At 41.8% G+C, this 139,916-nt stretch overlaps 14 protein-coding genes and 1 long non-coding RNA gene across 18 annotated transcripts; 9 read left to right on the top strand and 6 right to left on the bottom strand.

Annotated features, from left to right (window-relative positions):
* Positions 1–4,254: 4,254 nt before the first annotated feature.
* On the bottom strand, positions 4,255–5,915 carry LOC306707195. The gene is made up of 3 exons (XR_013767416.1): positions 5,701–5,915; positions 5,190–5,346; positions 4,255–4,876 (listed from the first exon to the last, which is right to left on the bottom strand). It is a non-coding gene; the product is annotated as an uncharacterized lncRNA (long non-coding RNA).
* Positions 5,916–9,091: 3,176 nt separating this feature from the next.
* On the top strand, positions 9,092–15,796 carry LOC306707143 (inositol-3-phosphate synthase 1-A-like). Its single transcript, XM_079174468.1, has 11 exons — positions 9,092–9,291; positions 10,611–10,735; positions 10,835–10,996; positions 11,102–11,231; positions 11,605–11,798; positions 11,906–12,055; positions 12,660–12,875; positions 13,353–13,517; positions 13,616–13,729; positions 14,604–14,818; positions 14,964–15,796. Exons 2-11 carry the CDS (start codon positions 10,622–10,624, stop codon positions 15,151–15,153), a joined length of 1,650 nt encoding a protein of 549 aa, XP_079030594.1. The 5' UTR covers positions 9,092–9,291; positions 10,611–10,621; the 3' UTR covers positions 15,154–15,796.
* Positions 15,797–16,685: 889 nt separating this feature from the next.
* tpgs1 (tubulin polyglutamylase complex subunit 1) lies at positions 16,686–18,726 on the top strand (the record flags this gene model as incomplete). Its single annotated transcript, XM_079174536.1, has 2 exons — positions 16,686–17,023; positions 17,935–18,726. The coding sequence occupies 2 exons, from the start codon at positions 16,686–16,688 to the stop codon at positions 18,584–18,586; spliced, it is 990 nt and encodes a 329-aa protein (XP_079030662.1). The 3' UTR covers positions 18,587–18,726.
* A 920-nt stretch (positions 18,727–19,646) lies between these two features.
* LOC306707740 (uncharacterized protein) lies at positions 19,647–23,014 on the top strand. The gene is made up of 4 exons (XM_079175323.1): positions 19,647–19,919; positions 20,818–21,366; positions 21,450–21,610; positions 22,188–23,014. Exons 1-4 carry the CDS (start codon positions 19,755–19,757, stop codon positions 22,618–22,620), a joined length of 1,308 nt encoding a protein of 435 aa, XP_079031449.1. The 5' UTR covers positions 19,647–19,754; the 3' UTR covers positions 22,621–23,014.
* An 812-nt stretch (positions 23,015–23,826) lies between these two features.
* LOC306707043 (guanine nucleotide-binding protein subunit alpha-11-like) lies at positions 23,827–45,984 on the top strand. 2 transcript variants are annotated; one of them, XM_079174323.1, is made up of 8 exons: positions 23,827–24,692; positions 36,569–36,753; positions 38,185–38,339; positions 39,598–39,726; positions 40,603–40,731; positions 42,941–43,070; positions 43,595–43,748; positions 44,300–45,984. In XM_079174323.1, exons 1-8 carry the CDS (start codon positions 24,557–24,559, stop codon positions 44,488–44,490), a joined length of 1,209 nt encoding a protein of 402 aa, XP_079030449.1. In that variant the 5' UTR covers positions 23,827–24,556; the 3' UTR covers positions 44,491–45,984. The 2 variants fall into 2 exon arrangements, with proteins under 2 accessions (XP_079030449.1, XP_079030448.1); XM_079174322.1 differs by lacking the exon at positions 40,603–40,731.
* Positions 45,985–50,669: 4,685 nt separating this feature from the next.
* On the top strand, positions 50,670–59,792 carry LOC306706930 (TLE family member 5-like). Its single transcript, XM_079174175.1, has 7 exons — positions 50,670–51,052; positions 52,967–53,064; positions 54,452–54,515; positions 54,896–54,940; positions 55,024–55,086; positions 55,363–55,437; positions 55,891–59,792. Exons 1-7 carry the CDS (start codon positions 51,026–51,028, stop codon positions 56,128–56,130), a joined length of 612 nt encoding a protein of 203 aa, XP_079030301.1. The 5' UTR covers positions 50,670–51,025; the 3' UTR covers positions 56,131–59,792.
* A 2,422-nt stretch (positions 59,793–62,214) lies between these two features.
* LOC306706863 (phospholipid phosphatase 2-like) lies at positions 62,215–75,066 on the bottom strand. The gene is made up of 6 exons (XM_079174096.1): positions 74,837–75,066; positions 65,532–65,683; positions 65,125–65,387; positions 64,687–64,744; positions 63,915–64,091; positions 62,215–63,515 (listed from the first exon to the last, which is right to left on the bottom strand). Exons 1-6 carry the CDS (start codon positions 74,895–74,897, stop codon positions 63,366–63,368), a joined length of 861 nt encoding a protein of 286 aa, XP_079030222.1. The 5' UTR covers positions 74,898–75,066; the 3' UTR covers positions 62,215–63,365.
* A 1,178-nt stretch (positions 75,067–76,244) lies between these two features.
* LOC306707562 (interleukin-6 receptor subunit beta) lies at positions 76,245–89,395 on the bottom strand. 2 transcript variants are annotated; one of them, XM_079175069.1, is made up of 15 exons: positions 89,353–89,395; positions 87,209–87,365; positions 86,142–86,289; positions 84,587–84,753; positions 84,340–84,503; positions 83,873–84,038; positions 82,729–82,811; positions 82,198–82,429; positions 81,007–81,195; positions 80,616–80,720; positions 79,449–79,595; positions 78,947–79,078; positions 78,759–78,852; positions 78,488–78,569; positions 76,245–78,145 (listed from the first exon to the last, which is right to left on the bottom strand). In XM_079175069.1, the coding sequence occupies exons 2-15, from the start codon at positions 87,264–87,266 to the stop codon at positions 77,381–77,383; spliced, it is 2,532 nt and encodes an 843-aa protein (XP_079031195.1). In that variant the 5' UTR covers positions 87,267–87,365; positions 89,353–89,395; the 3' UTR covers positions 76,245–77,380. The 2 variants fall into 2 exon arrangements, with proteins under 2 accessions (XP_079031195.1, XP_079031196.1); XM_079175070.1 differs by lacking the exons at positions 87,209–87,365; positions 89,353–89,395 and having other exon boundaries at positions 86,158–86,290.
* A 4,554-nt stretch (positions 89,396–93,949) lies between these two features.
* Positions 93,950–98,858, bottom strand: LOC306706983 (SH2 domain-containing adapter protein F-like). Its single transcript, XM_079174249.1, has 8 exons — positions 98,726–98,858; positions 97,750–97,999; positions 97,498–97,599; positions 97,139–97,301; positions 96,765–97,022; positions 96,504–96,678; positions 95,763–95,882; positions 93,950–94,942 (listed from the first exon to the last, which is right to left on the bottom strand). The coding sequence occupies exons 2-8, from the start codon at positions 97,993–97,995 to the stop codon at positions 94,756–94,758; spliced, it is 1,251 nt and encodes a 416-aa protein (XP_079030375.1). The 5' UTR covers positions 97,996–97,999; positions 98,726–98,858; the 3' UTR covers positions 93,950–94,755.
* Positions 98,859–99,336: 478 nt separating this feature from the next.
* Positions 99,337–102,613, bottom strand: yju2 (YJU2 splicing factor homolog). The gene is made up of 8 exons (XM_079175243.1): positions 102,491–102,613; positions 102,066–102,166; positions 101,527–101,671; positions 101,224–101,358; positions 100,958–101,139; positions 100,550–100,700; positions 100,006–100,177; positions 99,337–99,830 (listed from the first exon to the last, which is right to left on the bottom strand). The coding sequence occupies exons 1-8, from the start codon at positions 102,512–102,514 to the stop codon at positions 99,721–99,723; spliced, it is 1,020 nt and encodes a 339-aa protein (XP_079031369.1). The 5' UTR covers positions 102,515–102,613; the 3' UTR covers positions 99,337–99,720.
* Positions 102,614–104,783: 2,170 nt separating this feature from the next.
* On the top strand, positions 104,784–105,662 carry LOC306706854 (cocaine- and amphetamine-regulated transcript protein; the record flags this gene model as incomplete). Its single annotated transcript, XM_079174086.1, has 3 exons — positions 104,784–104,918; positions 105,131–105,211; positions 105,555–105,662. The coding sequence occupies 3 exons, from the start codon at positions 104,784–104,786 to the stop codon at positions 105,660–105,662; spliced, it is 324 nt and encodes a 107-aa protein (XP_079030212.1).
* Positions 105,663–105,680: 18 nt separating this feature from the next.
* Positions 105,681–115,788, top strand: LOC306707276 (microtubule-associated protein 1S-like; the record flags this gene model as incomplete). Its single annotated transcript, XM_079174670.1, has 11 exons — positions 105,681–105,693; positions 106,289–106,465; positions 107,603–107,698; positions 108,751–108,833; positions 109,492–109,629; positions 109,972–110,473; positions 110,724–110,810; positions 110,896–113,378; positions 114,146–114,287; positions 114,446–114,663; positions 115,633–115,788. 11 exons carry the CDS (start codon positions 105,681–105,683, stop codon positions 115,786–115,788), a joined length of 4,095 nt encoding a protein of 1,364 aa, XP_079030796.1.
* A 3,850-nt stretch (positions 115,789–119,638) lies between these two features.
* LOC306707178 (interferon-induced protein 44-like) lies at positions 119,639–123,762 on the top strand. The gene is made up of 8 exons (XM_079174521.1): positions 119,639–119,744; positions 120,650–121,157; positions 121,339–121,390; positions 121,846–122,041; positions 122,288–122,440; positions 122,566–122,737; positions 122,993–123,093; positions 123,212–123,762. The coding sequence occupies exons 2-8, from the start codon at positions 120,677–120,679 to the stop codon at positions 123,449–123,451; spliced, it is 1,395 nt and encodes a 464-aa protein (XP_079030647.1). The 5' UTR covers positions 119,639–119,744; positions 120,650–120,676; the 3' UTR covers positions 123,452–123,762.
* A 568-nt stretch (positions 123,763–124,330) lies between these two features.
* Positions 124,331–126,811, top strand: LOC306707179 (growth arrest and DNA damage-inducible protein GADD45 beta-like). Its single transcript, XM_079174522.1, has 4 exons — positions 124,331–124,463; positions 125,091–125,192; positions 125,336–125,552; positions 125,755–126,811. Exons 1-4 carry the CDS (start codon positions 124,426–124,428, stop codon positions 125,857–125,859), a joined length of 462 nt encoding a protein of 153 aa, XP_079030648.1. The 5' UTR covers positions 124,331–124,425; the 3' UTR covers positions 125,860–126,811.
* Positions 126,812–130,778: 3,967 nt separating this feature from the next.
* gng7 (guanine nucleotide binding protein (G protein), gamma 7) lies at positions 130,779–137,961 on the bottom strand. Of its 2 annotated transcripts, none has more exons than XM_079175284.1 (4): positions 137,889–137,961; positions 134,863–135,009; positions 133,731–133,846; positions 130,779–133,544 (listed from the first exon to the last, which is right to left on the bottom strand). In XM_079175284.1, the coding sequence occupies exons 3-4, from the start codon at positions 133,809–133,811 to the stop codon at positions 133,419–133,421; spliced, it is 207 nt and encodes a 68-aa protein (XP_079031410.1). In that variant the 5' UTR covers positions 133,812–133,846; positions 134,863–135,009; positions 137,889–137,961; the 3' UTR covers positions 130,779–133,418. The 2 variants fall into 2 exon arrangements, with proteins under 2 accessions (XP_079031410.1, XP_079031409.1); XM_079175283.1 differs by lacking the exon at positions 137,889–137,961 and adding an exon at positions 137,702–137,859.
* Between the last annotated feature and the right edge of the window lie 1,955 nt (positions 137,962–139,916).

The following is a 139,916-nucleotide window of genomic DNA, read 5'->3' as shown; positions in this document are numbered from 1 at the left end:
CCCAGACCACCAGGTCCCCCTCCCCCAGCCCAGCAGCTGGCCCAGACTCTGTCTCCCCCTCCACCCTGAAGCATTGTGCTGATCAGCTGTCTCCGGTATTTACAGACATCTTCAACACCTCCCTGGAGACATGCCACGTATCAGCCTGCTTCAAGGTCTCCACCATCATCCCTGTGTCCAAAAAACCAAAGATCACATGACTCAATGACTACAGGCCCGTTGCCCTGACCTCTGTGGTCATGAAGTCTTTTGAGCGCCTTGTCCTGTCCCACCTTAAAACCCTCACCGACCCACTCCTGGACCCCCTGCAGTTCGGCTACAGAGCCAACAGGTCTGTAGACTACGCAGTCAACTTGGCCCTTCATTTCATCCTCCAGCATCTGGACTCCCCAGGAACCTACGCCAGGATCCTGTTTGTGGACTTCAGCTTTGCCTTCAACACCATTATCCTGTCTTTGCTGTTTGACAAGCTCTCCCAGCTGCACGTGCCCGACTCCACCTGCAAGTGGATCACAGACTTCTTGTCTGACAGGAAGCAACACGTCAAGCTGGGAAAACACGTCTCTGCCTCCAGGACCAACAGCACCGATTCTCCACAAGGCTGCGTTCTTTCCCCTCTGCTCTTCTCCCTGTACACGAACAGCTGCACCTCCAGTCACCAGTCCGTCAAGCTCCTTAAGTTCGCGGATGACACCACCCTCATTGGACTCATCTCTGGTGGGGATGAGTCCGCCTACAGGTGGTAGACTGACCATCTGGTGACCTGGTGCGGTCTGAACAACTTGGAGCTCACCGCTCTAAAGACAGTGGAGATGGTTCTGGATTTCCGGAAGAATGCAGCCCCACCAGCCCCTATCACCCTGTGTGACTCCCCCGTCGACACGGTGGAGTCCTTCTGCTTCCTGGACTCCATCATATCCCAGGACCTCAAGTGGGAGCTGAACATCAGCTACATCACAAAGAAGGCTCAGCAGAGGATGTACTTCCTGAGGCGGCTGAAGAAATTCAACCTGCCAAAGACAATGATGGTGCACTTCTACACAGCCATCATTGAGTCCATCCTCTGCTCCTCCATCACGGTCTGGTACGCTGCAGCCACTGCCAAGGACAAGGGCAGGCTGCAGCGCATCATTCGCTCTGCCGAGAGGGTGATTGGCTGCAATCTGCTGTCCCTCCAGGACTTGTTCGCTTCAAGGACCCTGAAGCGAGCAAGAAAGATTGTAGCCGACCCCTCTCACCCTGGACACAAACTGTTCATGCCCCTCCCATCTGGCAGGGGGCTGAGGTCCATCAGGACCAAGACCTCACGCCACATGAACAGCTTCTTCCCATCCGCAGTCGGGCTCATTAACAGAGCCCGGGTCCCCCACTGACTCTGTCATCCCCAGGACAAATTCCTACAGGTCACTCCCCTGCATCCCTTCTATTACACTCAACACTTTTACACTTACATCTCACTTGTTTATAGTCCTGTTATCTGTTCGTTGTGCACTTTATTTTACATTTCACTTTATTTTATATTTCACTTTATTTTATATCTTACTTTATTTTATATCTCTCTGTAAATTGTAATATGTTTCTACTTGCACTGATTGTTGTTGATTGTTAAATGTTATGCACCTCCCGTCATGTCAAATTCCTTGTATGTTCAACATACCATGGCAATAAACGGTTCTGATTCTGATTCTGATAATTATGAAATACTAAGTCATAATTATGAGATAGTAAGTCATAATTATGACATACTAAATCATTATTTTGAGAAACTTTCTCATTGTAATAATTTACAGGATCTTATTTTTTTTCATCACAGTGGGAGAAATTGGCTTCCATAGCTTTAAATCTGATAAATAAATAGCAGTAGAATTCTTTACTTTATTGAAATGTATGGCTATTGTGAAATCCCTCATCTGCACCCTTCATCATTCTCGAAAGTGAAGTAACAGCCACACCTGTCCACTTTATTATTATTATGAATTCCTTAGTCTAGCCTATCGATTTTTTTCACTTGTGTGTGGTTGCAGCCACAGCAGGGCATTCCTGCAGAGCATGACGATAATGGTTTGTGTATTTGTGGTCAGTATATCCATGTACAATATGTACTCCATCTCACGACAGACAAAAAATGACAACAGACAATAAACCAAGATGAGCTTTATTCATAGGGTATGGCCGTTGTCAATAGTTATCTTGTTTACGCTATGTGAGGACATGATTAACGCTACATCATTAGCATGAATGGATGTTGAATCCATTGCTGAAAGCTAACTCTGTTAAGATTGAGTTGGTACAAATGACTTATGTTAATGTAACACTAAGCAATTATTTAGGGCAGTTTGAGCCACGTGTTTTATCAAATTCATAAATAAAGGTAAAATTATTTAAAAAAAAAAAAAACTTGAAATACTTTCAACAGAATGCATAGTCACTGATTTCACTGACTCTGGGCAGAAAGGCTTTGAAAAGGGGAAGTAACTAAATGGGGATTGCAGTTTAACCAGAGAATGTTTAGGCGTGACGATTCTCAGAGGTAGGCAAGAGTAATAAAGACACATGTCTTTGTGTGACAAGGGTCAGAAGATGAAGGGGGTCACTGGAGGGGTCAATGGGGAGCTTGAAACTGCTGATCAATTGTGATAATGTAAATACCTGATGTTTCCCCACCCTGTGTGCTGAGATGCTTATCAGCAAGAGAGATACTGGATTCTTTGCTCATCGTCTGCGGACTGTGTTGCAGTCAGTATGACGGTGAAGAATAAATACCTTAAAGACAGACTTCTTTCCTCAATGTTTCTTGTTTCAGTATTCAGTATCACTCGGTACTATTGAATAGTTTTCCCACCACAATAGAGATCCCTCTGAAAAGGGCCCATGAGGTAGAAAGACCCCTGGTAGAATGAGCACGCAGCCCCTCTGGTGACTGCAACCCCTTAGAGCTATAGGCTAAGGCAATAGCCCCCACAATCCAGTGAGAGAGCCGCTGCTTTGAGACTGGCTTCCCCAAGTGGTTCTTTGCCCAAGACACAAAGAGCTGGTCACTTTTTCTACACCCTTTGGTTCAATGTAGATGTGTAAAGCATGCACCGGACACAACATATCAAAGTCAAAGTCAGCTTTATTGTCAATTTCTCAGTACTTTACATACAGAGGAGTTGAAAAAACGTTTCTCTCTAGTCCAACATATAAGTGAATACAGATAATAAAGTGCAAACAGATAGAAAAAACTATCCTTCTGTATTTAGCAGCAGTCAGACATAGGGAGTCTTAAAAGAGAGGTGGGAGAGAGTTCAGCTTCCTAACAGCCAGGTGGATGAACCTGTTTGAAAGTCTGGTGGTGCGAGCACGGAGGCTCTGGTATCTTCTCCCAGAGGGCAGGAGGCTGAAGAGACTGTGTGAGGGGTGGCTGGAGTCACGCACAATCATGGTCACTTTGCAGGTGAGGCGGGTGTCATATATGTCCTGCAGGGAGGGGAGTGGGGGAAGTGAGGCACCAATGATCCTTCCATCTGTGTTCACTATGTGCTGCAGGGCTTTCCTGTTGTAGTCAGTGCAGCTTCCACCCCACACAGTAACCACTGATGCTCCTTTGAGGAGAATGGCGGGGGATAGAAGGACACCAGATCAATTGGGGAGTATGACCCTAACACCTTAGGTATAAAGGCAGGGTTAGGAGGTAAAGTCCCCTTACATTCCCCAAAAATAACTTTGTACACCTACTTGTTTAGCTGAAGCAAGAGACAACACCGAAGCTGTCTTTAAAACCACCATTTTCAAGTCTACTTGTTCCAGTGGTTCAAAAGGTGGAGCCGAAAGACCATCCAACACGGTGGCAAGGTCCCAGGACATATCAAAGTCAAAGTCAGCTTTATTGTCAATTTCTCAGTACTTTACATACAGAGGAGTTGAAAAAACGTTTCTCTCTAGTCCAACATATAAGTGAATACAGATAATAAAGTGCAAACAGATACACTGTAACAAATTTCCCCGTTAAATTACAGTAAAGAGCTGGCAGCTACAGGCTCCAGCTTCTAACTGTAATTCTACAGCATACCTACTGTAATGTACAACAACGGTTTCATACTGTAAAAAAGTATGACAGTACAGTGCTGTATAGAAAATGCATGAACAGTTCATTACCGTAGAATGTATTTACAGTATGACACTGCTAGAAGCTTATGATTTAAAATGTTACATTTCAAAATAAAACCCCTGAAAATTGCGAGCATAGAAACGACTCAAACAAGAGATGGCCTTACATTAAAAAGCTTTTATTAAAGCCAATGCAGTGTCAAACACATTCAATAACTGACAATTTTACAGTGATCACATTTTTGCAAAATACAAATATTAAAAGCACCATATAAAATTGTATTCATTAAAGTAAATTAGAACAAAAAACATTGTCAGTAATTACGTTATTGTACAATACAATCAGACCAGAACACTGCATCATGTTAAACAGATTCGCAACAATCTATATACAACTCTTATAGTTTACTAAATGTACCCCGCCTTCAGTATCACTTTTTTATTTAGTTATGGTCATTAGTGTAATAGAAAGCAAGTAAAAGAACAAATCTGGAACTGCACATTTGAGACAACTCGATAGAACTGAACAGAACACAATTTTGAAACTTGTTACCTTAAAAGGAAAAAAGAACACCAGCAGTGTGGGCGATCTCTCCTTCCTCCTATGTGGAGATGTGCTGTGGACTACATAAAGCCACACTCAAAGTCCAGGAGGTTTTTTATGAGGGTGGCCACATGGGGATTGACAGCTCCTGCCTTCTTCTGGACCAGCTTCCCTGTCTTTCTGGACACCACCTTCCCCTGGTTGGCCTTTGTCCCCCTTTCCAGGTTGAGACCAATGAAGCGCCTAAATAACAGAGAAAGCATATATATATTAGGTGTGGTATGTAAAGAATATTCACACTTAATACTAAACCCCATTGGAATAAACAAATACAAATTACAAGTATTCTGACCTCTGTGTCTACTAACAATGAGAGAATAATCTTATTTTCATCTAACATATGTGTGAATATTTCATATAAGCAAAAAATGTGAACATACAAGGTCTGATTTTTGTTCTACACGTTCTCACATCAAGGCTACAAGCTCAATCATGTTGCAACATATTAACCTTCAGAAAAATATCCAAATAATATTTAAGACTGCAGAAGATTTACCTTTGAACAAACTCCAGTGTCCTTGCAGCTTCCTCTTGGTATTGCAAGTTGAACACATCGTAGCTGGAGAAAACCGCAGCAGCAACGTGATGAAGCTTGGCTGGATGCCTTCACAGACGACGTGGCTTCAATGCTTATCAAGCAGCGTCACCAGCAACTAATGCAGACAACAATTATAGTTAATGTTCTGAAACCATATCAAATATATATATATTAACTCAGCTTGTTGATTCAATTGCTGAGAAATTCAATCAGGTATCTATGAAAATGAAATAACTCTCGCTGGTAACGCCGGTAGATCGCATGCCATTCTTTTCTAACACACGGGTCACCACGTATGCACAGTGAACCGCGTGAGCTACTGCAGCAGTCGCTGTCCTGCAAGCACCGCTCGTTAGCATGTTAGCATGCAACAAGTCACGTTATCGGCAAAAAATCAGTACAATACAATGTAGATTCAACACAAAATGACTGAACACGGTCAAGCTAACTTTGATAACATCTAAATTACCTTGTTCAGTGAGCCACAGGGGCAGGATGGACGGTGTCCGCTGCGTGTTTGTAGGCGAGCTGAAGCAGCAGGTGGTGCTCGGTCTGCTTCGGTGCTTCGGTCAGAGTCCGTTGAAAATCGTCTTCTCAAATTCCCTCTTATTATTATTCTTCCATCCTGAATAAAATCACCGGTCTATGATATCTAAAGCTTTCTGTTCATTTTCTTTAGGTTGACTATGTGCTAACTAAGCAGTAGATACTTGATGCCGTGTGCTGTTGAAGAGTAAGGGGCGGGCTTAGTCAACTGAAAAAGGAAAAAATACTGTAGTATACTGCAAGATTGGACAGTAGCTGCTGTTAATTTTTTTTTTCTTTCAAGGCCTCAACTTTTGCTGGATTTAACTGTATTCAACTGTATTTACGAAGAACAGTACCTTGCTGTTGAGAATTTCTTGTATTTTTACAGCAATTTGTTACAGTGTAGAAAAAACTATCCTTCTGTATTTAGCAGCAGTCAGACATAGGGAGTCTTAAAAGAGAGGTGGGAGAGAGTTCAGCTTCCTAACAGCCAGGTGGATGAACCTGTTTGAAAGTCTGGTGGTGCGAGCACGGAGGCTCTGGTATCTTCTCCCAGAGGGCAGGAGGCTGAAGAGACTGTGTGAGGGGTGGCTGGAGTCACGCACAATCATGGTCACTTTGCAGGTGAGGCGGGTGTCATATATGTCCTGCAGGGAGGGGAGTGGGGGAAGTGAGGCACCAATGATCCTTCCATCTGTGTTCACTATGTGCTGCAGGGCTTTCCTGTTGTAGTCAGTGCAGCTTCCACCCCACACAGTAACCGCTGATGCTCCTTTGAGGAGAATGGCGGGGGATAGAAGGACACCAGATCAATTGGGGAGTATGACCCTAACACCTTAGGTATAAAGGCAGGGTTAGGATGTAATGTCCCCTTACATTCCCCAAAAATAACTTTGTACACTTACTCGTTTAGCTGAAGCAAGAGACAACACCGAAGCTGTCTTTAAAACCACCATTTTCAAGTCTACTTGTTCCAGTGGTTCAAAAGGTGGAGCCGAAAGAGCATCCAACACGGTGGCAAGGTCCCAGGATGGGACCAGTGGTTTAGAGAGTGGTTTACGGCGTGCACCCTTCATGAAGCGGCATACTAAGGGCCTACAGCCCTCCCCTCAAAACCAATATGACAGGCAGAAATAGCTGCCAAGTACACTTTGATGGTGGAGAAAGCCTTCCCTTTGTCCACCATGTCTTGTAAGAAAGCCAAGATAACAGCCACGGAACACTGAAAAGGAACCGCCTGTACATTTGAGCACCATTTCTCAAAAATTAACCATTTGCTTTCATAAAGGGACCTCGTTGAAGGGGCCCTAGCATTCTGGATGGTCTCAATCACACTCAGAGGGAGGCCCACGGTACTCAGATTGAACCACTCACGGGCCAGGCCCACAGCGCCAGCCTCTCTGGGTGGGGATGAAATATTTCTTTGTGTGCCTGAGACAGCAGGTCCCTGCGTATTGGGAGGGGCCCCGCACTCTGGCTAGGGTCGGCGAAATCAGAGCTATTGGGGGGAATTCATACAATAGAGCATGAGGCCACTGGTGAGCCAGCTAGTGACTGAAGCGGCAGCCATATCCCATCACTAGCAGGGATAATTAGCTGTAGAGCTAAAGTTATACTGTGTGTGCTATTAGCCTGATGTGGCTAAGGGATAGCGGGAGCCGACTGGGAGTGTTGTGACTTCCAGGCGGGTTATACAGCGGGAGTATTGCTACTCTGTGATGCATTAGCCCAGTGAAGCTAACGGTAGTTTGAGGAAAGTGTTTCACTTTCGTGGGGTATTGCTACTGTTATGTCCAAAAGTTTCTCAAACAGAGGAAAAAGTAGCCCACAGAGGAGAAGAAGCCCCCGGCCTTTGCTCTCCTTCTTCCGTCAGCAAACAGGGCCGGAATTTGTGTGTCTGCTCGATGGCCCCCAGAAGATCTAACGATGTCAGGCATTCCACAGTCTCTTTGTCCCAAGCAAAAGTCTCATGTTTCACATTCTTCAGCCCATCAATCAGCTCAGTGATTGGCTGAAACCCAATTGGCCTTTGACCCATTGCTCTGGTCAGACACCCCTCCTTACAGCCACTTTCGTCCACCCCCCCCCCGCTCTTAGCACATTCCTCAACCCCCTCTCACAGACACTCAATGCATGCAATGACCACACTCCTTGGTTTAAAACTTCTACAAGTAAGCACACTGTGACACATAATATCCAGCACTAGGAATGCTTTAAAACATAGATTTCTCACACTAACTCCGAGTGTTGCCACTCGGCTTGGCTAGCTGCTGAAAGTATTGCTACTCTCCACAGTTAGCAGCTCACACTACTGTTTGGTGACAAGGTCTTAAATAAAAATAAAATATATTTTGTCAACTAAAATGTGCTACACGTCCTATTACGCCTGTCAAGCGCCTTTCCCTGCAGGTGGCTAATCATGATTTTCAGACCCCCGCCCTTGGTAAAGTCAATCAATGGATAAATCCAAAAGAAGAAAAGCCACGGAGGAAGATAGTTTAATTCTGCGTTGACGTATTCATTTGCTTTCACTGCCAACGATGCTGGCTTACCTGTATGCTTGATATGTGCAAAAAATGTAATGTTGAATGTCACTTCCAGAACAAGCACACAGCATGCTGAAAAGTGTCACGCTGGAGATGAGCGAAAAATAGCTATTTCTCAACTGCTGCAGCAAACTCTCCTCTTCATAAGAGTTTGATATTGTTCTAATAGGTAAAATTGCAATAAAATGTCAAGAATGGTCTTTATTCTTGTTCTATATTTTCATAAATACAACAAACTATAGTTTTTGGATATATAATATAACTATATATAAAACTTTATAAGCTGTGATATCAAATAGCTTTTGCGGCTCCAGACGAATTTTATTTGGTGGAAAATAGGGCAAAATGGCTCTTTTGTCGACCCCTGGACTAGTATGAGCGGTAACTCTCTAATAACTGAACAGTCCGTGAACAAAGCGCCCGGTGACCGAGTTTTCGCTCGTGTCTACGGACATTTAAGCTAGGTCCCAGAAAGACATGTTAGTTCGAGAGATAAAACTTCTGGTAGCGAGAAGATGTTTTTGAATGACTGGCAGGTGGCGTCAAGACATTTTTTTAAGGGGAGGGCCTCCACCATCCTTGACGCCGACGTGCTTAGTTCCAGCCAATCCTGGCTGGCAGAATACAATAGGCGCTTCTGATGAGGTCACGTCGTAGGCGTTCCCAGTGTGAGACACGAAACGAATGATATTAAAGAGAACTGAGTGCGCACACCCTCTGCCATTTCCATCCTTTGTGCAGGCGGTTCTCAAGCTCTCCTCATATTTCAGTGTTATATAATTCCGACGGAGCAGTCTGATTGGCACTTGCGTTGAATACGTAGCAATACGGAAAAAAAGTAATTTGAAGGCAGTGGCAGAGACGGGGTTGGATAGCCTACTACCCGGCATATTTAAAGACAAAGGGGACTTCCGCTAAACGGTGCACGAGACAAACCAGGACTTCTTCAGCGAAGGCAAATTCAGATATCTTTAACTCTTCAAGTGGTGAGTGTTTCCGTGGTTGTTAATTCATACATTTATTGACATATTACCTGTGTTTGTTTGACAGAAATAGCCCAAGATGGTCTGAGAGGGATCGCTGGAAAAAATGTAATTGTTTTGTCGGTTAGGGAGTCACGAAAGAGTACTTTATGTCAACTTGTTCATGCCGGGATAGCGAAGTCATGAGCCGATTTACTCTCTCTGACTGGCTGATACTCGTTGCCTTCGCAGCTTGTATCGGAGGGAGCCAATGACTGGCAGAGCAGGGCGGGTCATTGTTAACGGAAGCTGATGTGTCGTAGTTAGCTGTGACGTCTGTAAAGCCAAGGAAGTTTTTGGAGGTGTGTACATGTGGGAATTGTGTATGGGATAGCATTTTGCGGCAACATATTACATTACGTTACATTAATAAAACAAAAAAAAAAAAATTGTTTGCGCATTTTTTTTTTTCCTTCCACGCTGTCTCATTACGAGACGACAGGTAATTGTCAAATAATCAATTGTGTGTGTGTCAAAACTGCTTCAATAAACAACATTAAAATAAATGTTTGAATTAATGAATAATATATAGGCAATGTATAAATGCTTGCACTCCTGATATCATGTTTTTTTAAATGTACCAGCTTACATTTGTTAATTTTAAGGCTGTGTACCTCCTTAACTTTTTTTTGTTTTTGTTAAATACTTCTGGGGGCCTTTTCCCTTTCCCAGTTTTCAGCCTCCTCGATCCTCCAGCTTGTGAGCTGGACATCCTGAAGGACAGCCCAATTCCTAAAATGCCTGTGTTCCAATACCCGTACATACAAATATTTAGTCTGTTCCAGTACATAGTATGTCAAATTCAGTATCATAAAATACAGCGATATAACCAAACAATGGACAGCTGAGGTTGCTATGACACATCATATTTAATTGAAATCGCATTAAAATGAGAGCTTCGAGGTCTCCGGTGGCCGGGACTTCGGTGCAAGCAGAGGAGGTGAGGAAAGGATTCTAGGATGTACAAACTGGGAGATGAGAGGAGGCCTTAATCTTCCCCTGGTGACCTGTCAGAATGCTATGAATTGTGGGTAATCAAGCAAAGTCTCAGTTTCACGGAAAGTGACACTGAGAAAAATGTCTCCAAGAGAGCCCACAAGCGCGTGATGGGACAGTGGGACAGCCCTGAGCCCTCACTGATTTTGCGAGAACGGGCCTCAAAGTCAGTGATTGCGTGAGTGATTGCACATTGGTATGGAGTATGTGTCATACCACATAGCTCAAGACCGTTTCCCTACCTTCATTTAATATGTGTTGAGTGTTCTTTGTTTCTCTCTTCGCAGACTCTGCAGCCATGTCCGTCAACGTTAAAATCAACAGCCCTAATGTGAAGTACACAGATACACACATTGTGTCTCAGTATCCCTACGAGACCACATCAGTCCACAGAGATGGGAACAAAGTAACAGTACGTGGACCTTTCTGACATTTCTCTGTACAGTATATGTGTGTGTGTGTGTGTCATTTGTACAGTGTCCCTCTAATTCTGCTCCTTATTGGGGAACAGGTGACCCCCCGCACCACCGAGATGATATTTCGCACAGAGAGAAATGTGCCCAAGCTGGGTGTGATGCTGGTGGGCTGGGGAGGCAACAACGGGACCACAGTGACTGCAGCTGTACTGGCCAACAAGCTGGGTCTCACCTGGAGAACCATGACTGGAGTGAAGGTGAGTGACACAAACGTGTCTGTACACACACATACAGACAGTGGGACAGGGAATGAAATTTGTGTTTTTCTCCTTTTTTTTTTTTTTTCTTCCCACATTCTGCAGAAAGCAAACTACTTTGGCTCCCTCCTGCAGGCGTCTACTGCTTGTCTGGGTTCAGGACCCGAGGGAGAGGTCAATGTGCCCCTCGGTGACCTCCTACCCATGGTGCACCCTAATGACATAGTCTTTGACGGTACGGACAATTGCAGATACTTAGCTCGAAGCCTAACCTCTTATACAGAAACGGAGAAGTGTGTGAAATATAAGGGCGCAAGTGAGCTGTTAACAGCAGTGTTAAACGACAGGGAAATCTGACCCCAGGGAAGCTTAATGGAGAGCCTCTCCATGAGGTGAAGATGGTCAGAGATGTGCTCCACTATGGTGTCCTCTAATGCAGTCTAGTCTGATACTTCATGAGGGAAGAGCTTTAACAGGCAAGCTGTTTATAGAGCTGCTGTAGTCTAATATAAGATGGAAGTATTGACCCGCATAGGTCAGCCTCTGCCCTTTTCTGGAAAATGATTTATATATATATGTTTATACTTGAGGTGTGTTTGTGTTTTTAGGCTGGGATATCTCTTCAATGGATCTTGGCAGAGCGATGGAGAGAGCTCAGGTGTTCGAGTGGTCGTTGCAGGAGCAGCTGCGGCCATACTTGAGCCCCATGAAACCCAGACCGTCCATCTATATCCCAGACTTCATCGCTGCAAACCAAGAGAGTCGGGCGGACAACGTCCTCACTGGAAGCATGGCGGAGCAGGTAACGCTTGGTCTCCTGAGCCGCAGGTTTAAGAGGGCCGGAGTCTCAGATTCATGTTGCTTCATGTGTCATTTTAATCTGACTTAAAAGATTAAATGCTCTTCCAGGTGGAGCAGATAAAAGCTGACATAAGGGACTTCCGTCAGTCGAGTGGTGTGGACAAAGTCATTGTTCTGTGGACCGCCAACACCGAGCGCTTCTGTGATATCATACCAGGGATCAATGACAATTCAAAGAACCTGCTTGCTGCAATCCAGGTGAGAGCAGGAGCCGAGAACAGAGTTTGGTTGGAAAACTTCCAGATTCATGAAACATGCAAGCTCTCAAGACACAAATCCTTAAGTTGGTTTCAGTAGAGACCCAGTATGATAATTAACTTTTAATTGTCCTACAAACCATCCTAAACTGTGATGGCGGCCAGTAGTCATGACTTCGACTTTAACTTCCTCCTAATGCGGAGGACCAAACGGTAATCCTCCATCCATTTAGAGATTCATAAAGCTTAGAGGATGAGAAGATTAACTCTCCTAACACTTCACTGTGGAGTTGTAGATGAAATTCCATAATGAGTCAGCTATTCCTTTTTATATCAGATTAGAGGAGGAAAATTATGATTTTCCCCTCATGGTTGAGTTTATATTTTATCTCCTGTCTTCAGCATGCTCGTACAGGCGTCAGCAACGATAATAGTCTATTTCACAGACTTGTGAGCTTCAGCAAACAGCTCAATTTTAGATAGGCATGAAGTTGACAATGGAGATGATGTCAAGAGAGTCTCGGGTAAATGTACGCCCTGTGAGTCATGCTGGAATATGATGATACACTCTGTAACGGTTCTAATCTTTTTACTCCATCTATTAGGATGGAGCAGAGGTCTCTCCTTCCACCCTGTTTGCAGTGGCCAGCATACTGGAGGGTTGTGCCTTCATCAACGGCTCTCCGCAGAACACTTTTGTACCGGGGGCCATAGAGCTGGCCGTGCAGCACGGGGTGTTCATCGGAGGAGATGACTTCAAATCCGGTCAGACCAAGGTTAAGTCTGTGCTGGTGGACTTCCTGGTCAGCTCGGGTATCAAGGTGAGAAAATGGACACATGGATAGTAACGGTCTGATACTAATCACACTGAATCACTACGAACATGGTTATAGTATACTAGAAAAGCTACTAAGCTAATACTGAAATCTAAGACAAGAATTAATGTGAGAAATTATCATCTATTGTCCATAACTGGATTAAATGATACTGGTCTCATAAACCACTGCTTTTTACACCTAAAAGCAGGATTAGGATTATTTTCCTAAAAAAAAAAAGAATGTATAGACTCAAAATAATCCCTCTTAATCATCACTTATGACCGACTAGAAGAGTGTGGCAGTGTCTGCCTCTAACCTTAAACCCGTGGTTCGTGTAAGGATTAACATAACCGGGGGGAAAAAAGAGGAAGAGCACCAATGAGATAGTCCTACCAGCAAATATGACAACTTCAAACTTGCAGTACCATGTGTTTTCTCAACGGAATACATTTTGAATAAGTTTCCTCTCCCCCTCGACAGCCGACCTCCATCGTCAGCTACAATCATCTTGGCAACAACGATGGGAAGAACCTGTCGGCTCCTCAGCAGTTTCGCTCTAAAGAGATCTCCAAGAGCAACGTGGTGGATGACATGGTCAAGTCAAACTCCATACTGTACCAGCCTGGAGAAAAACCCGACCACTGTGTGAGTGACTCACACGCAGACGGATGATGAGCTCCACATTGATGTTTACTGAAAACATCTCATCAGATGTTTGAAACTGTCTCTGTGTGTTATTTCAGGTGGTGATTAAGTATGTTCCCTGTGTGGGAGACAGCAAGCGTGCCATGGATGAATATACTTCTGAAATCATGATGGGAGGGACCAATACTATCGCTATGCACAACACCTGTGAGGTCAGTGGTCACTCCATCTATTTCTGTGAAAAAGGCAAATCTAGCATATTAGAACGATTTCCAGAGTCCAGGCTGCTAATTGCTTGTTAAACACAACGTTCAGATCTATTGTTGTTCTTCTTCTTCATCTGACAGTATTTGTGGAGGAAGAGGCTCGAGAGTGCCAGAGCTTACTGTTAATCCTTCTTAACATGTGGCTAATTTAAAGAGACATCTTCAGGTCATTGACACAGCTGTTTCATGTTTCACTGGCCTAGCTGCTTTAGTCCACCACCATTCCTACACATGAAATAACAGCTATTCTGGTTATCTGGCTGACTGCAGCTTTTCCTCCTGGATTGTCCCATTTTTCTACAAAATATTTTACTCTTATCAAAAATAATTTGAAAGATTCTGCAATCGCACAAATAAAATGCTACAGTGGCCTCCCGCGATTGTCCCGTTTTCTACCAACAACAATTTATGCTGTCAAATTAATTCAGAAATATTCTGCAATCATGCAAAAATGCTCTACATTAGTGGTTTTAAGTAGAAAAGGGTATTTCATTCATTTCTGGTGTACTATCCAAGCAAATCAATGCTGAAACTGAAACAACTAGAGTATCTATAGAAGTAGTTGGCTCATAAATCCAAAAACAGCCCAACACTTGAAGCAATCTGCGTCACTAGTTAAAATCCTTTCATGTGTTGAATTTGAAAAGTTTTGATTTGGCGACTCCTAGTGGTAGTATTAGAAAAAGACACTGGTATTGTATAAATACGATTCCTGCATGTACACAGAACTGCATTGTGTTTTCCATGCATTAATGAATGTGGGTTGGCCATACCCTTCTCACTCTATAACACCATTCTCATCTTTCTGTCTTTGCAACAGGACTCTCTGCTAGCCACCCCAATCATCCTGGACCTGGTGATCCTGACAGAGCTTTGTCAGCGCATTGCTGTCCAACCCCAGGGGGAGGACTTCCAGTCCTTCCACAGTGTCTTGGCACTGCTCTCCTTCCTCTGCAAGGCCCCCCTGGTCCCACCTGGGTCACCGGTCATCAACGCCTTCTTCCGCCAGAGGGCCTGCATAGAAAACGTCATGAGGTGGGGGACAAGGCTTGGGTTTCTTAACCTAGTTTACCGCACATTCAATGGAATAATTGTAATTTGAAGGACTTTTCAAGGCTTATATGCAGGTGTGTCATTAGTGGCAGAAGTTGACAACAGTCTCCTTCCTTTTCTTTTTCAGAGCGTGCCTCGGCCTTCCTCCTCAGAACCATATGCTGCTGGAGCACAAGCTGCAGAGAAACTTCCTGCCTCCACATTCAACTTATGGAAATGTGGCTGCTTTGAAAAAAGCTTCCCTCGTCAACGGGACCCATATGAATTTAACAAATGGCGTCCATACACACGTTGACGATGCAGCTGATGCGTTATGAGCAACAATACAGCCCAAGGTGGAACTTTAACTTTACACAATAGTAAACTTGATACTTGAACGATCTCATTAATCTCATTGGAAAAAAAACACTGGTTTTTCAGAGTAAACTTAACATTTAAAAATCATAGGAGTTCAGCAAGTCTTAGCCTATTAAAAGAATAGTGTGGTGCTTCAACACTTCCATATCATGCATGTCATTGGCCTCTTTAGTTACTGAGCCGCAACAGAGGGTTATGAGGCCCATACACTACACTAATCTCCACAAAGCGTAGCGGCGTTCAAATATTTTTATTATGTGTAGAATCGGCCATTTATTGAATTTAAATAAGTTCAATCTTCCTTTTTGTTTTTGTTCTTGTAATGTTATTCAACTAGTCTCTTGCGAGCAATGCACATGTAAAACACTGTTGTATAGTTACTGGAAATGGATCAATATTAAATAAGCAAATGTGGAGGTGATGGTGCAGCTGTGTTTAACTGTTAAATGCTTTGTTTGATGAATGAGTGGGTTCTTCTTCACATTATTTGTGTTATTGTTGATCACTGCCTTGTGTTTTGGTTGAGGCTAAATTACAGAAAATAGGGATGGAGACAATTTTGTAGTAACCTGGGTTTTATGTATACAATAAACCTTGTTTGGACTTAACATATATGATGGATTTGTTTGTCTTTTTTAACTCTCCTCTGCTCCCCTTAAGCCGACTATCAAAATTCAAATAAGCATTATTTGCCTGAAAGGTAAATAGCTATTGTTTCAAAAACAAGTACATGACACCATATAAAACCGATGCCCTTTTAATTAATAGATATCAGTCAGAGGAGTCTCTAACTAACCCATAAACTGGACACTATGGGTGTGTATTTGACTAAGTTGTGTCTTTCAGCTCAAGCTGGCTATAGCTTCTATCTCATCCTGAAAGTAAGATATCAAAAGTATTGGAATGGTTTGTTATGAATCTTGGGTGGCCTTTTGCACCTGCGCTAGTATTAAAAAATATATATATATCCATTTGGATTTCAGGTGAGTGGGATAAGGCTGGATTACCAACAGGTGAAAGCAGCAAATTGCTCCAGAAGTGTTGGAGAGTAGGCTTTGTACCACTACAACACATTTTATTTCAGTTTTGTGTTTATTCCATATGCTTAAATCAATGTGTAACACTTCACAGTAAAATCGTGGCCAGATAGTAGGCTATTTCAGCAAACAAACGAAAAAGCTGGAGACATTTCACAGAGTGAGGGCCCAGGTATCAGAATCCTTTGCACGGACTACTTGACGCACGCACACACGTCAGACAGCGTCCCTGGCAACCAGCACGACAGAGCGGACTGATTTTGTGGAGACACGCCTTTTGTTTTGGGGCTTTCAGCTGTTGTAAATCATCGGATGGCTTGTTGTAAAGCACCCGATGATTTTTGCCACATTTTCTAGCCATATGGATGAATAAATATAGATCTATATAAACCGTTTCCTGTCTCTCGACCGGTATTGAATCACTTCCGTTGCTGCGACACGGGACGTCATCAGCTATGGCGGACAAGGAGAAGCGCCGGTCCGGGGCTACTCCTCCAGGGATGCCCGAGGGCAAAGCCACCAAATCGGACAGCGACAGGGAGTTTCTGTCGCAGGCTGGAGTGGGAGAGCTGCTCCGCGGAGCCATCCTGAAGATGGTGGAGGCCAGGTCGGACGATCCCATCGGGTTCCTCGCCGACCACTTCTGCAACCTCGCCTCCGCGTCAGAGACCGGCACAGCTGGATGCAGCGACGGGGATCATTTGAACAACGGCCCGCTGAGCGCAGGCGCGCAGGAGCAGCAGCATCTCAACCGGGCGCTGTGGCACCTGAGGCTGGCGCACCATTCCCAGAGGTCTGGACCCATTTCAGAGATATACGGTCCTAAACCAGACCCCTTTGACATGTGGTTTGACGTTTGAACCGAATATTATTATAATGGGGCCTGTGATCAATCCCTCATTATGTCCTCTCACTGTACCTAGCCACTTACATTAATCAGCTGTTACTTGTATATTATAATATATTATATAATATATATTACATATTGTCATGTAGTGATATATCTAAAGGATTTGATCAATGTATGGTTATTATAGCCATGGGTGTTTTAGAATAACTCAGTTCCATGTCAACGACATGCAGGCCTATAGGCCTCAATGATAATGGTGCCACAATACAGCAGTTCTATGCTGCACAATGTGCCGTAGAATTGTTGATGGACAATGGGACTGATAACAAACTGCAACAGGGTTTAGGCTCATTGTAACTAATGGGATATTATAGGTTGATTCATTATTTGCTTATGCTATGAGCCATTTAATAAGAACAACAGTAGGGTTGCCAGGTTATGGCTGTTGTTTGTCCTCTTTCGGCACCTGATTTGTCTTTTAAAAAATATATATTTGTATTATTAACTCATCAGGAAGACTACCCCCCAATAGATTGATTGACCTCTGATCTTCTGTAAAAGAACTGCAGAGCATCTAGACCACGTTACCTTTATTAACTATTATTTCAAACGCACAACTGCAGACTTATCTTAAGAACCCTTGACAGAAAGTGACCCGTTATATCACTATTAAAGACTTAATTATTAGTCACTCAACAACCAAATACATTTGTTCTTATTCATGGTTCTGTAAAGCATATGAATGAACAATTAAATAGCCATTAATACAGCCATTCCAACATAAACAAGCTTTTCCTTCTAACTGCCACAGAGAAAACACTCATTTACTTTCCCATCTCTCATTTTAAACCCAGATCAGCCTTCAGCAACAATGTCCGTGTGGCTTATGACCTTTTGAACCTCACTGGGCCCCTCAGACGTTCAGGTGAGGCTCCTGAGGCCCCTGATGGCTCCTGCACCGACAGCCCGACAGAAGGAGGAGGAGGAGTGAAGGGAGGCCTCTACACACAGACTCTGCAGTGCCTGTGCAGTGAGGGTGGGGTCCCTGCCTCCACCTCCGCCCCACTCCTCCAACGCCTCCATTGCCAAGACCACGAGGCGGTCCCTTATGACATCTTCCGTCACGGTGTGCTCACGTGTGCAGTTTTCTCAGACTACATCCGGCAGGCTCAGAGGCTTTACGCTGAAGTGTGCTGCCCGGATGAAGGGCCTGCCTCGCGGGCGCGGTGCCTGGCCGTGCTGGGGACCTTAAAGGAAGCCCTGGAGACTTCCCAAGGCTGCGAGGCAAACTGCTGTGATAATGCGAATACTAAAGTGAATCCCTGTCTGGAGGCTAACGTGAAGGCTTTGCGCTACCTGGAGGCAAGTGCCAAGATCTCTCCAGACAAGTTAGGTCAGGCCATGGCTGGAGCACAGACACGGGGCCCGGGTGGTAATATGGACGCGAAGGAGTTTGAGAACGCAGCGGCAGAACTTTTTATCACGCGAGTAAAAGTTGTGTCCTAGGTTTCTTGTCTATTTCCACATAATTTATGAATGTAACACAATCTAAAGTATATAGTAAATAAGTACCTTCTGTGTACAGTACCTCCTCTAACCTACACTCACAGATATTACCTCCTAGACACTATATCAACACATTTTTTTTTGAGTACACTAATTGTATAACATATTGTTTGTTGTCATTTTATTGATCTCATTAAAGTGGAAGAGATAAGAAATCAGCATCTGCTGTGACTAAGCGAGCAGCTGCCATGCTTTGATCTCGACAGTTTCCATTATTGTTTAGCCGTTTCCATAAAATGCTCAGATTAGAAAGTAACACTCTGTTCTGATCTATTTCTAATGCAATCCTTGTAATAAATCCTATTTTTTTGTGGCAGAAAACATTTTGGGGGGAATAAACATGCAATGTTCACTGATTTCTTTTATTTATTTGAACGTCTTATCTCAAGTCTGCCATTAAAGAGAATGCAGAGAAAGTGCTCACAGCACATATTTTCCAAACACTGACAAAATGAATTCAGAGTTGAAGGAGGCAGACAAAAAAAAAATAAGAGCCATAATAAATAAAAAATCTTTTAATTCTCTTCTCTCCTCGTGCTGGAGTCACTGATGCATGAGCGATGACTCCGAAAAGGTCCAAACAGTGAGGATAAACCAAAGAGGCCATAACTCTTCCTCAGCAATAGTCCTAAAAGGATTTAAAGACTGCCGCTATGGTCAACCTAAAAGAGACAGAGCAGAACTACATCTACTCAGGAAATGCATTTAAGCGTGTGAAGCAAGTCCTATCTAAAAGTTCAAATGTAGTAATTCAAAAATACATCTTTTGAGTGTAAATCTCTCTGGCAGTAGCCTACATAGAGACAACCCAGAAACCATTAAAACATTATTATATACAATGGGCTCATTTATTTGACATATCTGACAAATGTCTCACACTTTGAGCAATGCAACCACTACCTCGTTTCAGCCGCTAGATGACAGCACCACTCTGGTTCATAGTCGGGTTCATAAACAGGAAGAAGGCGGAAGTACACCCGTTCACAGGTTTGAGGTGAAATGACAGCAGCGTTGCCTGCATCCGCGCCTGAGTCGCTTGATAAACGTCGCTGTGATCCTCGTGACTCAATGTTGAACGGCGTTCAGCCTCCTGGTTGAACTTGTCAAAATGGAGGAAGAGGAGCAGCTGCGGTCTTTCATGTTCCTGATGACTTACATGCTGCTGAAGCGCAGGAGAGACTTAAACAACGCAAACATTCAGAGGCGCAGTGAGATTCAAAGACGCATCAGACATCGGCAGTACTTCTTCCAGAGACAGAGAAGGATGCTCATGGTCAGTCCCTCTCTGGCTCATTTCATATCCCAACATAATCACGGCCATGCATAGAAATAAATACTGCTGTAGACTATGTTGCCTTAACATATCAGGTGTACTTTATTTTACATTATCATGAAACACTAAAATATATAGACACTGTATTTGTGGATTATAAAAACACAGTTATGTGAGTCATTTTAGTAGGAGAACCGGAGAACTCCCCCTCCAAAAAATATAATAATTATAATTTTACACCGTCAGTGGGTTCATAAGTCAGAGTTGTGTTTCTTCCTCTTAGCCAGTAAACAAACAGAAGTGTGCAATATCTTGTGGAATACGAACTTAAATAAGTTTTCATCATATATTTTTCTTAGATTTATTTTCTCAGTAATCAATCAATTGTCTATAAAAATGTTGGAAATTAGTGAAGTAAATAAAACATAGGTTACCAAATTGTTGCAGATACATTTTCTGTTGATTGGACAAATGGATTATTAAAATCAACTAACTGTTTCATCCTGAAAAAAAACAGTTGTAGTCTGCAAAGATATAATTATATGTTCTGACATTTCTATTTGCACTGTATGCAATAATAGAGATATAGTTTTTAATTTGACCAACCAGAGTAGTTGGTGTATTTATATTTATGTGTGTAGAATTTGGATTTAAGTTGAATAAAAATGTATCAGATATAATTTGTCCATATGTTTGTTGCTGTTGTCAAATAAACCCAAACATTTCTCCATTTAAGAAACGGCAAATTGTGTAGTTTGAAAATAAATGAGTGATGGTCATAATCTAGCCTGAGGATCAATTATATATTTGCTTTTGTAAGGCGGTGACTTGAGGGATGAATTAAAAACATGTGAATTAATTTAAAGAAAATCTTTATTTCGTTATTGATCCTCCTCAGATGATGATAGCAGGAGGTATCCGCGCCAACGACCGCATCCGCACACGTCCCTGGACCACCACTCAAAGCACTGATTGGTGGGAGCGCGTGGTGATGACGGAATTCCAGCCGTCTGATTGGCTGGATAAGTTCCGTATGAGCAGGGAGACGTTCTTCTACCTCTGTGACAAGCTGAGGCCTCGTCTGGCTCGCCAGGATACCAGCTTCCGCCTGGCGCTGCCGGTGGAGAAACGCGTAGCAGTGGCTCTGTGGCGCCTGGCATCGAACATCGAATACCGCACCATCAGCACCCTGTTTGGTGTGGGGAAGTCCACTGTGTGCAGGTGTGTCAGGGACATGTGTCACGCCATCGTGGCCCTCCTCAGCTCCATCTACCTGCGGCCCCCCAGTGAGCAGGAGCTGGAGGATTCAGTCCAGCTCTTCCTGTCCAAATGGGGCTTTCCTCACTGCGTTGCAGCCATATCGACCCTACACACTGCTATCATCACCCCGTCAAACAACGCATCTGACTACGCCAACCCCGCTGGCTGGCTCTCAGTGCTGTCTCAGGTAGAGAGGACACCCATATATGCCGCTGACAATACATGTTGCTAGCTGTCGGATTTTGAGTTCCTGTCTCTTTGGTGTTTGAGGTGGCTGTCAGTGGCCGGGGGCAATTCTGGGACGTATGTGCCAGTTTCCCAGGTGGGACGGACCCGGCGGACATCTTCCAGAACTCATCCCTGTGGGCCACAGCTGCAGACGGTGGACTGTCGCCTGCCCCGCCACCTATCTTCATGGGAAAACCGCTCAGGTAGTTCAACGTCAACAGCATGGTTGGGTCAGGATCCATTTCAGTGCAAACGTTTTTCAGATACCGCATTTAAAGATACCACATTTCCATCCTTTTGTTTGTTAGGAGTCATTTGTCCACTTTAAAACAGCATCTAGTGTTCGGCTCAGATAAACACCATCTAGGAAATCTCCACAGAAAAGCCAATTTCATGATAGAGTTGGAAGGATTGACATATACACACCATCTGACACGTACACACACAGACTGCTGATATATATCATATCCATAATATTTGTTATTTTATATTAGAGGTTGCATGTTGTATTCTTAGTTTAGCCGCACCCTTTTGTCTGATTTCTAAGATCTACCACTGGTGATCTGGTATCTTAAATTCAAGGTTGATAAGACCCATTTTCATCTGTTGTCTCATCCATAAACTTCCTTGCTCCATGCACAAATTAATGTTGTTAATAAATTAATAAATAGTTTGCATGTTTACAATTGGCATTGGCAGTTGAAATGACGCAATTCCGAGTCGGATGTCCAGTCTTCCAGGGTGTGCTGTAACTGACTGAAAGCCGTCTGGTGTGTCTAGGTATGTGCTGCTGGGGGAGGCCTGCTACCCTCTGCAGAGCTGGCTGATGAAGGCCTATCCTGGGGAAAAGGGCCGGAGGGCCAGCCACACAGCACTGACAGAGCCACAGCGGCTCTTTAATCGACGGCTCACCCGAGCGCTGCGTGTCTCCGAGGAGGCGCTGCTGAGGCTGAGGGCGCGCTGGCAGTGTTTGAGCAAGAGGAACGACTGCGGACTGGACGTGGTGCCCACCATGATTCTAGCCTGCTGCATTCTGCACAACATGTGCGAGTCCCACGGGGACGCCTTCAAGGCGGAGTGGCAGGTGGAGGTGGCCGAGGCAGAGAGCCCTCAGCCCGGCCACAAGCAACTTCCCTCCACCAGTACTGACCAAAGTCATGCTGAGGAGGCCCGAAAGCTCTTCTGTGACTTTTTTGAGGAGCAGAGTAATTGAAGAAGTCTCCTACACATAAAGACTTATTGAAATCCTGGCAAACATTTGTACTTGCACTAGATTTTTTTAGCCACACAGTGCTTTGGTTGTTAACATGTATCTTTATGCCAACTGTACCAAGGAATGTTAAAGCATTGATGTCAAACACATAGTTTAACCAGAAATGGATCAAGTTAAGCAAAGACTGAACAGAAGCTCAATTTGACAACGCCCTCAAATCAAGTCTTAAATGTTCTGAAATCATACACACACCTGTTTACTTTGGCCAATCTTCACAAGTTCCAACTCGTGGTAAGGATGTAAAAACAGCTAAATTGTATTTGCTTTCATCTATGAAACAAGTGTTTTCTATTGTGTATTACGCATCACAGCCTGAAGGAGCTACTATCAAGGCTGTAGCATTTTGTATTAATCATGACTGCATGATTCTTTTTCGTTTTGTACATTTTTATGTAGTGCATCATTGCATAAAGTTTCCAGTTTTGTTTTAACTGGGTTTATTGTATATGGTTTGATATCATCTTTGATTCTGATGGTTTGTAACCTGTGTGTAATGTAAACATGTGTTACACAGTGTGTACAAAATGAAAAAGCTACATTCCTAGAAACCAATATGGACCAATGGGCTTATTGCATGAATACTATGAACATGTGTTACATGCAATTCAGCTCTCAGCCACAAGATGTCACGTTCATCGCTAATAATTAGTCCTGTCTGATGCTGCTTGCGTTATACTGCAGGTTATTGATGAGGATTGACTACTTTTTGAAATTAATTCTGTCTTGATAAGTCACCATGTTGCACCACATTTTGAAAAATATTTTTTTCCCAGCAGTGCAGGTTATGCAGCAGGTGGTGCCTGTATTTAAAGAGTGTATAAAACCCGAGAAACAAGCCCTTCCTAATTCATATTGGGGGTTTTGCATCTTGTGTGCACACAGTCGGATCCCACCCCGGAGGACCCGCCCTCGCCCATTCAATTGGTCTGTCAAAAACAATGTTTCATGCAAGCCCCCCGCCTGTCACTCAACACCCCAGTATCTCCTCCTCCTCGCTCGGCATCAGACTTGGTGTGTGTGTGTTCCGACCTTGTTCCAGCGACGAAAGCCAGCTGTTTGCAGCGAACACATTTCTAGCAAAAGCCACCCGGGCCGGTCTGCATCTTACCCCTCTTTAAGGCGGTGGTAGTAGCCTCGTGTTTTACCGTCAAGATGAGTCAGGACGTGATAGGGTGCTGCCCTGCTATCGCTAGCTAGGCGGACGAATTCCTTCAACCAGCTCGCTGTTTTCAATCACTGCGGGTTGACACAACATTAGCCGAGGCGTCGTTAAGAGAGCTAGCGAGGCTCTGCTCTCGTGTAGCCGCTACGTGCAATTTAGCCCACGTTAGCTCATGTAGTTACTTAAGAAAACGGACGCATTGCTGCCGCGCAGATAAGTGCAATAACGGTGATCACGCTAATGTTAGCCTACCAGCTAGGAATACTACTTGTTGTAGCGTGAACCAGCTAGCTGCCGTTGGAGAGGCTGCAGAGAAAATCAATTGTTACGGGTTCGGATGTCGCGAGGCTGCAGTTTTGAACCACTTTTTTTGGCAGATTGTGAAGATTGAATTTGGACCACAGTGACAGACGAAAGGATAGAGGGTTAATGATATAAAATAGGTATTAAGTGGCTAATCTGCGGCAGTAGTTTTAACATTAACTGTATTAAGGCCGTCTCCTGACGTCCGGATCTCCCGTGATTTTGCCGAGAACACCCGGGTGAAGTCGCAGTTGTTCTCGGCTGAGGGGGACAACTTGACAGCGAGGCCCCGAGCTAGTCCCGTCCGTCCGTGCGTCCAGACAGACAGACAGACCACCTCCTCGCCTGAGATTGATAAGCTGAGACCGTGTATCGCGTCCCGTCTTAACCGGGCTGCCCACACCAGAGGGGATGACTCTGGAGTCCATGATGGCGTGCTGCCTGAGCGAAGAGGCGAAGGAGTCGAAACGAATCAATGCAGAAATTGACAAACAACTCCGCCGAGACAAGCGCGACTCCAGGAGAGAGCTGAAATTACTTCTTCTCGGTATGTAACATGTTACACGTTTTAATTGTCACGTCTCGTGTGTCGTTGTGTGGGAAAACTCACGTTCTTGGGCCTTCTTGGCAATGCTAGCAAATATGCTGCTAGTTAAGGCTGCTAGCTGGCTAGGATTCAGTACGAGAAACGTTATCGCATGAATTTGCGAAATGCGTGGTCTGAGTAAAAAAAAAAAAAAAAACAGTAAGCTGGCTGGTTTAATGTGCATATCTGCAAAGACTGGCTAGCTAGCCACAGTGGCTCTTTACTCGAGTAATATGTATTTGCATTGGTGTGCAGACAACGGATCATTTGGCATCGAAGTTACTAAGATGTCACCGTTTTAATGTTGCAGGCTTCACCACATGCTTGTCAGTGGGCCAGTTTTGACAGTATTGACTAGCTCTCAAGCTAATTAGTCAGCTAACATAAAAAAAACTGCCCCTGTGGTTTGTCAGCTGGTGATGGTTGAAAGGCAGAGATGGCCACTTGATAATAGAAGCAGCAGCTTTGGATTGCTTTACACTGTTGCTTTCACCAGGTTGCATAACGTTTTGTTCAACTGGATGAAGCTTCAGGTGCCTCACTTAGTCCTTGCTTGGTTGTCCATTCATTCCATTATAATTTTCTAATATATGTTAGTCCCCCCCCCCCCCTCCCCCAGTGTCACACATCTACCCCTTCCAGAGGATACTGAGGGATTTGCCCCCTCATGCTGGAGTCTAGCTGAGTAGGTTAATGTTGGCTATTTTTATAGCTGGTGTGTGGGCAAGAGGGAGCTGCTGTTGAACAAGTTGCACTGTACTGCATTGATTCATTGTTCTGTGGACACAAAAAGGAACATTGGGCTATGCTTTATCACCAGTGAACTCGCGTTGCTTTCAGAAAAATGTATTTTGTGTGCAATTGTCTTCTAACAGGCTAACGTTTACCTGTGTGTGCATGTTAGCCGCCAGCCACTTTAAACAACAGACGTGTGAAAGCTCCTTGGAAAAAGGAAAGTGTCCTTTTTTTTTTTTTTAGGACAATTAGAATTATCTAGGTTGCATCCTTAGTTTCAAAACGTTTGCTCCCATTTCTCGCCCACCGAAAGCAGCCCTGGTTATTTGACATGTGTGTCTCCTTTTCATTTCCCTGCTGGATACCTCAGCTCGGATAAGTAGGCCACACTAGAGCCACACCGTCGATTGGGACATATTCTATTCTGTCACGTTTGAATCGCTAGTGCACTCTATTCTACCTGGTGGCCAACGTGAGCGTGTCGAAAGGGGGGTGTTTTTGTATTTGTGTCGCAGCTTTGAAAGGGTTTGCTTGTGTGCTGCAATCAAATTTCTCCCGCCAGATGATCAATAAACGGTTGAGTTGATTCCAGGATATTTAAAAAATAAGGTGATCATTTACACCCTGTGTAAAACATTGCACAACCATCTGGTGTGTTTTTTCTTTCAATACATCCCTAATTTTGACAGCAGACATTAAAAACCACTTGTGAAAGTGTTAGTGTGTGAAAGGCAGAGAGCAAGCACGACCTGCTATCAGTCATGGTGTAAGTGGCCCATCCTGTGTGAGTTAAGGCTGTCAGTGGATGCCTGGATAAGGACGTGTAAGGCAGGATTAGTGTAGGTCTTAATAGGCTTGGTTAAACACATCCGCTGCTGAGACTTTGAGATGTCACTGACTCCTATTATCCCCCCTGGCATTATTCTCCGGCCCGCAGCCTTCAGTGAGCCGCCTGCCTCTCCACACATCAGTGGAGAACGAAGACAACCTCTGTTTCTAAAAGAGTTTCCTCCTCGAGGACAAATAATGAAGCGATTTTTAAATCTATTCAACCACCGTGTTTCATCAAATGTATTTCAAAGAGGAAGGACGAGATTTTGAGTACTGGACATTAATCCATCTTAGTTGACTCCGGTCATTCGCTGCCCTGCAGGAGACAGGTTTTACATTTCAGCTAGACTCAATGCAAAGTGCCCATCAGCTCCTTCTGGCCAAGTATTCTCAATTGTAGATTTATATATACATAGTAGTACTGGAATATTTTGTGGAGGCATGTGATTCATATTTCTTTTTAAGGTATCATAATTCACTAGTCTTGTGTGTGTCTGGGTTTATCTTGTAGGGTAGAGCTAAAACTATTAGTTGAGCAAAATACAATGATTCAACAACAATTGTGGTGATCTAGATGAGTAATTTATCAAACAAACGACATTAGCTTCTAGTTCTAGGTTATCCAATGAGACGGTTTGCAGCTGCTCTCTAATTTCATATGGTTTTAAATGGAATATTTGTGGGTTTTGAATGTAAAAAAATAGTTAGTCGCATGGTGGTTAAATAGATTTAATAGGTTTATTATTTGTCCTCAAGGAGGAAACTCTCCCAGAAACAAAAAATACTTCTTACATTTTCAATGTCCTATTGCACAATGTGACATTTTAAAATGACTTGTCTTGCCCGTCATGTCCAAAATGCAAAGATAGGTTAATCTGTTTACAGAAAAAAAAAAAAGAATTCTCCCATTTTGAGTGGCTGGAAACAGCAGGTATTTTTGGTGTTTCCTGCTTAAAAAAATGACTAAAATGAGAAAATCTCTTATTAAATAAACGGTGCAGACAGACAATTTGATTAATCTGCATGTTTTTCACCTCTAGATTGACAGACGCTGCAGCATTCTCCCAACAAAGTGTTTTTCCTGCACTGATTCAGGTCCACCCTCCCTTGGTGTTCCTCTCCCTTCCTGCCAGGGTTTGCTATATGGCCGCGGTGCGTTGCCAAAACAGCCGTGCCTCGTCGATAAAACCGTTATGGGGTTTTGTTTTATTTGATGCCAGACACAGGCATGGTGTTTCCAGACTGAGAGGGTGAATGTTAGGGTTGGTTTTGCAGTTAAAAACTATAAAAACATCATACTTACCCGCTTGGTCAGAAAATAACAACTCTGCCAGGGCTGCAGCATTGCCCACAGTCTGGCTGCCTGTGACTGAGGCCATATCGGGCCATACTGACAGCTTCCTGCTCCACAGACCAGTGGTTTGCCTCTACTTGGTCAAAACACAGTGGACCAGGAGCTGTGGCCTTTGCTGCATCGGGTAAATGAACTGCTGGAGCGAGCGAACGGTCAGTAAAGTGAGAGGGAAGGGCAAACGCTTTAGGGTTTCCCAAAAGTGCTGACCGGGACAAACTGTAAGGACCCAGTCAAGCTGTCGTTGTACCAGTTGGCGTTCGCTTTTCATGAAAATGTGGGCTTCACATGAAATATGAAGACTGTCTGGCAATCAGTTAACAACTCCTGAGAATGATGTCAAAAAGACACTTTTGGTCATCAGAGAATTCGTGCACAGTATTAAAAATAGGGGCCAAAAGTCTGCTTAACGGCCCAAAATGTCTTGGATGGCTCAGTAGCACATCATCCCAGGTGGAGGTTTAATGTACAGTCGTTTGCCAAGTCCTCATTGATTGAGTTGTTCTTGTCTATGCAGTACGTCTCGGTATCGGGTTAAGACATCCTTCAGAGGAACAGTCTGATTGAACTAGGAAGAGGATCAGGGGAGAGGCTCAGATGTTTATTGCTGACCTTCCTTCCTTTGCCAAGCCGTCTTATTTTGATCATATATGGCAATAGGGATCTTCTAGCTCGACTCCTCGCTGTGTGTGCGCGCGCGCTAGTGAATGTGAGGAGCTATGCGGATGGCCAGTTATTCCTGAAATCCTCTTTATCGTGATCAGATCTAATACTTTTTAATATGGAAATGATGAAACAGGCTTTTGCGATATTTGAGAGTTAAGACGAGCAAACATGTGGCATATTAACATATTCTCTGAGGTACAGAGGAACACTTTGACAACCACGTCGTACTTCTCTGTGGTTCATTGTGAATGCGGTTTCAGCATTAAAGCGTTTTACTTTTACTTTTGATTTTGTAAGAAAGGGAATTGATTCTTTGGTTAAAAAAAATAGAGATGCAACGATTGCAATTTTCTTAGCCGATTCAGAGAAGTCTGACCTTCTGATTTTTTTACAGATTTAAATTTTATTTCTAAGAACTATAAATGACAGCATACACGTTTCCACATTTTTCATGGAAACTTGAAATGCAATTGTATCATAGTAAAAGATTGACTAATACATAACTGCACCAGGTTACAGGACCTTCTCTCACTCAAACAAATCTCCAAATACAATTGCTTCAGGTTACTGGACAAATAACATCCCACTGAAAATGAATTGCAGTATATCCCTTGTTTATGTTTTACTCTGTGCCGTAGCTGCCTCTGTGTGTGGTGTGTGTGTGTGTGTGTGTGTGTGTGACGTTAACACAGCTGGCTGGAGGGAGGTTCGCCAGGGAGCTGAAAATTGCCACTAACGAGGTACTTGCCGTTAGCTATATTGTATTATATATGTCATTTCCATTAAGTATCAAAATACAAAACATGTGTTTTCTGTTTTAAAACGTACAAACGTAGGAAGATAGCGAGTAAGCTCACCCATCGTTTAAGTGTTCACGTCTCCAGTCTGATCTCGAGCACACAGCGGATAAATATGCTGTTATCATATTTAATGAGTTTTTATTGTCACAGTATTGTACATTTACCTTTGGCAACAAGAAGGTTGGTTTGGCACTACACTAGTAGGAGCGGAAACTGGTAGCAGAGAGAGGACATAAATGAAAGGGAAAGATTGGGCCTGACATTCAATAAAGATCCGTGGCCCAACTCACGAGGGATATTGCAGTTCCTGGTCAGGGCCTTAAACCTTCAAGGCCTCCAGGGGCCCCAAAGATTGTCTTTAATGTAACTTTGGAGACTCTAAAATTAATTGTATCTATGTAATGATTTGTTGACATGAAAAGTGTACATTTGTGCTGATTGGTTTTGGTTTCATGGTGACGACAAGTCTGTGTGTCCTGCATTATGCGCGAGGCCTTGGAAACACTGCAGCTACTTTGTGTGGCACTTAGGTTTGTTTAGAAATGTTTTGTTATGAGAGTGTGATGGAGGCACTGTTTGTATAGTAGGACTCATGTAGCACGATTGCAGTAGGTTCTGTGGCTTTAACGCAGTCTGTGTCTCACTATGTCTCACTATGGTGTCCAGTTACGATCATTTATAATGTTGAACTATAGTATACCATTTAAGTCAAAGGGTAATGGACTAAGCACACACCCCACTGTGCGTTCTTCATCACAGAACATTCCAGTAAATGTTCAGGCGGTCAACCTTAGCCAGCCTCACACACACTTTGTCTTTCCCTACGACACGGTGTCTATTACACAGTTGCTCACCAGTGCACAGATGAACACATGCACTCGTACCTAAATGGGTTCGTGGCTCACTCTCTGGAGATTTGGGGGTGAATGAGGCTGGATGGTGACTGTCCCATATACCGCCGCTACCTCAGTCCCCACAGGACGGGGACAATGCCTCTTAGTTCAGTGTCTTCAGCCCTCTCTGTGCTGACAGGGTGGCATGTTCATTCCTGTTTACGCCCACCAGCTGCTGCGTACAGTAAAGCCCACACGTCTCTGTGATCATTCCATTTTAACTCGTGTCACTTCAACTTTCGAGTTAGAGCGATGGAGCATGCTTACACTTGTCGTTTTACGGAGGATGTCAGGCTTGCATTGTGGTTTGAGATTTCCAGTGTGGTGCATTGAGGTAAATGTATCCACAGTAGGTTTACCAGAGAGCAGTACATGTGTTGACTGGGCTTGGTGCAGAATTCGTCGTTACCGGTGTTGCATGGTGTTTTTATTTGATGATGGACGCTACAATCTTAGACTTTAATGCATTGGAGTAGCAGGAGTCAGATTTCACTCGTCACGTGATGAGAGTTGACTGATAAGACGATGGCGGAGGATTTGGCGTCAAAGCAAAGGTGCCTATTTGGCAATATTTTGGATTTACTGCCACTGGTACACGTTTGCAAAAAGAAGTCTGATTGTATAGAAGTCTGAGTAAATGATTCTACTTCTCTCTTGATGTATTATCTCAGTAAACATGAGTCAATGGTCTCACTCTCTAGTTTCAAGTTTTCTTCGATACAGCATGATGTTCATTTAGTAAACTATGGTCCATTGAGTGTAAAATAGACCATAAAGCGGAGTATGCTTTAGGGCGGGCTTACTGTGATTGACAGGTCGCTGCCGCTACCAGATGCCGTGTACGGCGTCTCTACGTCGCTCCGCCGCCTTCCAATTATGGTAACTTCAGATTACTGGTTGCAAAAAGTCAAGATGAACCAATGGGTGACGTCACCATGATTAGGTCCACTTCATGGACCCAAGCCATTCCAAAACGGAGGAGAAAAACCAGTCGGAAGGTGTTTCTGGTTTTAAAACAGAACCCTTTAATCATGCATTTGCCGCTACGCTTTTCTCTGTTGTATTGTTCGCCTCTGCCGCCGACACTTTTTAAACGTTTACTCCAGAGACCAAGGAGATGGCGTCATTTCCTGTAATTCATCACATGAGCGACAAAAGCCCAAGCTTTGGCTTGTTTACTGCCCCCATGAAAACATTGCCACATATCCTTGTTGTGCATCATAACATGGACCCAGCTAATTGAGGATCAAGTTCTAAATGCACATCTCTTCCCATCTCTCTCCATATTGCTCTCTCGGCTAACTACGGACCACAAACGATGATTCTCATTTGATTGGATGAATTTTTGTACATGCCTCTGAGTGCAGGATGAGTCATGCAACATTTATAACTTTTACGAAAGGATTTTGATACAAAAATACTCCGATTCTGTTTTTCCCACTATATTTAGCATTTAACAAGAGATAAACAATTAACACAGGGGAAACTGGATTAAAATTGGGAACATTTCATTTTACTGGGTGTATAAAGTGCAAAGTAAAAGCTCTGATATTGTGCGTCACCGACAAATATATATTTATTTTTTCAATATGTCCGGTGTAATTGCCACCCCTAGTGTGGACACGGAGTGATTATAATCTCCATGATGAGATTTTCTTAAATGGCTTAATAAACAATGTCAACATCTAAGATGTGGCATCTGTTTCTAGTTTGTAGCAGCCCAAGCACAGTGTGTATTGCAGACTAAAATACTGCCGCTTACTCCAAACCTTTTTTGTAAAGCCTGTATTTGATTTTATTTTTGCTCACCCACACCTACTCGACCAGAACGGCACTCGGCGCATACTCACTGTTGAACAGACAAAAGCTATCCTAAGGTGGACAGATGAACTTGTGTGTAATGTGCAGTGAATGCTATATCATGTACAGTATATTCAATTTACAGCTCCGACACCCAAGCACACGGAGCACTCGGCAGATGCAGAGACATCGGCACAAAGCAGTGGAGTTGTGCCCAGATCCTGACAGCAGGCAACACATGTTGGAAAGCTGCAGTAGAGCTGAGAGAGAGAGAGAGAGAGAGTGTGTCCTCGTTCTGTTGTCTTCATGCGCGCGCGTGTTTGCTGGAGTCCTGCATTGTGTGTTGCCCAAGTCATTGCAGGGAAAAGAGAAAGAAAATGGGCCATCACAGTGAAGGTAACAGCCATGCCTTGAGGTTGACCACAGGATCTGTGTGTGTCCACAGTTGGTTAGGCAGCTGGTGTGTGTGTTGTGTAGCTCCGGGCTGCCTTGGCTCAATCCCTTTCCTTTGTACACCAGAAAGAGGCCAGTTTCTAAGATGAATTTAGTGAAGGATTTTAGACCCACGCTACATTTCGGTTAGCCTTGTGACTGCCTGATTCATACAGTATCTTTCCAGCGTGCTCATATGAAAGGCCAACGTCTGGCTGATGCCAATTTTGAGGTTTTGATAATACTTAAACCTCTGCTGTGTCTATGCAAATTTCTTCTAACCGCTGAGATTGGATTGTCAAGCGCTGCCTAAAAGGGCCGTTCATAAACCCAGATAAGACAACACTGTTCATACCAATGGACCGTATGTGAATTTACATGAAGGTTAGCCATGTGGCTGATAATCCACATCACTTTGTTAAAGGAAAGCTGTGACGGGCATTGCAGAGGGAAGCCAGGTTTAACAGGGATTGCCCTGCTTGAGCATGAGGCCTATTGTAAACTGCATGGGGATGCACAATGAGAAAAAATGATGGGATATAAGCAGAGCATGCAAACAAAGCAGGCCCTTCTCACACACACACACACACACACACACACGGACACATCCTGATAGACTGACGACCTGGGCTCAACCGAATGTGCTGCACTAAGACAGCGGTGTGTCGAGTCCATCAGGTGTCGTGTCACAAGTTGACATCAGTCGCGTTATGTAAAGGCTTGTGAAAGCTAGCGGGGCAACGGAGGATACAGGTGAAGTGTGCGGCGTCTTAACAAGATGGATAGCTGTTACTAACCATCCACACAATGTTTGCGTTTCACTAGTTGTTCTCAGTTGGGCTGTTCAGAGCTAGTTTTAATTGTATGCACATTGTTGTTTGGTTCCCCTTGATTCCGACTTTGTGGACTGTGTAGTGTACCTTGCAGCACTGGGCCACAATCTGAGCTCCTTTTGTCTCTCTCACACACTCGTACCTACCTGGCACAGAAAGCGTTATCAAACCCAAGTAGTGTGTGAGCTATTAAAAGGTGACCCCTTTTTTCTAGGTCATATCCAAAAAAGAATGGATGGATTCTAGTTATGAATATCCAAAATTCTTGACAGAGATGGAGGAGAATGGAGGGGCATATTTCTAGCCTAAGGGAGGTTAGGAGGGGTTGTGAAAAAGGGGGGGAGAGAGGGGGTGTGGGGGTGTATTTGTGGGGGAGAGCTGGTGAGGACATGTTAACGGTTGTGGCTGGTGCTGGTACAATCTGGGGAGGAGAAAAGGGAAGACAGAGGCTCGTAGTGTGTTGTCTGGTGAAAGAGGGACACGATACTTAAGGAGAACACAGCAGAGGGAGATCTTGTGACGGGGTCACGAGAAATAAATCAGACATCAAGCTGGAGAGTGATCCTCTTGCTCACTGCCGGGACATTAGTGCCGCAGCGCAATACAAAGAAAATGCTCTCCGTGCTCCTTTTTGTTAGCTTGACGATCACAGCTTTTATTAGCTCCTTCTGCAAAGCATTGATTCACCCAGGAGAAACGATAAAGATCTCTAGTGAATCATAGTCTATCTAGTCTCTGTTCTCCAAAATTGGGCATTTTGTTGGAAGAGATGGAGGAGGCTCACTTCCCCTTTTGTATCTGAGATTAAGGCATTTCTTCTTGCATCAAAGGATAAGCTGCTCTATCTCCCCAACATTTCTTTACACCCCCCCCTCCCCCCCCACACACACACACACACACACACACCCTGGTACTGACCTCAGACCAGCCCACCCCCAAAAGTCTCGGTGGAGCCGAGGCCCTTCTTTTTCTTCTTCTTCTGTGGTGCACAAAACAATGAAGAGCACATAGCAGGCCTGAGGGGCTCACAGTTATATTTACTGTCTGCTACGAGAGAGAGAGAGGAGGGGTGGATAGGAGGGGTTTAAAAAAAATGAAAAAAACACAGGAACTAAAAAGAGAGGGAGACAGAGGAGGGGTTGCTATGGTAATGGAAATATGGCTGCTCTTCAAAAACCTTGAATGTAGGTGGTGTTGAGATGAGTGTGTGTGTTTTTTCCTCGTCTTTCCCTTTTGCAGATATTATAGATGTGCTGGATCCCTTTTTTTGATTTCACTCATCAGCTTTTTTCTTCTTCTCTTTTCTTTTTTGTGTGTGTGTGTGTGTGTGGCCGGAGGGTTGTGTTTCTGGGCATGTAGAACATAGAGGGCTAGTGTGAAATGTGGGTTAGACCCAACACACCAAGCCAAGTGGGGGATTATTTTTGGCAATCACCGTCGGTCTTGAAAAGCTTGAAAACGTGCGTTTTGACTCGATGCAGAGATTATTATTTTTTCCACTGAGTTTCGGGGTGTTTTGGTAGATGCAGAATAAATCTTTTTAAGCACATGCCTGTATTCCAAAGCCTCTTCTCGGGCTCCTTACCATATGTGTGAATCTGGAAACCTGACACCACTTGAAGTGATGATCTTCCAGCCAGATATGGGCTCAGGAGGCCAGAGGAGGATCACTGAAGGAATGCAGCCTTTTTGACAACGACCCCTGCTGTCACCTTTCAGCAGAGGCAGTTCAGTGCTAGAGCCTAAATGTAGGGCACGTCGTCTTCGTCATATTCATCAAATTAGCTTGAATACACACACACACACACACACACACACACACACACACACACACACACACACACACACACACACACACACACACACACACACACACACACACACACACACACACACACACACACACACACACACACACACACACACACACACACACACACACACACACACACACACTCTCATATCTCCTCTTCTTCTTCTTCTTCCTGGAAACATTGTTGATTCGATCACTCTCCAAACTATGCGATAGCATCCCGACGCTTTGAAATATAAGCGAAATATAACCAGCTTTAGTTAATATATTTGGAATTTCTGTAGAAAGATTTTTATAACGTGTAAAACTGACTTCATCATCATGCTGGTAATGAATGAACACTAATAAAACATCAGATACACAATCAGGCTGCAGCATGTTCTTGGGTCTCTTCAGCTGGCGTCAACGTTTTTTGCCTTTTCGTGGAGCTTCTGTCTCAGATCGTAGACTTGAGGTTGTTGTGATCGTCGTTTGCACAAATGAAAAATCTGATTTCAAAATGAGTTGTCCACTAATTGGAAGGGAAGGGGCTCTAGCACTTAATTGGAGCAATATGAAAATAATGATCACGGGAAATTAGATTTTTAATTAAATATTGTAAATGGTAAATATTCTCTTGGTTGTATATAGATGTATTTTTGTGTAATAAACAGAAAATGTGCGTTTTTGTATAAAATACCAGGATTACCATAAAGCTCAGGTCATTCGTTGGCAAAATGTTTTTATTACAGTAACTCAATTCTTTGTAGTTTGCTTTTTTATTAAAACACAAACTACAGTATAATTTTCCATCCAGCTCTCCAACTTCATTTATTACCTCGCCATTGTCTCTAAAACAGATGCCTGTACGCACACGTGAGTAAATGCACCGCTGCCCATGCAGCGTTGACTGTAACGGCAATAGTCAAACATCACTAATGCGACACATTTATTTATTGCGGGTTACACAATTGCTATGTGCTGTTCCTATTTTTTTTATATATATATATATATATATGCATGCCAAGAACAGGTTGCCAATTTCTCAAAATGGTTGCCAATGTTCTATCATCAGAAGCACCGTCGTACTGCTTCTGGTGTACAAAGTCTTATGCTGTGCTGAAAAGGTCGGTTTATTCTTTTTGGACAAGGAATACACACACAAATAGATTTATGTACTCCTTACCCTTTTAATTTCTCTCGGCTGCATTAAAGCCTTTACGTGAGAATATTAAAGATCTGACGCTACACCAGCGCTACCTAAATAATGTGTACAGTACCAATTACTTGATTTCACTTAATTTTAGTACCAAATATTGATCCTCAGGAAAGCTTTTTGACACTTGATGATTGGAAAGTGACTTCACTGGGTTTTATGAAGTGGTATTTTTTTTTCTCTAGAGGTTTCCCCAAAGTGTGTGTGTGTGTGTGTGTGTGTGTGTGTGTGTGTGTGTGTGTGTGTGTGTGTGTGTGTGTGTGTGTGTGTGTGTGTGTGTGTGTGTGTGTGTGTGTGTGTGTGTGTGTGTGTGTGTGTGTGTGTGTGTGTGTGTGTGTGTGTGTGTGTGTGTGTGTGTGTGTGTGTGGAGTGTATTACGTCTTAAACAAGACTACGCAGGCCTTTGCCGTGCCCTCTCACTATGCCCACACCGTAAGTTTGCTGCATTTCTAACTATACTAACTATTTGCCTCCCTTGTTCTGTTCAGGTACTGGAGAAAGTGGCAAGAGCACCTTCATCAAGCAGATGAGAATCATTCACGGAGCCGGGTACTCAGACGAAGATAAGAGAGGCTTCATCCGGCTTGTTTACCAGAACATCTTCACCTCCATGCAGGCCATGATCCGCGCCACTGAGACCCTCAAGATCCCCTACAAATTTGAACAGAATCGGGTAAGGACTGACTCGGTAATAAGGAAATATCTTAACGGTCATTTGTTTCAGACCTTTGGTTATTTGAAAGGTGTGATTTCTAAACTTCCATGGGGGTAGTGTGTAGTGAAAGACCATAGCCTATCAGAAATAATTTACATTTTAAGCAAGGGAGAGACCTGTGGGAGCGCAACATGCCTAAAGTCTTAAAATAATATAAACAGGCGAGTTATATACAAATTCACCCCCTGAATTGTTGCCATTAACAGATATTTTTATGGTATTTCCGCCTCATTTCTCGGTACCGGAGGCAGCCGTTTGATGTGTAAATACATTAAAATAACTGAAACTAGTTACCGATGGTGTGTGAACAATACAACTGCATAGTCTATTGTTGTATGCTACTGTGGTTCTCAATTCCAGTCCTTATTGTGAACCTCCAATTGAAGACTCATTTACACCTGGAATGCAAGGTGACTGTAATCCACACAAAAAAGTGTGAATTGGCCTGAACAGACGTTGATTGGCACTGTGGCTATCTCTGCTGCCGGCTTAGGGGCAGAGCGCGTGCGTGCGTGCGTGCGTGCGTGCGTGCGTAACAACAATCACCATTTTATTTTAGGCAAATGACCTCTGCAAACAATGTCCATTCTACTCCCAATTCTATTTCTACGGATACAGCACAATGGCCCCATATAGTTAGATCACAGTAAAGTGTGTGTTAGTAAGAGCTGTAAAGACCTTTCTAAAAACACTGTAAAGTTAAGAAAAGTATTAATTTCTGTCCCACGTATCTATCATCAAGTCACAGCTATGAAAACATATAATAGTGGGTAGGGTATGAGGGGAACCACGGATGTTGTGCCTCTTTTAATAGACATGTCATGGTTGTGTCCCACTAAAGGTGTTTCTCTTTTTTCTCCTCATAACATGACTGTTGTGCATTATACATTTACAGTATGGCCATTGTCTAATGTCTGTTAATCTTCACAAGGATAAACCTTCTCTAGACATCTTAACGTTAAAGATTCGACATCAACTCTGTGTTTGAGCACCAACAATCAATAATGTAAACACAGAGGCCCCCTCCTCTCGTCCCACCGGGGTCCTGCGCTCTGTCCTGCTGTCCGGACATCATCGTAGGCTGGGTAGTGGAATATCATTAGGTCCTAGCTGGGTTAGCTTAGCTTTGTCCTCGGCTCTCATCTCTCTCTTCCTGGGGCAGTCGTCGCCACTTTTGATGGCGTTTTGGTACGGCAGATCTGGCAGGGATAGTCTCAGGGTCCAGTAATGCACACAAAAATTTGTCTCGCAGAAACGATAATTTTGTAGAATAAGTAGAACATGTTGGGTCATCAGCCACCAGGTCCAAACGGACGATAAAGAAAGTTCATCATTGTCTTACATCTCGATTTTATCTCAACTTTTTTTCCGTTGCTTGTGTTTTTTCAGTCCAACGCCATGCTTGTGAAGGAAGTGGACATTGAGAAGATCAATGGGTTTGACTATCACTTCATCGCAGCGATCAAAAACCTGTGGGCCGACCCAGGGATCCAGGAGGCCTATGACCGCCGCAGAGAGTACCAGCTCTCTGACTCCACTAAATAGTACGTCCGTTTCTCTGTCTTTGTGTGTATACGTGTGTTAAAATTTAGGATTTAAGAATGTTAAATGTGTGACTGTGACACACTGTGTGACTGAGTTATGTCACTTTTGTGAGTGTATGTCTGTGATGCTGGTTTGGGAACTGATGCAGATTTCAGTGCCAGGATCTGATAGGGATCCTTTTGCTAATCCAAAATTACAATGTAATTGATTCTCTAGTTATAAAACAACAATGTCTCTGTTCCCAAACCGATGTACAACAGTCTGACTGGTTTAACTTGGTCCACTAATTGACATTGTTAGTGTGTTTGTGGCAACCACATACACGTCCAGGATTTAAAGTATGGAGTTGTGCTATAATTAATGTGACCGTTAACTTGCTCACATTGTTTCTGTACAGACTTGAAGCTGTTTCATTTTTTAAAACCTATTACTTACAATTTGTATTTGTTGTTAACTAAATCTATCTGCTTAGCTAGATAACACCTGAGGTGAGTTGCATAATAAATTGACCCTTTCATTTCTTGTACGGCAGGGAGACAGAGTTCAGGACACCAGTTTTTAGAGTAATAAGTGTGTGTTTGGTGGCAGGTTGTGTGTGTGTAACTACCTGTGTATATTTACCTTGTACGCCTTTTGTCCACATACAGCTGACCTATGACAAAATTCAGCAGCCTATTTCACGATTTAACAACCCTAGATGAAACTTCTACAAGCAACAGCTATAAAAGCGGGTATCTTAAATGTTGGTTATGGTCCGCCATAGATGTTTATCTACACTGTATGGTAATTGTTCGCTCATTGCTTTAGTTCATGCTGTCTAAACTAGCTGAAAGAGTAAAACAGTGACTTAGAAGTCATTTCACCGTGATTGATTTAAATGCCAGTAGTAAGAGGTACACTCCTAACTGGGGATTAAAAAAAAAATTGTCCCGGTGTACAATTATCGTGCTTGTAGCCAAATGTGTCAGCCTTCTGTTGTGTGTATTTGCCATAATTACGTCCTACTATTCTGTGACCTCAGGCTAAATATCAAAAGGCACTTAACTCACCGGGCCCCCTGGTTGTTGATTTGTTGTACTACAGATTAATGATGCTTCACGTCAGTGTGAATGCAGGGGGGCCTGCATTGTTGGGAATGTATATGTTATGGTAAATACGTTTAGCTATCTATTTTGTTTTTTGATGTGTATGTGAGGTAGAGGAGAAAATCATTGAATCTGACTTCATTTCAGTGTTGTCCATACTGTTCATCTCCAGTTACCTTAGCGATATAGACCGTGTGACTGCAGAGGGATATGTTCCCACCCAGCAGGATGTGCTGAGGGTCCGTGTTCCCACCACGGGTATAATAGAGTACCCGTTTGACCTGGAGAACGTCATCTTCAGGTACCCCCATGGCACCAGGACTGCAGCATCACCATGGCTAGAGGACAGAAACCACTGATCACTGTCAGGATGCTAACACATTAGTGAAACGGGGGCAAGGCTTTTGTAAATTGTACCCCCTAAAACATTACAACTGTGTGGGGAAAGCTCACACTTATTTGTCTAAATGGACCAAGTTGTCCTGTAGAGAAAAATACAGATTATGTTGCGTTAGTCAACCTGATTAGATATCAGTGGTTTGTGTTCAGAACTGTGCTAATGTTCTGGCTCCAGGAACAAAACGAAGGCCGGACATGTTGCACTGTAGCGTTTGGAGAGCAGCCACTAAACACTAGATGAAGAAGGGTGAGTGATGCCAAAGATTCACCAGGAAGTTCACTTTTAAAAACAAAATAATTTGAACTTTTTAAAATGAAATTACAAATTGATATGGAATGGTATGGAATATGCTTTCTGCTATCCTTGATGTCATACTTGTCCAAACCTTCTTCATCTAATCCGAGTGCTGCCGTATGTGCTGCTGAAACACTGCTCCTACTGTCACTGATGCCCCCTCACTGTCTGCAACATAACCCACGAAAGTACTTAGTCAATTAAACTAAAAGCTGCAGTTGCAAGTTAGCAGCTGATATCAAACGTCTTGTGTTGGTTTTTGGATACAGTGTTGGTGGAGCAGTGACACTAACTAACACCCTATGTTTCTGAGATGTGGCCTTTTCTGTGAAGCTTCCTCAACAGGACTGATCCACACTTCCTGGAATTGCAGGGGGGGGGGGGGTGTTGCGGTAATTGCTTGTCACGCTTTATATAACTGTTTTTCTGTCTCTCTTTTCTCTTCATCTCTCTCTTTTTTTTCCTCGACCGGCCCGCCTGTAGTTATCTTTCCGATCTGGATCGTATTGCAGATTCCAGCTATCTTCCCACTCAGCAGGATGTGCTCAGGGTGCGCATCCCCACTACAGGAATCATAGAGTACCCATTCGACTTGCAAAGCATCATTTTCAGGTAGAAAGATGCCCGTTTTGGCTCAGTCTCTCCTTGTTCATCATCAAACCCATACGTCCTCTGATGTGTTTTTGTCCAAAACGCCAAATAAACCCATGTTTCTTTTTTTTTTTTTGTCCACCAAATTACTGGAAAGAACTTATAACCTGTGACTTTTAACTGATGAGTGTCTGTATCCCATTCTTACTCCTTAACCCTTCCCCTGCGATCATAGAAATTAAAGTCCTAACCATTTTACATCCTACACTTTCTTTTACCTCCTGCCACAAACCGCACACACGTATCACAGCCCCCTGACGGACACACAGTCCTACATTCTGGTGCCCGGTCTCTGTAAATGGGTCACCTCCTCTCTTCCTCCTCCTCTCCTCTCTCCGGCTGGCAGAAGAAACGAGGTCGTCCTCTCCGCGGTAGAGGAATGTTATTTTGGGCAGCAGGTCCTGCAGGGCCTATATTGGCCCTGGGTCTCTGTGGACCCCGGTGGACTGGGCCACCACCAGGGGGCACCCTTGTCTTGTGAATTATATTAGATGTGTGCAGCTCTCTCAGGAGACCATGGCTCACCCGGTCTTGAGGTTTGCGCCCGTGTGTCCAGAGGTCCAACAAAGTACAGGAAGTTCAGCCTTAAGTTGTACCGATGCCGTTTGTATGATGGCTCGACATCAAAGGTTTTTGAACCGGAAAGATTTTTACTGAATCGCTCGTCACAAATGAAGGCTTAATGAAACTGGGACCTGAACTCCCTGACGAGTGAAGGGTGACCGTGTCAAGGAGAAGCTCAGGGAAGCAGAAACCTCATGAGGATTCACACATCCGTCAGCTTTAGGACCGCTTGTCGGCCTGCACGCACATGTGCGGAAGTCTTACATCTAACGTATATATCATTCCACTTGTGATGCAATTTTCTCAGCTTGTAGTTTGTCATTCGGTTACATAGGAGGCGTCGTCCTACCATGAAAAGGATCCCACCACCAGAGGTGCCCTCTGTATCTTACATCAACATTTGAACTCTGCCTCCTGTCCTCTATCTTTTCTTCCTGTGCCCCTCTCCATCTCATCTTTGTCCTTCATTTCATTGTTCCTCCTGTTTCCCCATTTGTCCTCTCCAAGTGCGTTTCAAACCTTCACAAATTGTTTGTGTGTGGTGCTTTATCACACACACCAGGGGAGGTTGAGAAAGCTGTCGAGTAGAGAAATGAATCCATTCTGACCTTTTCGCTTTCACAGTAGCGCATAAACAGAAGTACAGCCTGATCTAGTATCGGATGTAATGTATGCCTCTCAGTTTAAGAATTCTTTCCTTCGGAGATAAAATGCACAACCAGATAGACAATCTGCTACACAGCTACCTGTGTATTCCAGTGCTTCTATGTTCACTATACAACCATAGATTCTCATTCGTTATCTGTGGGGAAGATCCAAATAACGACTTATTAAACGATTATTACAAACATTTCTGTAGTTTCTGATCTGACGGCTTCTGCTCAGACATTGTGACTGCACTTTTGACAAACGATGAAAGTAACACAATTTCCTAAACTGGGTGGCATTGGTTGTGAAACTGATCCTAGATCTGTGTCAAACGGGAAGCTTTTATCTTTGTGGTGGCATGCATGACTCTCCTATTTGCAAGGACAAAAGCACATTCACACTGCACTACACTGTTTTAGTTCCTTGTCAAATGTAGAGATCTGCACACGTTTGCTCTGAAACCCTTCACAACACATAGCCATTAAATCTCTTCTTAAGGTGTTGAACCCATCAAGTCTTGTGTTTCCCCCAAACTAGTTTGCTTTAAACATCATTATTAGGATTGCACGATATCCTATCTTATTTTTTACACGATATATCGGCACCCAAAAATAAACGATAGTAAAAACGGCTTATGGCTTTCATGGGTCCCAGGATGAGACTATATCTTTATTTGGGTCATGTGCTGAAACTGTTTAAGGAAGACATACACCAGAGAATGACTTCAGGACCTGAAACAAGTGTGTTCCTCTGTTGTAAAGTTGTATCACAAGTAAATACATCTTGATGGATTCAACACCTCCTTTTAAGAACGTTTTTAAAAGTAGTCCTTTAAGCCTTTACCAGACATTGAGGGTAATGAGAACGTGAACTAGACCATCAAGAGATATATGCTAATATTTCCCCCCCCTTCTTGATTCTTCACTTATCTTCCTCGTCACCTTCATCCTGCCGTCAGGATGGTGGATGTCGGAGGTCAGAGGTCAGAGAGGAGGAAGTGGATTCACTGCTTTGAGAATGTCACCTCCATCATGTTTCTTGTGGCGCTGAGTGAGTACGACCAGGTCCTGGTGGAGTCCGACAATGAGGTAGGTGGACATCAAAGTACCTTGACCGTTCAGTTAATACACAAGAAAAACACCTAATGTTGCTAAAAGACAATAGGCCTCATTCACCAACCATTCAGAACTATTGAATTTGTTTTTTTACATTTGGAGTCTAGTGCTCCACCATTATTAGAGTTAGGCATTCTTGACTAAATCTTCTCAACTTTTCTTTTCAGTTTTTGTGTGCACACAGCCCTGCAGTCTCATGCCCTTATATGGCTTTTACGCACGTTTCAGTTTAGTTCAGTTTACAATAAGATTTATCATTACAAGAACACATTTCTGAACACGTCGTGATTTAGACTTATCTAACCGGCTGAAGACAAAATTCAAGAAAAACCATGGGAAGATATTGGTGAATGAGGCCCAGTGTTCTTCACACGCGCGCACACACACGCACACGCAGCATGACAATAAGTTGTTGAAATGCAAACATCTCAATGAGATGAGTCAATTTAAACTAAACAATGTGACTTTTCTCTCTGTTCCCCTGCCCTCTGCACCAGAACCGCATGGAGGAGAGTAAAGCTTTGTTCAGGACTATCATTACCTATCCGTGGTTTCAAAACTCCTCCGTCATCCTCTTCCTCAACAAGAAGGACCTGCTAGAGGAGAAAATCTCCTACTCACACTTGGTGGACTATTTCCCAGAGTTTGATGGTGAGATCATCTATACGTTGGTGTGTGTGTGTATGTTGACTAATCTAGCAATGGACTGTCGGAAGCCGCCTCCTTAGATGGAGCTAATGTGTTATTCAAAACTGCAAGAAAAATAATGAAGACGCTTCCACTTTTAATGAAGTCTTACACAGATTAAATACGCAATATAGGCCTACAAGATTATGGGGCTACAAGACATCCACTGCTTTCCAGGTTTTGTTGGTTAAAGTAGGGCTTTTTAAACGACATATTTGCATTGCGGACCATTTGCAACAACGCCACCAATGGAAGAAGGCCTGACCAGAGACAACCGGGTATTCAATGGCAAGAAGGGAACACCACAGTAGTATTTTTCTGGTCATGTAAGCCGTTTCCCAGTCATTATGCTACGCTAATCCTCCTGTCTATAGCTCAATACTACATGCACAGGCATGACATAGTTGTATCCATCAGGAATACGCGCATTTCCCAAATTGCTGACCCACTCCTTTTTGTGCTCAGTTTATAATAATGATATCAAAATGTTTTGCTTGTCTGTCTCTGTGTCCCAGGTCCCCAGAGAGATGCACAGGCAGCACGGGAGTTCATTCTCAAGATGTTTGTGGACTTAAACCCAGACAGCGATAAGATCATCTACTCTCACTTTACTTGTGCCACGGACACGGAGAACATCCGCTTTGTGTTTGCAGCTGTCAAAGACACCATCCTACAGCTCAACCTCAAAGAGTACAATCTGGTGTGAGGGCCCACCGACGACAACGGCACATCTCCTCCCCCATTGCACAAAAGCACACCTCTTTGGGAGTGTGCGGCTCAAGTTCACATGCATTACACAGCACACCATGCCGGCTTTCACACACACACACACACACACACACGCGCGCTCACTAACAGAACCCTTCCTTCTTTTTTTTCCAGTACACTACATTCACAAATCCTCCCACCTGCAAACGCCGCCCCTCCTCTTTCACCAAAGCTCGCCCTCTTCCTCCGTCGCTCGGCAGCTTGTTGTGTCAGAGTACCCGCTCCTCCCAAAGCTGCTCCGTGTGTCAGATTTGGCCTCGGCTGCTGGCTCTGGCACTTTTTATCTGGCACACAAACTTTTCACAAGGACTGTACAGTGACTGAAGGGGACTTTAGTGTGTGTGTGTGCGCGTGTGTGTGTGGTACGTACGCATGTGTATTTGGGGCAGCATTGACTAGCGAGGAGCTGTGTATTGGTGAATAGTGGCATCGAACCCCTTTGGCCCTCCGGAGTTGACCCTCAGCGGTGTGAGATCAGATCCTCTGTCGTGTCCTTTGTGAGCTCCTGTCGGTGTGCTGTATCTCCTGAAACCAACTAGGAACCAGTGGGGAGGGGGGGGGGGGGGCATCATGCTTCTTGAGACAGAAATTGAAGCCTCACACCGGACTCTAGGGGACGGGGCCGAGGATTCTGTCTCCATCTAGCATCTATGAATGTACCCACCAGTGTCAGCATCACAATCGCAAAATATATATAAATTATGAAGTAAATGCGTTAATAAACACACTTAAGTTAAAAAGCACGAGAGGGCAAGACATAGCCAATCAAAATCCCCCAAAAAAAATGTTTTTAATGAAAGAAATGTGTTGCTACGTCTTCTATTTAACAAATAATGGCTCAAAGGAATGGTGATAAGAATTCGTAAGAAAATCTATTAAAACTTTAAAACTTTGCAAAACAAAGACATCTGAAAAAAAAGAAAGAAGCAACCAGAATTTTTACTTGACATAAGTATCCTTTAAAGATTTTTGTGGTATTTGTTTTTTTTAAGTTTATCACATTGCTTCCCCCCTCCAGATGTTTTCTGTACAGCATCTGGCCCCACTGATTACGCCACCCCCCCCACACCCTTATTACAAAGACACTAGTAGCGGGTGAGAGGACCCTGCTTTCGACACGGGCTCTGCGCCGATTGGCGGAAGCAGATGTGGAGGGGAGCATGATGTCATCAGTGTTGATCAGAGCACATCTGCAACTCGGGCTGCAAGTAGCTTATTCAACAAAAACACAAGCTGTAAATTAAACGCGCCCACACCACAGTGCTGTGGTGTGAATGGAATCCATGCGGTCACATCTCCGATGACGTCACACCTGCGTCACTCAGCCGTCCAATCAGACACACTTCCTGACTGTGACATCACATCAGGATGTGTTTCTGTTTTTTTTTGTTTTTGTTTTTTTACTGTATAGTCACTTTGTTTATATATAGATTGCTTGCTGTTGAGTGGTGAGAGGAGGAGGGAGGGAGGGAGGGAGGGGGGGGGGGGGGGGGGGGGGTTATGAACCTTTCACAGAAAACGCACTCTGAAGTCTGCAAACGTTGTTTGTGTATATTCGTTTGTAAATACATATACACAAAACACTCCTGTACAAAAAAAACGCTCTGTGGTACACCATCTTTGGCAAAAAAAAACAAACAAAAAAAAAAATCTACAAAAAAAAAATCAACTTCTTTCATTAGCATACAGTTCTTTCCTATGAATTTATGGTAGTAGTAATACTGTGATTATGGATTTTGTTCACTTGACTACACGGAGCTGAGTGGTGTAGAGGAAACAGAAGGAGCAATAGTCTGAGAAGAGGTTCCTCCCCTACTACTGCGACCGCTCTGGCTCCAGACTATATTAACTAGGGCTGGTAGAAATCTTCACAGTATGGTGACGAGACGATTTTAAGAGTAATTAAAGATTTTTTTTTTTTTTATTTATCTAATTTATGGACCAGGTTTGAAGGTGTTGATAATTTGATTGCTTTTGAGTCTGTCATGTTGAAGTGCTCCTTTTCTCATGGCGGAGCCTACTTGAGTCTGAACTGCTGTAAAAATAACCTGAATGTCTGGTATAGTAAGGACTTTATCTCTGCTTTCTATTTCTTATTGAGACATTTCCAGTTGTACTTTGCCATCACAACTCCATCCATCCATGATAATACTGTTTGGTTTTCTTTAGGAGCCCTCACACTTGTTTTGTTTGATTTAAGAAAAAAAGAAGAAAAAAAAAAAAGAGAGAGAAACCTGTATTTCCTCTCGGTTTATAGACTCGGCGCTGTAATGCATACCTAGAAAAATGTACAGTACGAACGTAGGTGGACTTTTTTATCAATGATTGAAGACCCATGCGGTCCATGCTTGCTATTTGTAATTTAACACAAAAATTCAGTTGTTGGTTTTTGCATTGTTCATTTCCAGTTTTTTGAGGCTTGCTTTGATAGTGCCAGTGAAGTGCAGATATACTTTTTTTTTCTTTTTCTTTTTTTTTTGGGTCTTTGACCTTTTCTACAGGTGACTTATTTTTCATCCTCATTAAGGGCTATCACAGTGCATCAGACAGCGGGGGAGTGGAGTACAGGACCACAGTGAACAAGTCATCCACTACTACTCCTTGTAGGGTGTAAATGCAAGCATACGGTGTGTGTAGAGAGTTTACCAACACTAAACGGTTCTCTTTATTTATTTTATGTATCCGGCCCTTTGGTGAATTAGGTGGACCCATTATCTGACTCTCCACCCTTCACTTCTACTTATTTGTATGCATTTGGTATCCACTGTGATGCCTCACGCAGTGTACAAACACTTATCACTAAATACACTACTACCAGGACAAGTATTTCATGTTTTCCCCCCCAAGTATTTGACTTAATGACCATGCTTGTGGCTTTGCATGTTTTAATCCATTAACTACAAATCTTTTACTTTATTGATGACCATTTCTCCTGTTTTTTTTTTAATTGATTTCCTTCTTTGCGTGCAGCTATCGGCTTCTGTTCACTCTAGCAGGTATGAGAAGTAACTTGCAGAGAGTTTAAACTTCATTCTGAGAGAATCCGATCCACAGTTGACATTGAGTCACCTTTTTTAAAAACATTATTGTGCGATTGTTGGTGTTAAGTGAGACGGGCCGCTTCAAAACTCCCTTGATATTTCATTCAAAGAGGGATGCACCAATTTTGCATGCAAGGATTTTTAGGTCAAAAACGAGATGAGTCTGATGTTAAACAATCTCGCATATCTGATGAGTGCACCCTTTAAACTAAGATGAGCTTTCACCAGTCTGATTTCTCAACTGCACTACAACGCAGCTTTTAGAGAAACCAAGATGACGAAACGTCTCAAACCATTTTCACGTCAGTTGATTTTAGGTGAACAGAAACGAAAGGCTGCCAAAAAGACAGAGAACCGGTCTAAATACTAAAAAGTGATGCAGTGAACACTAGTTTGATGGGGCTTAAATGTATATTTCTAAACACGTGTGGTCCTTAACTGCCATTTTGTCTGCTGAAAATGACACTAACCTTGAGCGGAAGAAAGCAGACTGCCATCTGTTAGACTGCTGTCAGAAAGAGGATGCCAGTATTTTAAGTGGAACAATATACTAGTATGGATACCCAAGTATTTTATCAGTATGTACTGTGTGTTGAGTGCAGCTCACTTTAACGGTGACGAGTAACGTTTTATTTTCAAACTTGGACACTACAACAGTGGCGCGTGGTGAAGGGCCGACTGGCTGCTTAGCGTGGTTTTGGTAGCGTGTTAGCGGCCCCGCGGTGTGTTTTATCTCAACACATACTAAGCTAAGAGAGAGAAGCCAAGTCTGTACAAAACCTAAATCTCCGTCTCATTCTTCTTGTCAGTTTTTGAGCGACGACCAGTGAAACACTGGATTGTTTTTTTCACTACAACACTTTTATTTTTATTTTTTTTTGCCTTTCATTGCCTTGAATAATGAAAGATGGTGTTTCGGTCCTTTTTTGCGGTTTCGGAGCGTGCTCTGTGACCTTTTTCGGGTAACCGTGGTTGTGTGATTTCCCTTCCTGTGGGCTTGTTAGAATAAGCGGAATCAAACTTATCTTTTTGGACATCAGTGTGGAGTCGGTGCATATTCAAAAACTTAAATCTATTTCCCTTTTCTTTCTTTTTTTTTGTGTGTTTTTCACTTCCTGTATCATAAGAAAACATTACCAGAACTCTATTATTTTGGACCACTTGATTTATTTGTCCTCACTCCAATGAAACCTGAAGGTCAATTGTGTAGTGGTGTATAAAACGCTGTTTTTTTTTTTTTTTTTTTTGGTTCTCTTTTATTTTGTATGTAAACCAAATGTAAATGATGTATTATACTGAGTGTGCCAACCCCACTCTCTCTAGAGCAAGGCTCTCTCTAAGTGCCAATGCTGTGGTCATCATCAAAGGACCACCACCTGAGACGGCCCCTCCCCCCCCTCCCCCTTTTTAAATATAACACACCAGAGACTAAAAAGGATAGATGATTAAGTACACACAAAGACTTTATTCTGTATTTAAGATTGAAGATTTAAAAGATAATCTGCTGTTTTTTAAGAAACTGTAATTATTATTGCATGTGCTGTTTATTTTGTGTTGGAAGTGAGGGCTTTGATGTTTTCATTGAAGCAAAGCCCTCGATGAAGGGGGTTCAATCAGTTGGTTATTATCGATTATTGATTTACATAACTCTTGCCATATTTTTTTATGTGTTTCATGTATTTGTTTCAACCACTGTTGCCTGATCCTCATTCAAACATGACTTATGATCATTGCCGCCTTCTAAGAGAGAAACATAATGACAAGGTATCTGTTTTAAATTGAAATAAATTTGTTCCTATACTTGCTCATGGTGTGCGTGTGTTGAGTGGGTTTTATGATTTTATATTTTTTAAGTTACTGCTGAAATATGTATTTTTCTTTTTCGGTAAAACTCAAAAGCAAGTATCTTTATTGTGGATTTCATTAATCTTAAATTTCAAATTCAACAAAAAAAATATCCATTTCCAGTGGGAGCAAATCAAGCAGCCACCGTGGTCCATCAAAGGAATTTAAAATGCAAACTATTCGGGTTTTTGATTTAGTTATGTTACCTAATGGCAACTGCAGGAACAGAACATTTAGGGGTGCAATATTAGGCACTCTCCCACCTCCTGGTTGTCAGCTGGGTGGACCTGTGGGAACATGTTCAGGATTTGGGAGGTTCTATGAAACAGTTTGGGATTATATATATAAAACGTTTTGGGGGATTTGAAGATGCTAAGAAAATGGTAGAGTTTTGTCTGAAAACCCCTGTTTAGAATATGAAAATGTCTCTTAGTGGTTGTATGATAAAGGCAAACGTGCATGCCGATGCCAAAATGATCTATTAAACTCCCTTCTTCTGTGCATTGCATTTTTACCCTGTATCCATGTTCCCATTCAGTAGCCTTCAGACTGCACAGAGGCCAAAGTCCCACCCAGTATTCTTATACAAGAATACTACTCAGTTTTCTGTCAGGTATCGTGATAACTGGATCAAACACTATATTACATAGATTCCTGTGATGAGTGTGAGCATAGTATAACATTAAATAAAAAATGTTCAGGTACATTTACTTTACTTGAATATTTAAATGTTATGCTACTTTACTTCACTACATTTATCTGACAGTTGGAGTCGATAGTTTACTTTGCATATTAAGATTTTACAACAAAACAAAGTGCTAGATAAATCTCTCAAACAGTATATAAAGTAGTTAAAATTAGTTCCACCTCCACCAGCTGTAACATTAAATGCTGTTGTGTCAAAGCAACAGTAATGTTTCAATATGATTTATGATTACAAATATATAACTCTGAAAGAGGGACCATTCTCCCCAACAAGTACTTTTACTTTAATACCTTAAGTACTCTTAGCAGTATTGCTAAGTAAAAACAGAACTCCTTCCACCCCAAACGAATGTGTAATTGATTAAATCACTGAAATCAATGTGTGCACAGTCTACGCGGAAGCTGTGCTCCTATTGAGATGAGCGGGTCAGTTCCGCTCTATGCCACTAGGGGCGCCCGCGGCTCCGCTGCTCGGTTTGTTTTCCGGTTAGTGCCGCTCTTCTCTTCAAAGCAGAGGAAAGTCAGCGGCTCATGTGTCAACATCCAGGGTTTCCCCGGGGAGGTGTAACGTTAACGTTATTCCAAAAAAAAAAAAAAAAAAAAAAAGAAGAAGAACCCTGATGTTCCTTTGAAGAGCTTTTTATTTTTTTGTTAGCCGACTCATCCTCGGAGGCGGTGGTTCTCCTCACTGCGAAGACCAGAAGACGATCTTCGGCTCCTGCTGCTTTCGCGTTAGCTAACGTTATTTTAAACGATGACAGAGTACAAAGTGCGAAGAGCGTCTCCAATCATTTAATAATATCTGGGGACCTGTTAGCTTAGCCAGCTAGCCCGGTAATTCGATTAAACCAAAAGGGGAACACAGCGAAACACACTGCTGACATGATGTTTCCTCAATCAAGGCACTCGGTAAGTTGGCTAGTTGAACTTCTCTCAGTAGGAAACTAAAGCAACTATCTAAAGCGAGCCGAGCTAACGGCTAGCTAGCAGCCGACAGCTGATACTAGCTGCAGGTAGCTGTCAGCTCACAATGCATCTCTACATATCCTCACGACGTATTCACCTTTATGGTGGAGGGTAGGAGGCAGCTTGAGAGTTAAAATGTATGTCACTTAAATACCAGCTTTATTTTCTGAATTTGGATGCGAACACAGTCTGCCGTTAGCTTAGCCGTTAGTCAAAACAGCTAGTTTAAGTTCATGGGTTAGCCTCAGTCTATGAGAGCAAGTTAGCATGATAGTGTGCGTGGGCTAGCTTGATTTAGTGTGTCTACTGTCAATAGACCGAGTAGCTTAGATACAAGGGGACAGCAGATGTAGTTAGTTAACTTATATACAACTGTTGAATTTGAAAGAAAAGGTTTTATCTCTTAAATGATTTAGTATCACAACGGTTGCAAGTTTCCATTTATTTGACAGCTGTAAAAAGAGCTAAAGTTAGAAGGCTAAAAGAGCTAAACAGCCTTGTAACGGGTGAATTTAAAGACGTATTAGACAATAACTGCTCTTTTAATTCATTCAATATACATTAGATAAAGAAACAGTTCATGACTAAACTAAAAACAAGAAGGAATCAACTAAGTTAAGTCAGGAAAAAGGTTCACACATAATTAGACACCTTCTGAAAAAGCCTTAACTAAAACATCCATCCAGTTTACAGTGATGTTAAACTAAGGCAAGCAATAAGGGCCAGTTTTAAACTGTTGTCTTTTATAGGTAGGCAGCTGACCTACCTGATCATAATCCATGTATTCCTGGAGAGCTGTGACAGACACATTTGTCGATAATGAACATAATTCTCAGTTACTTGTATGATAAATTGATTTTTCTTACAGTCTAAGACATTTGGGAAAATAGTGGAAATAAAACCAACTAACTTAACATTTCAAAACGCAAAATATATGGATTTGAAATTATAAATAACATAAACATTCATCTGTGACTATTTGAGAAGCAGGAAATAGTGAATATTTAGCATTTCTTTGATAAATGACTCAATTAATTTAATGCCAACATTTTTATTTTCTGTTGATCGTTTCACGTCTAGCTCTGTGGTATTTTTTATGTTATCGACCATTACTGTGTTTCATTACTCTATTAACTGTTTAGTATCTTAAATATAAAGATAGTAATAGTTTCTATATTTGTATACTTTTAAACACGGTACACTAGTACACTGAGTGTTTTGGATGCAAGGTTTTGACCTGTGTGTAACTGGGTGACTCTCTGTTCAGCCCCATAATCCCACTGGAAACCTCTTGTCCTTGTGCCACTTATTTAGAGAGTAATGAGGTTTAGTGAACTGGATAAACCCTGGATTACAGCTTTGGATTAATGGTTTAAGTGTAGTCTATACATAAACCAGACTTCTTATGCAGCTTCTAAATAAATCTCACATATGGTCAGCACGGGCTTGCTTTAATCTCGCCTTCTTTAAACACATTTCCCTCAATCAACACACTCTTTGGTCCTGAAACGGTTGGGCCAGTGGTTTTTCTAAAGACAGATGTTGCATATCAATTTGTCAGCAAATTAAACAGTCTCCTTCCTTATCTCATTTTATACCGTACATTCAGACAGGAAGCCCCGTTTAGGCTGGCCTTCAATTTAGCTATCCTCTCAAAGGGTTAATCTCGGAGGTCAAACTGCTGTCTCCAAACAACACAACCACTGAAAAGGACTTTTTTTTTTTTTACATTCCTTTATTGCTGGACTGGTTGGTAATTGTTGGGCATCCAAAGTATGGTTTCGGACTGACTGTCTGGACCTGGATGTCGGGATCTTTGTGAATTAATAAAACTGAATATGTTACTCTGCTGTCCAGGCATCCTCTCAGTCCAGTCAACCTCTCAAGTTCACTACTTCTGACTCCTGTGACCGCATCAAGGATGAGTTCCAGTTCCTCCAAGCACAGTACCACAGGTATGCGGTTAACACATCCATACACACAGTTAAAGGAGACATTTGCCACCTTTTTTATGTGGCTGTCCATCAGTGCTGCTGGTAAATGTAGTCCACTGAAGAAATATATTCCTCAGTTCGTGCTTTATTGACCAAGAAAACTGATTTCTCCTGCTAGCGGCGCTGTACCTACATGTGCCAGGATGCATTGCTTTTGAGTTTGCTCTGTTAAACGAGCCTTTTTTAGTCTGATAAATAAACAGAATAAACTCTCAAAATGTCAATGAAGTGAATAGTCTTGGACCTAAACAGAATAATACAACTGTACACCTTCTGAATTAAAGTTTCTCTCTTACACCAAAGTAAAAATCGGCCTAATTGCCGCCTTGACTTACCGTAAAACACACTTCATTCAGACATAAATTAAAACTCTCCAAACCCTTCTTGCTGACTCTACACACCGGTTTCCCCCACTGTGTCTCTCTGCTGTGCCGGCTGCCCCACTGAGCAGCTTTTTTGGCGGCTCTCAATCATTCTTTGAAGGCCGACCAATAAATTGGTCTGGGTTGTCTTTTCAAGTTTATCCCTGGGGGTCCGGAAGAAGGTCTCCTCCAGCACACCCCTGTCCCAATCAGGAGGACAACTTTCATGCATCGTCACAAACGCACAGCTTCCTCTTTGGGGGTTGTTGCTGGCATTCAATACAGCAGAATGATTCCGTTCGTGGTTGCATCGGAGGGCAATTTGAGAAACGGCAGTGTTTGCTCTCAGCAGCTCAGACTCTGGAGGGGCCTCTCTCAGGCTGAATACCAGAGTCAGCCAAAACACTGTAAAATGTACACTCCAGTTTCTTGGTCAATATAGCACACACACACGGAGGATATCTTTTGCTTCAATGGACTACATTTACCATCAACACTGACTGACATCCACATAAAAGGTGCCAAATTTTCCCTTTTGATATAATTTCAGTCTGAAACATCTTACCATATTTTATTGTTGGGGCAACTGACTTGTGAGAAATAACTCTCCGTTCATTTTCCTTCTGCCTCGGTTGCTTTAAGAACATTGTGTGACACTTGATGCTATTTTCAGGTTAGCATGTCAAACAACTTAATATAGACAAATTGCATATTTAGTGCATTTATGTTGCCAATATGGGTAGGGCCATGTTTGTTATGGGTATCTGCTTTTTGTAATTCAGCAAATAGAATTGATTAGAATCAAATTGTATTTACTGGTACACGGAGGCTCAGCATCGCGTAATCTAATCGAAACGAATAGTTGGACATTGTGGGAAATGAGCCCATACGTCTATATTCTAAACATGAAGCTACAGCAAGCGATCATCTTAGCTTAGTATAAACTGATCTTTGCTGTTTTTAATATCTCTATTCTTTCTGTCCAGTTTGAAGTTGGAGTGTGATAAACTGGCCTCTGAAAAGTCAGAGATGCAGCGTCACTATATCATGGTAAGTGTTGCATTAACTCACTGAGACGTGGCTGTTAATCGTTATCTCCAGTAATATACCAACCAACGTCACTTAGTGTCGCAGTGTCGGAATACAAGCACGCCGAGAATGTTCGTTTAGTCGTACTTAGTCACAGATTGCGTTTCACTTAGTGGCTTCCTCGGGTTCACTCGTCTCATGATCAGTAACGGATTCTGCTTTTAACGCTTTTTATGATGCCCAATGACCAATTACAGATCACATGACAAAAGCGTCTACATTTCTCAGTACATAATCCACACATAATATACCTACATATAAGTCTGTCTTATACAAATGTACTGAGAGTATAAAGCTTCAGTTTACTACGTTTAACTTCTTCTCCTTCTTTCTTTTTGTAGTACTATGAAATGTCCTACGGGCTGAACATTGAAATGCACAAACAGGTAATCACTGTTTCCTGTCGTGAATCCCGTCAGTAGTCAAGATCTGGTAGTTTGCCGTTCTGATCGTTCTGTTTTCTTTCCAGGCTGAAATAGTGAAGAGACTGAATGGCATCTGTGCTCAGGTGCTGCCTTACCTGTCACAAGAGGTAATGATGTTTGCACGTGCCTGAATATGTGCCTCAGGCGTTCTGCTTATCAAGCACACACACAGCTTAAGGGGCTAACTGTACAATCAATCTTGTTTATTTTACATTCTGGTTGTATTTTTTAATCCTATATAAACTAGCAAATCTGAGGTGACTCAGTTTTCTAAAAGATATGTCCACTCTTGTCACTTGTCCTCTCTCGCTGACGATTTCAGGTCATGTTAATGCACTTAGATGTCAAGTGCATGACCAAGTCTTGTCTTGTCTTGTTTTTAGCATCAACAGCAAGTCATGGGCGCCATAGAGAGAGCCAAGCAAGTCACGCCCCCTGAGATGAACTCCATCATACGGGTGAGTTGTTTGTTGTTGGTTTTTTTCCCTCCATGTGGGTAAAGATGATGGGCGAGTTGTGTCTCATCCCAAACATGAAATAAAACCAAATCAATTTTCCAGCCAATATGATTTTAGCCAATAGGCACACGGAATGATTAAACAAATATTGAAGGTGCCAGATAAAAGATTGGGAGCGTTTTGATTACCGCTAACAGTGCAACTGAGGGTGTGTGCGACGCTTCTACAACAATGCTGTCGGTCGGGACGGCATTGTTTGCTGTATCCACCGTAAGAGAGCAGCTGACCTGAGTTAGCCAGCGGGCACGCTCGCATGCACTAACATGCACGCTTGGCCGACCCGGCTTTGTAAACAAATGGTCAAGATAACGACACACGCAGAGGGAGAGCGACTTCATTCTCTGCTTAAGAAGAAGCACTAACGATCCTTCTGTGCCATGTGTGTGTTTCCAGCAACAGCTCCAGGTGCAGCACCTGTCCCAGCTCCAGGGCCTGGCCCTGCCCGTGAACCCGCTGCCCCTGGGCCTCACCCCGCCCTCCCTGCCCGCCGTCTCCTCCAGCTCCGGCCTGCTCTCCCTCTCCTCCATCCTGGCCAACTACTCCCACGGCCAGGCCCAGGCGGTGAAGGAGGACAAGGCCCGGGAAGCCGCAGAGAGAGCGCCCCGAGGAGAGGATGGGGACAAGTCAGACTAGTGCAGGCACGGCAAGGAGGTTTGGAGGGGGTAGTTGTGTGGGGGGGGAAGTGTCTAAAAGAAAAAAAAAAAAAAAGGTAAAACTGTAAATGGAGATTGATGTAAGTCTGGCTGCCTGTCTGCTGAGTGTTGATGTAGAAGAGTAACTGCAGGGATGATGACATGCAGAGAGGACAGATTTTTGGATGTGCAGAGAACGAAACTGCTGAATGGCTGAGAGTGAGAGTTAAATGTTCTTATTATTTAGTGGTAATAGACTCAGTTCAGGCTTCTAGACTTAAAATAGATGCTTGTTTCTTTTTCTTTTTTTTTAGTGTAAGCCACTGTTGTTAGGCTTAACTGAGATAAATGTTTTCCCATTTGGAGTGAGAGCTGAGGATGAAAGCTAACAGCAGTGTCCCTTACACAGATCTGCCTCTCACTGGGTTATATTTCTTCATTTTTTTTTTCTTTTTTTAATGTTCATGTCCTCTTCAGTCCTTCAGAGTGTTTCCTACTGGTCCGTCTGCCAGTCAAAGTTAGCCATCTAGCAACATCTCGGTTCCTCCAGTCATAGCGTACCACAGCGCCATCTTTTTCTTTTTTTCTTTTTACAAAATGAAAACTGTTGACTGGAGCTGTTTGGAGTTGGATCCCATTCATGTATGTACTTGGAGCCAAATTGAATCTTAGTCTGATGTTAAATGGGATGTTTTAAAGAGACATTTCACTTGTCGGGTGCATTCAAACATAAATCACATGACTTTTCACCATTTTTTGCATTTTCATACGACCAACTACTGGATGCATTAACCTTAGCTGTGTACCTCAATCCCCGATAAATGGGATTTTATTCAATTAAAAACCTATAGTTTGTACAAATGTTAGTATACCCGTCTTTGAGGTTAAATCGTGTTTCATCGGCCTAGCTGCTGCTGCTGCTGCACGCACTATGTGGCATGGACCATGACTCATCTTTAAATGACAAGAATTTAAGCTCCGAAAAAAAAAAGGACTTTATTTTGACATGGTGTTTTCGTGAAGTTAGAGGTAGGCTAATTAGTGCATGTGTGCTTGAGTGAATGTTGTCGGAAAGAAGAAAACACTTGTTTAATTTAACTTAATTTTTTTTCTGAAAGCACCTTTTGTATTTTCCTCACACCACCCCTTCCTCGTACCGGTCCACCCTTTAACTGACCAAGACACACTTGAACAGGATCTAAACTTCAGAACCAGATGGTCGTAAAAGACATACGAGTACTGTACTTCTGTAAGTTAGAAGAGCACTTCAGTTCATTCTGAGACTGTATCAAGCACCTGTCTTTTCCTGTCTTGTTTAACTTGTGTGTTATTGTCAGGGGAAGATCCCTTCCTTCTTTTTTTTTTGATTTTCGCATTGTTTTTTCTTTGACGAATGTGTCCGGGGTGAGTTGCTAAAGCTCTGTTAGCAACATCAACCAAGCGTTCCCTCAGAAAACCAGATTCCCACAGTCAGAATTTGTCCTGGTGAATAAATTATTGTGTCCTTTTGCAAAAGAATTAAGATGTTTTTACATTTTTTCCAATTCCAAACTACATGCTCATCTATATAGTGTGTGTGTGTATATACTGTCTACTTAGCTTCATATTGCTCAGCCCTAACTGATTATACAGAATTTGGCCTTTTTGGACTTCAACATAGCCGGTAATGAGAGTCGAATGCCAATAACCTTTGACTTTTTTGTGTAGATGGTGATTTAGCGGTCAAACGATGCTTGTGTGAACAAACTCTAAAAAAATACAAATATCTGTAAGTAGTTTGGATTTGAAATCCACTGAAAGCGTCGGGATACTTCATCAGAAGTCTTTCTCTGCGCTTTATCTCTCACCCCCCCCCCCCCCCCCCAGAGTTGTCACGTAATTTAATTAGTCAGTCTGTCGATTTCTATAACTGTCGGAAACTGACAATCCGCCATTCGCGTCCACTCAATGCAGCAATTGGCCGAGATGTGTGGAGGTGACAAAAATGGCAGGAACTTCTCTCCTTTTGCTCTTTTTCTGTCACATTGTCATGTGGATATACGTCCGCCTCTCTGTGACAGTCCGCTTGTCACCTTACTTTATAGGGTTGCCGTTAAAAGTACGTAATGGTGCATGCAGTATGCATTCAATTGTGACGTACTACTTCGTCATTAACATTGCACCTTAAACTTTGACACTCCTGCTCATATATCCGCTGCAGCAGAGGATTGTGGGTCAGAATAGCCAGAGAAGCATGCTGGCTTGCATACGGCAAAATGCGACCGGATGCAGTAAGACATCCTGGTGTTTCTGACACACTTTGTATTGAGACATACTGTGCATTCCAATACTCATACCACCATACTATTTAGTATCCCACAAATGGATTTAGTATGGCCCGATAAATAGTATGCCAAAAAACAGCAGGATGCACTAGTGCACATTTTGCAGTATGCAAGCCACCATGTTTTTCTGGCTTATCTGACCCACAATCCTTTGCGCAGTAAGAGAATAGGGGTTTAAAGTTCAAGATGCAATGTTATGAGGAAGTAGTATGCCCCAATTGAATGCAACAGTATGTGCTTTTTAAGGGCAACTGTAGTATGCACTGAAAGTGCATTTTGAACGCATCTTTAACCTTTTTCTGGCATACTAAATAGTAGTATGTGTACTGTGCACAGTTGATTTTTGAGAATGCAATGCAGATCAAAATGTAATTGATGGTAGTGGAACAACTATTATGGGAAAAACATTCTGATTACAAAACTTGTGGTACATTGAATGCTTATACTAAATGCATACTGTGTGTTTTTGCAGCTAGTATGTCGTATGGAATTGGGACACAGCTGGCGTTGAGGACTGGGACTGTTCATATTTAAGGCAGCAGAGGGCAGCAGCGCTGTGTTCACGGTCGCTGCTGTCCTCTTCTCGTCTTCATTTCCTGACTGTGGGACAAGCGTCTTGTACACTGCAGATGTGCGCTGTTATTCCCCTCTAATGTGAGTGCTTCCCAGAGCTTTGACAACCCACCGTTGGTGTCTGAGCACCCTCCGAGATCGGAGCTTAAACTTTTCCTCTGTATTTTAATTTGAAAGGCACTTCAGTTGTGGCTCAGTGCTCTTAGTTTTTCTTCTTCCTGTCTGTGCTAGTGTTGGGGAGGTGATGATTTTCCCTCCCTGGAGAGTTGACCTTAATATATAGAGTGCGAGAAGAGATCGGTTAGTCATTTGCGCTCTATATGCTGACGTCAGTCTTTGTAGAAAAACCTCCTTTGGCAAAACTCAGACATATGAATGGTATGTGTGTTTGTTTTTGCTGTGAAGGGCCAATTTGTATACATATGAATATATCAATATACATATTTTTAAAGCATTTTTGTATGTTTCAAAGCTGCTTTTTAACGTGTGTGTATCATGGAAGACTTTGGTGTTGTATGTGTGCATTACAAGCCTACAGTTAAAGAGAGGCACAATGTTGTATACCATGTCGTTTTTCCTGTTTTTTCTCCCATTCTCTCAGTAGGCAGTAACACTTAACATTGTTTTCTAGGTTTGTAAATGTTTTATCTTTTTCTTTTGTGCAAACAAAAACCAGTTTAATGTGTTTATGAACACAGTCTCATTTTAAGATACCTGGGGCAAAAAAAAAAAAAAAAATACAAAGATGTAAACAAGCAACTGTGTACTCTAATGAGAATGAATCAACCTTTTAGCAGTAAGGAAGCTTCTCTGGTGCCTTACGAATAAAAGATGTGATTGAGAGTGCTCATTGGTCTTTGGTTGGTCTGTGGGGGGGAGAGTGAAGCAATCGGAAGGACAAAAAGCGCGAGTACATGAAGTGATTTCTGAGATTCATGAAATGTAGCTTTTTGTGAGCCTGATAACAAAATGTGTTAGTTAGATTTTCAACTCCTCTGCAGTTTGAGTTAATATTTTGTGGTAAGAGCTTTGGTTGACTCGTGCACAAGTTGGCATTTTGAGGGATGAATGTCATTACAAGAACATGCGGAGTCACAGCGCAATTTAAAAAGAAGAAGAAAAACTGCATTGCAAAATGTCCCCCCAATTAGTAACCTCTCACGGAATGAGTCCTCTAACCACATGCCAGATTTAACGAGGGCCTTAAAACTCAATGCAGGTTTAACGACTTGGCTCACTTGAATGACAATATTTTCATGCTCAAAGCATTACATTATGAAAATGTATCCTCTCTCTCTCTTCAGTGTCCTTGTTATTCTGGATTATCCCCAGAACAGAAAGTACTGGTTAAATAACTCCAATATTGGATTGTTGAGGCCCATGCCAATGTTATTTGAGAGTTACAAAAATCGGATAATATATTGGCCAATATTCACTTGTTAAAAAAAAACAATAATCAAATTAAAGCTGCAAGCAGCGATGTACGGGCCCTCGCATCCTCCCGCACGTCGGAGGTACTGGCGGGATGCCGGCAGAAGCGGCCATAAATATCTGCGACCATCAGACAGCGAGATACTTGATATAGAGCAACATAATGCATGTTTGCGCGTGTTCTCTAGCGCCACATAGTGGATACAGGAACTGGTGAAATATTTGCACTACATAATTTTCAGTGTCACACAGTCCAATCATTAAAAATAAGTCTAAAAAAAGTAACTAAAAAAGTAAAGTAACTAAAAAAGTAACTAAAAAAGTAAACTAAAAAAGTAACTAAAAAAGTAAAGTAACTAAAAAAGTAACTTTAAAAGTAAAGTAACTAAAAAAGTAACTTTAAAAGTAAAGTAACTAAAAAAGTCACTTTAAAAGTAAAGTAACTAAAAAAGTCACTTTAAAAGTAAAGTAACTAAAAAAAAGTAACTTTAAAAGTAAAGTAACTTTAAAAGTAACTAAAAAAGTAAAGTAACTAAAAAAGTAACTGCGTTACTCCATCCACAACTGCCCCTCCATCGACAACTACATGCTGACCCACAGCTCCGACACAGAGGAGTGAAGCGGCCAGCTGTGGTCAACCTGGTGATGAATGTATCTTCTCCCATGCCATGCACATTATGCACTGAACACAGACTTCTATTCGCCAAACCTGTAAGGTAGTGTACTGTACTGTTTATATGTTGGTTGAAATTAAAGATATGTGTAGTTTTATTATCATTATTTTCCGCAAAATGTTCCCCTTAAAAGTGTAACATTTAAGGGGATCTATTAGCAGAAATGGAATTAATTGTTTTCTTTTGTGTATAATCACGTTAAAATAAGAATTGTTTTCATTACCACTCACCTCCCACTACACACACAATGACTTTGCTTATTGGCTCCAGATGGCTCCAGTTGGTCGGCTGGCGAGGTTCTCCTACAAGTTTTGCACGCGGGAGAAGTTTCAACTGGTTGCAATCTGTGACCTCACCGCTGGATGACGCCAAATCAACCTCACCCCTGGACCTTTAAGTCACTCTTTATCTGGCTGATTTATTGGTGTGGCCCTACCAAGTCTTATGAATTATTAGTAAAGGCCTTTTCACACAGGAGACCAACGATGATACGGAACTTTCGTTGACAGATTTCTTTGCGTTCAAACCTTTCACACTTAGGCTAACACAAAGATTTGCTTTCTGTGCATTCCATCAAAAATTAAAGGATAGCGCCATTGTTTTTACTTCAATAAATCCAAACTGTTATTGTAATGAGTGTAAATGCTGAAATTCAGTGAGTTTGTAACGGTGTGCTTATAATACCTTAGAATTTCCAAAACTACTGCGAAATAAAACCTGCACCGAAAGCACAGATTTCCCCTCCTATCGTGAAGAGCATACCTAAGACGAGAGAAGATATTAACAGCACTCTGATCTAGCAAGTGTTACAGCTTTGAACCGATTAGGCTTAAAAAAACAAAAACAAGCAACAAACAAACTCTGACGTGGCCTAACAGCCCCATTCCTTTGGCACTGAGGAATCCCACAGCCGTCAGTAGCAAGTCTAGGCATGAACCCTGCGTCAGTGTGTAAAGCAAGAACACAGCAGAGAAAAGCTCAATGAAAAAGTATTTCCCTTGCTGCATCACAAAAAAGAAAAGACTCCTTTTGCATTCTTTTGTCCCCGCTGTTGAAGTAAGCACTCGTAGACGTCATGCGGGCTAATATTTATGGAGAAAACTACACAAGACAACCGACGAAGGAAAGAGAGGAGTACATTATGGGCAGTTTCACAATAGGTTACACATGTTTTTATAAAAAGGGAAGGAAGATCCAGTTCGTGTAAGACTTAAAGAGAAATTGTGGTTTTACAAGCACTTGAATTTCAAGAAAGAAAAAAAAATGAATATACCCAACTAATGTCTCCATTTGTCTTTGGCCATCCGATTCGTTTTGGTGACGTTTGTGTGTATATTTATATATATATATATATATATATAGAAGAAAAAACATCCAGAACAATGTTGCCAGCTCAAAAGGTTGCACTTTAACGTCACAGCAAAAGTAGTGGTAATGCATTCTTAAAAAGTGACACTTTATTAGATACAGACGTTATAAAACAAAATAAAAAAATGTTAGCACTATACAAAATCATGTATATTGTTAAAGCAGTCCATCATTACACATGCATATGTTCTAAAGACACTTAAATATAGACATCTGCCGAGGAACGATAAACAAATGACTGAACAGGCAGATATAATCGAGCTCCAGTGTAGGTAAAAATAAGTCTTATTTGACTGCAGTAAGCAACAAAGTAGAAAACATTCAGCCACCAAGGTCGTCACTCTTTGCAGGGACAGGGGTTTTTTTGGCCGGTGTTTTTGAAATTTACAGATCTCTTTTGGCAGTCTTTGCTTTTCACTTTAACTTAAATTCTCTGCCACAAATTTGAAACATTTGTCTCATAAAAGCAGCACAAAATTAAGAAAAAAAAAGTCAAACAAAAAAAAACAACTAACATTGCACACTTTTGAACTGAACAACTGGTTTCACATGTACACAAAAACAATCAACCACACATGTTTTCGCAGCACACACACACACACACACACACACACACACACACTCAACTAAAAACACACAGACGGTGGAGCTTCTGTTTCAACAGGTTTGGGGAATCTGAGTTTTCAAAGCTGTAAAATTGTTTGGAAGCCGTTTGCTGGGTGGAGCAGGTCTAGTCTGGATTTCTAGTGAGTGGTTACTGCATTGTGTTGTTTTTCTGTAGAAGTCTCCGGTCCTTTGGTAACAGAGCTGCTGTTAGAGAGTGTGTAGGCCTCAAGTTGGCAAGAGCTGCTGCTGCTGCAAAGAGCTCATACGGGTCCAGAGTAGTTGTAGTGGTTTCCGTGCTGCGAGTCGGGAGGCTGCGGGCTCGGTTTGCGTTCAAGGTTTTCGATCTCTGCTACGTCCGTGTGTGTGCAGAGTGGGGGGCGCTGCTTGAAGAAGTCGGACACGTATCGGACCTTAGGGAACAGAGGAAGATTAAATGTCAGAGTATTTGAAAGTAAAAAGAATGTGCAGCCCTCAGTATCCCATAATGATCTATTGCATGCCAGTTGTTTTTGTTAGAGTTGGTGTCTGGAAGTTACTAGATATATTTACCATAGATCTCTATACTGCAAGTTGTCCATCATTTGTTACATTTATGGAATTCACAATTACCAGTTTCTGTTTGGGGCAACGTACTGCTGGTAGACCAGGACGTTTTTGGAGTTGACAAAAGTCTTGATACACTTTTGGGGGTTTTTTTCTGATCATGTGCGCCTATGATCATGAACATCCTGCACATAGGGGCTTTAAAAACACCTGTAATCCTACAATCTTTCTGTACAAATGACACAGAAACACATTGTTGCACTCACAGTGAGTACAGCGATGAGCGCTCCCTGCAGCAGCCCCACCAGTACGTCACTCCAGTGGTGTTTGTAGTCAGACACACGCGTGTATCCGACATAAAACGAAAACGCCACCAGGAAGAACTGGATGGTCGGTCGAACCAGTCGCGTCCACTTCCCCTGCATTCGGGCCTGGATGTAGAGCTTGACACACAAAAACACATTCTTGTTTTTCAATCAACTTATATATGAATTGACTACTCAAAATCACATTTAAATTGTACAACAAATTCAGTTTTAAGTATTTTAACAAAAAATAAACAAGGATCCCACTAGTTGTATCTTCTTCTATATAATCAAATGAAAAAAATACAAAATATTTATCTAAGTTTAACTTCAAGATTCCTGCAAAAACTCTAAAAATGTCTCCTTTCTGTGGGGAATCAAACTAGAAATAATGACAATATACAATCTTCTCTTAATAGAAAATATTTGACTGTTCCCATTTGATTTCTCTTTTGGCCAACCCAGCCCACTTCCGCCACAGAAAGGTCAGAGCTCTGCCACAGAACAGTGTTGTGTATAAAAGTTGCACTCCTCAACACTAACAGTAATAAAATAGTTGAATCCCATCTTCTTCCGGCCATTGTACCGTGTGTAATCATGAAACAATGATGTTTCCATAGCGTCTGTGTTGACCGCCGCCTCCTGTTTTGAGTCACTTGTGGGTGTCTTTGGTAAAAGAGACATTTCAAAGCTACAGAAAGTCTCAAGCAAACAAGGGAGAAGACACACTCACCGACAAAAAGAGCATGCAGTACATCCCGAAGGACGAGTGGCCGGAGTAGAATGACAACCTGAGAAGCCAAACAGCAATTAAACACAATTCATGTACAAAATTCACTCGGTTTCTTTCACTGATTTTCACTAAACACGATAATGAAGTGACAAAGAAATGTAATTACACCTTTATAATAGAATCAACACACCAATTCTTAAACAATCCCAATAGGACATTTTGATGGGATTTCACTTGTGCATTAACATTAAAATGATTATTGTCTGGGCTTCCATTAGGATTTTGTTAATAATGGTTCAAATTAAGCCATACTGACAAAGCTAAACATGTTTAATGCTAAACAATATCAGCTCTTATATGAGCTATCAGCAACTTGAATCCCAAAGTATGTCTTTATAAATCTTTGTTATGAAGTTTGGTGAAGGCCGTGGGATTCACCTGGATTCAGTTACATTGCGCTGGTAGCCGGTACAGTTGATCTGCAGAATGTATCCGTTACAGCTGGCCGGCGCGCACACGGACAAGAAGTTTGGACGAGGACGACCTATAGTGAACTTGGCTAGGTCGGTCAGTGATTGGCTGACAGCTGCTCCAAACAGGAAGGTGCCGACCACCTTGTAAAGCGCTGACAAGTACTGGTTGAACTGGGAGTTGGAGTGCAGACGCTTTGTGTGCACAAGGTAGGCTTCTCCCGTGGTGATCTGTGGAGCAGATTGAAGAGACTTAATGAAGGATTTTCAGGTAATTTGGGATAGAAAATCTTTGGTAAAGGCTTTTTTTTTGTCTGTTTTATTTGTATTACAGTGTCACAACATTTCTCAGAAGAACATGATGTAGGGACTAACAATGACGATGGAGCAGGTGATGGTGACGGCAGCCATTGCTCCATGGGAGATGGTGTCTCTCCTGTAGGGATAGCTAATACTCTTATCATCGCAGTAGATTCCTCTTTGGTACGGGCTGAACATCAGTGTCAGGATGGCTGAGGGCAGAGCCGCTAGAAGAAGAGACACAACAAAAATGTATTATATATGAATGGCATGTTAAAAAAATGTCAGAATAGTTTCTCAAAAACAATTAAAAAGTCATACTAAAGTATGTCGAAAAAGCCAGAAAAAAAGCCAAAGCCGAGTATGTAAAAAAACGCAAGGAAAAAAGCTATAGTATGTCGAGAAAGTCATAAAAACCCAGTGTAGTGTGTCGAAAAAAAAAACAGCCAGAAAAAATCCATAGTGTAAAATGGCGAAAAAGTCATAAAGATATCATAGTATAGCCTGTCGAAAAAAAGTCATAGTATAGTATCTCCAAAAAATTTATATAATATGGTATGTTGAAAAAACGTCATAATATAGTTTCTCCAAAAGTAATTGTATAGTATGTCGAAAAAGCTTTAGTGAAAAAAACCCCCATTAAAAAGTCATACTACAGTATGTCGGGTCTCAGAGGGTTAACGGAGGCATAATGAGGTGGATCCAACCTTCCAAAGGAGTTATTCGTCATTAATATGTCAATTTAGTTTCAGAGAGTTTTATTTCATCTAAATTATGACTTTATAATCCCAGAGAAAACAAAAGAGGCCTAGTTTATTAACTAGTTTCTCAAAGTGGGGTCTGCAGACCAATACCGGCACTTAGAGAAATGTTGTGCAGTCCATGAACGTGCCATTTTTTTCAAAATGCTTTAAGTCGGTTTAGATTATGAAATTCAAAATGTTTCTCTAGGGGGTAGTTCTGCAGACACTACTAAAGTGTTGGGTTGCAGAAGGCATACAATAAAAAACAGTTCCCCTTAAATAAGAGTCCACTACTCTGATTTAAAGTAAAATTCTTGAGAGTGGAGCTACTGTAACTGCTTTAAGTAAACGCAGGCACTGAAACAGTGATGCTGTTTCACGCTGGATTAAATCACGCTGTATTAAATCACGCTGTATTAAATAGACCCTTCAGCTGTATGTTGACAAGTGAACCGCAAAACAATGAGATGCAGCTCAGGAAACAGCTAAGAACACACTGATAGACTAATCTTTCAGCTTTGGGCACAAGGCCCGACTCAGCCAAGTGAATTAATTTGTCATCGGTAGAGCTCAGTGGCAACAACTTCACCTCTATGGGCCGCGCTCGCTCTATGGCGTTTCACTATGGAAACACACGGGACAGGACAGCCATGACCTTTGACATCAGGGCACCGTTTACACAACGAAGGGCATGGGAGCTGAGGATTGAACTAGGACACACGTTCACACGCTTTAAAAAAAAAAAAAAAAAAGACATCTGAAACCACGCTCTCGTACACAAAACAGGTCTATAACCTACAGAGGTTTTTTAAAAAAATGCATGCAAGCTTGTAATGACAAATAGTTTTTGTGTGTGAACAAAAGACTCAAAGCTCAGAGTTGCACAGCACCAGCACAAAACACATAAAGCTGTCTCTTAAATCTACGTAGGGACAATAGTCCAATCTACAGGACTGATGTCAGGGACCTTCCAGGCAACTCTTAAATACTTTTACTCTTTTCCTGTTTTCAAGAGCTCATCACTGAACTCCTAAAGCGGATGAGAGTGAGGAATGTTTGTTGTTGCAAGCGGGAGCTGGACTGAATATTTACTGGGCAATGCCATAAGAGTGGCTCTAGACTAACATATTGCTTCCTTCCTCCAGAGTGTGTGACAGGCAGGACTAAATGGACGACACGAGGACATATAAACACAGGAAAACATGTTCCAGAAAGGTTATTTTGGGTCGCGTCTATGGTTAACCACAATTTGTGAAAACGTGCAAAAACTCTAAAAGAGACTCAATGCCCATTTATGGTCAACGCCCAAACATTTACCATTCATGGTCAACGTCTAACCTTATTTAGCATAATTTTGGGACGGTCATTTTAACACATGGATGTCTACTGGTCCAGAGTCTGTCAAGTGTGAACATTTAGAGGCAGTGTTTACTCTTCTTTGCTCCCTACTACTGGCAGGAATATTAATGCACAACACTAGAAGTATGAATAACCAAAGGAAGAAGTTGAAACTGGAAACGTGGAAGGAGAGAAAGACCTCAAAACGGCTGAAAATGACGCCGTAAGAGTGAATGTAAACGGTAAAGTTGATTTTACAGGTGTCTGTGTTATTTTGTGCAGACGCTTGCAAATATGATGCTTGATTTTCTTCTATTGACTTACTCTTCAAGCACCTACCAGTCTGCCCCACCCACTAGTTCAATTCACTACACACTGCCTGAGGAACACAAAGACTGGCCACTCTGCCTTATTTAATATTCATTCCATTTTCTAAGCAAGTGCCATTAATGATCTTTGATGACAAGCCGTTACCTCATTGAAGAGAATTTATTTTCATGAAAAGGAAGCCCTCTTTTTGCTCTTCACATCTCAAGAGTTCATTATTCCAGCAGGTCATGCGTGCTCTCAGCTTCCTTTTGAAGTGAGGTCCAACCATTGTTTATTCTGCAGGGTGCAAGCATAACATTTAGATAAGAGGCTGCTGCTTGTTTGACACAAGTCTCTGGTGGCTAAACACTGCCAGGGTGGGGATGTGAGTGGACAGAGTTGGGCAATGGCCTTCAACACACACACACACACACACACACACACACACACACACACAGCTAAGCTTATTCAACAACAGAATCAGTGAGAAAGTCAATTTCCCTTCGTATCAAACATGCTCCAACAGCCTCTGGGAGCCGAGCCCATGTAGCGTTCCTATTATCTGAGTGGGACCGACTGCTTTTATCTGCTATTATTCCAGAAGGCCTGCATGTTTTGATAGGCCATTTCTTTCTGGTAGGGCGGTCTAATCTCCCAGGGGCTGGGTGGAGTTCAGGGGGACAGAGCGTCATTCCCCAAATGTACTAAAGGAGAAAAGGATTTAATTTGTCTGTAAAACACAGAATTCCAGTGATTTTTCTGTCAGTGTTCTAAGTTTATTTAGGCGATATCTCATCAGAAACTAGTTGTTCCATAATGCTGTGTTTTAGTTATCCTAAATGGATTTAATGAAATCATCGTACATATGTTTATGCACATGCTTAACCAACATATTTTGTGACAACAAATGGAGCTCACCCTTTATGAGACGCATTAGTGGAAGACTGAGGGAATTTTTACTCTGTGAAAGTACTCAAGTAACAGTTTGATAAATATGTTTGTTCCCTTTCTTAGCAAAAGTTAGATGAGAAGATTCCCCTCGCTCTTGTAATTGTAGGTTAAGTAGAGAGCTGGAGTCAGGATGTGGTTAGCCTAGCTTAGCATAAAGATTGCAGGCAGGAGGAAACAGCTACTGACCGTGTCCAAAGTCATTTATTTGCTGCTTTGCAAGTCGGAGATTGTACTTTAAAGATAACTTTTTAAAAAGTAAAAGCCTTGGCATGGTGACTAAATGTTTCAGAGTTTGAAAATATTCTCAACTTTCCTTTTCCTTAACTTCTTTCTTACTACCTACATCCTTCCTTCCTTCCTCAAATATCAATAGTAAATTCCTTGGTGGACTGTAAGAGCTTGTATCATCCTACCATGACATTTCACTTGTTGAGTTTCTTTCCCTCTTTAAACTTTTACAGCCTCAAAAAATGTAGAAATGAGTTCATCCTCCCTTTCTAAAAGAGGTACACACACTGCTGACTTTTTGTCCTCAGTAACAAAACAACCACAGACGAGATAAAAAAAAATGAAGGGAAAGTATTGTCTTACGCTTTCACAATCTCTTCTGGCAAGAGCTTACCCCCGATTCCACAGAAAATAAACATGATGGAATTTGGGATCAGAGACAAGTGCAACTTACCCTTGACCTCTGACCCAGCAGGAAGTGGAAAGTGTTCCTGTTATTTAGCCCTCAAGATGAGTCCTATTCTAAATAACTGAGACATTGATAGGAAACAGGTAACCGTGTTGTAGGTGTCCATTTGTTTGAGGTTAACTCTCAACAGACGACTGTTAGATTTGCGCCTCTGCAGCTAACGGGGATTCAAAACTAGTGTTCCACATCACACTGAGGTGCTCAGAAAACCAATATTTAACTTCTTCTTTTGTTTGTTTTGGCTTTATCTTTGGTGCTCATTGGTGTGAGATTTCTGCACTGCGCTTCCTGTGTCTGTTCTCTCCATAATGGCTATCATTGTTCTTCATATTTTGTGGGGGCTAATCCGCTACTAAACCCGGAAAAAACTGTTGTTGAAAAGAAAGCGCATCATTTCCTGTTAGGCCATGGATTTTGCCTGGGAAAGTCCTGGATGGGGAAAAGCTTTTTCTTGGTATATTGCAGCTTTCGATTGGGAAACCTTATATTTGTATGAAAGGTTGAGCAACACTACTTTAAGCCCTTCAGACCTGAGTTTTGTCCACCTATAAAAAGGAGTAGAAATACTCCTCCACTTCCTGTTTCTTCTGTCTGCCAAAATGGACTCTTTAAGCTGGCAATTTATACTACTGTATGTAAAAGAAAACGTAGCTGACATATATTGTCCCGTTTCTTGTTAAAGTATTGTGCTCGAAGGAGAAATAATCTGGCACATTAGTCCCATGATTGTTTTCCACTTTGTGGTTAAAGCAGGTTGTACAGTTGTAAACACTTCCTTCTATTAACGTACATTAAACAGGATAGTGTGGTTGCCCTCGGGTGAGGTGTGCTCTCACTGAAGAACTTACAGTTTGCGATATGTTGAAGCAGTCTATAACTTCATCCTTCAGAAGCTCATATCTCACTGAAGAGAGCAAAGTAACAGTGAAAAACTGACTTCAACCTTTAAAAAAAAGAAAAAAAGGAAACAATTCTTCCTCTCGCTCACATGAAACCACTGAAAGTACTGAAAGGTCCTTCTGAAACCATACAGACAATACAATTACCTCTACAACGTTCTGTTTTACAAGAAGCTAGCCCACAAAAATACACACACACACACACACACACACTTTCTCTTTGCATCTCTCCTTCATTTTCACACAGGAACGTCGGAGCAGAAGTCAACACTTCCAACTTGACTTTGACACATATTTGGCAGTCAGATACTGTGTGTGTGTGTGTGTGTGTGTGTGTGTGTGTGTGTGTGTGTGTGTGTGTGTGTGTGTGTGTGTGTGTGTGTGTGTGTGTGTGTGTGTGTGTGTGTGTGTGTGTACGTGTTAAACAGTTGGGGGGGGGCATCTCAAACATGTAAGCAAAATGTTAAAATGGCACATAAATAACACTCAGCAGAGACAAACAACAACTGCTGTCGTCAGTCACTTGCTGCGTTGCCTCCGCAACACAAAAGCATTGTTACAAAACTCTGCAGATGCTTCAGTTAAATCTTAAGGCTTGTAATGACTTGTACGAGTGTGGCTGTATTTATAACTACACAGACAAGGAAACACTTTCATTTCCCTCACTGCTGATTCTCACCTTAACAAAAGAAAGTCATTAATCGTCATCGCTGACCCTTGCCAAGTCATTTTATATCTAGAGCTGAAACGATTAGAAGATGAATCAATTTATTGATTAATGAACAGAAAATGTATCTGCATATGCTTTTGTGACAACCGATGTATTATTTTGTCATTCTTTAAAGCTTTGGACAAAAGAAGGCATTTTAAGACGTCACCGTGGTCTCTGGGAACATGTGATGGCCGTTCAACACCTCTCCAACACTGGTGTGCGTTCCCCATCAACGTATTTTCTATTCCATTTTGCCATCTATCTATAGACCAAACAATGATTCCATTAAATAAGAATATAATCACCAGATGAATTAATGCAGCCCCTTTATAAAGTACATCTATATATTAGAAGATGTGCAACAAAATGTACTAATCATTCACCAGCTTCCGAGGTACCCATGACACACAACTGGAAAATGAACTCAACTCTCTTTGAAACTATCTGTTGCCCCTTTTATTTACACTGGTTCACATTAACTGTTTATTAACTCTTGCATATGAGGGAGTGAGACATTCAAGCTCACAAATAGTTACAGACCTGTCTGAGTTCATGTGACTAACATGTGCAGTTTCAGAATGACTGGTATTTGCTTTTAAGTTTTAGGAGGTTGCTGACCTGCACCTCCCTTATTCCTGACTACAGCCAACAGCAGTTTGGCTCCAGACATCAAACCTGGGACACAATGTCTTAGTGAATAAATTATATGGAGTGTTAAAAATAAAGTGAAATGATTAGGAATAAAAAAAATAGTCTGAATCTGTCAATTCATGTGAGAATTATTGGCTTCCTCATTAGACTCTTGTGCAGACCAAAGTACCTAAATCGAAACAAAAAGGAGTTCCCAGAGTCATAAACATTAATTATTTATTCAACTATGAGAAATACTCCAGCTAATAACCCCCGATACATTGGCAATATTTAGTTTTCGCACTTTGGTTTGCGATAGGACCAACTGAAATATAAGATGTTCAGTAGTGAGCTTTACGAGGTGCCAATAGTCATATGTACCTTCAGACATGAACCCATGTTTCCAGTCTTTATTCTAAGCTAATTGGCCGCTGGCTGTAGCCTCACATTTAACTTACAGACATGAGAGTGTATCAATCTTCTCATCTGACTCTCTCCAGATCGAGCAAGAAAGCATTTTTCCCCAGATTTCAAACTATTCCTTTAAACAAGACATATTAAAATGCCAAGATCGGTTTTATGAAGCAGCTTGTTCTCATGAAATTACATTGTTTTTAAATCTTGATAACTTGACTGTGAACAGTAACTGTATCATGAATTTGATAACCGACAGTGTAACAACAGACGTTCTGCTGGGTGGCATCTGCCTGCGTGAGCCCCTATGTGCAGTAGTGTGTGTGAGTGTGTGTGTGTGTACACTCGCAAGTTGTGTGTATATGCTGTGTGCAGTGATAACAAATAAGGGCAGGATGGTGGTTTGACTGCAAAGGGGAAGGGGGAGAAATAAAATACTGAACAGAATCACAGTGTCAGTTACAATCTGGACACTCAGCACATTCTTGCCCTATCACACTCACTGACTCACTCAAACACACACAAAATGGGAGATCAAACCTGCAGTCAGTTTACCCTCCACACTCTTAAGTTGAAATAAAACAAAAGCAACAAGGGAGTAGAAGATGCAATGATTAAAAGAAGGAATATAAAAAATGATGGCCAACGTGTTGATAAAGTGTCGTTTGGCTCGGGGAAATTGTGACTTTCACTATTTTCTGACTTTTTTTCCTGAAAATTTGCTTCAATTAAATCAAAATCTTGAAAGTGTTTCCTTAAGTACAGATGGAGATCCCTGCACTATATTGTTTTATGGACTCATATTGAGGTGAATCTATTTCAAAATATTACAATATCTGAGCTTATTATTACTGCTATTCATCTGGCAGTTTTAAAAGTTTCTCAATTGAATTTACTGGAAATGTAAAATATGAAAACAATCTGATCTTATCACCCACCTCCAAGAGACTCGCCCAAAGTGATTCATAAATCATATTCCTTTTAAGGGCTGATGAATAACTTACCCCTATGAATAACACACTTTCACATCCCTGACAAAGCTTCACTGTGAGACGATAAATACATGAACGTGAAGCTTAGTGAGCTAAATAAATTGTCAACTGAGAAACCGTAATGATGAACTATCACTAGGAAAAATATGACTGAATCAGCTAATTATGTCTAAAACATCTTTACCTCACCTTTATGCCAGCCAATTTCTTTTTTGAGCTCATCCCTAAAGTCTTAACTCTTTCTTTCTCCCTCAAAATGCAGACGCAGGGAGCTGACAGTAGACCCTTCGTTAGGTGTGCACATACACACACACACACACACACACACTTTGAGAGTAGTGGGGGTTGAACAGCCGAACGGTCATTATCATTCCTCCCCGTCAGTCAACAGAGGGATCTACAAATGTTGTAATCTTCAATGTTTCTTGTTGCCTTTACAGGGATTCCACTGGAGGAGAGTTCTAGTTGAACCCCATATTTCACCTCCTTAAAAAACATCTAAAAGAAAACAAACTCAGTGGGGAAATTAACATCTCGGACGCCCTTCAGCATCTCAACTACAACCTCGGTCAGCCTCATGGTCTCAGAGATGTGAGCAGATGTGACACAAACAGCTGGAAGATGTCAATTCTGTTAATGGACTTTGTGTCGTCTCTGGAGTCCAGAAGCAAGTTGCAACAAGTTGTTTCGTTCCCTCTACAGTAGTCACATATACACCAAAGAGCCCCACAGGGTTGCTTCTACACACACACACACACACACACACACACACACACACACACACACACACACAAACACAAACACACACACTCTCTCTCTCTCCAGTTTCCAAAACAGGATTTTAACTGTCACACAGAGAGAGATTCATGACAATGATCTTTGCTCTTCGCCCTAACCCATATTTAAAAAGAGAGGGGCCACATGGGGCAGGAAGAAACAAATGTGCAGAAAAAGCATGAACATGCATTTACAGATCTTACAGCCGGAGATGCACAAACTGCACTTTGTGGTTACTTCCACACAACAAACCTATGACCCGTGGGCAGTCAACTAATCGAGATTGTGAGTGCATCATCGCCTCAGCAAATCAACATTCTGAAAGCCAGATAGTGAGGTAGGATGTGTCCTATATGTCTCAACCCAAATGATTTTAGAAGAGAAATCAGTGAAGTGACAACCAAAGAGCAGCAGCAGCATTCTTACAGTGTTGGGAAAGACTCAGTTTGTCTTGTTTGAACAAGATAGAGACCAATGATGACTTGCAAAGTTTAAATTGTAGGCTACTGCAGTGAACACTCCTCCTAATTTGCATCGTTTTGCAACAGAATTATGTGGAAGTTACCTTTTCAAACAGGACTCGGTATCAATATCTTATACACGTTCAGACAGTCATGACGCAACAAGTGGATGACCTGTGATAGATCTACAAGTATCGCGCGCGCGTGCGTGTGTGTGCGCGCGCGTGCGTGTGTGTGTGTGTTTGCGTGCGTGTGTGTTGGGCAATCCCATGCGTCACCGTGCACATTATTTTCAGTGAAAGCTGCCTCCCCCCATTCTTTAATATCATTTTAGAGTCTTGATTCAACTCCGCAACAAAATACACAAATGACCGCAGACCAGATGAGCTCTACAGTCTGCAAATAATCACAATTTCAGTCATATTGTCAAGAGGGAAAAACAAGGGCAGTCACTCACCAACAAAGACACAAAGAATATCCACCACGATCAGAATCAACTTCTTTCTTTGCTCTGTCATGTTTTCTCCAACACCGCTTCACTCTCATAAATAAATCGCGTTTTAATAAAAAGCAAAGGGGCAGAGTTGTAATCTAGGAAACGCCTGGATTTACTATGGAAGAAACTTTCTGGACAAGTCGACCTGCTCGTTCTTCCGGCTCCGCTTCCCTGTGTACCTGCCTGCCTGTCCGCCTGTCTGTTTCTCTCTACGCTGCGCTGCTTCAGGTGAGCAGCAGAGGACGCGTTGCGCTGCGTAGAGCTGCGTGCTGCCTGTCCTGCCTTTTTACGCACAGGGGGCGCGTCTTTCTGCATGAACAGCGCTCTAAAGTCGCCAAACAAAGCATTTTACTTCCCGAAATGTTTTTCTCTGCTTTGCATTCTTGATTTGGGTCATCGAATCCAAGCAGAGAAAGTAACATTTCCCTTTTTACCACGTGGTAAGAGCATGGAACCCACCTCAAACACCTCATATGGTATATTAGTATAACAGTAACTCACTAGGTCTCACTAACATTGCCAGATTAAAGAGTTGGATTCCCCCAGGGGACAAAAAGTATTTGAGGGTGACTCACACTGAATTGATTTGGAATTAAGTATTTTATATTATATATACAGAATAGTATTCTTATAGTCCATATTATGGAAACCTTTTTCCCAAGGGAAACAAAAAGTTAGGGAGTATACATTAAAGGCGAAAACACCTTTCAGGTAAGTAAATAAAAATATTAAGTCCGAAATTTGACTTTTAACGTAAATTGTTTGACCATCACATATGTGATTCATATTTCACAGTTTTTACTTTGAAAGTCATAACAACACCCACAAAAGTCAGGGGTTTGACTTTTAATATGTCATAGCTTTGTCTTCCTATGAGCCTTTTCAACTTTTCTTGGCAGAATAATATGGGCATAAAAATGGGATAGCTCTATTTTTAAAACAGCATACTGTTCATAAGTAGAGGAAAGCAATGCAGTGTTAGAACCCTTCAGAATCAAACTCTTTAATCTGACATAGTTTATTTCTACCCCTGTGTGCTTTACCAAGACGTTTTGACTCCTCAGGCTCTTTTTCCACAGAAGACATTTTGAGATGTCACAGCAGGGAAAGCACAAGTGTAAATAATACATTTCATGGCTGAAATCAATTTAGCTGCTTCAGTTTCAGTGTGCCGGTATTGTGCGGGCTCACTGCCATGGCTAACTAGGAGGCTTGAATAGAGCAGAAACATTGTTAATGTTATTAGTATCACCTGTGCCATAAAAAGGGCTACAAACATACTGAGTAAACTTTCCAGTCTAAAGGATATCTACTCAACTGAAAACACAAGTTATGCAGGACGAATAAGTTATGAATCCAAACTTTCACACACGACATATGTTCTGTTTTAATGTGGAAATGGTGGCGCATTGACTGCACATTTGAATGCACAAACATATTGTACCAATAACATAAACTGAAAAGACAAACACTGATACAAATGATGGCTCATTGTAAGGTTGAACAGCGTTTTAAGAGGTCTGAATTTCAGGTATGTGAGTTTTCAAAGCTACGTGGAAACTAAAAGAACTCTAAAGGGGTCACATTGCAAGTATGTAGCTGAAAAAATATGTCAAATATCGAGGGGAAAAGTCGCGAACAGCTGCCACCAGGAGAAACTGACCAGCAGAGATATATGATGATCTAAAGTACATAGGAGGAGAAGAGATGCTGTTAACTGGCAGGAGTATCCTAAATAGGTCGTATATAATAGCACATTTATAAATAAAGGCGCACTGAATAAAGAAAAATAAAACAGGCATCAGCGTACACAATATGTACAGAAGACGGTGTTGCAAGCCGCGTTTTGTGTTATTTACATTCCTCAGTATTCAAGCCATGACTCAAACATTCAGTACAATATGTATGAGCTGTGTATAGTAGCACATTGCCAAAAAGTGTGGTTTAAACATGTACAAAAATGTCATAAGTCAATCACAGATAGTGTCCATAAAAACTATTCAACCTCCTTTTTTCATGTTTTGTCTTGTCATATTCAAACTTAGTAGTGCAAATAAAGTAAGAGTTTGATGTTTTGAGAAACAAGCTTATTGTCTTTCTTGCCTATAGAGTTACATGAAGAGATCGACACCACCGGCATGACTGTACAGTGAATACGAAGCTACAACCTGCAGCCGATTAGCTTAGCTTAGCATATAGACTGGAAGCTGGGGGAACCAGATACGGTAAGCAAATAAAATGTATTTCCCAAAATGTCAAACTATTACTTTAAAAAATGTTTGGATACTCAGCATTAAATTTCTTGATCACACTGATTTAAAATAATCATAAAATGTGTTTCTGTTAGACAATACACTTGTAAGGAATAAATAATGTAATTTTTACAAATGTATTGTTTTGTAAAGAAAAAACTGACCATTTTAATAAAAAAGACAAAGGGGCTGTGCATATTTTTTATGGACACTGTAATAAAACAAATGTTTTTTTTAATTCCCTGGCATGAAACTAAATAGCAGAGGAGATGTAAGGATCACACTCCATAGGACAGAGAGAGGAATCCACAAAAACAGAGAAAGGAAAAGGTGAAAAAGTCCCAGTAAAAGTATCACCGGGGCGAGTGAAGGTGTCGGGCTGCAGCGAAGGAACAGAGTTGTTGAGGCTTTGAGAAAAAGTGTGTTGGGGTAACGTGACGTCAGCTGGGTGAGGAGGCAGGACAGAGGAACAAGAGATGCTGCTGTACTCAGAAGAGGAGACAGGGCTTTGATGCTGACTCATTAAAAGAAGGAAGGTTTTAAATTCATCTGTTTGTGAGCGAGGTGAGTCAGATATGGTGGCGTTCCTGCTCTGCAGAGACACAGACGGCTCACTGTCTCCACCTAGCTGGCGCTTAACGTCATTGACAGTGCTTTGCTGCCAGTCATTGGAGTGGCGGTGGGAGAGGGATGGATTAGGTGTAGGGGGACCTTTCAGCGTTGGAGAGAAGAGGACATTGGAGTAGATGGAGGAGCTGGAGGAGCGATCAGCGTTGGAGGTCGTCTGGGCACTAGTTGAGCTTTTGATGCACCGCTTCTCAGATTTTCTGGTATTTGGAGGCGTTTGAGCCTCTGAAACTGGGAGCGGAGAGTAGCATTGAGAGGAATATGTTTGGAGATCACTTTGACAGCTGAGGTCCAGATATGGGTCGAAGTTCGGCAGCTCACTTTTGCCAAGTAAAATAACTTCAGAATATTGGATTTCGGTTCTCTTGGCGATTGCAGGCCACTTCATACTCTGAGGTGAAAAACAAAAATTGTATTTTAAAATTGTATTTTATTTAAGGAAGTATACAGTTTTCTATATTCCAATTTTGGCAGCAAAAACAAGTGAACATAACATTGACATATCATCTCCTTTGTATGGCGAACAGTTACAGCGAAACATTATTCACTCATTTGGAATTGTGTTTCTGGCCACCTGGCGAGTCCAAATGTCTTTGGTCTCTACCAACTCCTGAGGGACATAATCTGGTTCTTCAGTTGCTAAATGTTCTACTATGTTCACTAGCTAGTTGCTAACTGTGTCTGTCTGCTGTGTGGCAGTATGTTGGATTTAGGATGAGGGGTTAAAGGTTACCTCCGGAGGGATTTTTGGGGTCCAGTGGGCCATGCTGCTATGGGAAGGATCAGGTATGTCTTGACACAGCTTCTGTTTCACCCTACAAAGTTATTTGTTCGGAAAAACATTACAGAATGAAACAAATATATATATATATATATTATAAAATGATGTGCCAAATGTACGAAGTCGGTAAAACAGTAAAAGTAGGACACTGAACTTTGAGGAGGTGTTTTTGTGTTGTTTAGTGTGGGATGCCTTTGGTGCCTTTGGTGCACGGAGATCTTACCTTTTGTTCTGTGCCAGGCAGCCCATCAGCACCAACGCCAGTAAAGTCAGAATGACAGAAAGGATGGCATACAGTGTCGGGAATTCCTCAGAGTCTTCACACACATACATACTAAGTTAAGTTAAAGAAACAGCAATATACATATGTGTGTGTGTGTGTGTTTGTGTGTGTGTGTTTCCAGTCTTTACCTATCTGCACATTAGCGGTGGGCCCATCTGCTCCAGCTCCAGCGTCGGTGTTGGCCACCAAACAGATGTCGTAGTTACCAGGTGGCAGATTCTTCAGAGAGTAACTGAGATCTTGACCGGGCACATTCTCTTCTGAATAAACAAGAAAAGGAACAACATGGACCAAATGTGGTGAAGTAATAAAGAATACAAATGAAAACAAAGAAGAAGAAAAATACAAAATATGATAAAACGATTCAAATAGTAATGTATAAAATGAGTGTTCATTCTACCCTCATAAGGATACACAGATAAGGACAATCGTTCTACTCTGAAGATCTTTATTTGAATATTGGATTTTGAAACGAACGCAAATCCAACACTACTCTCATCCGACTCAAAGACACTTTCAACAGGCCGCTTACTCTCCAGCGTTTCCTTTTTACACACATCTGGATTGATGCGTGTGTAAAGTGCGGGCCAGCGTCGCCTCAGCGGGCTTGAATGTGTGTGTATCACTCACTCCTGTCTGTTTGGTTTGCTGTTGTGTAGAAGATTGTGTAGTTGCGGATGAAACCACGACGCAGCTCCACAGGTACAGGACTCCACGTGAGCTCCACTCTGCTGCTGGACATCTGCTGCACCACCACTTTAGGACCAGCCAAGGGCACTATATAAGAGCAGAGGGGGGCGGTGAGGATCATCCACAGAAGTGATTGTGAGAAGGAGGCTGGATCTCTGTCTCTATTTCACAACTTGTTGTTGCTTCAACCTGCTGAGCAGATGTTGTCTGGTCTGACAATATTGGCTTACAATCAAAGAAATGTGATTGTTTTCTCACAAACAGGCTGTCATGACTTCCTCACCATACCAGCAGAGGCGGAAATGAATAAAACGAAAATAAACACAGCAGCTGGAATTGATTTTCAACAATTTGTTGTATGTTATATTTCTGTTTTCCTCCGTTGTATGCTTGTTAAAACGTAAAAAGACTGCGAGACAACACCATCACGGTTTGGCAGCAATCAAATCACCTCATGATCACCTCATCACACGAGGTACAACATGAAGTCAGCAGCTTTTATCGACTTCCATTCAAGTATTAATATAAAGAGCCGCTAATGGTGCACTGCATACAAGCTGCTGTACAAGAGAAGAGAACATTATCCTACTTTGGAACACACTTTGGAAAAGTACCCAAGTTATAACACCGACAATGGTTTAGCTCACAAATACTAAGTCCTGTGATGTCCTGTCAAAAACAAAATGTATCTTACTGGCAAGTATTGGCTGCAAAGCCAAACTCTTGTTTCTCTGTGGACTAGACCTCCATTGTTGCAATAATGATGAATTGCACTGGGTGACATGTTACTTCATTACGATAAGCTTGAACACTATAGTTTATTTTTTGTGTTGATACCACATACACCTTCCTGCTGTGTTCAGCAGCAGCAAAACATATTCCCCAAAAAATGCACAAATGACTCCTGGAGAATGATGCTTCCCAAAAACTACAGTCCCCAGTTATTTTAGGAAATTACAGAGCCTTTAAAAAAACAATAAGAATACATTTGTGACCAGTTATTTTGCTAGATTTATCTACATCGTAAGTAGAAATGAAGCTGTCCTGGTCTGGACCTACTTTTACCTTTTAGCATGAGACAATACATATGCCATGTAGATCACGTACCTCCTTGGCGTGTATAATTGGTAACCGTCCGGTTCTGCCCCGCCCCTCTCTCACCATCCAGCCCTTTGACAGAAACAGCATAACGCTCCATCGGCTTTATACCCTCTAAAACGATAAAAAGATGGAAGTAATTATCAGCATTGGTGAGTCTACTTGATTTATAAAAAAATGTAATCTGTTCCACAGCTAATCGCTTCATCATTAAAGGTGCTAAATTCAAAATTCAGCATATCTATGATTGGGGGATTGTCTCCACATGGCTCTCAACATGGCGATGGCAATTGGAGGGTGGCTGTTAGGCTTTTTATAAAATTAGCACATTTAACAACTAACAGTGGAACACAGTCCTAATATTTTACACGTTAGGCTGTTGTACGTGTTGTTGGATTACCTGTGATGATCAGCGCTGTACAGGAACTATTCAGCTTTTCCCAGTAAAGGATGCCACTGTTTTTCTCTCTGACAGCAAACCACTCCACTACAAAGCCGCTCGTTGACCTATAAACTGGAGCCGTCCAATGAACATCCAAGGCGCTGTCATCCAGTGGATTTGCAGTGAGTTGGCTCGGGGCTGGTGGCTCTGAAGAGAAACAATGGAGTAGTTTGAAGGCATGGCTTTATTTACAGTGAAAAAACGGTGCCTTTGGTATTTTCAACCTGAAAAAGAGACTAATGGGGACAGCAATTTATTTGAATTGTTTCAGTATTAAGGGACAGCGCTGCAGACAGCAACCGCTAAACAGGCTGCAATGTTATCACTCGGGGGAATTCCTCACCATCAATGTACATCAACTAAAACTCAGGTTATTATCATAAGAGTCAACATAATGGAAATAAAACCTTTTTCTTTATCTTTTGCTTTCTGTTAGTTATTGTGTCGTGATGCCGGAAGACACAGTGGAAACTTACGCTACGAGAGTGCCGGTGTTGTCAGAGTTTGTAGTGTTGAGTGCAGAAAGCGTGATATCGAAAAGATTTTCAATGTCATGGCTGAATATTTAGCCGATTTCGTCAATGTCTAGCGAGACGTGATTTCAGAATGAGACTTGGTTAGACAATAACAAACAGACTGATCAAGCGAATGGTAAAAAACAATAAAAACCAACATGTTGTTTCTCGGAGGTCCTTTCCATAAGGTTGTCAGACATTTATAATAACAAACTGAGCTTGTCAGTAACAAAAACAAGCACTTTTAGTGGATGTACATCGACGGTGCACGAGCGATTAATTTACAGCCCATTTAGTGTCTGCCAATCAGCAGTGTTTTCTGTAAATACTGGAACAAATAAAAAATGGTTATCACATTAGTCGTTTAGACCCAAAAATATGAGAATATAGGGTCAAGGTTGAAAATAAATGAAGTTATCCTCCAATAGACAAAATGATTAATCTCTCCAGTAGAGTTCCAAAGACTTGGGTAACCCTTGCAACGGAGCATTGAAACTGGATCCCAGAGAGAACCTTTTTAAAGGGATCAAAGTTACTTAAATGATGGGCAAAGTTGGGTATGGGTAGAATTTAAGACTCAGGTCATGATGAACAATAGCATCGATGGCTGTACCTTGATGGCATGACACCCTACCTGTCTCAGAAGCTCCACTGAGCCATATTCGGGCTTTTGGCGAGGCCCCTGCAGAGGTGGAGGCCGTCAGAGCGCAGGAGCATGGTTCAGCAGGGAGGCGCAAGCTGCAGGACGTACTCGTATGGTGCAAATCTCTGCAGCTCATGTGATCGTTCAGGACCTGGCCGCTTTTTGTCTGACAGGTCACATTGAAGAAGAGAACTCTGCCATTGGCTACAAGGCGAGGCAGCGGCTGAAAACCAACCAGAAACCAGAAAACAAAAAGTGATGTTATATAAAAAGAGTTTGTATGAAATTGAATTTTCTCTTCCTCTTTCTACAGCTATCTCAACTACGCTCTCAACTTCAATCACACTATGATGCGTTAAATTAGTAATTTCAGAGAGACATGAAAACAAATGAGGAATATTTAGTGAGGGGATGGTGATTAAAAACCAATCGCATCCCAAAGTTATTAAACTGTAAATCTTGACAGCTCAAAGGGACAAAATGAGTCACATGACGCAAATTCCCACAGTTCAGCACACACACCTTCCAGAGAAGTGAGATGGGTCTCAACCCGTTCTCGTCTGTTTGTTTCACTTGCCTCCAGAAAGCTGGTGCTTCAGATGGAGCTATACGAGGGAAGGAGGGGAAAAGGATGTTTTCAAAGACATTGAAGGAGACACAGCAGAATGTTATTGAATACAATAACAATGTGGTGGTGGCATTCATCCGTTTTGTACGCAGTGAAAACTAGAAAACACATATGCCTTTAATTACAGGAAAGTACGAGGTGGAAATGTCTTGTATGTTCATATATCCCTTTCTCACATGCGTCACTAATTGCTGATGTGTGACAACTGCTAGTGCCACCAGCAAGTCAAATCGTTTTTCCCTTTGCAGGGATGTATCTCAACATTTACTGGACGGATTGGCAAAACCTTTGTACACATTCGTGGTGTCCAGAGGATGAATCCAAATTGCTTTGGTGAACCCCTTTGGTGTTCTCCTGAATTTGACTATTGTGCCATCTTCTGGACACATTTTCAATTTGTCCAATACTTTGGTTTACCTGAAAAACATTATTGCTAATTAGCACATATTAGCACACAGCATGCTTCCCTTTAACTCAAAGTTCAAACCTGCAAGCATGGCTGTAGACTTTGCGTTCCAATACCCATATTACCATATTACCATATTACCATACTATTTAGCATGCCAGGAAAAGATTTAGTACGTCCCAATACAAATTATGTTAAATGCAGTATGTCAAAAATACCAGGATGTTCTAGTGCATCCGGTTGCATTTTGAAGTACCCAACGCAGCATGCTTTTATGGCTATTCTGACCCACAAATGTCTGCAAAGCGGATACATGAGCAAGAGGGTTTAGGTTCAAGCAGCAATGACAAATATGTGCCAATTTAATGAATACTGCATGCAACAGTACGTACTTTGTAAGGGCAGCTGCAGTATGTACTAAAAGTAAAAAATTAAAAGTTATCAATTTGGAAAGCAATAGAAGTCTTGTGTAAAAAAAAAAAAGGGGATGCCTGTGGTTTTCCTGAAAGCTTATGGGTTTAGGCGCTAACTATGTAATTGCGATATCCAGCACTGGTTTGATTATTAAGTAGGACAACAGTGATTAAGTCTTTCATCAAATACACAAGTTTGTCCACTCTGTTTTGTCTCACCGTCCTCCCCTGTCCTTCCCTGTAGGTCATTGCTCCACGGGCTCCACGGACTCTCTGGTCCTCTGTAGCGATGACGAAGCCTGACAGTGTATAAAGTGTCAGGCCTGAAGAGACAAACCAGGAAGCTGATGTCTTTGACTGTCACGTTTTCCACCTGCGCATCAAACTGTACAGGAAAGATAAACGGCACAAAGTGAGATGAAGATTAACTTGTGAGGAAGCTACACATTTGTTTTTATTCCTGAAAGTGGAACGTGAAGGATTTTAATAATAATAATAATAATAATAATAAAAACATTACAATGTCTTTATTAATCAGGCAACTTTTTACATTGTGTGCCACTTGCTCAGATTGCGTGAGACATCGTCTTGACTTTGTGAAATGGCACCAATGATATTCTGAATGGGATCCTTAATGCAGGTGTGTGTGGTTTTATGTTTGGAAGCCATATTTGGAAGTTGCAGACCTGCCCCTGTGCCGTGAACTCTATTTGGGATTTCAGGTCTCCAGATTGGATTTCAAAGCGAGCCAGAGGAAAGGAACCCAAGACGTAGCGCCAGGTTACGTTCAGACACCGAGGACTCCGACCGACTGACTTTATGCTCTTCAAAATTACTGGAGGCAACATCACTGAGAAAGACAGGGAGAGAAGAGTGAAAAAGAAGTAAGCAGGAACAATACGGGTGCAAGTAAGGGAAGCACAGCAGCCTCACCTTCAGTCCTACCAGGCTGACACCGTTTTTGTGACGATATGTTCCCGTTGCGCCCGTGTGCTGTGATGGTGATGCAAAAGACGTTCCTCACTGCTGTGTCGTGCCGTACCGTGCAGCTGTTGTCAGATGTGGTGCAGGCGAACAGCTCCTCAGTTCTGTTTGTTGTACTGTGCATCCCCAAATAGACATAAACATAGAAAGAGACACAAACACACACATACACTAATATGAAAAACAATGTTTCTTTGAGACACAATAGTCAACAAGCAGACACAAACAGGTACAAAACCACAAGCAATCACAGATGCAAGCTTTGTCACGCAAATGTCTATGCATCCTACGCATTGCACATGTCTCCGATGAGTGTGCAGGCACACACACAGACTCGCACACATCAGTAGACTGCTGTGTAAAAAAAGTCTAGTATCTCCATTTAAAACACAATGTTGCAACTCATTTTGGGCAACAAACACAGCTGAGAGTATTACCCAACAAACCGATGGACGTGAGATGGAAGCTGTCCGACTCTTATCGGCTCAATTCATGAAACCACCATCAAAGTCTCACACGAATGTGAGATTCGAAGCTGATTACAAACTCAAGCATTTACATAAAGCGTTCAGAATTATTATCAAACGCAAACTTGCAAACATTCGAAATCCCAATGCTTTGCTACCGGTGAAGAGCGACTTGCAAATCTAATTTGACATTATTTGAAATCTGTCATAAACGCTGATAAACAAAGTCAAAGATTCAATGTTTATCAATTGTCATTCTACAACACTGAGTTACACAATGAAATGCTAGTTGTAGTCCCTTGTGGTCTGTGGTCTGTGGTCTGCTGCACACACTGCAGGAAGCACAAATAAATGTTGGGTCAGTGAGCGGCATGTTGTAATGAAAGTTGTTACGCTAACTGCATAGTCTCTGGATCATTCTCGAGATTAAAGACAGTTTATCACATTTGAAAAGAAATCATGTTAAGTGCAATGAACGTTTTTAGGGTACAATATTAGCAGCCAATCAGAATCTACGGCACTATCAGATATCCGTTTTCTGCTTATCAGCCACTCAGTAGAAAATGCTTATCTTAGCTCAATAGAAGACGGAAGCTGTTTCTCAGGTTGAAGTTTATTGTCATAAAAAGAGTAAATTAAAACTATTTGTTATGCTCTCTTTCTAGTAACTGTGACATCTGTCCCAAGTTCCTAGACAGACTCTTAGAAAATGATTGGTCGCATAAATTTGAACAAATGAAGCAACTTCCGAAGGGAAGTGTGCTGCTGACAAATTAGCATTTTTACAGAGTGAACGGTTAGCTATCTAGACATGTATAGGGGACAAATTAAAGAACAGGGCTGAAGTTATTCTTTATTCTTAATGTCAACAATGTAAGCAAGTGTTGTCTGTAGCCAAAGCCTGATCAAAGTCAAAAATTGTATTGGGAAAGTATTGGGAAAGAAAACTCTTGATTTCAAAGTGCGCACGCATGTTTTAACGACTTGTATGGGCTCGAACATGACTTCTAACGTAGTAAAGGAATGTTTTGGCTCACTCAAAGTACAAAAGACCTTCAAGAGTGAAGTTTGTCGTCGGGGTGTCACCAGCCTCCCAATAGCAGGTGACGTTAGCTCGATTCTGGAACACGCAGCCAATCAGCCTTGGGGGTCGGGGGTCAGCCTTGGGGGTCGTAGCGGAGAAGGCTGGAGGGAAGGCAGAAGATGGAGAGAGGCAGGAGTTAACGGCACGGATGGGCAAGATACTGCAAGTCCTCCATGAGGAGGTTTGGAGACTTTGGTTTGTTATAAAGCTATGAGTTTGTTTACAACATGCACAAGCAGTGGTTTGGAAAAACATCTTCATGCAGAACATGCTTTTAGCGATAGCTGTAAGTGAATCTGTTCCATGTGCCAACTGTTGCAAAAATTTGTTCTGATGATTTATTTTCTGTCAAATATTTATGAATGTGATGCCATCGCTATTTAGCCTGAGGTTTAAACTGAAGCTCAGACAAGACGATACAAGATGTAAGGTTGGACTTTCGAGAGTCTCCTTGCTGGTTCCGCCTTAACCTAAATATGTGTGGGGATAATCAACAATCATTCATTGGTCATGCTCCGTCTTGCACACACATTACAATACACATGTTGGCACATTTTTCTGTTGGAGGAACCTTTCCAGGAACATTTTTAGTCAATTTAACGTTAACTTTGTCACAATTCTGCCATTTAAATGTTTAATTTGTTACTGGTGGTCCATATTTACTATTATCTAATTCTAAATAGATTAAGTATTTTTTTGGGGGGGGGGGGGGGGGGGGGGGGGGGGCTTGGGGCCAGAACTAAAATAATGTCAGTGCTAACTGAGTTTCTATTTACCAGACATACTGATGCACTGTCTGTGAGAACCAGATAAACTAGTAGCTGGTGTTTATCAGACCAACAGTATTGAACCTGTCAAAACAGGTGTGGTAGTAACTTACCTCCTGCTTGGTGATATGATCGAACATAAATAATCATAATCCCTCTCCAATAATTATTTATATCCCCCAACCACTACCGGCATTCACACAAATATCAGCACATGTCACCACTCTGGATTATAAAAAGGAGAGGATGTTACCCAAAGCGAGTCCGGCCCCCAGCAGGCAGGTCCACACCACAGCCGGTCTCCGCTCCATGACCACCACCTGGTTTCTCCTGGCAGTGCACCCCGGCTTACTCACTTTCCCCCATCACACCACCAGCAACTCAGCTTGAGGACCCTGCACGCTGAACAGCTTCACAAAAGAAGAACACCATAATGTAAGATCTGAGACAAATTCAGGAGCCGACGGTCCAGGATGTCAAATAATGACTCCGTTTAGTGGTTACACGTCATCATTTTCCCTGGGTTAAGCTTACTGCGTAGTGAAATAAGTTTCACAACATTTTTCTTGTTATGAGCCGTAACAATTTTATATTTCACTTTATTTTATATTTCACTTTATTCTATATTTCACTTTATTTTATATTTTACTTTATCTTATATTTTACTTTATTTTCTATCTTTTTCTGTAAATTGTAATGTTTCTACTTTGCACTGTGTTGGTTGTCGTTAATTGTTAAATGTTATGCACCTCCCATCATGTCAAATTCCTTGTATGTTCAACATACTATGGCAATAAACGGTTCCGATTCTGATTCTGATTCTGATGTCAAGCTCTCGCAGTTTTTTTTTTTTTTTACACTCAGCATTGCAACATGAGACATGTGTAAAACAATAACAAATATTTGACTTCCTAAATGGGTGTGGTGGACTGAGGGAGAATTTCAGGTCTGACATTTTACGATTAAAAGCATATTAACCTCACCTGGGTGTGAGAGCTCAGACTCATCATGTTACGTGAGGGACTGGCGTATTATCAGGTACACCAGTAAAATCTAAAGTAAAAGCTCTGAAATAAAACCAACCTTTGTGAAGCGTATAACACCCAGACTGGTGACCCTGAGTGAGAGGTGTTGATACAGCTCATTTTTGGAGCCATCGTTTGAGTTTGGATTGTGCACGGTAACACTTGCCTTTAAGTCTCCCTGTTTGCATTTATAAGCAGTTTGTAAACAGAGTTGGATCAACACTTCTCTGACACAAAAGTGAACTCTACAAGCTTAAAAAATATATATTTTCTCAGATGCTTAAATGGAAGTAGAAAACCCATTATTTTACTAATTGTACTTGTAAAACTATAAAACACTCATTAGACAGCAGTGACTGGAATGACCCATGTATCTTTATATTACTGATGCAACATGTTAGCAGCATTTTAAAGTTGCAGCTGTCGAGGTGAAGTTAATTATATCATTTTATCATATTCTTAATGTTTGGTACTTTAATCTACAAAAGCATGTGTCCATTGTTTTCTTATGTCACACTTATTACAATAAGGAACTTCAAATATTGATGGAATTCATTAATCAACTATTTTCATTTTTATGTCCAACATAAGGGTAATTATAGTTCCTACCTATAGTGATTGTTTTGCGGAGCACAGGTAGGAGTGTGACAGACTCCGAGAACATGTGCAACAGTTGAGTGGGGAGTCTGCAGGAAGGTTCGCCTTCTGCCAGAAATCTCCTTCGGTTTAGAGAACAAATTAGTTAGGTTTAGAATTAACCCTTTCTGGCAGAGAGCCCATGTGCGCTGTACACAGTCTTGTCCTATTATTTTTGATTAAGAAGATTATCCAAACCCAAGATAAATTGTAGCCCACTTATTACCCACTGAACAAAACATAAAATCAATTTGCAACGATGTAAAACAGAGAAAGGTAAAGCCACAAATCGTCACATTTTCGAAGTTTGAACCAGCAAACTTTTTTGATATATTTGCTTGAAACATATATGAACAGGTTGATCCACATCACAATTTTTGTTGATACGTTTTCAGGCAACTAATCGATTAATAAACTGATCCTGTCAGCTCTAGCAAACAGAAAAATTCATATAAAATAAATGCCCACACACAAACTTTACAAAATTTAAATAAACTTATCTTGAAAAACGTCATTGATTCCCTGAAAATTGAGTTAAGAATACACATATATCAAGTAGGAGCCGTCCACCTTTGTCTATTTATTAAAATCATAAATTCATTTCACGATAAACTAAACGAACTAAGCCTTCTGTACCCGCTTTATCAATTACGCAAGACTTCGAGGATAAGTTCAGAGAAACGGGAAATAAAACGCATTAGTGGAAACGAGTTGATCCAACATCCAGTCCACTTACCAGTGTGTGTGTGTGTGTGTGTGTGCGCCTCGCCGAGTCCATCTATAGTGATTATGGAAGAGTAGCTGGCTGTCAGGTGATAATAAACACATTTGTCCCGCCCCGCTGTTTGTCCGTGCAGCGCTTCCGTGCGGTTCCAAAGCTGGGGTTCCGGGTCCCCTGGAGGATCGTGGAAATCTCTCGAAATGAGGAATTGATTATGTAATTCTCATGAAAGAACTAAAGAAAGAAGATAAGCTTTGAAAAAGGGAGCTACACGTTCCTGCTTACAGTGGATTGCAACAACAACTAAAACAGTTCAGGACTTAAACTGTCTTTTTTATCCGTGTAAAAGCTGTTATGGTTCATATAGCCTTTTAAAATGTATTATTAATATTGTGACATCTCCCGGCAGAGTTGACTCACTGGCTCTCTGGATGTGCTGCAGGTTGTTTGTTGCAGGATGTCTCAAAGCAATTTTAGCTGCAGCTACCAATATCTCCCTCCCTGTTAAAAATGACATTCTCGCAATTAGGCAGGTCGTCTTATTCATAATTTACTAATTAAAAATGCATTACACACATAGCAGTAGCTTACAAGTCCAACCAGCGTCATACTTGGTATGAATAATGATACTTAATATCAGCAAATAAGACACGTTGTCACGTCTTTACATGGAAACAACTTTTATCACATTGAGGAAAAGTAGAAGACAAAACACTCCTCCGGGGACCAGACCTCATCTCTCATAGATTGAGCTACATTTGCGAGGCAGAGGCAGACAGAGCTGTCGTATCCGAGGCGAGGGGCTGGCAGAGCGGGCTGCCTGGCTAACCACGTACGGGTCGTATCCCTCAAACAGAGCGCTCCTCTCTTTGGGACTGGACAGCTCAAGAAGTCTCTGGCTGGCTACGAAGTTTCTTGCCTCTCTGGAGACGGACCAGCACACCGAGCGCTCTCCTTCAAACTTGGGGTGGTCGTGCTTAGGGGCTGAGAAGATGAAATATAATCATGTCAGGTAGCAGGTAAATCCATGCCACAATAGAGCAAAATTTGACAGACCTACTTGCAAGTAGCTCTATGTGTGCTGAAGCTTTGCAGGGTATGTGGGTCATGGCTACAGCCCGAGATGTTGGGCCAAAGCCCTCCAGAAGTGGCCTTGTTTTTGGTTGGGCAAGCTGGCATATTCGGGAAGTGGCGACTGCCGTCTGCGTCACTCTGTTCAACTACGGTCACATTTCAGGACATGAATGACATTATATTAAACAAGCACACAGATGCACAGAAGCACAATGTCAGACGTGAGCTGTTCGGAATTAATCAAATAAATGAAACTTGGATTCATTTCGCTGCAGTCTTAAGCCTCCCATTTTTAGCCGTGCTAGCAGCTCAAGGGATGGCAACGTTGGTCGGTCAACAACCATTGGATGGATTGGACTGCATTATGAAGGAGCTGTTCACACTCAAAGCAGTCACCAATGAACTGACTGACATAATTAAAGACAACCTTTAAGTCCTTTGAGTTCAGTTGTCAGACTTTCTAAGTACCTGAAAGCCTGGCCTACAGTTGGCTGTGGAGTTTAAAAGACTTGCTCATTGCATAATTGAAGAGCAGCTAACTCATGATCTACCACACACACACAGCAGTTTCTTAGTAAATGGTTTGTGTGTGTTACTCACGCGAGCAAGCAGCGGGCGTTCCGGCTGCCAGCCAGCTGCAGGGGGCCGAGGTCGAGCCAGACTACACAGTCGATCGGACGGGACAGCACGGAGAGCCCATTCACTCACCTCCCAAATGGGAGAAAGTCTGGGGAAGAAGAAGAGAGCAAATGAGAGCATGAGTGAGAGAGGACACAGAATGTGATAAAGAGGAGAATTCGGTGTGAGTAGGAAAGGAAAAGGTACGAATGTACAAGAACAAACTGGGTGCTGCTCATAAATACGTTGCTCCATAGTTCTCATAGAGGTCAAAAACTCCTTCTAACAGGCTGAGTTTTCCTGGATTTGGTTTGATAAAAACAACGACTAAAGACTTTGTCGGGGAGAGAACGATGAAGTCCTGACAATGTCTGAAATTCAATGTCTGACATTGACAATTGCAAGTTTATTCTCATATAAAAGCTCATATTTGAATGTTGGGTGAGTCTAAATGAATAGCTGGAAGCCTGCACGAACAAATAAAGGCCCATCGCCTGTACAGCTCACATAGTGAATTTACTATAATCTCCATTTCAACAGCACTCAATCCATCACATTATACTGTTCTTTGCTGTAATACTGAGCAGAGAACCCAACACTTCCTGATGTTTTTTGTCACATTAAAGCCGATATATAATGGCTATAATTCATTAACATTCTGACTTGACGCTATGGAATTAGTGCTGAGGAAATGGACATAATACTGAATTTATATACATAAAAAAGGAAGAAACCTAAATATAAGCAGCTGCCACAAATAAATAAACTATTCGAGAAGCACAGCAAAAATAAATCACACGTACATGAATTGTTAGTTTGTCATTAGTAGTAGGCTATTATGCATTAGTTATATTAGAACTTAGTATATTTACGTGACTTGTGTGTAGAACTTTTTACTTCTACATAGCTCCGACCAGCGAGGGGTTAACTCTACAAGTAAAAATAATTATTATTAAAAAAACAGGAGAGGGCAGATTTGTAAATTTAGTAAAACAGTGGAGATAGAAAGTGAGAGATGTACCAGTTCTGGTGGTGGATCCGGTCCTTTCTGGTGGCAGCCGATCCAGGAAGTAAACAGACCGACTGGAAGATAAGAAAAGAAAGAGGCCTCATCAGAGAAAGAGGGAGACATCGAGAGACAGAGGGGGGACATAGGGAGACATAGAGAGACATAGAGAGACAGAGGGAGACAGAGGGAGACAGAGGGGATCCATTAGGCCTACCGGTCTGGATGTCTGAGTCGGTTGGGTTTGGGTTGAGCGAGTTTATGCGTCTGAGTTGCCATGGACACAGTTGAAGCTGATGTGGGGAAACAGAGCACATTACTGCTGTAACTCATCACTTATTGCAACGTAATCAACCTTCACTAACACGACAATAAACAGTGTGCATGAAGAGAATTCAATGCCAATGGCGCACTTTATCATTCGTAGATAATGAATGTTTTGATAGTCTGTCATTTCAGTATTAAAATTGCCATAAGCGAGACCCAAAAAAAAGTAAAAGATTAAAATATCCATCCATAGACAGGAAATAATGGATTAGCCTCCATTTAAAAGTATGTTCTCTGTGCAGAATTTCCACTAGAAAGCTGTTTTCAGAATGGGCTTTTCGGTATACGAGACATCTTGTGTTGCATTTATATTATATATTTACATATTATTGATGATATTGAATTCTGTTAGGGAAAGGAGTAGATGTCATTTTGATATCTTTAACTAGGTGGCTGAATCTTCTTTGTAGAAAAACACATTTCAGACACATTTTCATTCAAAGCCGAGTATTATTTATATATTTTAAAAGACTTCTTGAGTCATTTATCAAGAAAATACTCAAAACATAAACTGGTTTCAAGCTTTTAAAATGTGAGAATTTGTTGTTTACCTTTAGAATATGTCAGTATGAAGTAAATATGTTTGAGTTTTTGACTGTTGGGGAGACAAAACAAGCAATTTGAGGAAAATACCAACTGTAATGCACATTTTTACTACTTCCTGTCATTTCAATGGATTCATTTATAAATAATATCAACATTATGGGTAAAATAACCACTAGTTGCAGGCTTGATTTGACTTAAACGTTCACATGTAAGCCTACTATTGGTAGTATAATACAACTAAGTGTACAATAAACATAAGAAACCAACCACTCAATACATTCAATCTGTAGCTGATAGCATCAAAGACGTCTAACCCACAGTACAAATAGTACAGATAATGGTTTATCTTTAACTTCTTACCTGTTCGGTGCCTCGTTCTCTCGTGGTGCCACCGACACCCGCCGGTTGTTAGGGGATCAGGTGACGCTGGTGTGGACCTTTTCATTCCCAGTAAGAGCTTTGGTCCCCGTTTACTTCCTGTCAGCTTACGCACAAACAAATGTTGCAACAAGAAATATAAACGAGCCTAATTAGGTTCTTAATCATGTCAAGTTTGAAAAGGTCTCTACTCAAGACCGTCAATGAGAAAGGGATGGCCGACTCTGTCTCCGTTTGATACACTTAGGTATTTCCCCACTTTATCACTTAAAGGTGACGTTTACTGGTCTGTATAGTGGTGCATATAAATAAAAAAATATCCATCTATCTCTAAATATTAGGTACACGATTCAAAACCGTATGTGAGACCTTTTAAGTGATTAAGTGATCCACATAAACAAGGAGAGATGGTAAGGAAGGGCATCAAAGGAGCCATAAATACTGCTGTTAACACCACAGACGTGGACGTGTTCAAGTTGAGATAAAGATCACATGCAACTTACCTTCTCTTACCTCATCTTCACTTCACTACAGGGACAACATATGCTGTGAAATGCCTATTTCACAATCATCCATTTAAAATGCAGAGACAGACACAGAACGCAAAATCAAACGACGCACAGACTATTTAAAAACAGACACCTTTATTTTTAAAAGACATTTAAATTCTTATAAAACAGAACAGTAAATAGTCTACCAAAGCTCCTTGAACAGTAATGATCACAAAGCTTTCAATAGAATACTGCAGTTATTATTCTCTAAACTAGTATCGCAGGAGTCTGCTACTCGGTGAAGTTATACGCAGCTATATAACAGTCACAGTATGTGTTTGGTTGGTATTGTAACACTTGAAGGATAATAATAGTGTTTGCAGTTACAGTACCTTCTACCGTCTATATCTAGTTTAAATCCCCACGTCTCATATCTTTTTGTGTCGCTTTAAAACATCAAATGCACATGGAAATAACTGCTGCCTGGGTTGAAAACTCAACCTAGACAACACCAGTATTATCCTTTAAGTGACCTGGCAGTGTAGTATATATATATATATGTATGCTCTACAGGAAAAGAGACACATCTCCATGCAATATTCTGTAGATTCTCCTGTCTCAAGACAGCTCAAGACACGAGTTTGTTTTTTTAATATTCACCTAAAAGTTCCAGCTACCAATCTTAATATCAATGATCACTGATTTTCAGGAGCCCACGGTATTAAAATAAGAGGATTTCAGTGACAAAACCAATTCACAGGCGAATATTCATGAGGCACTGAGCTCTCTTATTGAGCTGCCAGTGTAGTTATCGGGGTAACGGGTAAACGGAAAAGATAGCACAAAACAGTCCAATCTCTTGCGGGCAGTTCAGGTAGAATGGCGGTGAAAAGGCATGTAGGAAAATAGGAAGGAAATAGGTAAACATTGAGTATGTATTGTATTCAGTAGCACCGATAGAAAGAGTACGTGAGTGCGTCAGAGGGTCTGCACCGTGACGGGGTACAGTAGGGACATGTGTTCGGCTCCTCTGATAGGCAGCTGGTGTGTAGTGTAGTAGTGGATGACCTCGGGGATGGTGGCGAAGGGAGGGCTGTTCTCCCCGAGCACGTAGCGCCCCTCTGCAGACCGAGTGAACTTCATGTGCATGAAGCCTTTACAGCTCCTGGCAGAGTGAGAAGGGAAACGTCAACAGAACGAAGCTGAAAGCGCATCTGTGGGAATCATTAAGCTGTTTCAGACAAGAGATTCATAACAAGACAGATATGTCCAACAAAAGATATATAGCAGTGAGTAACCCCATCTGAAAAAAACAAGTATTGCAACACACACTTGTCTGGCAACAGGTGAGGGAAACGACTTCAACAAAAGCCTCTTTTCTCTGGCTGTGACCATTCTTAACTCATCCTCCACCCTCCATATAGAATATTGTTTTTTTTTCTTTCCTTTGTATCACATTGGGATTATAATCTAAATTCAGTTGTACAAAGAGAAATAAAAAAACCTTGTAAAATGATGAAAGTTGGTACAATATGTTCGGCTAAATTCTGTCTTTCTTCAGAATGCAGGTTGAACAAACTCGACATAGAATAAACATTAAATACTTTGATACAGAATCAATGAGGAAATAAAGCAGCATGTCTGGCTCTGTGAAAGGGACGAAACAGAGAGAAACTCAGGATTTGATGCAACTAAATGTAAGGTCAAGTGATTCCAGTATTTTAAGACTTTTAACCATATTTTGTTGATTTTTGGGATAATATCATGAATGGGGATTATTTTGGCCAAGATAATCGTGACATGAAATTGTTATATTGATACTGCTTTCAGACACGGGGCCCTGGTGGGCTCCACATCCTCAATCTATCTTCTTAGGTTTGTAGTCTGGTAAATAAATGTGTGTCAGACTTTATAGTCAAAAGGGGGGAAAAAAACACCAAACAGGAAGTACTGAGAGATTCGTCATTTAAAGCGGGAGTGTCTACCTGAGTGAGAGCGAGTAGTCGTTCCGGCAGGTCTGGCTGTTCCTCACCAGGTAGGAGCTCTCTTTGCACAGAGTCAGTAGACTCTCTGCCTCCGAGCGGCTCAGGGCTCCATGGTACCACCTGCAGGAGGAAACACGACAACAGCAGAGTTTTAACTCCTACGTGGTAATTCGTGGACTTCCGTCTGCCTCATTAGTGACATTTGTCTTTCTTTAATTTGTAACCCTGCTCTACCACAGAGACAGTCGAAACAGCCCAATAACTTATAATGGTAGTAGCCTAAATGGTATACATGAATCGTGAGTGGGGGACTAAAGCCAGGAGACACATAACTACACACAACTAAAGAAAATACAACCCAGTGCTGCCGTCAACCTGTGCGAGCATTCCCAAAAGAAATTAAACCTTTTGGATCAATATACAACTGGAAAGTAATTTCCTCCGTTTGCTCAACTGTCAAGATATAAAACAAGCATAAAAATCCAACTTGTCCCACTGGAGGTGATAAAAAAAAAACATCGTAACATTTTCCGAGTGACACACACCGCACAGTTAAAAATAAAGATCGTGCATTTGCATTGATTGAAGATTGAACATCAGCTCCCCCTTAAAAGACCAGCTGGACTCCCTCCAAGCATTCCTGAGATATGGCGTTAACGAAAACGGACGGCTCTCACTGGCGCGGAGGCATTAAAACATTTTAAAAACACCATCTTTTAACATTTGCAGATGTCCACGTACACTTGTCTCTCCAGTGGCATAGATGGATCCACTCTCTCTCCCAGGAGAGGAGGCGTGTCACCAACCAGCAGGAGTGTAGCTGAGTCAGCTGTGGATGATGCGGTGCCCGTCTTGGTGAGCCGGGTCTGCTCCGTCTGAGCTCGTGAGCGCTCCCGTTCTGCCCCTTCAAACTGAACTATGGCCAGACAGAAATATACAGTAGGTAAACACACATACACACACACACCGTTTGAAATGCATATAATGACAATGCCAGTTTACCTGCTAGAGCTTTAGATATGTTGTCCTTCTTCCACTCCCAGGGCTGGTCGTATTCATCAGCCGGCCTCTCATCGTCCTGAGGCAGCCTGCTCTCTCTGCTGTCTATTTGGGCAAATCCAACCTCGACCCTCTGAGCTTGTTGCTGTGCTGCTGGAGCAGCTCGGTGGTAGTGACGAGGCCGCTCCTCGTACGGGTTATCGTACAACTGGCCGCCGTCTGCACTCCCAGACCTGTTGTTCATAATGCTGAGCTGCAGTTCTGCACAATAAACAAAGAGTAAAGGACTTTCAAATTTTGCCTGAAACAAAAAAAAAATATGGGGCCCAAAAAAAAAAAAACTTTAATGTGTGAGAGAAAAATGTCTCATAACAAACCTGAGATAATCCGCTGGGCTTCAAATGGCTCCATGTAGCTGCAGCAGTCTGTTGATGCAGATTTGGGCTCCCAGTTCAGTCTGCCTCTTGGGTCTGGACGGACATCAAATGGATCAGAGTAGTCTGTGTCAGAGTCAGACGCTGCTGGGGCAGAAGGGATCACCTTGGTGTGGAGAGAGAGAGAGAGAGAGAAACTATAAGCATCTCACAAACGAATAAACTGGAAATATAACGTGTGAAATCTACGAGTGCGTGAGAGAAAATGTGTACGCAAAATGAGATAAAGACAAAGCAAAAGATTGAGGGAATAAAGGAGAAATGCCATGGGAAAGTAGAACAGAAATAAAAACAGTTCTTACTGGTTCCTCTTGAACAGTCACAGGATTTAGGGGGACTTTGCAGCTGCCAAACTCCTGAGAGTCCACTTTAATAAGTCTGTGCTTGGGAGACACCACTTTCACCTGAAACATAACACATGTACACAAAACTTCAAATGTTCAAAGTGTACCTCCATACTCAACGTCACAGGGAGATCTAGGAGAAAAGACTATAGGCTACATATTCGAGACACAGTAAAAACGTACATGACTGTAAAAAGATGCATGTCCTACCTCCACACCATTAGGCAGCAGTGAACCGAATGCAGGGAAAGAGGGTAGGCTCACTGTGGCGCTACAGGGGCTGAAACCACCATTCTGATGCTCCTTATCAGAGTGTTGATATGGGTCCTCGAAATCGAGCTCCTTCTGTGCTCTGTAGGCCCTCAGGATCTCACTTTCACTGTAATCTGGCCTCGGGGGCTGTGGAGGGTCACGCCTGGTGCCGAAGTTTAGGTAGTCCTTCAACCACTTTGCCATGGATCTGGGAATGAGGTGGCAAACAGATCAGCGTACAATTATTAAGGATGACAAAGTGCTGGAAAAAAACGTTTTGAAAAGAAAGAATTAGACAAATGACGATAAGATCTTGCATCAGGGCCATAAAAGATATACTCGTTGACCTAATTGCTAAAGTAAACACTGAGCAAGAAATAATGCAACACCAGCCAAATGCCAAATGTGTAACATTGAGTTGGGCCTATAAAAAGTATTATAAGTAAAGCAGGCTGATAATCACCACGAGGACTTGATTGTCTTTAGCATAATATTATATGAATTTAGCTAACGTTAGAGTTAAATCCCCAGAATAACTCACCATGCTCGGAGAAATAAAGGCGTTAGCATCGATCAACAGGTCCAGCAAAAATAACCTATTTGTGATAACAAAGGTCAACCGTTGACAATAGCTAGTTAGCATTAGGGGGTAAATTAGGGGGTTTCAATCAATCACCTCACGTTATTCATCATAGTAACGCTAGATTAAGGTCAGCATTTTTCTTCAAAACTATTTGCACCAAGCTAAGTATGTAGACACATACCACTGATATGTTATTTATCAAAAGCAAGTAAAGGGTTAAAGTAATGTGACTCGTACAATGGATGGTCAATGCTCAGTAAATATGCCAAAGCTAAGTTAGCTGGATAGCAGCTAACCTCGAAGCGTCTCAACCGTTGACGTTAACTGCTAACGTTAGTTCTTTACGCTCACCCTCTTTCTTTGCATTGACGGCGTCCCGTTCCAGTTATGTCTTCCAGTTTACCATCCGGCGTGGTCGTTGTTAACGTTATTAGGCCTAAAAATAAAACATTGTTATCCGTGAAATCCGTTCTGCTTTCTAAGCCAAGCAGGTCAGTCCGCTAATGTTAGCCGGCGGAGCAGACACAACACTCACTGGCGGGGAGGGCGGCCTTAAAGGGGCATCGGGAGATATGTTTGGTTGGCCGACATTAATGCTGTAAATGTGCAACGTTAGTGGGCTTTGTGACTTAATCCACAAATGCAATCATTTGTCTCACAGATGCAGTTCGAGTAATCTCTAATGTATCATATTTGTTTCCGTCTTCTTGTGGTCTAGTATATAATAATATATTGATGCAGATATCACGAGAACCTTATAGGCATTAACTTTAATGTCAATGATAGAAAATCACTAAGCTGTATGAGAGGCCCTGACAAGACAAGACAGGGATACTATTAATGCATTGTTTTAATATCTACAGCTCCATACCAACACGCTAACTCCCAGATATCATACTGTCAATATTGCATCACCCAGCTCTAATAGAAATCAGATGAAATGTATGAATAATTAAATCACATTTAATGGTCCACACAAATGTTAAATTACATACCATCAAAAGAGAGGCGTTGCAAGATATCAAAGCATGTCAAGGTCAAGGAGTTGACGTTAAACAGATTTTAATAAACACTAAAATATACACCTGATATTTTCAAAGGGCAAATTTGACTCACAAAAAAAGCAAACATTACTAATTTTTCAAGGTAAAATTCTCAGGAAGGTCCTTGAACAGCAGACTAAAGAAAGGAGAGAATGGATATTTAAAGGATAGACCCACAAAAACTGGTTTATACGTGATTTTGATTTCTGTGCAGTAATTACAAAAATGGTCCAAATCCCTATATTTCTTCATGCATCATTTATACAATTGTGTGTCCTTCGCTCAATCCCAAGCATCTTCTATTCATTCGCTGTCATTGCTGTCACTGTCTGAATACGCCCCCAGCAGGCTGAGAGAAGATGACCCATTTTGTATGGTAACAGGCTTAGAGGCATTGTTAGAGTCCTTTGAATCTGTAAAACAAAAGACACAATTATTGTGCCTTCCAAATCATTTTCAAACTTTTCATGAAGGACGCAAACAAGCAGCAAAATAAAAATAGAAAGCTGGAAATGTACAAAGGAAGGAACTAAAGATTTCAGCAGAGTCTATAAAAAGAGTTTCATATAAGAGGTACTGATGTGTTACCTGTTTGTGAAGTGGGAGCAGCAGCTGCTGCCACTGGTCTGGGTTTGTTGACAGCCGCCGCTGGTTTCTTTCTCACGACCAGAGACCCCAGTGCTCCTTTACCACCCAGCGTCCCCACACTCCTCTCCCAGCTCTCCACCTTGGCCTTCTTCACTCCTCCAGCTGAGCTTCCCTGTGGAAACACAGCATGAAACAATCCAGTACGTCCTGCTCATAGGACGGCTTCTTCAAGGTGTACAATGTATGCGTATCCAGCTTCCAGCAAGACTTTGTAACCGAGCTTCGCACTGATAGTTCATCATTGTTCTGTGGATCAGCCTTCATTTTGGGCTGGGCGTTAATTCAATATGATAATTTCGGGGTACACAATTACATCATCTAAATTGATACCAACAAGCTCTCAGATGAAGGATTTCAGCCGACAGGACTGAAATCTTAAGGGTTTAAATTGAAATATGTTAAAAGAAACCTTCACAGATAGGTGAAACTGTCATTCACTGAATTCACACGAGACACATGGTTGAATGTGAGTGGTCACACGTACCTGTGACTCTGCGGGTTTGACTGTAGTGAGGATGTCTGTTGGTTTGTCTGTGCTGGGCTTCTTTGACTCTGAGCTGCTGCTCTCCTCCTCCCTCTCTGAATCAGAGTCAGAGTCTCGAAGTCTTTTCACAAGGACTCGATCCAGCATCTCTCTGTGAAACAATAAACGCATTCAGTTTTAATGACTACTGCTCTGAGTATTAAGAGGAATACACATAATAAAACCCATTCAAAAACATAAGCAGAGATCAAAGTTGCATCTGTTAGCTTTTGTTATGTATTCTTTAAATGTCCGTCAGTGTTTGATATCTAAATGATTCTAGCAATTACGTTTTTATTACTTAAATGTACAGTTGAAATACATTCTTTAACTACCAATTGTCTATATAAACCTCCCTCCCTCACTCACTTGGTCTCTCGCTCATCCTCTTCTTTCGCCCTCTCCTTCTCTCTCTTCTCCAGGTCTCTGTACCGGTCGATCATTCCCTCAAAGTCCACCCGAGCCTGCCTCTGGTTCAGCTCCTTCAGCTCCTGGAGGTTCTCCAGCACCTCCATCTCCATCTTGGAATCCTTTGTGCGGTTCTCCAACACCTTTTAGAGGATTGGGAAATCATCAACTCTTCATTCATATTGGCAATTAAAAATAATAACAGGAAATTGCATTTAAACACTGACCTTCATGGGGTTGTTCAGTTCCTCTTCTTCCCTCTCCTGTACGACTTTCTTCTCCTGCTCCTCGATCAGTTTCTCTGCTTGGAAGTTTCTTGTTGCACCGTGCTCCATTGCATAGTCTGTGTTCTCTGGGTCAGTCTGAAGCCATAAGGAAGTGTGAGAAACCAATTGATGCATAATGCTGGAGATGTCTCATTCACAAAATAGCACAGACACACCTCTATATATTACCTTTACTTACTAGTATTTGTTTTGTCTCATTTCATTAAATATCATAGCTACAATAAGTGCATTGTATACTCTTACCTTAAACGTAATCTCAGCGAGGCATCGAGTACATTTGATGTAGAAACGGAAGATGGGAAGTCCCATGTACAGCTCATTCATCACAGTTTCCTTTCGTGCATTGAACTTCTTCCCCTTGTAGATGTACTCTCCGCATGTTTTACACCTGCAAACAACCAGAGAGGCAATGCTGATGAACACAGTCACATGACCCATTAAGGGTGTTTTACCAAGAGAACTCAGCGGGACCCTTACTTTCTCAGTCGACTTGAAAAAAACAGACACACCTTTTACAAGATGTTGATGTTTTCTAACACACGCTTTCTGAGAGACAGACAGATCCCCTCATTTCTTCTCTCCACTCAACTATTATTCAATTCAATGAAGCTACCAAGCATTTAGACTACTGGAACTTTGTTCTGAGATCCTGGATGTAAATATGTGACAACTAATGCACAATGCTGTTTGTATTTGTGTATTGAAAACAAGCTCCTTTAACCATGTAATGAAACATCATCCAGCTGTGTGACAATGTGGAGCATGGGATGAAAAACACAAACCTCATGTTGAATGGAGCCATCAATCTGACTACATATTGACGATCTTTAGGGAGTTTAAGTTTGGGGATTTTGGCTGGATCAAAATCCGGGGGGTAGTATTTCTGTGGAAGAAAAAAAACACAGATGTGAGTAACTGAAAAGAGGGAAACATGTATTAAAACTAACCGTAAATATGTAGTAGTAGTAGTAGTAGTAGTAGTAACAATGGAGTTTGATTCATATAGAACATGATCGCAGCTGACACATTATGTACATAAGATTTCGAAAATGAACAGTTGAAACAAACTAGCAAACCACTACGGAATAGTAATCCTCGTTATTACCAGTACACTTAGCTTCAAAGCTAACGTTAGCCTGCTTGGCGCATAGGGCTAATGTTAACTGTTGTAACCGTTGCAAAAGAGGCACATCGTTCATATACTTACATTTAATACTTTTCTTTCGGACATTGTTGCTTTTGCTGGAAACCCAACGTGAAGAACGAAACGTTGGAGTAATTAGATTGAGAGCTATTTGCACAACAGTGCTAGCTGCTTGTAGGCTGCACTGTACACTTCCGGTTGTCTCATTATTAGCATCACGAGCTGCACTTCAAATTGTGCTGCTGCCCCCCTGCGGCAGGGGTGAGCATCTACAACAGCAACCGAAAAAAGTTCCTGAAAGGCATAAAACGTAACAAAACACAGAAGACACTACAGTGATATAATCAGATGAATATAGACAATTACAGGGAAGTAAAACATAATCATTTGTTTTATATTACAAGCCAATATATATATATATATATATATATTATAAATATTGGCTTGTCTGTGTTCATTTCTCCGAAAGGGTTCAGTTAAAATTTGTTTTGCAATTTTCTCCTCGCTGATAGATATTCTGCAGGATGGTCGACCATAGCACCACACCATGGCCTAATATGAATTCATGGTACGAAATTCCTCTGTGCCCTGCTGTGGAAAGCAATGGAGTAATAGAAATATGCTCTTGTGATTATTCTCCAAGAAGACAGAAATAATCACATTGGAACTTGTATGTTTATTTATTATTTGTATATTTGGACTCCCACTAGCTGTCATTAGCACAACAGCTACTATTTCTGTGGTCCACAAGAACAACTACTAATAAGGCAATTTCAAGGTATAATAACACAACATAATAACAATAACATTACATGCATACACATACATAAATACATAATAAATAAGTTTAAAATATATTTTCGTCATCTTTATTCATGCATTTGACTAATCATTACTAATCATTTTAAAACATTAACCACTTGACACCTAATGTTACCATTATAAAAGTCACATAAAGATCAGCTGGTCACATTTCATTCTGTATCTGCTTATTCTGACACTTCATTGATGCCACCTCACACTTAAAGATATTATATCTATTTTTCAATGCTGCCGTAGGAGAGTTATAGATGCCTTGTGCGTCATTTTACACAGTTCACATGATTTAAATGATTTTCTCTTTCCTCACTCAGTCAGTGAACAACTTATTCTTTAGTTACGTTTTTGTCATACCTAATGTCAATGAGTGAGCAAGTATGTGATGGGACACTAGGCTATGATATATTCCTGTAATGAGATCCCAGTGCATCTGTCATGACAGTGTGATATAATGCAATGAAAGTCACACAGGACACAGAATAATCATATACCTGTAAGATCATTTACTATACATTGTGTAATTTGTGTATATACAAATACACATAAATACTGTGCCAAACACCCCAAACCTTGAAATATTTTTCATTTGCTTTTATTCAACCTGAATGAGTCATAGGCTTCATATATTGACCACTGCCCTTATTTCATCCTTAGCCTCGTCTAGCCTTTTTCAGGAGACAGATTGTCTCAATATGAGAGAATGGGATCAATATAATGGAAGAATTGTCATTAACATGGGGTCACACACACACACACACACACACACACACACACACACACACACACACACACACTGCTTAGAGGGCGGTTAAGGTTATTCCTACAAAAGGAAATTGGATCCTGATAACAGATTGGTGTCAATGTGGATTAACCTGAGGTCAGATTTCAGCTTAATTGAACAGCGGTGACAAGGGAAGATAGGCAGAATAGACTAGCAGCAAAACATTGAATGTTTCTAAAAGTTACCCTGCACAAGAGGCAGTCAAGACTATTTCATGTTTAAAATAAAACCTAACTGTGCTGCGTTCTTTTCCAATTGGATTTGACAGATTTACAGATTTTCGAAGTGTACGTTTTATGATGTGGTGAGATTTCAGCCTGATTCTGACACATCAAAATGACTCATGAATGACTCATATGTGTGTGTTTAACTGCAAAGGCTTACTTTGCGGACCATAGATTGAGATTTCAAACTGAACTAAGATTGGAATCTGATGATGAAAGTTTAATTCCCACTCAGCAAATAAATTACATGACCAAATATGTTTTGTGAAATGTAAATCCACCTTCTAACCTTCCCTGATTTCATCCTGTCAGGTTCCTTCCTCTAAAGATACAAAAGGTGCCGAGCAGTGTCACCAGTGTCGAAACCTTTCATGAATATTTCAGAGGGTGGCTGATGTCAACAGCAGCCGTAAAGCGCCTATAAAGAGGGGGTCCCTGTACAGAAGACCTCCAAACCTTCACGGAACAACCGCAGACTTCACACTTTTCTCCACTTGCCAAAGAGGACTGCTCCAATTTTTGTGTCAGCACCATGGTCAGCACTCAGGCTCTCCTCCTCACGGTCACCTGCTGCTGCGCCTACCTGTGGCTCGCTCATGCAGAAGACTCCTCAATAGAGACGCGCTCGTTGGATTTCCCTCTGAAAAGCCAACAGGAGAAAGAGCTGGTGAGAGATTGTTCCAGGGGTTTGGGTGTGAAATGTGTCAGCAGGATGAATGAAGGCTGTTGAACGATGCGCAAAATAAACATTGTTCTGGAAAGTGACTCGCTTACAAAAAGATGAATAGCACATAAAAGAAAACAATCTTTTAAACTTAACGTACAGTTTATCTCAGTATATATTTGATGCATATTTTACTTTTTGCCATTTCTTTACAGATTGACGCATTGCAAGAAGTTTTGGAGAAGCTGAGGAGCAAAGAGATGCCCTTAGAGAAAAAGCATGGCTGGCTGCCTTCGGTAGGTGTAAGATATTATAAAACTGCTTAATTAGGTTGTATTTCCAGGACAGGGAATATGTTGATTCATACATACATTTAAAAAAGTCTCTATGTTTGTGAAATTCATTGAATTTATAATATATACAAATATGCTAAAATAGAAGATTTGTTTTTTTGGTGTCTCAGATATTTGACGAGGATTTGTCCTGTTCATAACATGTATTTTGTAATAGGTGTTTGAACATGGAAATCAATGCATACACGTAACTTTCTGACTTTGACCATTACAGTTTTTTGATCAAGAAATAAGTGAACAACAATATCACTATTTTCATGAATTGATGTTGCTTTTGTCGTTCCAGTGTGACGCCGGGGAGCCGTGCGCCGTGCGTAAAGGCGCGCGCATTGGCACGCTGTGCAGCTGTCCCCGGGGTACTACTTGTAACTTTTATGTTCTCAAATGTTTGTGAAGGAAAATAGTGAGAAAAATGAATGACATATGTGATTATAAATGACGTTTTTATTTTACAAATTTAGATTACAAAATGTTACGTTATGTTTTGAATAGATCTAACGTGTTCTTCCACCGTGGAAGTTATTTGTGTGGGACTGTGGCATCTTGTGAAGTACTTTGTATGTTTTTGTCATAAATTATTTTCCCCCCTGTAATTGTGTTTGTTGTTCCTGTTATGGGGGAGATAGCAAAGCTATAAGCAACGGTTTCTAAACACATTTGTAAGATAAGGTCAATAAATAAACTAAATGATATCCAAGTGTCTGTGTATCTGTTGCACTGTTATATAAAAACGAGGGGTTACAGTATTATAAAATGCACCACCTCAATTGTAGTCTAGAAACTATCGTCATTTTCCCGCAAAATCCTTGCTGAAAAATTGGTTTTGATTAAAATGACAGCACTAAAACACTTACAGGACGACAATAAAGAAAATATATATTGATTCGTTTTTGCCACCTGTCATCACTAAAGCCGCCTCTACACATTCACTAATGCGCGACTGCATTCCGCCACACCAGCTGTCATCTCCCTCTGCAATAAAAAGCGCTGTCAGGATTTTTCAATGACATCACATCCAAGTGCAAGTTTCCAACATGGCGTCCATTCGGGTGCCGGAGAGGGAGGTCCAGGAGGAGTCGAGGCGCGCTGCGACCGCAAACCCCGACTTGAGCCTCCACAAATACTCCCTGCTCATCATTATAGGACGGACCGCTCACCTCAGACAGACGGGACCCATCAGCAGGGAAATTGAACGAGGTACGTTTGCGGCAACGCCTCTTAATGCTTGCTGCATGTCGTTTTGCTTTTCTCTACATTCGGATAAAATATTCAGATGCCTGCAAGTTCTCGTCGACTGAATCATCATCGAGGATGCTACACTGACCCCATTGCAGTGTTTATGTAATTTTATTCACCCCGCTGATCGGAGGATGCGTCATCTGGCAATACTCCACAATCAGCATCACCTCACCCCTCTGGGCACATTATAATTAAAAGCAGTCTGCAGCGGGTGGTTTGTCTTTTTTTCTCAGTATATCGTTATGCAAGGAGAAGCTTTGGGGGAAATGTTGCAGGGCGAATATCCAGTCCAACACATAGCCACTTGTAAACGATGTGCCATAACCTTTGTGTGCTAATGTACAGCTGTAACTGTGGAGACTGCAGGCAGTGGGGGACAGACTGTGTTGTACTGTGTAAGCAAACAGCTATTTGAGTGCAGACAGTTTATGTCTTGCATACAGGCTGTAGATAGATAAGGGAACAGCGGGAACACGAGACAGATAGATATTTATCATTTAGGCCTATAAACATTGCATCGCTGCATCTCCAAAATGTCAGTTTTTCATGAACTAAGAAAAACAGCCTGGTTTTCAGCAGTGTGACATCAGGCATTTGTTTAAAGGTTTTCCCAATGTGTTTAAATGGTTTCTTCATCTAAAGAATAGTCTAAAGTTAAAATCACCAAATGGTTTTCTTCTTTCTTATCTGTGGTGTCATACCCTCACTGGCCACTTGACTACACCTGCTCTGCCATCAATGTGAACACTTTCACAAAGCTTATGAGTTTTCAGTTTCTGTTGATACCATCAGATAATTCTACTTTAGGTTTCTTATTATTGTTAATTTAGTGGTGCAGTTTTACTAAATATTTTTGACCCAACTCTCCCCTTTCCATTTTCTTGTAATGAAAAGTTTCAGTCCCAACACATTGAAAAGAAAGAACCATATGTTTGAATTTTGACAAAATTTGACTATTACACAGTTAAAAGTCTTCATAGACTTCACTAGAAAATGTACTAATTTCACACTTTGTTGAGTGAATATTTGGACTCTTATGTTATGTTGTGAAACCCATTGTTGCCCCATGTGACTGTGTATCTTTTATGTCTCCAGGTATTCAGTCATGGGACATCAACTTAAAATCCTGTAACCTGAATCTCTATCTCCAAGAGTTTCTCTCCCAACACACTGCGTCTTTCAAGGGTGCAGGTAAGTAATAATAAGTTTAATTTGACCCTTTATCGCGAAGAAAGCCCCATGCTCATGGTGAATTGCCAGTTCGGCTGGTCTGGGGTCCACGAGGAAGGAAGGAAGGAAGGAAAGTGGAGGCGCAGTCGAGTGATTGTTAAACATGGGTGGGCCTGTCGAACAAAAAACAATGGAGAACTGTAACCAAGCTGTGCCACCTCTCTTTCTGTATGCAGCCTTTTAGTATGCAGAGCCAAGGACAACCAGGGAAAATGATAAAAAAGGGAGGACAAATAGCAGCCAGAAAGGTTGCCTATGTGGTGAATATTACTGCAGTTACTTATCTTTTAATAATGTTTGAGCTTACATGTAATTTTAGGGTTTTGTAAAACAATTAGGCATTTTTCTTTTGAGCGTCAGAGGCTGTTTTGCAGATTTTGTTATCTTTGCACAAGAGCCAGGCTAGCCGTTTCCCCATATTTCCAGTCTTTGTGCTAAGCTAACCAGCTACTGGCTGTAGCATCACATTTAGCACACAGACGCGAGTCAGGCATTGATCTTCTCACCCAAGTCTCGGCAAGATAGTGAACCAATTTAATTCCCAAATTGTTTTTGAATCACAAAAATGTTTCACATTTGAACTCGTGCATGCCGCTGTATCACAAACCGGTGAGCCAGTGAGGAATGGCAACCACTTTTGATTCTGACTTAAAGAAACGTTGGTAATTATTTGAGTCATTATTTTCCAGTTGGCTGTGTTCGCCTCTGTATCCTCAAAGGTTGATCCAGTTCCCCTCAGACTGGATATTCACTGCAGATCGAGTTAACTTGGCATCTCATCCTCAGACTCCCTCTGACTCAGCTGTTCTTCCTTCCTCTTTTTCGTTGAGGGAGTCAATCTCCCGCCCGGTTATCTCAGTTCGCTTTTCTTTTATTGACTTCTTTGAGTTCCGCTCCTATTTGCCTCTGGCCTCTTGCCCCCTGCTCAGATCTGACTTGTTATCTTTCCCTTGGCTGTCAAGCCTGTCTGTCCCTTCATTTCTATTCTCTGTTTTTTCTCTCTGCCTCCTCAGGGCAGAAGTGTCTGCGCCACAGTACCAGAGTATTGGACACTCAGGTGCTGATCAGTCCATCTCAGGAACAGGTTCATTCAGAGGTGAGGGGTTTGAAAAATACTTGGGAGTTCTTGGAAGATAGTTAAGCCAGGTGTTATCGTGATGCAGTGATGCAAGAATTCAGATTTTTATTTATTTGTATTGGATGCTCATAATCTTTCTCCAAATGAGATCTGAAACATGGCAGAGGATTGGATTTAAAAATGATTTTGTTGCTTTCTATTCTGATTCAGAAATTTGACAGCCTGTCATGATTTACATATGATTATATAGTCCAAATATACTGAAGAATTCTCATATCATTGTAATGAGGGCCGCAGAATTTATTATACAGGTTTAAACCTCGCTTATTTACCGGATTTACAAATTATTAGTATTGTCTAAGAATGGTGTCTTTTGTCAAACAAACAGTCCAAAAACCAAAGATATTTAATTAGCAATAATATTAAAAAAGGTTTTACCAGAAAATGATCACATTTAAAAAGCTAAATAGTATTTTTGCTTGTGACTCAAATGTGATAAATAAATTATTAAAACAGTTACTTTTAGGCTGATTGAGCTCAACAGACCTGTTATGGATTATTCTCACTCTCCTTGTACTTTATTTTTCTCTGAAGCGTTTTCTTTTACAGTTGATTATGGGGAAATTGGGTCATTGTAAAAAATAAAAATCCTACCATCTCTGTCTGGCCTGGCCAGGTGTTTGCTCTGCTGTCCAGGGAATCGGCCCATAAGCTGTTAATCTTGGCCGGCCAGAGCGTGGAGGAAAGTGGAGACCTGCTGTTTCACAGAGGACTGTTCTCACCACAGCAACTGAAACAAATACTAACAGAGCAGGTATACGACAAAGCGTCTCTCTGACTTTTATTTTCCGGGCCGATAAATGTTTGAATGTTTTTTCAGCTGCTTTGAATTGAGTAATTGTTTCATATCTAGTTTATTTTACTGCTAAACTCGTACATCATCAGCAGCAGCTTCTGCGTTAAATGTAAACAAACGTGTCATCAAGATGGGGAAGAGACGGTGACCTATATTGGATTTCTTTAGGCGGACGCCGATGTTAATATTTGAGAATCAACAAAGTATCAGCTAATATTCTATTCATTAATGTTATGATGATTAACGTTATCATTTGGCCTGTATACTAAAGTATCTAAAAAAAAAATGCTCTGACTTTAGTTCATAGATCAAGAGAGCTCTGCCGCCTCCTCCAAGCTCAGTTTGACCCTCAGCTGTCCCAACATCGGCCAGTGGAGGAAGACTCTCTTGGGGAACCAGCCTTTGCAGTGTCCTTTCATGCTGCACATCAATCCCCCAGAGGTGCTGCCTGCCATGGAGGCTCTAGGGGAATTCACCTCCCTCATCTCTGGTACTCTTTCCCCTCCATCTCCCTTCGACCTCTTGCCTCCTCCCATCACCGTGGGTTTTCTCAAGCTGTCCCGCCCCTGCTGCTACGTGTTCCCCGCTGGCCGCGGTGACTGTGCCTTTTTTGCCGTTAACGGGTTCACGGTGCTGGTGGATGGCGGCTCGGACTCTCAGGCCTGTTTTTGGAAGCTGGTCCGACACCTCGACCGGGTTGATGCCGTTTTGTTGACGCACATTGGGACAGAAAACCTCCTCGGGGTCAACGTCTTCCTGGAGAGGAAGGTGGCTGAGTTGGAGCTGAGCTCTGATATCAAAGGTAAGAAGTCAAGTCCATTCAATCGTAAAGCCAAAAATCACAAATTTGCCTCAAAGAACTATACAGTCTTTTTACCAGATGCCAACCTGTATCGGTAGACCCTTGGTTTGGATAAGGAAAAATCTTTAACGGGGGGAAAAAAAAGTTAAAAAAAGTTTGGAGATTGGGATTTCTGTGTATTCATCTTTACCACTTTCGTGTTCAAATTCCTCTTTTGTCTCCGTGTCCTAATATTCTTTTATCTGAACAGATGACTCGTCTAAGAGGTTAATCTCCCCAGAGCTTGGAGTCGTGTTCTTAAACGCCCCCAGCAGGCTGCAGGTGGATGAACAGCCTTGTGAGTGATGCAATAAAACGTACTGAAGTCATTTCGAATGTGAGTGATTGCCATCAAGTTAAAGTTGTCATTCTTCTCATGTCAGGTGTGGATAATGTACTGAAGAGCACACACCAGGCGGCCCTAACCCTACAGTTGTTAAAGAAGTTAGACATCAGACCACAGCCATTGTTTCGCCCGCAAGGGGTTCCCATTGAACCACTAACCCTGTTCCAGAAGATGGGAGTGGGACAGTTGGATTTATATATCCTCAGCCCTGGCAAAAACAGCCAGGAGTACCAGACACTCATGCATAACTGGCCTGACGCCGTGTCATCAGCATCCAAATCCCAAACTCTCCCTCTCACCACCCTGGCTTCAGTGTCTGCCCTGCTGGTGTGGCACCCAGCGTGTCCCCAGGAGAAGGTGGTCAGGGTGCTGTTTCCTGGTGTTACCCCACAGGCAAAGCTGCTGCTGGGGCTTGAGAAGCTAAAGGGGCTGGCCTTCCTCCAGAAACCCACAGTGACCACTGGGGACATGGAGAGACTGGGGGAGGACAGAAAGACCAAGAGGACAGAGAACCAGGACAGTGGCAGGTCACAGGGGAAGGAGTCAACACCCAAACATGGAAAAGAGTCAGGAGTTAAAGAAGAGGGAAAGGAGATACTGGTTAGGGAAAAGGGAAAAGTATTAAATGGACCCACTTCAAGAGATGCTGATAAAACCAGAATCAAAGACACAGGTGTGAAGCAAAGAGGAGCATTGTCTGAGAATAATACCTCAAAGAAAGGAGAAAGGAAGGATGGGAAAAAGGAGGAGAAGCCTGGGAATAACCAGGAGAATGGTTTTAAGAGGACCAATCAGGGGGTAAATGATGTTCTCCCTTTCAAACCAAAGAATGGAAATAAAACTAAGCTCAATAAGGAAGCAACAAATGACTCTAAAACAGCGGTGAAGAAAACAAGAAAACCATCAGGAAAGGATGCAAATAATGGAAAGAAGGTAAATGTAAACACTGCAACAAAACCTGACACTGGGAGAGTTTTGGAAACCCCACAGCCAGTGGTTTTTAATACAGAGCAGCGCAAACAAAAACCAGCGAAAGAGTCTGAAGAGAACCCCTGTGGCTCCAAGTTGACTACCCCTGAGGATATGACAGACGATTTTCTCAAGCTCCGGCAGGAAACTGAAAGAGGTGAGGCGCAGGTGGAAACAGCAGATAAGGCAAAGCAAAAAATCAGTGAGTCAGGAAATGAAAAGATCCTTGGAGATATGAGCAAAGAGAAGAGTATTGTAGCTGAAGAAGCTGCAGGGATAATGGGAGTGCAAGCGAGTGGTGATAATGGAGCGCAAGACCAGGCTTGGACTGGAGAGAAAGCTGATGTAGACCTGCAGAATGTGCATGGAAATGCTGCCAAACCAGCAAAGGTTATAGGATTTCCATCTCCACTGAACAAGGCACCTAAGAACGAGTGCACAGTCCAGCTAGACTTAACCCCGACCGAATACACTCTCCTGGACGGGGCTTTGAGAAACAGCCCTCCCTCGCGATCCTCTCCCGAGAACCAGGCCCCTGTCAGCGCTGACGATCAGACCGTAGAGCCTGCCTCCCCTGATTCACGGCCCAACAGTGCAGGCCACACGCCTTACTGTCTGTCCCCAGATGATGTGTGGTGCAATAAGGCCACTCTCAGCAGGCTACAGGCCCAGATGGGTGACTTAGAGTCGGCTGATGACCACCAGCCAGATGGATCATCCAAGCAAAGTGAGGGGCAGTCCAAAAGCAATCCAGAAAGTCACACAAACCCAAGAGAGAGGCAACTAAGTTTCCTTTCTTTGGGTTCATTTAAAGAGGGACCTTCAGACCCCTCTCCCTCTTTCACTAACACCACCACCACCACTACACACTCCATGCCAGCAGAGGTGAGCTCACCTCAGTCCACAGAAGTAGACGAATCGCTGTCCATGTCCCTGGAGCAGGGACCAACTACTGTGAGTCAGAGAGAGGGGGATGACAGTGTTCATAACTCCCACTCCAATGAGGGCCATTTTACTGGGATGTCTTTACCGATAAAGAAGCCTCCAAGACCTTTAGGGCAGGGTTCAGAGATGGGGCGGCCTCCAGCACCTAACTCACTTAATTTTGAGGCGTCAAATCATGATGTGGATCTATGTCTGGTTTCCCCCTGCGAGTTCAAGCATCTTAAACAGCCTGATTCCAGCTCGGGTGCTAGCGAGCCCGCCAGAGGAGCCTTCGTTCCACTTCAGCCCGGAAACAACAACAACCCCCCCAAGGATACATCACCTAGTGAGTCGTGTGCCCCCGTCTGCACGGAGGACTGCCCGTCCACCACAGCAGATGGCTGTCTGGACTCAGATGAGGATGAGTCGAGCAGTGAGCCGTCTAATTCTCCCCATAATCTCCGCTCCAGTCAGGCTCTGCCCCCAGACCCTCTTCCGGCCCCTCTCAGGGACAGCCCGCCCCTACCCCCACATCCGGACACATCAATGCCCGTTCCTCAGTCTGAATCCGACGCCAACGGGAAGAAAGCAAAAGCCACTGGAATGCGGGGGAAAAAAACTCCAGCTGTGAGTTTGTCTTTTTAACATTAAAGGAAAAGTCTGTGTAATATGGTGATTTTTTCCTGCCCAAAACAGATTCAGATATCTGAACTTGCATATCGGCTAGTGTCGATCCAATACCAGTGTGTTGAATACTTTTCTCTACTAGTTTTACTGGTGGGATTTTCCAGTATGAAATATGGCCAAATTGCTGACATTTTGCTAGCTCTGGCTAACGTTACAGTCTCCTTTAGCACTCTCAACAGAGATGAGAAACAAGAGAGAGATGGCTCACTCATGAGCTACACCCATCATGAATTATGTTTTTTCCAGAGCAAATGATGGAAGTAGCTAACTATTTAGTCATCTCGCTTGTTTCTCATTTCTGTTGAGAGTAGCACATGCACAGTACCGATTGGGAAGGATGTACGTGTTGTTGTTGCTCCTGGGTAACGTAAATGAGCTGATAAATGATATGAATCTGTGATATCAGATCAGTGCAAAGACTGTTGTACTGACCAATACCCAATTCCGCATTTTAGACAGTATCGGAGGCAACAACTCCAGTATTCAGACAACATTTCTGGTTAACTTTTTTATATTGAAGCTTGAATCAAGCCTTAGTGTCCTCGTGCCATACGGAATCATAAAAGTATAACGTCCAATTTAGGTATTTAGTCCTGTTCAGTTTTTAACATAATGATGATTTTGAGGATACAATTAATGTTTATTATTATGGCTAAATTGAAATCTAGCATAAAACTGTGTGTACAAATTTGCTTTTCTGTTGCCAGGTTGTTGAGGCCTCCCAAAGATCAGGCTCTGGGAAAAGCAGGACAGGGAGCCAAAGTGGAGTCACAAAGGGGAACGTCTCTTCTACTCGTACGCCTTTGTCCAGCACCCGCTCAGCACCAGCTAAATCCTCACCCAATCCAGGTATGAGGTGTACAACCTGAATCATACTAAATACTGTAGAACTTCTCCAATACTTTTCCCTTTTCCATTTTCCCCTTGTACTTTACAAACTTGATGTGTGTCCAATGGTTTGTAATGAAATGTCTATCAGCAGTTTCTCCTCTCTCCCCCGGTCGCAGGCTCCAAGTCTACCTCTGTCGGTGAAGTCAGTGTGTACGTGGACCTGGCCTATATTCCCTCTGGAGCCTCCTCTCCAACAGTCAGTGTGGACTTCTTCAGATGCGTTCGCTCCTCCTGTTACATCATCAGTGGTGACAGTCAAGAGAAAGAGGAGCTAATGAGGCATACACTGGACGCGCTACTGGATGCCAAGATGTCCTGGCCTGACACTATGCAGGTAGAAACACGCACACGATTACATTCTTGTACATTGAAACATATATTACTTGAGCTTGGTGGTTAACTTATATAGCAATAAGCCCTTCCAAAGAAAAAATGGGAGCTGTAGCTGTTGAACGTAATTTTTATTTATTTATCTGACGAGTTGCTCACATTAAACTGTTGACTGTTGTATATTTGAGATTTCAGTTCAGTAGTTCACATACGTTTTTTGTCGGATCCTAATTTAAAAGCAGATTTGTTTTCTTCTTTTATGCCTTACTTATTGTTTTGCGGGTTCTGAGTAAATCATGCTCACCTGAAACAGGTACAGATACAGGTAGGCAAGCAGCTACTGGTCCAGGTTAAGGTTCCAGTAGCTAGTTTCAGAAGCTCAAAAGCAAAAACAGAAGACAAGAAAGCAGCATTGCAATTTTGACCAACTGGTGTGGAAAATGGCCGGTTAAATAGCTGCAGAGCTGATGAGAGAAAGTGGGGACAGGTGAGCAGTTGGGCAGGGAACATCAGGTGACTGTGACTGGAGGGAAAGGGGTTATTGCAGGGCAGCAGGGAGTGGCTATAGATGTGAGTGAGATCACTGGGATGGGAGAAAAAGTCTGAGGGCATCTGGTGGGCAGGAAGAGAATGGCAATGGCTTGAGGAAGTGGGAGAGAGGGACAGAAAGTCAGAATGAAACCATAGATCCCCCTCTGACAGTGCAAAGATGACCATACAGACAAAATGGTAGATACAGAACATATACAGAAATCGATTTCAATTAATTAAACTGAAGCCAGTGCCTACATTTGCTGGAAACTGGAGCCCAAACTGCAACCTATGCATGACTGTCTGCAGATACTGAAGTCATATTTTAATGTGTGCAAATGAAACTGTAGCCACGGATAATGACGAACGACTGAAAGTGATGGGAGTCAAATGTAACCTACACTGCAGATAAATGTCCTCCTTTTTATCCGTCTATCCGCAGGTGACAGTGATTCCTACCTTCGAGTCGGTGCCGATGCAGGAGTGGTACCAGCAGACCCTGGACAGACAGAAGGAGCTGGGCATCACCGTTCTGGGATCCAACAGCACGGTCGCCATGCAGGACGAGACCTTTCCTGCATGCAAGATAGAGTTTTGAAGACTTGGGGATGCAACGACGGAGGGTGAATATGAGCTGAAAGATAGAAGAGTGTGTAGAGAGAAAAAAGAGACAGAGTTAGAGAAAGGTAGAAACAGATATTATGGGGAATTAAAGAGAATATATGGCCCCTTTCTGCACGAACACAACTAACATGGAACTTTCACCCATTCCCCCACTGGTTAATCACTTCTTTGTGGGCTACTTTTGCACCAAAAAGCCCTTCCTGTGGGGGAGTATTGCATGATTTCTTTTCGACCCATGACCCTGTGCAAAACAGGAGAGGAGATCACACTGGTTGCAAGAGAAGCATGTTGGGGTGCAAACGTGTGGATCCACATGAAAAGCTTAGATTAGTCTATATATAGCATACATGGGGTTAAATGCACTTTGTGTAGGCTTGTTTTATTAATGCATTCAGCACTGAAGAGTGATAGCAGTGCTACGTTTAAGGGCCCGTTTTGCTGCTTTTCATGCCACATTTACCAGTTGACGTCCCTTTTCCAAATACTCCCAAATGGCAGGAGTGTGCACACTTTTGTTTATGAAAGCATTGTGGTTGCATTGTATTGCTTTTATTCATAAAAATGATATGTGTCTGATTTGCACAGACAATGTATGTATCGTAAAATGAGAGTCTTACATTGTACCTGTAATGAAGAGTTCCCAGTGTGTGGTCAGGTGTTTGTTGTGAGCACTGTAAGCAGACATGAGGTGAGCTGTGCTGTGTGTTGTACCTGCTTTCAACAAGTATTGTGCCTCAGTGGCTTCACTGTTGACCTTGCCATCTCCGCAGAGCAAACTGACGAGATGCGATGTATCTGATGTTGAGTGATAATCTGAGATTATTGAATCTGAGATTATTGAATCTGAGTGTGCAACAACAAATCTGTCGACAGGGATTAGAGTACCAGCTTAAGTTTGATAGCATTACAGCAATCATCTCATTAAGAACGGTACTGTAATTGTAATCCATTACAGGAGCTTAAAATCATGCTAATTAGTAATCCGACAGCAAATGCTTTTGTAAAAATAATGTTAACTTGTAATCTTGCTAAAAAAACATTAAAAGTGATGACATGTATTTAGATTGTTGATATGATGGATAAGATAATATAGTTAATTGTAGACAAATATTTCGCACGGCATAAAATCGTAAGTGAGTTTAATAACAGCTGTCTATGCTGTGCTCTGTAAATACGATTAAATTAGATTGCATTCATATTTGGAATAAAGTAACCCTGATACGGAAACTGAAATTACTGAATGGCTGTAATCAAATCGACTGCAGTACACACCAACACTGTATTTTATGAGTCCCTAATTTCCTGGAAAGTTTTCTGGAATTAGGTATATTATTTGTTAATAGTTCATTATTCCAGCATATAGTTTGACACATATAAAGGGAACATTTTCCAATAATAAATGACTAATGAATGAATATTTACTGTGGTCTAAATGGAGCACTTCTTTCAAGGAAATTATTCTGGAAATATACAACTGCTTTTCCTGTAATTAGTATCAAATTATTAAGATTTTTTCCTTCACAGGAAATTATGAAGACATTACAAATCTGTAAAATAAAGCACACATATGTAATGTGATGGATTACATTGCATTCTCTCCAGACCTGTCTGTACACAGTTTTTTTTATTTCCTTTTGTCCTGGTCTGGATGTCCAAGAACGGGTGTCATATTCTGTTTGGATGTAAATCAATCACAACTGATTGTCTCAGTTCACACAAATGTGGCACACAAGAGTTTCCTCAATACCAAAGCATGAGATCACAAAGACGCCACGAACCACTCTCCCCTTCGTCCCCAAATACATAAAACAAATGTTTCTGTACCTCTAAATTATATACATTTTATAATTATATAAATTCACAGTTAAACTTTTATCATAGGATTGTATTATCCTTGAGATTTGTTTTATTTTGTGAAATCACATGTATTTTCTTTTTATTACACTCTTCTGCAAAAGGCTGCCAGATTAAATCATGTATTGGCCACGGGGGGATGAAGTAGAGCTGTAATTGGTTGACAATTACTTGAACCACAAGGTAGCAAAGTGAATAGTAACTATGTGTATGTGTCCCGCATGTATAAAATACTGTATGTACTGTATGTTGTTTCATTCATGATATTCATGAAGACAGAGAGTAAAGCACTGTGGCAGAGCGGGGCGATGGGATGAACAAGTAGAACCTTTCACTTTGTAATTGTCTGTAAGTAATACATACAGTAACAAAGTCAAAATGTGTGGGTTGTGGGGCCGGGACTAATGTATGAATAAAGAATGTGCATCACCATTCAAACGTGTCTGTTGAGAGTCCTTGAAGTAATGCTGCCTTGTGGGCGTTGAATTAAATTATGAATGTGTTGCAGCTCAAACGAGTAAACCTGCTCCTTATTTGCAATAACGTTTTCTTCATCATTTGCTGCTCTGGCTACTTTACAGATTCACTCCAACAAAAGATACTATATATATATATATATATATATATACAAATTATAACATTTGCCAAGAGGACACAAATGAAAAAGTTAAGACAAACTTACATCATCAGTTTACAAAGTATCATAAAACCAGTGGTGGTGCACATGTGTACAATTTTGAATGATTTAAATGATTTAAAGACATTTTGTTTCCAAAACTTTTATACCATTACTTGATAATGATTTTTCTTAATGCAGGACTTGTAACAGAGTATTCAGTAACTCTTCCACTACTGGATGAAATTGACCAAAACATAATTTAACCACATGAAATCTAACTAGTTCATATATTAAAATTCTATTAGGGTTCGGAGTGTCATCTCCAGTTAAAGAGTGTCAAGTTTCAACCTGGACTCTATTTTCCCATGTTTTGTGTCTAGTTGACTAATGGTGACAACAATTTATGAAACTGGTCAATGTAATGGCACCGACAGGCTCAGATTGTTATGTGTCTGACATTATTATGGAAAAGACCCTACAGAGATTTACAAACGTTTTCCCTTACCTTTCTCTTTATCTGTTTGTTTATTGTGTCCATGTGTCGCTCAAGGAAAAATCTGGTGTGAAATCTGAATTGAAGAGCAGCAACAGGTCCCACTCGTAATATCATTCTTCCTCTGTGGGAGCACCCACAGGAACACCTCCAGTCTCCAGAGGTTTGCGGCCTTGCAGCAGCTTGTTCACCCTCCTCTGCCTCCTCGTCTGCCCTTCAACTTGTACCTTGTTTATTTGTCTATTTAAAGAATCCCCATACTCACCAACCATCCCCTGAAAATACAATACATCCTCTTCATGCGGATACTCTGGTTCTGATATATACGGGCGACCATCAAACTCAAAACCTCATCCACATTGTCGAAATCATCTAAATATTCAGTCATGACATTTAAAATATGTTAATATTGTAGATAACAAGCAAGCTTTCTGTAGCCTGTTCAAACACTCCGCCAGCATTGCTTTTCCACGTTTCCACATTGTCTTCCGGCAACACGTCGCCTCGCGAGATTGCAGAACAAGAATTCTCCTTGAGCGAATTCTGTCAATTAGTGGAATAGCAATTAGAACCTTGTCAGTGGCAAACACAAGCTCTACTCGTGGACGTAAATTGAAAGTGCCAAATTCCCTCATTACAGTCCAGCCCATCTAACGGCTGCACTCTCGCTCAACAGTGGACCAATTTCAGAAACAAAAACAAAACAGGGTCCAAGTTGAAAAATACCGAAGTAGCCTACACTCTAACAAGCATTTTAACATGAAAAAAAATCTTGCTTTATGACAGCTTCCTTTGTATACCTATATTCCAATAGTACGGACACTCCCACGTCCCAAGTCCTTTTTTTTCACATCCAGGTATTACAGTTTCATTTTCGTTTTTCTCTGGACGGAGAAACAAAGATCAACTTAACTACAGCGACTTGCTGCATTTTACCAAATTACTTTTTGGCCTTTTACTGCAGGTGAGTTTGATAACCTTCAACTGCATCGACTGTTATTCGGTATCATTGGTTAGGTTTCAATTATCGATCAGTGGGTTTTTTCCGTCGATATTCTCTTTGATGCATTTTCCATTTTTTCATCATCTTTTTAACAATTAAATAACGTTGTGGGATGTAGACAGTGTTTGCTGTAATGTTTACATGATGTATCATGAAAATGAGTGTACACACCTAAATAACCGGTCTGTCTTTCAACTTTTTAAACATCTATTCATCGAGGTGATTATGGAACTAACCCGAGCTAACGAGACAAAGATGTTGTATTGAATCCGGATATACCCAATATCTGTCATTATTGGTGGTTTATCTCTGCTTCATAAAGCATGTCAGAAGTACAAAACCATAGGCCTACGAATTATAAACCTATAATAAAGCACATCTTCATTTATCACATGTGAAACGCCATTTTACATGCGAAAGTCACGTTTGTTTCACTTTTACTTCCATTCACATGGAATTGTAAAGGACCGGTACTTCTGATTTCTGATATTTCATGTTAAATTAAGCAGTGGTGGAAAGTAATTAAGTGAATGTACTCAGGTACTGTACTAAAGTGCAATTTTTTACTTGTACTTAACTTGAGTATTTCTACTTCTACTCCACTACATTTATCCGACAGCTCGAGTAAATAGTTTCATTTTCTCTTCCCCAACCAACTAGTCAATTCACAACTCCTCAGATTTATCTTGTGACCCTTTGAAAAATAGCTGCAACTATTGACATTTCACATTTCACATTTCGACATTTCACATCATATTTAGTTATCATATTTCACATGCCAACACCTTTTGCTTTTTTAAGTAATGAAGAGTATGTCTTGTTAGAAACCTCTACCATAATACATAATCATAGTGCTGCATCTTCAGGTGTGTTTGGACAGTTTACTCGCCGTCATGCCTGTCGTTACTTCAAGCCTGTCTGAAGATAAGCAGAAGAAGCTGCTCGCTCTCCTGGGTCATGTCAGACTCCACCTGCTCTACAAAGCCAGCGTCCACGGCTTCACTGCTTTGGCTTTTCACAACCACTGTGACAAACAGGGGCCCACTGTCATCGTCGCCTACAATGACGCTGGCTTTGTCTTCGGGGCCTACACCTCTCAGGACTACACCCAGAGCGGAGCGAAAGTCTCTGATGAGGAGGCCTTCCTCTACAACATCGGCGGAGGAGGAAACAAACCACTAAGGGTGAAAGGTATCAACCGAGAGTGTGCTTTCACAGATGAAGCCACCGGTCCAAATTATGGTGCCTTGGTGTTCCTGCATGAGAACAATGCTAAGATCCAGTCCAACCCAGGGGAGAACTTCACCTTTCAGGCTGCAGAGATGCACGGAGAAGACTTGGCACTGACTGAGTTTGAAGTGTATCGAGTTGAAGGTGTGTGGTGATAAGGATGTCTTTTATCTTTAAAGTACGTTTTTATTCTGAATTAGCTTATGTGTTGACTCATTTATGCAATGAATTGACTAAGAATGGCATTGTTTTATTAAAGTGGACTGTAGTGAATGTTGAATAAAATATGTCATGTTTCAATTACCTTTTATGAACTTTCCTGCAGGTTTGGGAGATCTTCTGGCCAAACCCTGGAGGAACATTTGCTGGACTGCAGAGTATGTAGAAATCTTTGGCAACTTTTGCCACAATTAATGAAAAAGTTGTGACTCGAGTAAATGGCAAAAGTAAAGAACCAAGTGTCTAAATCCACCTCTTATTTAATGGTACGACTAACTTTACTTTAAAAAGAAAAATATCTACACAGTTTGAATCATTGTTGTAAGATTGTCACCAATTTTAATTTGTTATTTAAAGAGCAACTTAACAGCAGCTTAAAGTCTGGTCTTTGTCGACCTCCAGTGGTTTAACTCCTCACTTTGCTGCAGTGATGTAGAACTCCAAGGTGTGTAGGTACACTGTGACATCACTGTTGGGTGTGGTTACAGGTGCAACACACTTGAAACCTTCAATCTTTCCACATTAAATATAACCATTACACTAATCCTCTGCAGCTAACATGTATTAGAGATGTAGGCTTAAATGTCTTGTGTGTCATTTGTGTTCCCTCCAGGAGAAAGCAACAGTTGATGAAGGATATTCGGAGCTATAAGCCTGAGATCAAAACAGTCCAACAAGCCCGAGTGTCGTTGGTGGGGCCCGTCGGGGCCGGCAAGTCGACCTTCTTCAACTCCGTCAACTCGGTGTTTCGAGGCAACATGACATCCCAGGCCATCGCTGGTACAGCAGGGAAGAGTGTGACCACTCAGGTGCTGCCACAAGTTTTACTCTTTGTGATACTCTGCAGATATGCTGAAGGTGAACTGTGTCCGCTGTTTTTGCTGCAGCCTAATCGTGAATGTCAGCTTATAACCTGCAACAAAAACAGCAGAGAAAAACATGAAAAAGGACAATATTTTACATTTTGTAGTTCATATAAAGGTTGACATGCTTTGATTGTAATATGAACGGGTTCCACATGCTCTAATTATACTACATTTATGTTGCTCCTGCAGTTCCGCACCTACACCATCAAGGCAGGGAAAGGTGGTGGAGATGTTCCTCTGATCCTGTGTGACACAATGGGGCTGGAGGAAAACGCTGAGGCTGGTTTGAACATTGAGGACTTAGTCAACATCTTCAGAGGTCACATAAAGGATCGCTACCAGGTCTCTTATAACTATCTACCTAATTACCCACATCTTCATGTAACTGATTCAGTGGTAAGAATGTAGGATGCTTTGTTGAGTGATTAATAACAAATTATTCTCTTTCTGCTTTATTTGTTCCTCAGTTTAATCCCTCAACGCCACTCCAGGAGGACTCTCCTGGCTTTAAGAAGCAAAAGACTCTGAGTGATGTGATTCACTGTGTGGTTTATGTGGTCGACACCTGCAAGGTCTCCCTCCTCACCCAAAAAATGCTGGACAAGTTTGCTGACATCCGTAAAAAGACCAACAACCTGGGTTAGCAGTATAAAAATATTATTTTTATCAAGGTTCCACCATTCCACCGTTTATATCTTGTTAGTTTTTATATATGTATGTTGAAATAGTTATATTATAGACACGTCTAACATCTACACAAGAGTTTTCTTTGTGTACAACAATCAATTTAGCCTTTTCCCATGCTGAATTATATTTATCTTGTTGCTTTCACTTTATCTTCTCGGCTATTTCAATCTGGTCTTTTCTACTACCCTTTCTTCTGCTCTCTTATAGGAATTCCTCAGATTCTGCTGATGACTAAAGTAGACGAGGCCTGTCCGCTGGTGGCAGAAGACTTAAAGAATGTTTATCGCAGTGTTTACATCCAGAGGAAGGTAACAATCATCATGTTGCTCAACACAATCATGAGAACAGCGATACTGTAATCAATGACTTGTTTTTGTGTCGGCATTGAGAATCTAACCCACGTCCATTTATTTTGCCGTCGTTCAGTCCCGGGAGTTGAGTGAGTTTTTTGGCATCCCGTTGTCCTGTGTGCTGCCAGTGAAGAGCTACAGTGATGAGCTGGAGCTGGACCAGGATATTGACATACTGCTGTTGACTGCTGTGCAGCAGATGTTGAACTACACAGACAGCTTCCTTGAGAACCAGGTTATTGCGGACCAAGAGGTGATTGATCAGCAGGAGCTCTACAGGTCCAATGATTTTACTCGTCCTGTACTTTCAAAATAAACCAAACATCATGTATGAAAGACAGGATCACGATTACCCATATCTCAATAATTCAAGCCAATGAGTCGATTGATTAAATGTATCAAAAGAAATGTGTTGTTGTTTAAATAGTTTATCCTTTGATATATAGCTGCCAGCAGTATAACAACTACTAAAGACAAAGGAAGGGTTCGGATTTCGCAAAACTGAATATGTTCATACTTGTTTCAGTAGTTTGGGTGAATTGACTCTTACATCAAGTTCAGTTTTTTCTGTTAAAAATGCATTATATCTGTTATCTGTCATACAGTCACAAAATGGAAATAAATGGATAAAGGTCTTTGTCTGCACGAATGTCTTCCTTGAACATGTATAACTGACTTCATATTGTGACTTTCAGTTTTACAACAGTTGAAAGGTTAGTCAGACTTTTCTTTCCCTCAGTCAGCCACCAGATGTCAGTCATAACTTCATAAACTTGTCCAGTTATGCAAACTTGGATGTTGTGAAAAGACGAGGAGCTCATGTTGCACAACTGCATCTGCACAGCACAACATACTCACGAAGTTTACTTTTACCAATGATTTTAACTGGAATTATTTTGTTTATTGCACTTTTAGCAACCATGCCTATGCACGCGCACATGTTTTATTATGCACCGAGATGTCACGCAGAGCAACAAGGCGGACAGACAAAGCAAATGTACTCCCATAAATGTACTCCCATATCGTGTAAAAGCCTCACGCAGTGTAATCCAAACAAACAAACCACCAGTCCACATGACAAAGAGAGACGTTGAGTTTCTTTGGAGCCAATTGCAAAACTCTGGTGGTTTCGGTGCCGCCCTCTCCACAGCCCCGGTATAAAGAGTGTGACGCAACGTTGCCAACAACAAACGCTGCCAACGCTTCTGCACAGACGCGCAGAGGGACTAGTTAAAATACCGGACTGCTGTCTCGCTTTTCTCACGGGTTTACGTTTTTTGACTTGCAAACATGATTCCAGAGGAAAGCTTTGTGTCCATCGAGAACAGGTGAGATATGTCGCTCGGGTTTTCTGCACTGTGGCTGTAGTTTTATGGCCGTCTGAGCCATGTGGATGGAAATCATGTGCTGGACAGGAATGCTTCTCGTGCCTCGAGCCTTGCATTGCCTGAACTGTTGAGGCACAATCACACTTTGTGAGTTTCGGTTGAAGACTTTATCTGTCTTGGGTGCAGATATTTTCAGCACCAAATACTTTGATATACATTTACCTCATTAAAGTTTGGCAGCATATAAGCATAATGCAACTTTTAAAAGTTTTTTGCATAATCTTGTTTTTAAAAACATATACTCTAATTATTCATATTTTATGACTTGCACAATAGACTGTGTATGCATGTTGCACATCCTGCAGTAAGGCAAGTCCCTCTTTATTGTATCACAATCATCCACATGCAACATAACTAATGGGACTGGAGGAGTAACCTCTGATTGCTTTTTATCTGTCTTCAGGACTTTTTTATTATTAGATAAAGGTATTTTAACAGCATTTAATGAAATGGGTTATTACAATATTGGACCCATTTGTTAAAGAACTGCACCGTGTATGACATGACCAGTGTGAGGACTTTTTTTCAAGTATGCAAAAAGTGAATTGTTCTGTCTTGCCCTTTCAGGATGCAGTCTGTAGGTCTGGCTCTGGAGGAGTTGCTGGTGACGGCTCAGAAACAAGACTGCCTGACCGTTGGCATTTATGAATCAGCTAAACTTCTTAATGCGTGAGTTGAAACTATTAAGTTTAGCCAATGCCTGTAATGTCTAAGACTCACAAGTAGATGCTTCTCTTGTATTTCAGAAAATAACTTGAGTGCAAGTGTCTGCCTTAAACTCACAATTTTCTAATTTTCTCCTTCCTCCCCAGAGACCCGGACAGTGTGGTCCTGTGTGTTCTGGCAGCTGACGATGTAGACGATGTGGCGCTGCAGATCCACTTTACCCTGCTACAGTCCTTCTGCTGCGACAGCAGCATTACCATCCTGCGTGTCTTAGGAGTTCAGCGGCTCCAGCAGCTGCTGGGTGCTGTGGATGCCAACAGAAGCCAGGAAGAGCACGGCGACCTCCACTGCATGCTAGTTACGGTATGTTGACTCAGCACACCAGCCCTGTGTTATGTAACTGAAAGGCCAAAAATGCATTACGGATTGTTGTCATGCAGTGCTGTAGGTGAAATGTTGTGATATTGGCATTTTTTGAGTGAATATTTATTGCATTGCATTCTGCAGACCAAATTCACCTTCAAGGCTGAACGTGAATTTGATGTTGTCTTTGTTTCCTGTCTAGAACCCCCAGGCCGACCACTGCAGGCTACAGGAGGTGGGGACCTACTGCCAGGAGAGTCGACGCCTTGACCAGTGGGTGCCTGAACTGGCTCTGCAAGAACGCTGAAGGGTCTGGCACCCGCATACGCCAACAAAGACTGGAGCTTTCTGGGTTCAGATGCTAATGACCTGAGGGATCCGTTGCTCATGCAGGGATGGCCTGGAGCGGACTGGGACGGGCTATCCTGACTGATAAGCAGGAACCAAGTACTTCCTTTCAGCAACTAGTGAAACAACCAGAGTGGACACTTGGTTTACAAAATCTGCATTGTGCAGAAGATACAAACAGAAAAGCAGATTCACATCCAGGCCACATTGTTTTTTTACATTGTCAGAAAAACTAAATCAAAGCTTCTATTTTCTACTTCTGTTTGGCTGCTTTCAATGTTTATGGGGGTGTGACAATCAATAACAGGAGTAGCAGCATCAAAAGAAACGTGTCCACACCCCAACTTATACCTGGAAGACCTGTGTTGTTTGTAAGGACAGGACAGGAATGCTGTAATGAAACTATGCCCAGCATTCCTGTATATTACATGGGAGAGTCCTTGCAGAGAAGGTGTGTGAATGTGTGGTATGCTTGTACAATACTTGACTCTTTCTTTAGAAAAGACTGGGCGTGCAGCGTGTGCGTTCTTCAAATGAGCAGCTGAACCTGCGTAGGAATCGTCACCATGGGAACTGAAATAGAAATGATGTTCATGTTTATGTCATACAGGATTTATTGGCAATTCAGGACCACAAAAAGTCAATGCACAATGCATATTTTTTTTGTATTGTCGACTGAGAATACTGAACTGTGTCTGAGCTGATGAAATATATCTGCTGTAAATTGTTGCTGCAAAAGAAACCAGTCAATATCTCTGTGCGTTCAGGATGCTGCTTTGTTTAGATCAAACGCTGTTAATATAATATGAACGGTGCTACACTAGTAATTTATTCATTGTATCCATTGTGCGTTTGGCTGTTGTCTAATTTTGTGCGCTGTTATCTAAGTCAATAAATTATTGTATTCATAATTGTTTTACTTCTATATCAAGAACTTCATGCTCAAATTTCAAGACAAAAGCCGTGTTTGCATCATCGAACTGGAAAAATAGCCGTTTACATTTAGGTTGAAGTAATGGGAAAGTTATGCTCACTTTGAGCTAATTCTTTGTTGGTGACAGGGCCTTACACATTGTCTGGCTAGCTGCCTTATTGTAGTAAACACAAGTCAGTCAGAGAGACAAACTGGGGTTGAGACAGAAACTCTTTGTGTTGGAACAAACAGGCAAAGCAATCTGATGCAGACACACTGTCCCTAGTCAAGAATCCAGGGGGAGGGGGAAGCTGACAGTAGCTCAAACGTAGAATTGAATATCCCAAGCCCTTTGCATTGTAGTTGTGTACATGTGTCACATCACAAAATGACGTCAAACCTGTGAATGCATGTTTTAGAGGGCTTGGACCTTAACCCCACCCATGCCACGGTATCGCAACATGATCAGGTATAGCAAGATGTACCTGCAACACAGTCCAAGTGGCTCATCCTCCGCTCTGCCCTCCTCCCACTCGGTTTTGTTTCCGACTCCACCCTCTGCTCTCACATGTCTGTTCACTTTCTCTGACTGCAAAACATAAGAGGGAACATTCAGGCACATGGACCTGGCATATGTTTACGATCACTGTACAGGGGTGTGGCTAGCATGGGGACTGACCTCTGATTGGCTCTGGTTCATCGACCCTAAATCTGATTGGCTTTGACTTGCTGAGGGGTTAGGAAGCTGGGAAGGGACGGCAATGGGTTTAAATACCTTTAAAGTGAGTGAGGAAAACAAGCCAGGCCTTCCTACTCAGAACACAGAAAGAAAAAAAGACAAACTATATTCTATAAATTGCAGCTAAAAATGAACAAGGGTAAGTGTCTACAGCCATGCACAGATATATGAGACTATGTTTATGTCATATTGGAGTTTGCGACTTTTCAATAGCATTAATTATTTAGAAAAAAATCTGATAACTCAGATATATTCTACTCACTAAAACATTGGTGCCTGAATACCAAATACATATGGATGCCTCACATGCCAATGGCTGCTGTTAAATGTAATTAAACCCAAATTAAATAGATATGGTGTTATTTTGCCACTGCACAGTATTTCAATCATCACATGGCCAAAGTTAACATGCAAATGCGCCCATTGGCAACAATTGCTTATTAGCAGTAAACACAAACTGCTGAGGCTGATGGGAATGTCGTTCATTTAGCAAACTACAATTTTGAGCTGATGACAGAGCTAGAGGAAAAGTTAAGTGATCATCAAAGTGTCATGACTTCATTATTTTATCCTATCAAACATTTGTGTGAAACTGTCATAATTAGCATATGAATTATTGAGTTATGGCCAAAAATGTGTTTAAAGAAAACCGTCCAGGCGTTCCTGATATATCGCGTTCATGAGGATGGGATGGACGGATGAACAGAAAACCGAACGTGTCCACGGCTATCGCCGGCACGGAGGTAAAACAATTACACAAGAGCCGAGTGTTATTATATCATCTTTTTATTAATGTCATCTACTTTTCAATATCATCTTTTTAACAGCAATATCGACAAAATATTAACAGTGTGCAAGAAAACATGAGTTATGGCACATCAGAGAACAGTTACAAAAAATAGATATATTTTCTTCATAATCAATCAAGGCAAAAAGATACATATACTATATGCATACACAGGAGAGCAGAACACAAAAGATGAGTCTCCGGAAGGGCTCAGAGCCGATTCAGTGATGTCTGATTTCAAAGTCCACCAATGAGGAGCCTCAGCTCTCCCCCAACCTGACCTCAAATTAATTTCACTTTCACTGCACGCTTTGTGTCACAAAACCAGTGGATTTCCATCTCGAGCCATGTGTTCTACTGCAACACTGTTCATTCTGCTGATCTGATAAACCCAATACCAGCATTAACACAATATCCGCCACTATAAGGCAAACTAACAACCAACCAATCACACAAACTGTCAGCCAAACCGGAACTTTAGGCCGGCTGTCTCTGCTTTTAAGCCCAACCAGATATGGAATGATTGAAATAACAATAATGATAAAAAATAGCATCTGTCAGACATCTCCAGGACAACATCAGTGTGTGTGTGTATGTGCGTGCGCTGATATGTGTGCATGCTTATTTTATGTTGTGCGATTCCTCTGCAGTTGTTATTCTCTTTGACTTTAGCTGCACCTTGCAAAGTTTTAGTTTGGATGTTCGGATTCTGCAGAAAGCAAACCCCAGATCAGTAATTCTGGGTTACCTCCTTCTACCTGTCATCGCAGTTTGCACTCAGATCTCTGTTTGTGCATTATGCATCTTCAGCTGGATCCTTGTTTTGTTTTTTTATTCTATTGAAAGATCACCATTCATTTCAACCTAAATCAGGTTGAAGATAAAGGGATTTATTTAATTTAAAGGAATAGTTTGACATTTTGGGAAATACACTTAATGGATAAATTGCTGAGAGTTTTGCTGAGAGGATTGAACCCCTTTCGTGTCGGTTTGATAAATATGAAGCCACAGCCAGTAGCTGGTTAGCTTAGCTTAGCATAAGGACTAGAAATATGGAGCCTCTGTTGCTTTGCTGACGGCAAGACTAAGGTATCATCTGTTCCTTGGTGAGCTTTAGAGGTGACAGGTAAGTTATACCTTTGGAGAGAGCCAAGCTAGCCGTTTCCCCCTGCTTCCAGTCTTTAAGCTAAGCTAACTAGCTGCCACCTTTAGCTACATATTGAACTGACAAATGTAAGTGTGGTATCAATCCTCTCATCCAACTCTCTGCTGAGCAAATTAGCATATTTCCCAAAATGTCAAACTATTGCTTTAGGTCTCTAAGGCTTTCATGAGTGGTGAAAATATATTGCAGCTAATATAATGTAGCTGAATCAGGCACAAGCTAAACAGAAAAAGAAATTCTTTGTCTGCTTTGTGGGTTGGGGTTATTATTGGTCATCACTTCAAAAATAGCTTCCCACACTTCAACTGAACGATTTTATCCTGTGACAGACTCCTTCTTTACTCTTCTCCAGAATGTGCATCTGACCAATAAAAAGAGTGAGTGGAGGCCATGCATGATGTTCTGAATCAGACAGCATCACATGACCTCTCCTGCGGTCAGAGTTACCCTGGCCTGGAATGGCAGGGCTGCAGTACTGTAACATTACTATGTGGCACTCTGCAGAGCGCCGGAGGCACTGTGTGTCCTTACACACTGTGACTCTCTCACTAATACACACTAACAATTGCGTGCATCTCTATTTTCTCTTCTCTGCCTACTGCTCTGCCAAATCATCCCTCTCATCCGACAAACACTTGCACCCAGCACCCACCCGCACGTGCACACGCGCACACACACACACACACACACACACACACACACACACCCTCCGCTCCCTCTATGGCCTTTTTCCAGCTTCTGCTCTCTTCTTACTTTGGGCATCGCCAGCTCTGTGTTTGTAACAAAGACAAATGAGGAATAAAGCTGGCCCAAGAACCATTGCCTACAGTGAGCATATTGATGCTAATTAGCAATTTAGCCTTGACTTGAAGCATTCTGTTAGCTTAGCTTAGCATAAAGACTAGAAGTGGGTAAATATAAAGCCTGGCATTGTCCAAAAGTAACACCAGCACCTCTAAAGTTCAACCTTCAATCAATATTTTTACACTTTGTTTGCAGATTAAACTAATGAAATAAAAAAAGGTTAACTAGTGTGCTTTAAAGGTGTTTGTACTTGGGTTTGTATACATGTGGACAGGGCCAGGCTAGCTGTTTCCATTTATTATGCTAAGCTTAGGTAACCTAACCGGCTGCTGACTGTAGCTTCATATTTACCATACAAACATGGCATTGGTATCAATCTTTAATTCTCAGCAAGTAAGCACATAAGCATACTTTCCAAAGAGTCAAACTATTCCATTTAAAGACAAGTTAATTAACTGAACAAGGGCGCCTCTTTTCAAGATATTTTCATTTTGTCACAAAAATGCTGAAAAAGGGGAGATTTCTATTTTGTACAAAGAAAATAAGACTTTTAGGACTAAAGCCACAACTAACTTACTTACTGTGGGTATTCTTTTCAAACTGTGTGCACACACAAACAACTGCTCACCTCTCACCACTTTCACAAAAGAAATCCCATCTCCCAAAAGTCAGTGCAGCAGGTGGCTCATATTGACGTAGTGATTAGAGAACATAAAACTCCAGACAGTCACTCAGTAGCCGTAAGTCTTGTCCATATCACTCCACCCTGCTTGTCACTGTACGTTACGCCTCACAAAAGCCTTGGCTATATGCTCACATGTAAATATGATGGCACAAAGCTTCCTGCTTTCAGCAATTAGCCATCAAAAGCAGCTCTCAATGCACAGCCTTGCCACTCCTTTAACCTTTGACCCCCTGACAATCAAACCTAAAAAAACAACAGCAAGAGAGAGTGTGTTATGTGCATGTGTGTGTTGTCCTAGTTGCTTGTCGCCCACAAAAGGCAACACTTGATAAAAACTTGACCGCTCTGGTGTTAAAGGATAGATCAGGAGGCTGTTTTTTGCCACTGGAATGAGGTCCGATGTTGATGAATCCTCTAACAGGAAACGATCCTAAACCTTACAGGGCTTTTGTTTCTATCAGGTGTTTGTATTGTATTGGTGGTTAAAACCATCCTCCGCTATCGCGAGCCTCTATAAACCTGAATGACAAAAACAAAAATGAAGACAGACATGATATTTGACTGACAGAACAGAATAAGTAGTACCAAAAAACATCCACAGTAAGGGATTCTGTGTTTAGATTTTGTATCTTACAAACACTGTACAGGGTAATACTCAACTGACCAGGTTCCATGGACTCCATAGAAAGAAGAAACTCAAAAAATAAACCCAAAACAGCTACTCTTCAACTTATCACTTCTGCACATGTCTGAAAGAAAGTTTATACATTTAGTTTGTTTCTCTTGACTTCATTTTTTTTTCACTTCATCTTCAGCTTTTACAATCAATTTTGGTTTGTCAGAGAGGAGGAGCATTGCGGAGGAGAGGACAGATGAAAACCAGGAGGGGACAGCTGGCTCCCACCGATCCAGTCCCTGACCAGTTTGAGCTCAGAGTTAATCAAGTTCATCTACTGGGGAGACTGGACATTTTAAAGACGGGTAAAGCCAGGTAATTGTTATTCTATTCTGATTTAGAGCAAGGACTAGTATGCATTAAAACAAGACGTATCCCCTTCCTCTATACTGCAGAGGCAAACTAAAACACTTCCACATTTACACAGCCCAATGCAATATATCTCTTGGCATAACCTTGTAAAAAATGCCAATCAAATGAAACAAACATAAGCAGAGAAAGTAAGAAGTATAAATAATTAATTTCAAATTTTCAGGACAGCTTCACTTTTTAAGTTTGGGTTTTTCTCCTCAGTCTGCGACCTCTCCCTCTTTCAGGGTAAAGCACAGGGAGGCTTGATAGAAACTTTAGTTTAAGATTCGAGCAGGTAATACCCCTGGCTTACAACCAGATCTCCTGTTGTTTCATTAATGCTGGCATTTAACGTCAGACAGGAAGAGAAACCTGATCAGCCAGGGGCAACACCTATGTCAAAGCAAAACAAAAAAATACAGTATTATCTCATCTATTAAGTAATGCTTCAACAAAATATCAAAACGTACATTGAGTTCACAAACAGGTATTTCTTAATAAAAATGCAGTAAACGTCCAGGATTAATAGCTTGAGTTCTGTGTAGAGCAGTTGTTCCCCTCATAGGTGCAGATCTGAGGTCAGCTTAGACATCGATTTCGACCAACAGCAGCCATAATGAACTGAAGTGGAATCAAGTGACAGCAGATCAGCATCTAGAGATGACTTTCTGTACAGGTTGGCACAGCTGGAGGTTTGGCCAGAGGCCACAGGCAGAGAAGGTCTGTTGAAACAGGTTTTGGGTGGGAACATGCTAGCCCGATAAAGGCAAAGGCTTTAGCCACTCGCTCCAAAATGACCCTGCAACAGGCAGGTTCGTGGGCAAAGCTCTCAGACCTTTTTTTAAACTCCCACAGAAAAAGCTTTTATTGGGACACCAGGTCATGTTTGGCACGGTCGGCAGAAGCGCCTACCGTCCATTTCTGTTGCCCACATGCATCCTCCCACTCCTTGCCTATGGCACTGCTGTCCACCCTTTACCCAACCCCTCATTTCATGACAAGAGAAGGAAAAAAAGATCCTGGTTTCCTACTGATTATTAATGTCCAATTCCCTTTTAAAGTTAAGCTGACACTTGTAGTTAATTTACCAGCATATGTGAATATTACCAAAAGCACCTTGGATCATACTCAGTGATATACTGATCTCAGCCACCGAGAGAACGAGATACCTGCGCCCTAGCTGTGGCTACGGGGTATGGCGCTTTTCCAGAGAGGCTATTTTGGGAGTGTGTGTGTGTGTGTTAGTGTGTGTGTTTCCATGAGTGTGTGCATATGCTAGACTTGAAGTGTGTGTTTGCATGTGTGTGTCTAGGGATCAATTTTAAGTTTTGAATGTGTGCATGTAATGTGTGTCTGTATGTGAATGTGTGTTTGTGTGGCAGGAGGAGCGTAGCGCGGCTATAGGATGATGCAGGGCTTCTTGTCCTTGAAAGGGTTTTCAGAGGTGGGAACCCCGACCAGCAGAGGGTCGCTACGAGCGTGCTGCTCACAGTAACTCATCAGTTCTGCTGCTGCTTTAGAAACCTGTTGGGAGAGAGGGAGAGGTTAGGGATTTAATTAGGGGCAGAGAAAGTGGAGAGAAATTGGACAAGTAGGGGAAAAGAGGAAAAGGGAGGAAGGAGAAGAAAGAGAAAAGTATAACAAAGGAAAGGGCAGATGTGGATGAATAATCACGCTCACAACAAACATGGCAGTAAACTATCGTCCTACCTTAATGCGTTCAATCCCCGCCTCAATCCTCAGCTGTTCCACCAGTTTCCTGGCCTGGGCGATATTATTAGTGGTAGACATACTGATCCATCAGAATACACCAACACAGGAGAAAACTGTACGAGAGAGAGAGTGAGTGAGAAAATGTTTGCGACTAAAAACACTGGAACATAGTTTTGCATTTACAGACCGACATGCTTCCAATATGTTCTGATATGTGTCTGGTGTGTAACCAGGACAAGATTGAGGGTTGACATTTCTGGCTCGGAAATTTACATTTAAAAGGAAAGCAAACATATTGTGAGTACATATATATTGTATTCTATAACACATAAATGGTACATTTGTTGTAGTCAAGTTGTTGATTGTTGATGGTGTAGCTACATAAATTATCCTAACACCTTTGCTGTTTTAATGAACTTGAGTGTTTTCATTTTATGCCACTTTGTACTTCTATTTCACTACATTTCAGATGTAAATATTGTGCTTTTTACTCAACGCCATTCTTCTGATAGTTGCTTTACAGATTATACTATTCATAAAGTATTTTAAATTAGCTTGACCAACTAATGACCCACATTAAAATGCTGCTTGAACATTAATGCATTAATCATCTAATCATGTATTATATAACAATTTAGCGTAACAAGGGCAATTTTCTGCTGTTTTTACATTGTGGTATTGACACTTTTAAAAATTACACTGCATTCAGTGGTATATTTAGGAATATTCTGCATGATGTATATACAATCAAATGAGGATTTACAATAGCTTCTGTGTTTACTGTCATGCTGTATATGAATATTGCTTTTAAACTACTCTGATTTATGAGCTGAATCAGCCTTTAAGTCATCAACAGCTTTATTTTGGGGACTGAATGGCCTCAGCTGTGGAGTTATAGCACCACTGTGAGGTGACTACATGGTAGTGCGACACTATTAATGAGTGAAATATGGCAGTTTCCTGATCAAAACACAGTTTATGGAGATGATATGCATAGAATAACTAAGGTCGGAGCTTGACTTAACAACGTGAGAAATATTTGTTAAATAAATAGTCTATCTATCTATGTTAGTCATTCATACTAAATACTCTTCAAGCTTTTAGCACAGCAGAGATTATAGATTATTACCTGACTGATGGTAGGCCGACAGGACTCTCTCTCTCTGTCCACGAGCGTGACTGGATGGAGATCTGAGCGGTGCAGGCACGACCAGGAAACAGTTGCCAAGTCAAAACGACAGAGCTGGACTGCAGCTGAGCTCACATTGGCTTGTCTCTGTAAAAAAAAAAAAAGAGATTAAAAAAAAAAGCAGAGCAGGTGAGATGGCTTCTTAAACAGTTACAGTTTACAGACAGGCATGTAATATTTTTTAAAATGTTAGTTTTGTCCATTTACGTTGTCATGTCACTGAATCCCAAACCGGATTTAAGATTTTGTTCCATGGACTCATATTGGGAGATTTAGTAACTAGCTGTAGTGTGCCTTAGGATTCAGCCTTAGGATTTATACTACTACATCTGTCATCACAATTTCATTTTTCGTCACGAAGCACCGCTTAAATGACCAGGTGGTAGGACACTGCTGAATTGCCCATTGCAAAAATAAAAATTCCTTTCATACCTGTGCTATCAAAGATTCATTTAAAAACCTCCTTAAATCTCAATTTCTTTTCTTTTACACGTCTTTTAGCACAGCGTAGAAGTTTCCCAAACAGTGCATATGATTAAAACCGCACCTTGCTCCTCACGTACATCAGTGTGAGTGTGTTACGACTTTGTGTCTCTCTGTCTGTCGCCCTCTCTCCCGGGAGGAGAGTCCTGCTTTAATTACTCCTACTGCGGAGTAGCTCAGAGATTCATGTCTGTAATTAAGGTCTTTGTGTGTGTGTGTGTGTGTGTGTGTGTGTGTGTGTGAGAGAGAGAGACAGAGAGAGAGAGAGAGAGAGAGAGAGAGAGAGAGAAAGAGAGAGAGAGTGAATATATTTGTTTTATTATAACACATGATACAATTCTCTCTCTGTATCTGCACACACATTTGTATTATCATACTTCTGACATGTATTAATTGTCTCCCAACCTAACCCTAATTCTAAATCCTAATCCTGATCTTAACGCTGAGCCCAAATCCTAATCCCAACCAGACCCTTAGAGGCAAAATGCCCCGATTTTAGAGGGTTTCTTTTGTCTCTCAGCCATTTTTTCTGTGTATTTGTTCTCTCTCACACATGCAAACTTGTTTTTGACGGCATTGAATTGACTCCCTTAATTCCCTGGAGATTATAGTGGGCGTAAAGATACTGTTGACGTCTTGTTTTTAGAAACACTAGCAGCAATATATCTGTAGTGTGACGTTAGATTGTGTTCTAGAAAATATGAACACTCGTTAGTTCCTCGTTAGATCAGATAATTAACCATTTAATTTAAGCATAATAACAGAGCAAAATGTATTCAGAGCTAACCTATTAATGATGAACTTTCCTAAAAAAAGTATGGCACATGGCACACATTAGATGCTTTGAATAGTAAAAGGTATTGGCTTTACCGTATTATTTACCCTACCATTCGCCTAGTCCACTTCATGCCTGAAAAAAACTATTTCTAACCCTATGTAATGGTTTACCTCCTGATCTTTGTCTCTAAGTAGCAGGTGAGTGTGTGTGAACAGACAACCTTTCCATCATAAGTTCTCGTTAGCTGTCAACAGAAGAATAGTGATACACACATGAACAACAGCAACTCACACCATCAATAAACCAAATAAACATTACACACTACAGCCTGAAAAACGACCTCAGAGTTCAATCAACACCAGTCACAACTAAAATGAAAACTACAAGCTCATTTGTCAATCCCCTGCATTGTTCTTCTAAAACACCTTTTCTTGCAGCATAAGTGGGCAAATATTGAAACGAGGTGACAGCACTTTTCTACTTTTTGTTTACAAGCTGTTGCACCTTTCACAAACTACATCAATTCTGTTTTTGAGAGTGAACATTCAGATGCAAATGATGGGTTTGCTCAGAAATGTATGTTTTCTTATTTCCCCTAATGCATTAGCAACAAACGTGGCAACTCGCCTAAATGACGTTTTTCACACATCAGTGACACAATAAACCGAGTGCCTGCATCTGTTGATTTTTCAAACTTTCTGCTATGGCGCATTCCGTGCTCTGAGAAGGAAGCTGAACACTTCAAACCCAGCGCAGATATCAGTTTCTGCCACCAGCACGGTCAAATCTCTCTTCTCCCCTGCACGCAAATTGACAACACTTTCTTGCAAAGACGGTGCACATGAGGGCTAACATATACAAGTAAGCAGGTCATTTGTCTCGGCCTGGACCAAAAACACCACCCGTGCTGGACAGGCCGCGGTCAGCCAGCCAGCCTGCGAGCACACAGCCGCTCTCAAGACGCGCAAAAAGGTATCAGTCCTTATTGATCCTAGCAACTCCTGAGCGCTGATCGGGCCTGCAGTACGGAGCCATGTCCTCCGCTATAGGCCCTGCTTGCTGCTCTACCGTGTGAAAACACAATGCGGGCATTTTGATGGATAGAACAGCATGTCCTCTCTCTCCCATGGCTATCCACACTCCACACACGCATACACACACACGCATACGCACAGTGCGCGCAAGCACAGGCAGACCTTGTGTGTACATATCAAAACCAGAGATATTTTCCCAAGTGAAGACCAGACTAGACCGCTTCATGTTTGCAAATAGGCCCTGATTGTTAGCCGTGGGAGCAGGGTGGTGACATGTTCTGAGGGAGGCAAGCTCCAGCAGCCAATATAAACCCATCCAGCGACAATGAGCACAAGACTGGAGCGCATGCCTTTAGGTTCCGCTATTATGCAAATTGATCGGCACACGGCCTACTTCAGCACATAAAATCCAGAAGTTTTTTTTGGATACAGTTGCTTGTGCGTCCTCAGAGTCCAGCCGAGCTGTAGGAAATCTTCCACTGACCCTTTCCCCGGTCCTCCCCACCCTCTATGCCGGCAAAGGGCTGGGGAAAACCGGATTCGTGACACCGATGAAGCCCCTCTCCGCTGCAGCCGCCCTCGGTGACGAGAAGCCGGGGTTACGGAGGCGCACGGATGCGTTACAATTATTATACACAGGGAGAAAAATACCCGAATATCTCCAAACTCACCTCCGAATGCGCTGTATTGGTGATTTAAAGGGCCAGATCCGCTGGTTTCTCACCCTCTCTGCTCGTTCACTCCCCGTCTTCGCCGAGCCAAACGCCTCCCCCTCCGCTACCACTGTCTGTCCACTCCTCTACCCCCTTCCTCCTCCTCCTCCTCCTCCTCCTCCTCCTCCTCCTCCCTCTCTCCTTCTTCCTCACTCCATCCGATTCGGTGACAGCACCTTTAACCCAGGGGCTCCCAAAAACAAACATTCACACAGATCGCCCGAATGCATCCACTAAACGAGAAGAGTTTGGATATTTTCAATATCTCATCTTTTTTTGTTGGAGGACCCCTGGTGCCCCATCAGGACCTTCTACAGCACTGTACATTAAGCAGAATGAAGTGTAGATGGGGTAACACTTGCATAAAAAAAGAGCCCCATTCAACATTGATTTGATTTGTATTTCTCTGCCTGCTCTCAGTTTGTAGCTATATGTTTATTTAACAATTAAGTAAAGAAAAAAGTTTGTTGCTTGATCCCCTCGAAACCTTTTATTTTGGAACGATGCTCTGTCGTAACAACTTATAGCCTATATAACAGCACAATTCTGATCATTTTTGATCTATTGATAATGATTGCTCAGATAACATGAAAATAATCAAATAGATTACTAGAATTTGCCGGAATATTTTCATTCCATATGAAAATAAATAAAAAATACCCTTTACTTCTATGAGCCTTATCCAAAAGGCTGTAATCTATTTTGAGTGGCCCAAACATGTTGTATACATTTCAGTTTTTCTCGTCTATTTCAAACGTCTTCAACATATTGCTTTAAATATTCTTCTGAGTATAATATGTGATAAGTAGCACACCCTAAATGCACTAGAAACATGTGTCTAATATGTTAAAGCTTGATAATATGTTTTTCTTTGTAAACTTCTTTTTGCACGATTAACGAATGCATAAAAACTTTAATTGAATTCATTGATTTGACTTTGATTTCCTTTATCTGTGCATTAAATGAAGACTAATTTATGACCCTTATTTCTATCCATGGTACTTTTGGACTATTTAGTACTCAATAAAGTACCCTGGCCAGTGTGTTTTTCTGCAGCAAGATGTGCTTAAAATAAACCATATTTCGCAACTCTACCATGATGCAAATGGACCTGCACGTACGTGTCAAGTTCTGTACCTCACAGTCGCTATATGCCTCCGCTCCACATGACGCCACTGCGCGGTGCTGCCACACGATGGCGCCCTTCACCCAACTGAATAATTCCGTCCACTCCGGGGAGGTGTGGGCCGCTCCTGCTATTCCTGGCAGGCCCGGCGCAAACACACATCCGAGCTGATAGTCCACTCCTCCACACAGAGCTTAAAAGTGCTGCATCTGCTGCATGATCATTGGCTGAATGTGAACGATTTGCTCTGTGATGAAGGGGCGACAACAAGGCTGATGAGTAGGAGCTTATTTTTTTTTTACCCTAAATCTTTATTTGTTGGGTCCATGGAACCCTGGTGATGCTGACATTGACGGAGATGTGCATTCGATAGAGCTGCTTTGATGCACACACACCATACAGCCATTTCTTCCTCGTGGCTGTATGGAAACCTGAAGTACTTATTATAACCACAAGAGAGCTATTTATAACTCACACAGAATACCGCATTGGCCTCGTTTCCATTGATGTGTGAAATTATGCTGATGCCTATACATTTCTCTTTCATTTCCTCACCTTTGAGCCATATCTTCCCCCCCCCCCCTTATTTGTCTCACTTCCTTCTCCGATTCCACTCTCTCCCTCTGTAACCCCCCCCCCCCCCCTTGTTGAGGAGGCAGTGTGGTTACAGTGGATTACAGCAGGGCTCTTCATCTTCTAAGAAATGAGTGGTGGAAGCCCATGAGTCACGACTGAAAGATGCTCTCAGGCTGACAGAAGTGACACCCACCCACACCTTTTTTTTGTTTGTCCCTGCCTGCTCTGAGCTGTCATACACAGACTTTCCCAAATGACTCGAAGCACACGTGTGCATGTCTCTG

Source organism: Pholis gunnellus, assembly GCF_910591455.1.
Source record: "Pholis gunnellus genome assembly, chromosome: 15".
NCBI lineage: Eukaryota > Metazoa > Chordata > Actinopteri > Perciformes > Pholidae > Pholis > Pholis gunnellus.
Note: the sequence above shows the minus strand (reverse complement) of the source record. Positions and strands in the feature narration are given on the sequence as shown.

Bases quoted from the DNA above. Each gene is read 5' to 3' on its own strand.
- LOC306706930 (XM_079174175.1), top strand. From the start codon at position 51,026: ATGATGTTTCCTCAATCAAGGCACTCG. The intron at 51,053-52,966 runs GTAAGTTGGCTA...TCTGCTGTCCAG, and splicing joins TTCCTCAATCAAGGCACTCG to GCATCCTCTCAGTCCAGTCA. The intron at 55,087-55,362 runs GTAATGATGTTT...TCTTGTTTTTAG, and splicing joins TGCCTTACCTGTCACAAGAG to CATCAACAGCAAGTCATGGG.
- LOC306707178 (XM_079174521.1), top strand. From the start codon at position 120,677: ATGCCTGTCGTTACTTCAAGCCTGTCTGAAGATAAGCAGAAGAAGCTG. The intron at 121,391-121,845 runs GTATGTAGAAAT...TGTTCCCTCCAG, and splicing joins AACATTTGCTGGACTGCAGA to GAGAAAGCAACAGTTGATGA. The intron at 122,441-122,565 runs GTCTCTTATAAC...TTTGTTCCTCAG, and splicing joins ACATAAAGGATCGCTACCAG to TTTAATCCCTCAACGCCACT.
- LOC306707043 (XM_079174323.1), top strand. From the start codon at position 24,557: ATGACTCTGGAGTCCATGATGGCGTGCTGCCTGAGCGAAGAGGCGAAG. The intron at 36,754-38,184 runs GTAAGGACTGAC...GTGTTTTTTCAG, and splicing joins ACAAATTTGAACAGAATCGG to TCCAACGCCATGCTTGTGAA. The intron at 40,732-42,940 runs GTAGAAAGATGC...TCCTGCCGTCAG, and splicing joins TTGCAAAGCATCATTTTCAG to GATGGTGGATGTCGGAGGTC.
- LOC306707740 (XM_079175323.1), top strand. From the start codon at position 19,755: ATGGAGGAAGAGGAGCAGCTGCGGTCTTTCATGTTCCTGATGACTTAC. The intron at 19,920-20,817 runs GTCAGTCCCTCT...GATCCTCCTCAG, and splicing joins GACAGAGAAGGATGCTCATG to ATGATGATAGCAGGAGGTAT. The intron at 21,611-22,187 runs GTAGTTCAACGT...TGGTGTGTCTAG, and splicing joins TTCATGGGAAAACCGCTCAG to GTATGTGCTGCTGGGGGAGG.
- LOC306706863 (XM_079174096.1), bottom strand. From the start codon at position 74,897: ATGACAGAGCAAAGAAAGAAGTTGATTCTGATCGTGGTGGATATTCTT. The intron at 65,684-74,836 runs GTGAGTGACTGC...CTCTTCTTCTAG, and splicing joins TATTCTTTGTGTCTTTGTTG to CGGCTCTGCCCTCAGCCATC. The intron at 63,516-63,914 runs GTGAGTGCAACA...CTGTTCCCTAAG, and splicing joins CGCTCATCGCTGTACTCACT to GTCCGATACGTGTCCGACTT.
- LOC306707562 (XM_079175069.1), bottom strand. From the start codon at position 87,266: ATGGAGCGGAGACCGGCTGTGGTGTGGACCTGCCTGCTGGGGGCCGGA. The intron at 84,754-86,141 runs GTGAGCCAAAAC...GGGGATGCACAG, and splicing joins GAAGGTCTTTTGTACTTTGA to TACAACAAACAGAACTGAGG. The intron at 78,853-78,946 runs GTAAAGACTGGA...ATGTGTGTGAAG, and splicing joins CACCGCTAATGTGCAGATAG to ACTCTGAGGAATTCCCGACA.
- gng7 (XM_079175284.1), bottom strand. From the start codon at position 133,811: ATGTCTACCACTAATAATATCGCCCAGGCCAGGAAACTGGTGGAACAG. The intron at 133,545-133,730 runs GTAGGACGATAG...CTCTCCCAACAG, and splicing joins CGGGGATTGAACGCATTAAG to GTTTCTAAAGCAGCAGCAGA.
- LOC306707143 (XM_079174468.1), top strand. From the start codon at position 10,622: ATGTCCGTCAACGTTAAAATCAACAGCCCTAATGTGAAGTACACAGAT. The intron at 12,876-13,352 runs GTGAGAAAATGG...CCCCCTCGACAG, and splicing joins TGGTCAGCTCGGGTATCAAG to CCGACCTCCATCGTCAGCTA. The intron at 14,819-14,963 runs GTGGGGGACAAG...TTTCTTTTTCAG, and splicing joins TGCATAGAAAACGTCATGAG to AGCGTGCCTCGGCCTTCCTC.
- yju2 (XM_079175243.1), bottom strand. From the start codon at position 102,514: ATGTCCGAAAGAAAAGTATTAAAT. The intron at 102,167-102,490 runs GTAAGTATATGA...TTTCTTCCACAG, and splicing joins CCGAAAGAAAAGTATTAAAT to AAATACTACCCCCCGGATTT. The intron at 100,178-100,549 runs GTACGTGTGACC...GTGTTTCCACAG, and splicing joins TCAAACCCGCAGAGTCACAG to GGAAGCTCAGCTGGAGGAGT.
- LOC306706983 (XM_079174249.1), bottom strand. From the start codon at position 97,995: ATGGCAAAGTGGTTGAAGGACTACCTAAACTTCGGCACCAGGCGTGAC. The intron at 97,600-97,749 runs GTAGGACATGCA...GTTATGTTTCAG, and splicing joins TGCTGCCTAATGGTGTGGAG to GTGAAAGTGGTGTCTCCCAA. The intron at 95,883-96,503 runs GTACGTGGACAT...TTCCTCCTGCAG, and splicing joins ATGCCACTGGAGAGACAAGT to GTGGTACCATGGAGCCCTGA.
- LOC306707179 (XM_079174522.1), top strand. From the start codon at position 124,426: ATGATTCCAGAGGAAAGCTTTGTGTCCATCGAGAACAG. The intron at 124,464-125,090 runs GTGAGATATGTC...TTGCCCTTTCAG, and splicing joins TTTGTGTCCATCGAGAACAG to GATGCAGTCTGTAGGTCTGG. The intron at 125,193-125,335 runs GTGAGTTGAAAC...CTTCCTCCCCAG, and splicing joins TCAGCTAAACTTCTTAATGC to AGACCCGGACAGTGTGGTCC.